Raw genomic sequence first — 121896 nt, forward strand, 5'->3', positions numbered from 1 at the left:
CTGAATACAAAACTATAGTTCAAACCAAAATTACAAATTACATTTACTTTCCAGCATCATTTACAGCTTTTTCAGCAATTGCAGACTTCAGCGTACAAACCTCTGAACTGCAACAAAAGGCAGTGTCTTAGGGTATACATTGGACGAGCTCAGCATCAGGAGAAAATCCTTGAAATTTTTGTCATCTAACAAATAGCACTGCTGGCCTGTGCCATCAGGGTTTTTTTGTTTGAACAAGTCTTTCATTTAGGCCAAGAGAAAAATGTGTGTGGGTAAATGCAGGGTCACGGAGGGCAATTCATATACCTGAAATGATTTTTCCCTATTTATTGGACATTTTTGAATGAGCTGCATTTTCTCCCTTGGTTATTTAGTTTAAGGAAACCTGGGGAGTCTTGATATTGTTAGCGCAGTATCTCCTACTCAGCCTCCTTGCTGTGGCCAAACAGTGATGTGGCCTCCACCAAATTTCACTGGAACGAGTAAAGTACAGTAACTGATATGTCACTGTATGTCATCAGAAGAGCTTCTCTGACTTTCATCAACATGCAACACTTCCCCCTTACACATTACCTCCAAATGAACTGTAGGCAATTAACTCTACACAGGACCTTAGGATTAGATCCACCTTAGTTGCCTCTTATTACAAGACAGCTTTTCTTCCTCTGCATTTTTGGTGCTCCGTGTCCCAGAAACACACTAACCACAGCACTGCAGAGCTCAGTACAACTACAGGTAAAAGTAATAGTAAGCGCCCTGCACTACTGTTGTCCGACACCTCCAGTACCTCTCCTCCAATAACTATATTCTGAGGGATAAGGTCAACATGGTTTAGGTGCCAGGCAAACACCAAGAAAACATTGATCAGAAATTGAGGCAGAAAGAGATTTAGGTGGTTTTGAACTGTAAGGAGGAGTTGAGTGCTTTGTACAAACTAAGCCATTTACGATGGGGGCTTCTGAGAATCCCTTTACAAAATCCCCATCTTCTTGCATATTGTACAGCAAGCCATGGTGTACCAGGTGGAGCAAGGGTATTCCAGCTAGGCTGGCTCTTTCACTAGATAGTAGGGAACCCTAAGATCTGGCAGGAATCACATCTCCCTGTGGATCCCAAGACGTTGAAAGTGTAATGTGATATCTATACAGGAAAAAACAGATGATAGATCTCAGCAGTCAGGCTTAATTAGCAAGTTAGCTAAGCCTGATATCAGCCAAACTGTTCATCTCATCCATAACTTTTCCTCAGAACTGGAAAAAAACCCCTAACATGTTAGACATGAGCTCCTGGAACTGGAAAAACGGGCAGGAATAAACAAAATGGTACCTAATAGACCGCAATATTCTTAACTCCCTTGTTTCAGCCATAATGCATAATATACTTAATAGCGAGTATGTCTAAGAAATAGACTGACTCTGCTGGCAAGGAGAAAGGGTGTGTATCTCCAGTCTGTGTTTAAAAGGTACACAGGGAAAAAAAAAAAAGCAGCGCATTATTCCTTGCTGTGGGTAAGTCTGCATCAATGAAAATGAACTGTAATCATGTCAAGAACATTCAGTTGTTAATTTTTCCTAAAGCAGTCTCTAGCTATGTGGGTGAATGGATTTTGGTATCAGAGCTGCAGAAAAAGTGACTTGTTTAAGATCATATCAGAAGGCTTTGAGAGAACACTGGATCTGTACGCTGTAATGAGCACACAGATACCATATATACACTGGTATATTTTTATTTACTCTTCAGAGCTTCACAGTGCAGATGCTGTTTTCTAGCCACAGCAACCATTTAAAAACTAGAAGTCAACTTCTCCCAGAAAAAAAACTGGGATTATATCAAAGCAGTTCAGTTCCTCACAACAAAACTCTGCACCTGGTTTCCAATACCAAAATTGTAACATCACAACTTTTTCATAAGAATTAAATGGAAACAGAAATAAAGGGGGAAGAAAAAGCTTTTAGAGTGTTAACTCTCCACGGCAGGAGGAAGCCAGCATGGGCATTGAGCTCGGCACACTCATCCCCTTCTCCCTGCTGAAAGGGACACAAAAAGAACTCTGGCTAAGCATTTATTTTTCTGCTAATGTGAAAGTTTTCTTTTAAAGAGGAAGCAGATTGAACAGAGCACGAGAAAAGAATTTGACTCTGGCTTATTTCCAAAGGGGGTTTTTTTTTCCTGATGATTCACTGTTATCACTTGTATTCACATTACAACCAGACTCAAAAAGAAATGCCCAAAACCGAAACCACCACCCCCCTACACCCAACAACAAAAAAACCATAGCACAAAAGCACTAAGAAATAGGATCTTTCCTACTGCTAAATTCTGCTAATAAGCTATACAAGAACAGAATCACGTAAGATAAGAGTGCCTATGTTCATTCACATTTGAGTAATAATATAGGATAAGCCTCTAGATCTGGAACTTTATAGCACATCTAAAGATGGTGAATCTCCAAGGTATTAAACAAAATGGTTGGCACTGATTGAACTTCTTTACTTCAGCTATATAATAAAATAGAAAACATCCAAGTATCTCTGAAGTCTTAAAATGTTTACATTTTACATTTTCAGTATAGTCTTTCCAGTAGCTTTATTTTCAAACAGGAGTTTGTTTGGATATTCAGGGAGGAGATGCATCTGCTAATTTTCTGAAAACACGAACACCACAAATTTTTGTATTTGTGGGAGCCCTCTCACCCTCAGCCCTGGTGGCAGTCTTGTGAACACCCAGTTTATGTAGTGACTTACAAAGATACCACTTTTACACGGACATTCAAATTAAAAGGAGGTAAAGCAAGGCCAGAAGTAGTGCTGGTAGGATTGCTTCGTTGCTGTGTACATGATTAAAAGAAAATCAGGATGCTTGCCATAGGCTTCTGCTACTTATACCTCTTGACACAACGTAGCACACAGTTTCATTCTGCCTGCCTGCGATGACACTAACAGACAGGAAGGATGTTGTTTCAATTCTCAGGAGTAGCAGGCAGTTCTACCTGCAGACATACTCCAGGGGAAAGATTGTAAGAATAGGGCTCAACGCAGCAGGATCTACAACTCATTGTTCTTCTAGTTCAAGTGATCAGCATATATACTACTAAAACAGTACTAATAAAAGAGACAGATCCAATGCCTTCTTACCCCATCCTGACCACACCATGACTTTTGGTTTATTTTTTTCATTTAACAGAACCGTCTTCCATCCCTGCAACCTGAGCTTGACCAGTTCTAGCTGGAAGAGAGCCCATACCAAATAGCAGCAAGCAGATCTTGTTTAACATGACTGTAGCTCTATGCTCTAGACATGTTTTCATACAAATTCATTATCCACAACTTCTTCTAAGTATCAGTCACCACAGGAATCCCAATTCCTCCCTCACCTCCCAGTTTCAGACTACCACCACTTGCACCGATCATTGTATTTTTGGGTTCAAACATACAATTCCCCTCCTGTTTGCCACCCCAACCTCAAAAGGGTTTGTAGGTTTTTTGACACCCACCTAGGAGCCCCAGGATGATTATTTGGAAGAAGGGTGAGACCTGTGAAAACGTGATTCTGTCCTCTCAACATTTGGAGCCCATACACTCATTATCCCATCTACCACACAGCTCGGCATTACCTGGGTGCTGGTGTTCAGGACCCCATAGGCTGGCCAGCCTATACTCGGCAAAGCAAGCTGTATCTTTTACTCACTTGTTTTTGTTGCGAGGCCAAGAACATGAAAGAACAGCAGGCAGTGTTTCCAAAATCTCCACACTAGCTTACGCCATTAGCCATACCAGAGCTGCACTAACAAAAAGCTGTAAGAGAACAAACTGGTTTATGCCAGCAGAGGTCAGTGGGTGACTCTGTTGCCAAATGCTTCAGACCTACATTGTGTGTTACAGATAAGGTTTCAAAGTCAGCTGTGTTCCCTCACCCTGGAACACTGAAAGCTGTTCTCTGACTAGACTTTTGCCTTTTGATCCCATTAGCCTGCCCAAGCAAATGATGATGATGCTTTGTTGTTACCATCTCCTTGCTGTTCTCTCTAAAATATGTTTTTAGGTTTCTGGCAGACAAAATAAAGGTATATTAGCCCATGAGGCTAGGAAGGGATGGGAGGCACTTTCCAAAACTAACACCTAGTTTACAAGTTTCCATTGCAGCCCAGCATGTTGCTCTGGAATGTACAGCGTATGCTACTTATCAGCCTGTGAAGCAACACTTCAATGCTGTTTTTGTAACTAACTTGTAAAGAAAAAAACCCTGCTTAATAGCTAAAGACAACAAAAATCCTTCTCTCAAGATCTAAAGAGACCTAATGCTTCAGCATGTGGCTAAATGAGACAAGGAAGAAGCAAATAATATATCTATTAACATGTACCAGTCTAAGAGAATCTTCTGATAGTAAGGTGGGTTAGGCCAATTCCATCAGTGGACACTATCACCAATGATAAGTTTACTCATAAGCAAGCTTGGGGGTTTATTTACATATTTAATTTATTTTAAAAAAGCAGTTATCACTCACCTTTCTGGCATAGTCACTTCTCTCAGACTACTACATAGCCACAAAGGCCATTCCCATCCACCTTCCCACCAGAAGGAACAAAGGTCTAAGGAACTGGAATGTGATTTGCCTATTAGTCTTTCCAGTATTCTATTTCTAGCAGTTATAAAGAATTATAGCAGGTTAAAAAAAAATTAGCAGCTGTGTCAGACCTAGGCGCAACGTCACCTGGCCCTAGAGCTGAGAGTAGTGAGAGAATAAAGTCATACAGCCAATAACCAAGTCATTCTACCTCACACATGAGATTCATTCTTCTGTTCTTACTTTAATGGTGATACTCTATTTCCATGCAAATTTTTTTTTTTTTTGGAAAGCTGACAAGAGTTAGGATCTTTTCCACATGAAATTTCTTAAATTGCTGCCCATTTGCTGCAGATATAATCCATAAGCTCTTTAACTTTTTGTCGAGTTAGTATCAACAGTACTTAAAAGTAGCCGTGGTATAGAGGCCTGGGGAAAAAGGTGTATTGAGACACACCTCAAAATCATCACATAAACCATAAGCTAACATACTACACCAGCAGCACGATGAAGGGTGATGCATTTACACAAAACTTTTAGGCTAGAGTCAACATGAGGGTTTTACCAGTACAGAGTATCTTGGGACAGCTCAGTCACCCTGCTTGATCACTTCTTTCCTGCTCCTCTTCAACTACAGGTCGGCTTTGCATAATCTTCTGCCAGAGTCACACTTAACTCCTCTCTCTAGACTCAGCTACACCGACGCAAAAGCAAGCAGCACAATTATCAAACACAGTTTCAGCACTGTCAGCCTGCAATCAGGCCCTCCCAAGTAATTCTCTGCTCCAGCACAGAGCTCCCAAGAGAAGTTACTTCAGAGTTTGGTTGGCGGGGGTGGGGGGCGGAATTTAAAATATATATATAGCAGCAGGCACCTGACTTTTTACTTGTGTCCAGAATGATGATATCCTCCTCCTCACCCTTCTCAGCTCAGGACATAGGCAACTAGTTTAAAGAAAAAAAAAAAAAAAAAAAAAAAAAAGAGCAGAAGGGTAAGCACATAGCACACGTGCTTGAAGTCTATATCTGGCCTGGACTCAGCACATATGTATTTCTATCACAAATTAGTCATCAGGTACCAAACAATACAATCCAAGCAGCATGAATATCAATGCAAGCCTGGTTCAGGGACACGGGGCTGGGAAGAGGAAGATGTCCTAGTCCAACTGCTCCCCCAGGTATAACAACGGAAATAACTGACTCCTTTAGTTTGCAACTAAAGTTTACCTGAAAGGTAGTAAAATTTAAGTACAGCTCTAGTGGGCTTTTTAAAAACAGTTAACAGGCAAAAATTCTAATCCAGAAAGTTTTGATTTTCAAAATAAAATCTTTGTACCAAACACTGTAGATCTGAGTAAACCCAAATACAGCAGTCTCTGTGGTATGATGCAAGGTTTGCTTTTAGCTCGGTTCTTTAACACTGTAGCAATCAGAAGGCAAGGCCAGCAATTAGAAAGAAAAAAAAAATTAAAAATGGCTCTGATCTCTCAGAACATGTATTTCTAGAGTTCCTTCTTCACAAAATGTACCTAGAGAGTAAAGCACTCTCCAACTCAGATTGCACAGCTCTTCACACTATAAAAAAAGAGAGGATAGGAGATTTTCAATAGGACAGATGATTTATGAAACAGAACTGCAAGTCTGAGACATAAATAGCTTTTCTTTCTAAATTCCTCTCCCCTCCCCCACATACTGATGTAATCTCCAGTAAGGTATAAACTGTGGATCATTATGTATACACACAGCACAAATACTGTACAAGCAGGTAAGTCTAAGTCTAAACCCATGCCTTGTTCTATTGCTCAATAAAAGCAAGTTGATTCTTCTACTGTTTGACTGTACATTTATTAACATTACATTCTAAACCTTATACAAAGCTTATACAGTAGTTTCCATAACCAAACTAAGCGCTTTTATACACTTTGTGGTCCTCCAGATGCAGTTTTCATGGCATCTTCTTTTCTACAGCACTGAGTACACAAGACCCCATCCACACACACAGCACATTAAAACTCTTCAACTCCGTTTTTGCTGTACTCATGGTTCATTAACATCATGCAGAATAGCCTTCTACAATAATGCAGACTCAGACACAGAAATATGGCTGGACTGTTAAGGAGCAGACCACAGCACTAACCACATCTCTAAGTGCTCACAAACTGTATGCAACCCACCACATCTCCCTTTTTATTTATTTTAATTTAAAAGTCTTTTTGATGAGGCAATTGTTCTCATCCATTACTATAACGAGGGTGTCCCTTGAGAACATTGTCTATTTATGTTTATGCCACTATGCAACTGGAAGAGTAACTCACTTTAAGCTGGACTGTAGTTTAGAAAGTCTTTGATTTTTAGAGGTGAAAAAATTCAGGCTTCTAATTCCAGCCATTGCTTGTCATTGCCCCCTTTCCTAATAACCAAACTCAACAGGTTACCATCTTTCATCCACTTGTAGTTGGCCAACAGCCACATGCCAAGCCCTGCCTGGAAGCATTCCTCTTCCCCAGGACCAGTGCCGATTCTGCAAAGCAGCAGTTCTGCAGTTGCAAAAAGAGCAGGGAGAAGAGAACCCACAAACACAGTAATTTAACAAAGGGTACAGATTGTTTTTAGACAGAGTAGTCAGTCCACAACACATACCAGTACATTCATGTCACTGTCATGACTATGCAGCAGTGGTAGTGCTGGTGCTGTGGAAGCTTGCACCAGCAGCCTCCTCCCAGCTGAACAAAAATACAAAGTGCCACCTTGGACTGTCCCTGCTGCATTTTCAGTCACTCTGCGAATCTCTCTTAAAATGGTCAACATGCTCTTTGAGTATAAATATTGGTGCTTGGAGACTGCTCAGCCACAACTTTTAGGGCTTCCCTTTTGACCTTAAGAAGGCATTGTTGTTTTACAGAATTTTAGCTTCTGTTGAATCATTTATGTTCAGTAAGAGTCTGTACTGCAGAAGAAGTTGGCCTGAAGTGCTTGGTTCAGTGGGGAACAGTGCCCTGAATTTTCAGAACATCTGTATATTTTTGTCATCAACTACAAAGCATGAATACACCTGCAGCACAGATCACTGATGAATAAGACCCTATCTCCTTTTGGGGGTGGGGGCAGGCAGGGTTATTGGCATGAAAGCAAGGACTGATGCTATCTGATTTGCAAAGCTGCTTAAAAAGCAAACAATGGCCTGTGGGCAAAGACCTTCATTAAACAGTTTTCCCAAGGATTATTTGCACTGAGACAAGTTTAAGTTCTTTATCCTTTTTTACCCAGAAGAGAAGAGAAAGGCAGCACTGGCTTTGTAGTCTCATTTGATTAAACAATTCACTGTAGGCAATAATATGACATTGGTGAAAGAGTATGCAATTTAAAGACAGTCACGGCTTCAATCTTCCATTCCAAGTTCTTGTTTCAGACTGAAAGACAAGTAGAAACATGAGTTAGCTTGTGGCAAAATACTATTTGGAAACTGACAAATTAGTGGAAGCCCTGACAATGAACACAACTGAAGTTGAGAGCCAAAAGACCGAGTGGATATACCGCTCGTGCTGATTAAGAACCAAGATGTCAGAAAAATCATATGGCGAAGTCTCAGATTATTCTAAAGGCAATATGGACTGATCTTGAGATTTACCTGACAAACTGGGATGTGGAGAGCTCTCCTCTCCCTGTTTTGAGCTGCTTATCCCACTTGGTGGCCTGACTCTGCTCTGACATGATGGCATACTTACCTTTTCAAGTAGGCATGGACATTGTCATAGCCATGGTACTTGGCCAGATAGACCAGGACACCCGTAGCACATCGGCCATCTCGCTGTCTGCAGAAGCTACAGTTGCAGATTCCACGACACGGTGGGCACCTCCAGGTCTAAATGGAAGACAGAACAAGCCTTTTTAACCGAACTGGAATATACATAGTTCACATCCACAACTTCAAAAAGGCCCTGCTCCACACAGAGTTCTGCTGTGAACATCAGTGCTGCAAAAGTTGTCTAAACCGACGCAAGAGCAGATTCTTCAGTTGTAAGGCATTAAACTCTCCTTTGCCTGCCTTGCACATAACCACAGGAAGCATGCCACCCTGCTCAACTCCTGCACCACTTTCACAGCCCACAACAACAGTACTTTGTCCACAAGACGGTTTCTTTCCGTAGGGCATTAAGCACTAACACAAGGCAAAAGAGAACATTATTCTGATACTCAAATACGGAAATGTTGGAGCTCTGTTCTCATAGTTAACTCCTGCAAATAAAGCTACAGAAGCATTAACTACAAGGACTTCTACACAACACAAGCTACTGTGAGTCAGTCTGAATCAAACTAGGACTGCATTATGTACTACAGTACTGTAAGCAGTTCCCCTGCTAAAACTCTTAAGCTACGAGTAACTTGAGCAGAGAGATGCATTGGTTAAGCACAATAAAGCCAATATTAAAAGTATCTTACTGGATCCAGCAACGCTGTTCTGACGTCTTCTCCATACCTATTGCGGAGGCATGGCCCACAGAACTGGCCCCGCACTCCTACGCAATCAGGGTTACGACAATTTGTCTTGGTGTCTATGGTTTTTTGGCGACACTGATGACAGGTGGATCCCTAGAACACAGGAACAGTTCAGGAAACAAGACATTAAAGATGGCTCTTGAGTTAGGGGAATAGAGCATTTAACAAGCAATCTCTTGGGCAGCTAGCAGTGCCTATCCTGAAACAGAAAGCCACCCTGCAAGTCTGAACCAAGACTGTTGTAACACTGCACCTTCAGTATCTGTTACTCACTTTCCTTGGCTGGTATCACTTAGGTACTACAGTTGTTCCAGGCTGAAAGCAAGCTAATTGGCTTGGTAAAGACCATTCTATAAATTCAGGGAAAGACAACAGATGACACCTCAAGATCTTAGGCATACTTCTCCCAGAAATCACACACATTCTTCCCCTCAGTGGGAGAGAGTCCGCTCTATTTTGATACTAAACCACAAGCAGGAAATCACTTCAAAAAGTATGCATTTCACAAAGCTGGAATATACTTACCATGGTCCTGTTATATACTTTATCTCTTGCAGATCCACAAATATTATCCAGTTCTTCTTCTGTTATCTCCTCAACTGGACGCACAACGTGTGGAAAAGCCATGGCACCACGACAACCCCTCCTGGAAGTTCGGGCTTCATGCTGAATAGTGAAGACAACACTTTTGTATTAGCTTCAGCAAAACCTCTACAAAAACAATGTGAGGATCTTCAGAGAAATGCCAAAGTCTCAAGCACCTATCATATTTAAATAAGAGGTAACAGATCTTTACAAAGACGTAAGATATGGATGCAGCTTTAGCACCTTTCCTAGGGTCTGTCACCTTCAGGGTGCCTAATTCCTGCTGGAGTGCAAGAGGAAGTGATTTTTCAAAGATAAGGCAAGGGAAAACAGAGAACACATACAACATGCTATTTTCTGTATTTCTTCCCAGGCAACGGCATACTCATAATCTTTATCAGTTATGTATGAATTGCTATTTCCTTGATACAAAACCACCTTCATGATCAACCTGCAAACGGAGAGCTAGAACCTCAACTTACCTCCAGGTATTCATCAGACATCTTTCTTCTTCTCACTAAAATGTACCGGTCATCATCTTCCTCTTCCGGTAAAAGAGGAGGACCTTCTATAAGGGACCTGGATCTTGTGTGAGGCCGAGAACTTCGGTCTGGGTTCCTCCTCAAAGCACTTCTGGGCAATGAACGCCTTGAAATTTGCTTTGGCCCCTGGCAAAGTTTAAGAGCCCTTAATTAAACAGGCTAAAACCCAGACAGCTCTTGTTCCTGCTATGAATTCCTCCCCTGAAAGACACCTCTTCCTTCTGTCTTTCCCACAAGCAAGTCTCCCCCGTCCCAAATCAGAAAACACAAGATAAAAACATCCTAGGCAAACTCATCTTGGGCATTCTGCAAGCTGCAGAGAAATAATCAAAAGCAATTTTGCATCTGTGGAGGTGTAAGATACAGTAATTCCCCCATGCAGCAGAAGAACCCATATCTATGAGGAGTTGTGACTTGTATTGTTGTTCCCATCTTCACAGAGCTTACAGGTAAATTAACAGTGAAATTCATTACACTGCCAATTCACAACCCAACCTTCTTTAAGGAGTTTGTTAAGCCAGACATCAGGGTTTTTTTCAAGGTTCCAAACTCGCAGAATATTCAGGCTTGAGCTTCAAAGTCTGAGCTGCCTCCCTTACCTCCAACCTTCGTATAAATACATATTTACACACACCTTGTTTAGTTTTATTGGCCTGTGAAGATGCCTAACCTTTATGAATTAATCTGTTTCGCTTTATACGGTGGCAAATCAAAAGAGAATCGCACAATGAGGGTGCCTGTTTTAGGAAGCAATAAAATTCTGAACTGGACTTTGATTTACATGGTTTATTAGAGCCTTGTTTCATAACATCAGAATTTGACCATCAGAAATCTGAAAGCAAACATAATAAGTTTATACTTACATGACTGACAGTTGGCAATGACTTTCTCCCAGCAAAGATACCAGAAACATTTTGCAACTCGGCCATTAGTTTTGCAAGCTAACAAGGGAAAGAAAAGGAAGCAGAGCCTTAAAAGGGTGTTTATGTGCCATTACAGACTATTAGATTAGGGCAATTGGCTAGAAGTACAATTACTTAGCGGAAAACAGTCACTCTTCAACTTTTTACTTTTATGTCTTATTTATGTTCTAGTGACTGCAAGTAATTTGAAAATGCTCAAGCTTATTATGCTGAAGCCCTGTTCTTTAGGCTTGCAGCCTATGGATTTTTACTAAAGTACTTAGCCTCCGCATTTTCACATGCCAGTGGGCATAAAGTATCAGATTTAAGTATCAGGAATGTAAATTCCTCTTAATGCATTCACACAATTCCCATTAGAGTTACTCTGGACAACCAAAGAGGTCCCCTAAGAGTCAAGGGGCGGGGGTGGGGGAGGGAAAGTAAAGAGACCCCCAAGGGGAACATTGAGTACTTGCCATTGCTTTGTTTTCCTTGATGTTTAAAGCTCTCTTTTCTAAAAACATGGCACCCTTTTCTTCAGAGTCAGAGTCTGGATCTGAATCTGGAGCAGGCACCAGCTCTTCAGGAAAAGGTTCCATTTCACCCTTCCTCCTCTCTGATCTTCGAGGTGGAAACTTCATGGCTACTTTTAGAGGAATTGGGCATTTCTGCCTTTTCTGAGCTAACTTACTTTCAGTACTTGCGTTATTCTCCTCTGAATCAGATTCCAGTTTCTGTGAACAAACCAGAATGGAAACACATAAATACAAGTGATTTGATCTTCAACAATATTTTGTTTGGGGGTTGTTAAAAACGCTACCTGGCTAAAATCTATTGACACTTAGGTCACCAGTCCTAGTGCTCAAGTAACTTGGGGGTGTGTGTGGTGGGGTGTATAAGGGGGCAAGGGGAGAACAGGGCATGAAGATAAAAAAACTCACAGCGTGCCACACTGTAATGCTGCAACACATCAGAAAAGGACCTTGACTTCAGTTGCAGCAGTCTTAGCTGTCTAAGCAAAGACAGTCTGTAGGCGAGTGTGAGAAAGTATTGCCTTTAAAGGGCTCCATATAGCAACATATTGTAATTGGCTGTAAAAAACCTACAGTTTTCAAAGGGTCAAACCCAAGTTTGTAAGCTATCAAGAATAATCCTCTCTCAGTATCAACGTCAAGTGAAAACTTCCTTCTACAGCCAATGAAATACTTATGAATAAAATCCCAGTATTTTCATATCTTTGAATTCTGATGCCTCGCTTACAACTTTCTCAAGAGCCAAGGGTTCAGCAAGGTCAGAAATTAAATTCTTTAGTTAAAAAGTCCATTTTACAATAGGCTTTGACTCTAAGACTGTCTTATTTTGTTCATAAGTTAACAACAGGCTTCCTGCTTCATTTGCATAGACTGTCAGTCTCAAATAGCAATCTTATTTGCACAGGATCTTATTAAACCAGGTATGTGGCTCTGGTTGCCCATTGTCTGTAGTTATTGATTCCTTTGTCTCCTACTTTTTCTCTTTACTGTTGTGTATTATTTAACTCAGACTCGTCCTCTTCCAATCAGACGTTATTCTTTTCTAGCCATTCCTCAGCATGTTTCTGAAGTTACAACGAACCTATTTTACATCAAACATGATACCACTTCTGCTTTCTCTACTAAATACCAACTACTGGTCTTTTTAAGCAATAAAACTGCTCTTGGACTGCTGTCCAGGAAAAGCAGGAAGGTGGATTTCACCTCCTACCACTTTTTTTCTACTACTAAAAAAGTACAGCATTTCCTGTTACATTGCCAAGAGTGCAGGTCTGACTGTATGTCAATAGGCATAGGACTTTTCCTCAGGTTTGCTGGAGTCCATGGGCTAGCATAACATTTCCCATTGAGGAAAACTGGAATATTGAGTCTAACAGAGTAACATCCAGCAAGGGCAGTTTTAAGAGGTTTTCCATTTCAAAATCCGTATGGCAGATTGTATTCTGAACTTGTAAAGCACAGGATCTTGTGGGCTTTTTACAGAAGCAAAAAGGAAATGAATGGCTACTTAGACTGTACATTAAATAGAACAATGCTTCTTTATTTGACTTTCAAGCCGAAGCTGCCATTATTTTTAATTAATAACATGTCAGAATTTAAGTTTAAAATTGCAAACTAAACCAGTCTGTCTTACCAACGCATCTTGAATCTCATTTTCTGAAAAGCCACAGAAGGACTCATCATCAGAGGCCTCATGAAAAATTTTTGCCAGTTCTTCTCCAATATCCGACCTAAACTTGCGTTTCTATGAAGAATAAAATAGCCTTTAACCGAAGTTGTACAGAAAAGGATTCACATTTACAAGTGCAATATAAGCAAATAGCTTTTTTAATAAAGAAAAAATAGTTAAGGCATTTAACAAGGGGTTTCAGAACCACAGCTGGAAATTATAAGGCATGTTAGGTTAGGTGATATTTCAAAGGCTAGAATAACTAACTAATCCATTTCCAACTACCTAGAAGCATAGCTGAAGAGCAAAATGAAATTACAGCATATAGCACAGATTTATAACTACTATACAAAAACATAAGCAGAGGAAGCAGTTTTAATCATGCACATTTACTAACTTTACCTGCTTCACATTTTTGCAAGCTTTACTAGCAGTGCACATTCTGTTTTACTTGTTCTTGTACTGTACTTACAGCATTTGCAAAATTATCAGAACCAAAACTATCACAACTGTCATCAGAGGATGAGGATGTTTCCATGGGAATCAGTTTTGTATTTCGGAACGCTGTATTTCGGAATGCTGTGAAGTTTTTCCTTCCTGAACGACCTTGGCGCTGCAAAAGGGCAACAGCAACAGCATTAGTAAGAGAGAACTACTGTAGCATACTAGCTTTTAAGAATAACCTTACATTGAAGTTTAAGAGGTTTGAACATTTTAGGATGTTTAACAGGATGTTTAGGATGTGAACAAAGGTCAGCAGAATTATCACAGGTTTGAAGTAATTCCCAAAGTTAGAAATGGGAATAGTTTCTGCTCTATTTCTTATCGTTGTTACAAATGCATGTTGTTCAGTATTTAGAAATACTTCTTTTATAAAACAGCCAAGTAGAAATATACACAAAAATCATATCCTTCATAAGCACTCCACCACAAGCAATGCTGGAAGGCAAAGTACAACTACACAAATAGTACCTGGAAATCTGCTTTGATTTAATTACTTTTTATGCGAGGCAAATACTAAACACTCCGCAGTTGTTAAGGAAGGAGCCAAGGACCATATTCACAAAATAGAGGAGCTCTGAAACAACCGTTCTAGGCACAACAGCTTGCTCTCTTGCTGATTTTATTACTAGGTTGAAAAGGCTTCAGGTTTTTACTTCCCTGCGAACGTTCCCACCGGCAGCGCCCCATTTTACCGGCCGAGGGTGGCAGTGGCCCGAAGGCCGAGCGCGTCGCTCCCGCGCTGGTGGCTGCCCAAGGCTCACCGTTACCGGCCCGCTGGGACCGCCCGCCCCACCGCCCCTCCACGAACAGGGTTTGACGAGCGGCCAGCCAGGGCCAGAGAGGCCTCGCCTCCCCTCCCCTCCCCCCTCCCCGGCTCCCTTCAGGTCGCTGCTTCTCCCGGCGCGGACCGCAGCCGCCCCGAGGCTCGCCCCCGCCTCACGGCCCTGCTGGTGCTGACGGGGAACCCGGCCGGGCTCCGGGCACAACAGCGGCGGTTTCTGGCGTCGCCTGCCGCGGCTGAGGGAGCGCCGGGCCGGAGGGGCCCCCGCGGCAGGCCGGGAAGCACCGGCGGGCCGCCAGCACGGCGAAGCTCGGGCCGGGAGCCTCGGCAGTCGCCACCGGCCCAAAAACGCGCCTTCCCGCCCGGGGCGCGGCCGGCGGCCCCCGCCTCCCGCTAGGCTGGGGCCGCCCACCGCGGGGCCGCCCGCCCCATAGCGACACCCTCCGCCCCGCTCCCCCGAGCCCGGGGGCTCCACGCCCGCACGGCGGGGCCGCCTCCCCCCTCCCGTGAGGTACCCCCACCCACCCGCTAGCAGCCCACTCCCCGCGCCACCGCCCTCCCGCCCCCGGTCGTAGCGGCGGCCGGGGCAGCTGCGAGGCGAGGGGCAGAAGACGGGGGCGCCGGGCCGCCTACTCCACGGCCAGAGCGGCTCCAAAGCCGAGCCCTCTACCCCAGTCATGCGGGCGAGGGCACCGCCGTGCACGGGAAGCCCCAGGGCCGCGGCGGGGCAGCAAGCCCGGGGCTGCCGCTCTGCGTAGCGGGGCTGCCCCCGGGGCGCCCGGCGAGCCCCAGCCCAAAGGCTCGCCTCGCTTCACCCCGCCCCGCCCGAGCCCAGCACCCTCCCCACAGCCCGGCGTGAGACCCCGCAGGGCCGCGGGAGAGCGCGGCACCAAGGCCGCCGCCAGCAGCGGCGACCCCGCAGCCGTCCCGGGAACCCAGCGGGCAGCCCCCCGCCGCGGGCAGCGCTCACCTGCGGGCGCGGCGGAGCCATGCTGGCGGCGGGGCGAGCAGCGGGGAACTGAAGGTTCGCGCCAAAGCGGCTGGGAGCGCGGGGGGGGCGGGGCCCGACGGCGCTTTCCCCGCGTTAGCGCCCGCGTCCTGGCAGATGCAGCGCGCACCCCGTCGGGATCGGGCACCCGGCGTGCCCGCCCCAAGGACGCCCGTTCATCCCTGCTACGAACACCTTAGCTCTCTCGGGGTGCCCCGGAGCGTCTAGTGCGGGGGTTCCCGTTGTTTTGTTTTTTTTTTTATTCGCGGTACGGGGTTTGTGTAGCTGCCAGGGCCTGGTCCTATGGCGCGAAAACCTCCCGGGCGGAACGCGGCGGTACTCGCGCGCCAGAGGGGAGGGGCGCGCGCGCGGGGCGGGGTGAGGGGCCGGGGGGGCCCGCTTAGCCTCGGACTCTGCGTTTGAGTGTTTTTAATTTCACGTGCCAAAGCGGGGTCTCTTGCCACCGCTCTGCATCAACCCCCCAGCCCTGCCCGTCAGCCGGGGCGGGGGGGGGTCGCCACGAAGGGGGGCGGTGGTCCGCGCCCTGGCCGCCCCCCGGGCACGCTGCGCCCCGAGGCCCCGCGAGCTGCCGGGCGCCCCAGCCCGCGAGGCCGGGCGGTCACTGCGCCTGCTGGGGACATGGGGACAACCTGCTCAGCAGCAGCCGCCAGCAACGGGGCGCGCCGGCGCGGGTCGGCCTGGCCATGACAGGGCGGTGACACCCGCGGCCTCTGCTCCCTGGAGAGTCCAGCGGTGCCAACAGGATGTCACAAAGAGCTTGGTTGCCTTGTGCTTTGCAAACAAGACACTACTTGAGAGCAGGCCGGAAGAAAATAGATCGTCAGTTGTTGCAAACCATTTTATGTGATGTTTGTAAATCTCGTTAAATCAAATGCAGCTGTTAAACACGTTATTTTGGCAGCAACGGTAATGGGAAAGTAGCCGCATGGGATTTGTGGCCCCGGTGTTTGCTATAATCCTCCGTTTATCCGGCGGTTTGCGCAGGGCTCAATGCAGCCGCTCAGGTTATGCAGGTGCCTTCCCGGCGGCGGGCGAGGGAGGGAGGCCCCGTGCGCGTGCAGCCCACGCGCAGCCTGGGCCTGTGTAAAGCAAACCGCGAATTGTCTCCAAGCCAAAGCCTGTAAATAGGCTATGGCACAATAGGGTACAAGGGCCCTCGTGGAGGTTTTGTTGTCTGTGGGCGTTACTCTTCCTGTGCCTGCTGCAGTCCGTGGTGTACAAGTATGTCCATTTGAAAGAAGCCTGTAATTACATACTTACCTGCACTGCTGGCTTCTCACTTCTCAGTGCATGCACAAAAGCAGATGAACTAAACCTGCTTCTCGGGCAACCAGACCGCACTCGATTCCTCTAAATCCCCGTTAGTGGAGGATTGCTACCCAGATGGTTTCCAAACAAGACAGCTCAGCTGGGAAGCTGGCAGGGGTGGGGGTGGTGTTTCCTGAAGTTTTATGTACTTTTACTTCTTTCAGAAAAAAACCCCGCCCTACAAATACTACTTTACTTGCATAGGCAAAGAGATCCAGCTTCTGAGCAGTAACAGCCCGTAACATCTTGAACCATGATTATCAGGATTTTACTAGAAAAGTAGCCAACCTTCACAGCTTCTAAGAGCACCACATGAAATGTTACGGAGTACTGATGGAGCTAGCTGAATCCGTACTTCCAACTGCGGTCAATTTTCCATTTAAGGCTTAATGGAAACGGCATTCTTCAAACAACACATAGTCAAATGGGTTTCAAATTAATAGGCCAGAGCAGGGAGTTTGTGGGGAAAACGGACAGGGCATTTTGTAGACCGTATTTTCAGATCTTTTTTAAAAAATATGTGAAAAAGAATTAGTTTATTGAAAACTGTGTGTCAGCTCACATATTTTACAGAGGACTGGGGAGAAGGGGGCAGGAAAGGGAGAAGAGAAATGGGAAGTATGTGAAGAGCAGCGGCTTCCCTTCTTATAGTACGAGGCACGTATGCTCAGTGGATGGGCAGAACAAACCTACCAACTGGCTTTACTGTGACGGAAAAGGTTTCATAATGTTTGTTGAGATGCTGGCAGCACCACTGTCCTTTTTACAACGGCTGAGGACATGCAAAGCTAAACCCAGATGAGCATTGCATTTTCAGCCACATTTAACTCAAGTTAGGCTAATATGAGCGGAAGAAAACATCCCTGCCTGTTCCATCCGCCTGTCCGGGTCCTGCATGGCCTGTCCAGTACTACCAGCCTCTGTCTTCCCTGCTGCCCAGCTACAGGGCAAGCTCACTCCTCGGGGTGTCAGCAAGATTATCTGGAGTATTTTACCAGGTGTTTCCAAGAAAATAGTCCTTCAAATGAGTTGTCAGTATACGGTAGCAGCCCTTTGAAGATCTAAGGGAATCGGCTGAAATTACAGAGGGACGTGCAGTAGATTGAGCGTGCAACGTCTTTCTGCATCTGTCTGGGGGAATCAAAGTTGTTTACATATTGGGAGCCTCAAGCAGTAGCAAGAATACAGACCTCCAACAACAATAGCTCCATTGTCAGAAACAGTAAATGTGACCTTTGGTCCACCGGCGCGAAGGACAAGTGATGTCCTCCATGTCACCCCGCAGATTTCGGCTGTCAGCATCGCAACACAGCTTTTCTCTCTGGAGGCATAACTCCTGCTGCCCTATCCCTGGCGCTCCGACACACTTCCTATCTTGACTATGGACAACACACTTTATGCTCTATTTCCCCCCTTTTTTTCCCTTTAAATTGGGGTGATAAATTTCTACCTGCCTAAAATAGCATGTGGATACATTTATTAATGTTTGTGTGATGCTAGTAATTATCGTGATGGCACTTGCAGAGTGACACAGATTTACAGATGCAAGTATTCCAGTGGAAAGGGAGAATTTGAATTCTCACGACTGCAGAGTAAGTACCTGTAGCACAATGGAATAACACATATCTTAGCTCCATAGAAAAGAATAAGATTGTAGCCACTAATGACAGTAATTAAAAATTTCTGTAAGAGCTGTCCAATCACCTCTTCATCTGAGCAAATTATAGTGTGTTATTGAAACTGTTAGTGCAAAAAAATTAAGCTAAAAACATTTTGCATTAAAATAATCAGACATTGATTTATGATGTAAATTGTAAATCGGTAACCTATAACACACACTAATTGTTTTTCTCTCTCTTGAAAGGTGTGTTTCTGTAAAAGATCCAATCACACATATGTATTTGTTCACATGTCACCCTCCAGTGGCTAACGCTACTATACAAAGACAATAAGGTGTATAATCAGGTAACCTGCTATTGATTGCAACCCAGGAAGGACACTTGTTCTTCTACAGAAGCAGGAGGATATCCAGTTTTGGAGATTTAATTATAGTTAGACCTATACACGTTTGCTGGACATAATTTTTTATAAAGTACTTTTTTACTGTAAATACGTCGACATTGTGCTCTGATAAGTAGAACCAGAATTTTTTAAATAAATGTAAATTAAAATATTTAGCACATATAATCAGTTTATAGCCAAGACCAGCTGTACCAGCTCCACAAAATACCTCCACAATGCAATTAGTATATTTTTCCATTTTTCTCTTTCCAAGGAAAAATAGATTTTCTCTTTCCAATTTAACAGGTTTGTATCTCCTTGTTCTTTGCTGTATGTTCCTTATTAGTAAAGCCTGGCTGCAAATGCATCCTGCATGTTGAATTGAAGGTGGTCATGTCTGATCCTATTCGATACCATGTTTCTTTGATGCAAACTGGCAACACCATAAAAATGGAAACAATAAGAGATGGAAAACCAAAGGAATAAATACAGTCCAGGGAGAGAAAAGGTGCAGTCGATAAACACTTCTAGGAACCTATATCCATCAGCACACTAAGAGAACGGCTGAAATGTGGTCAGTTTTGATAGAAATCTTAATGGTTACTCCAAGCATACATCGTAGCAGATCATTCGGAGCCTAGAGCATTGTGATGCACATTATGGGAATGTAATTATAATGCTCATTTGAGTATTCTGTAGCCATTCCACAAAATGCAGAGCAAAAAATGTTGATCAAAAAGTAGCTATTGTTGAAATGCAGCAGCCACTTTTAAAAGGTCAAGATCTCAGCCTTTCACTCTTGGGCTTTGATTTGTATTTCCCTTTGAAAACACAAAATAGATTAAGTCACATCATAAAGAAATTGCTTACAAAATGTTCTGCAAATGCATAGCTGTGGGAAACAGGAGGCTATCAGAAAATAATAAAAAATACTTACTGCAGTCTGGTTTTTTGCCCCTTTATATAAGCTTTGCCACTGCCTCTTAGCGAATGTTGATTTGCATTGCCTTCACCAGCCTTCAGCGAGATGTGGTTGCTGGGAGAGGATGGGAGTGTGGAGACAGGCGGTGGCTTAACCTTCTCCCCAGGGACCTCTCTGCTGGCAGCTCCCTCAGGAGAGAGGAAGCAGAGCTGGGGGGACAACAGGTAGAAAGACTCTTGGGGCTTGCTACTGCCTGCTGGGGGTCCCCAGGGTACACCTCAAGGTTTCAGGCCCTTCTTGTTTTTTCACAGCACGAGGGAAATGCCCTCTCTCTGCTGCAGGGAGCCCTCACCTTTCTTGCTAAGGCAGGGAAAGAAATGCGTATGTTGAGCCCCAGGTATATTAAGCTGCTTCATTCTACATGGCAAAGCATTCGTGTCTGTAGTCTGTCAGCACCTGCAAAACCACTTCATGGAGCTTCTAGGAGGAGGCACTGACCCTTGGGGCAGGCGGGCAGCTGGGGTGGGAGTGGTGGGGTGTTGCTGGGGTGGGAGCTGCAGAGAGGGGCCCCATGCTTCACCCCTGGCTCCCAGGAACCGCAGGCTGCTGCTGCCTCCCAGTGCCATTCCTCTGTCTTCTGAGATGTTAATCTCAAATGCCCTGTATTTACATGTACTCAAATGTGATCTTGGCTGACCATTATTAGTGTTATTGCGGTAATAGACTTCTCCTCCATAACCTCTAACTTTTTGCAACAAATTGGCTTGAACTGCTAAGCTTTTGCACTTCATTAGATAAGAATATTATTTAAAAACCCTTCTGTGGTGGACACATATACAGAAAATAATTGTCAGATGTAATTTTCAGAGGTAGCACAGCTACTTGGTTCCATTTTAGTGACATGGGATGTCAGGGGGGTTCTCAGTGGGGTTTTTCCATAGTTACAAAAGCAACTGCCAACTTTCCCAGCCTAAAGTAGTAATAATAATAATAATAATAATGATGATGATGATGATGATGATGTCAAAGCGCATTCTCTGGCATAATAAAAAAAGTCAAGTGCTTATCTTTGATACATGGTCCAGTATTCTTGGCAGCAAGTTTACAGAAAGTCTTAAAATACTTGGGGCTTGATCCTCAGCAGCACTGGCTGAGCTGGTGAGGACAGTGGTAAGGGGTGCCCTGGCCAAAGGCTCTTGCTCTGAGTAGGAGGGAGGGGGGACACAGAGGGTTTGGGCAACTTCTGCTCCTTAAATCAGCTCAGCAACTCGCCAGGTTGTGGTCAGCATATGGGGTTTTGGTGTGTGCCCAGGGAGGGTGGCGTTGCTGTCAGACATGGCCAACTGCTAGAAAATAATCAGTGGGAAAAGATTACAAAGAGCAAAATTGCAGCAGCAAATATTTTCTTTCAAAAGTAAGCATTGCTCAAAAATACCCATCTCTGTTTCACACCAATGCCAGTGAGAAAGCAGGTTCTCACATGGCATTAGCTCAGCCATGGCAGTGGCTGGGAGAGGTACAAATGGGCTCTCTCCTCTCTCAGCTGAACAGGAACTGGGTTTGCTTTCTCTAGCATTTCACGGAAATAATTGACCAGCAGCAACAACACCAATGAACACCAGCTCTGAAAGCCACCGTTCCTGGGAGCATGGCAGTGTTTTGCCCACTGGCATGGCATCACGGAGATCTGGCTGTAGATGAGGAGACAGAGGGGTCACTGGCATCCCCCCTGCTGCAGGCAGGTCTCAGCAGCTGGTCATCCCATCCCACCCAGTCAGTATGACCACATGCCCCCCAGCACAGAGGTACAGCACACTGTGGCAGCAGTTGGGCAGGCTGGAACCCTGGCAGCCGCGTCTCCCAGCAAAAAGGAGTTGACGGCCACCCCATCTTCCCTCTCTGACCATTACTTTTGCTTATCTTCCTGATGCCTGCAGCATAGGCATAATGTTTCGGTACATCTTTTGAAATCAACGAGGCCAAAGCAACAACTAGAAATGTTGCGAGAGAGAAAGATTACAGCCTGCCCAAATCAAACACTGAGCTGGGTGGAATTTCTGCCCAGGCCACAAAAAGCAGCCCCTGCAGCTCCACTGCCCCAGGACAGACAGACAGTCTACTCATGTCACAAAGGGTTAGGGTGAGGAACAGCCCGGGGTTGTTTATGATTTTGGGGCCCCTTGGACTGTTCAGTGGGCTGTCACCTCTGCAACAATCATCCTTCTGTGAATTTGCAAAGGCTTTGTGGGACAAGGAAAGGCTTGTGTGAGAGGCTGAGCTGGGAGACGGGTTACTTTGCTGCTTCATCCTCTTCCCACCCAGGCAGATGAGCAGCTACAAAAGCCCTCTGAGCCGCTCTGTGCCTTTCAGAAATGCCTTCGGCTCTGTCAAGCAAGCTGCACATGGGCAGGCCCCTCGAGCCCTGGCTGCATGTGAACAAAAGCAGTCTGTGTTTGCAGGACTGGGCAATGTTTTTGCTCCAGGGAGTCTCACATTCACATGCTGCCCACTGTGCTTTGGAGCAGAGTTTCACAGGTGCTGGAACCGCCAGGTGGTTTGCAGCACAGCAGCAGACATGCCACTGACCTGCAGGACACAGGGAACATGCCCCCCCAGATCGCAGTCTCTAGGCCTCTTCCCCATGCAGCACCATGTCAGACTGCTGGGCTGGCTGTCAGTCCCTCTGTGGAGCAGGTGCCTGCAACACTTGCCTCTTACGACCAGTCCCTCTGACAGTAGAGCAGGTACCACAGCACTGCTGGGGAAATTTGTGTACTTAGGAAGCCCCAGTATCCACCAGGGTCAGACCCAGCTCTGGGACACCTTGCAGAGCTAAAGAAGGATTGTTAACCTCAGTGTTAAGTGCCTACTCTCCATCCTCCTGTTTTCCTTTTCTCATTTTTTTGAAGACATTACTAGGTATATGGGAAAGTAAAAAAAAAAAAGCGTAAAAAATTGAATCACACATTTTTTGGCAGAAAAAGAAAGAAGTCTCAGCATCATTTTTGATCATGCCATGAGGACGTCAGCTGCAGCGGGGAAAGTCTGTAAGGTTTCAGAAAACCAAGGACCATAATGCTGAGGTTAACCAGCTCTTCCTGTCTGAGCTGAGCACCGCTTCCTCCCTCCTATCGCACTGGCAGAGTTAAGAACTAGCAGCTGGAGAGAGACGCTGCTGTTCACCCTGAAACCTTTCTGCAGATGTCTGGCATCCAGGGGGAGGTGGGCAACTCTTGTGATTCCCACAAGATCCGGAGTAAAATGTTGCTGGACGAACAAACAGATTCTGTGTAAGCTCTGACAGTCAGTCTCACACTTTCATTGGGGAAAAAAAAAAAAAAAAAAAAAGAAAATCTGTATCTGATTCTGTAAACGTTCTCCCCATTGGACGCAAATACTCACTTACTTTGGACGTCCAGTTCTCAATTTGCCTTTATGAGTTCTCCGCTATTTTTCATCATCCATTCCAGCAGCCATCCCAGAGCTAACTTCTTACCATCCAGAGCATTTTAAACTGTGGAAAAGGAAAATGCAGGTACCTTTTGGGGATTAAGAAAATGGCAACATCAGTGCTTGGAGATATGAAGATCAAGAGAAAGGAGAGCCAGGGAAACAAGGGGTGGCTTTACAGCAGTGGTACTTGTGCCACTTGCAGAATCAGCCACGGAGTGAAGGTGTGTAGCACTGCCGAGGACATGTATATGGATGGGATGGCAGTGTGTCCAGCTCCTAGTGTGCATATCTAGACATACTGGTACTTAAATATTATTGGCTTTAACAGACTTGTAAGATAAAAAAAACCAGCATGGCTCCTTTCCAAAGAGCAGACATTTGCTGAAGTGTAGTCGCCCAAGACAGTCCGACTTTCTACATTGCTGTGCACAGCTGCATGCTGGTAAAACATGGAAATAAATTGCTTAAAAAAGTACTTTGGAAAAAAGTACTGGGGGGTGAAAATGTAAGCTTAATTTGACTTATAATGAATTATTACCAAGATAAGGAGTAAGGAGTAGCCACATTAAGAGTGATAAAAATGAGATAGAAAACTAGATCTTGCTGAGACTTTTTTTTTCAACAAGTTCACTCGTTGCTGCTTTAACTAGCAATGCTGATGCAAGAGGATTTCTAATCAGTTACTATTGCTTGATTATTTAATTTTAATAAGTGTGATCAATACCATCCGCTCCTCCTTTAGATGTTAATGAACGCTTTAATATGACAGATGTGGACAGACGGTACACTGCAGATTAAAATCAGGCACAGCATTGAATTGCTTACAAACAGCAGAAGGATCCTCCTGGACATCTTGACAATCAGCCATAGGCAGCTGATAAATCTTGAGTTGCCACCACCAGCCCACAGCGTCTGCTCGGTAGGGCCTTGTTTTCAGGCCTGTACAACTACAGCACCATCCTCATCACCTTGGGAAAGAAACGTGCCCTTCCAAACCCCTGCAATTTCTTTCTAGGATTTGTGGAGGTCCAACCATGAAACTTGATCTTACGTCCCAAGATGCATATCCAAATTTTAGTAACACAAGCTCATTTCTAGCAAGTGCTCTCAGTGGCAGTTACTATCAGCTGGTACCCTCCGGCCCATTTTGGTCATGGCAAAAGATGTTAGGGAAGGATTCCCCAACCTAGAAAAATCCCGGTCTCCTGCTAAGTTGTGTCAGAGAAACACCCAATGGTGGATTGTCTATGTCCCCCAAACTAGTTGTCAGGTTCAATAAACCAGGGCCAGAAGCTGGGTTACTAACCAGCTTTCAACCACTCTGAAGCCACAGGCAAGCTGCAAGCTTTGTTATCACAGAGCTTCACATGCAGTCCCATTCACTTCCAGGTAAAGCTTCCTAGTATTTTTTCTGCTCCTAACTGTTGTTAGAGGAAAAGCTGCTTAAAGGACAGATTCAATTCCTGACACTTGTTATCAGTTGTGTCCTGCTCCATTGGTTTTGGTGGACCCTGTCCTGATCTCATGAAATGTCCCAGTTCACTCAAGTAGGTGTTGAGAAACCCACCACGGGACTCGGCCCTCATTGGGGCTGGTGGGAATCAGAGGGAGGAGAGCTGCACATACCCCCAGGAGTGGCCTTTGTGTGGAGCAGGGAATTTACATTTCCTTTTGAACATTCAGTGATGGGGCTATGGTGATAGGGGTTATCGAGGGGGTGATGTGCCGGCAGCTCCTCCAGCATTGCTCACAACTGCATGCCAGCAAGCACTGGTTGGCATGAATTGTATGTAGCACCTTGTTCAAAGGTATCTCTAATGTACAGTTTCTTGGCTTTCAGAGGGTACCATGTGTTCTTTGGGTTCAGCTTCCTTTATCTGTGTCTTCCTTTTTTTTTCACCTTCTTGCATCTTGGGAAACCCTAACTTTTTTTTTTTTTCCTTTTTAATTGTGTGAAATCAACTTGGAGTGAAAAGGCCATGAAGAAACCTTCTGATGTCAAGTGAGTGTACAGCTGTGTCTTTGTTCTCAGTGGAGCTAAAGACCACATTAATCAGAAACTTTGCTGACCTTGCCTTTACTACCTAAAGACTGAAAGACAAAAGCGACACAGTCTGGCCACATTTAAAAATTCAATTAAAAATTCCTGCTGCCCTGGAATAAATGCTATCATAGACCTCAGTGGGGACAGATGTAACTGTGATAAAGTAACTGTGTAACGGTGATAACCTTTTTCTCCCTCTATTTTAATTTTTCCCCTCAAAAGAATAAAGCCTAGGTTTTGTTTCTCCTTCTGATTACAGCTGTGTACACGATGGAGCGTGCTCAGTGGTATCGGGGCTTTTAGTAAAGAGCAAGGTGAGAAATTCCTGAGAGGGGATGGCGAGCTGAAGTGGAGAAGTAAAGCTACTGGAGTGGACCTGCAGGAAAATCTCCCTGTGTTCCTGTTTTTCAGACTATGTTCATCTGATAAAAATACGACCTCTTCCTATAGCCCTGACAGATGCAGATGGAACAAGGGGTGGGGAGACCCTGCTCAGAGCTGGACTCGGCATCTGGAGATGTAAGCAAGGCAAGGGGAGACGTAGCAGCACAACTCCTTCTTTAAGGATGAAATGGAGAGCCTTCTGTTGTGGCACCTGGCTATGCCTTACTGATTTTATTGTTGAAATATTAAGCAAATCAGTGGATATCCAGTCAGCTAAGAACAGGAGCAGCCAAACAGTGGGGAGAAAATCAGATTAAATCCCTCGGCACCAAGCGTGACAGGAGAGGTGGGCAGCCGTCCCCTTCCACCGGCAGGCCCCAGGCCGCACCGGCCAGCGAGGATGCGAAGTCTGGCTTCCATGTGGCGAATTGAGTAGGAGCACGCACATCTTCTCTAGGCTGAACGTTCAGTTAAATTAAGGGGCAACCACCGTCCTCAGAACGTCCTCCGGCCCCGCCAGCTCCCCCTGGGCCTCTCCCTCCCCGCCTTGCCGGCCACCTGCCTGTGTGGCTTCTTTGCGTGCTGCACCCTTATCCACCCGCCCTCGCCGACCCTGCTCTCCCCTTCGCCCCTCCTGGGCTCGCTCTCGCCCTGCGGGGGCATGCCCGGGATGGCGTTGGGCTGGGGGGGGGCACGGGGGTACCTGCGGTGCTGGTATGCCGGGGGGGCTGCTGGCAAGGAAGTCCTGCCAGCTCTTCCCGAGTGCCGGGGGGGCACTGGGGAGCTGGTCCCGCTGTGCCGCCCGTCCGAGGAGCTGCAGGAGTTACCGCTGTGCGAGGTGTTCCGGCCTTTGCCGGCAGACCTGTCCCTCTCCGAAGGGGTGTCAGAGGCTGTGCTGGAGGTGCTGCTGCCTTTCGAGTTCAGCTGCAGATTCGAGAGGTTTCTCATCAAACCGTGCGAGAGGGGAGAGGAGTTTCTGGAGTGGCTGATGGATGTGAACTGGTAACTGACGGGGCCACGTGTCCTCCTCACGGCAGCAGCGTAGGAGTCCTGGCTGTGAAGGTAGGGCAGGTAGTGGGTGACGGTGGTTGGGCTGTGCGGGTGGCCGTGCTGGAGAGAAATGGCTTTCGCTATTTGGTGCATCCGCAGTGTCTGCATCCACTGGCTGTCCACACCTGGCAGGGAAACAGAAATGGAGTCAGCTTTCTGTGAACTGATGGAAAACTGCTCCCTGGTTTACCAAAGGTGTGAGGTTAGGTACCAGGGTTTCTCTTGAAAGAACCTCAACACAACTTAAAGCACCCCTTCCCTCCCAGCTTTGCAGCAAATTGTCCTAGTTTTGAATATGTTCAATATTATTGTTGAACACAATGTTGGACTTTTAAAATAGCAAGTGATGCAAATATCTATGATGCCAGTGCTGATTATGGAGCTTAGACTAGAAGACGCTTGCTGAACCATCCATTTGGCTGCTCAGGTGGGTTCCCACTCCCAAGTCCCTCCCAGTGTTTTTAACCCAACCTGATTTTAAACATTTCTTGTGATGCTCCTGGCAGCCTCGGCAGATTTCTCCACAGCTTTCATTGCAAAAGAGCCTGGAGACCTCCAGTGCAGGCATGGAGTGGGCACTCCAAGGTGTTGGCACCACTGCATTGCTCTCCACCTGCGTCTCTCCCAGCCAGCACAGTCACACCGCTCACAGCTGAGCGCAGACGGAGGCAGTGCAGACCCCAGCGCAAACCCCTGCTGCAGCAGCCACACTCCCTCCTCTCACTCCATTTCCTCTTCAAAGGGCTACACACCACAACAACCAGAGCCACTTCAGCTGTTGTTGTTACTACAAATTCAGAAGTCAATCTACTTTGCATGCTCCAGATACTGAGTCTAAGCCCCAGCTTAGGAAAATCAGTGAGGCAGCTGGCTTCAGGCAGGATAGCTCAGGCAGTGCTTAACTGTCAGCAACTTGGGCTATTACAGTTCCCTCACACCTCCTGTCACAGCTCTGGGGTTGTAACAGAAGTTGTAGCTCCCAGAGATCAGACTGAAGTGCTTTTGAAACTCAGTCCTGTGGTTTGCATGAAAGCCTACAGCAGATACAACAGTTGTACATTTTCCATTTGAACTTCGAGGACTGCCTAGTTTGCTACTTTATGGGTAGAGCAGAGACCAGGAATTCCTCTTATCCAAGGCCACAGCTCTGGCCAAAAACCCATAGGCAGCAGCTTGAATTATTTTGGCCTAGAGAGATTTGTCCCTAAAGATTGCTAATCATTCCAACAGGAAAGGATAACCCTGCCAGCTTGAAGCAGCATAAACATGACTGAAATGTTATTGTCTTCAACAGAAGACTCCAGCTCTAATCTCGCCTTTTGCTGGTTTTCCAGGGAAAAACTCGCATGCTGTGAGCCCTCTGCCTCTCGCTGCAATGCTGCAATTGGCTGCGGGGAGTTCTGTGGGAGCTGGTTAGCGGCTTTGTCCTCCTTAGGATTGTTCCTGTTAAGATGTAATGGATGGTCTCTTCCATTCCTCCTTTCCCCAGACTTTGTTTGAATCCTAAGAGAATTAAATCACTTCAACTTAATGTCAAATACATCAAAAGGAAACTGTGTTTCCTGTCAAGGTGCGAGCGTGACACCACCACAGCAGATAGCTCTAGCTGCACTGAGAGAGGAACCTCCTTTCATGGAAAGACAGATGGGAATTGCCTTCTCTGCTTCTTAACCTCCTTGAAAGTCATGGTTTCAAAAGAAACGTGCATGCTGAAATGTACTCACTAGACACCATCTCCTCTGCCGTTCCCACGTGCCCTCCTACCCAGGTTGTGGACGTAAAACACAGGACTCATAAACCTGCAGGCAGCAGGCTCAGGACTTGAGTTTGGGTCTTCACATGTTATCAGCTTTCAGGTGGCCACGACATGCCCTGTAGGACCAGTGCCGATGCTGTCCTGAACGCGGAGCTCCCTCCAGTGTCTTCAGGCTGTTCAGTCCCTGCTCCTTGTGGCCAGCTGCAGTCGCCAGCCAAGGGACCAGTTGCCCATCAGGGAACCTCCCTGACTGCCCTGTGGGCTGCCTCGCACCTCCTGTGGGCTGGGGGCTTCTCCCTCATGTGGCCTCTGAGCCACCAACTCTGTATGATGAGTTAAATGCTCTGTGTGGCAGCCCACAGAGGTAGTACCTTCACTACTGGTTATTTTAGCCTCTCAGACAGGTATCCTTATCATTGTGCTTGGATTTGGTGGCGGTTTAAATCTGAGGTGGGTGGTCTGGTAAAGAAGACAGGCCAGAAGGCTTGGTAGAGCTGAGGCACAGCTTTCACGCTGCCTGGTAACCCACCTCCTCTGAACCATGCCTATCCACTTGGGTGCCGACAATATATTAGTGCCTTCTTGTAACTCCTCCATGTGCCAAAAGGACAGGCAGACAAAGCCCTCCCACTGCTTGCTGCAAAAAAATGAAAGCAGCCCAGCTTACTGTGGCAGAGCCAACTACCACACTTTGGTATGGCTGTACGGCTCATCACCCTGAAACTAGGGTAATCTCCATCAGCAGAGCTAATCCACAGTGAAAATGTATCTTTTAGGACATGCTTTAGGTCCCATCTGCATTACCGAACACACTTGTGTTGCTAAAGGATCACAATGGCTTAGGAATAAGACCATCCATTTTAGATGTGTTAGTAGTCAAAACCCAGCACCTCTCAATTCTCAAGACCATTCTACATTTGGCAGTAGTGTAAAATCAGAGAAATTCACCCTCCGCTGACGGGTATTTTGTTCCAGCTCCTGTGCTGCCCCTCAGCTGTCCCAACCCAAACATTTCTGTGAACTCAATCAGAAACACAGCTTTGGTTAACAAACACCTTTACAAAAAGAACAGCAGATCTTAAAGGAAGAACTGTGCTAGAGTCAACTGAGTTGAGTTTGACTATGTGAGTAGCATACTTTAGTTAGGAAATGAAGACTGCAGCATAAAGCCCACTGTATTATTAAATGTATCTCACTGAACAAGTCAAGCCCCAGAAGCCATAACCAAACACTATTCCAGAGTCAGATAATGATGAACCAGGGCTGGTTCAAACGGGCAGGCTGAGCTGTGGAAGAAGACTTCACTCCTCCTCGCAGACAGCAGGACATCAGGAGCACTATGGGGTCTGCCAGGCTGGCAGCATGTACCTGTCAGAACAGCGTATCACCCACAGCGGACTTTTTGCCAACCCATGTGCAGTTTCTGAGGCTACAGCCTTGGTATGTGTGTCCCCCTCTGCAAGAGCACTGGCCAGACCAAGAGCAATCTGCACCCAAACATCTCTTCCAGGAAGGGCTCTGTATCCAAGCACAACATCTGTGCATAGCTCCCTGTGTGCTGGGTGGCCAAGAGCAGGAGGAAGGAGCTGGCCAAAGCACTCCTGCTGAATTTGCATTGCAGGGAAAGGAAGCCAGGATAAAAGCTGCTGAAAGCACTGGCTCCCCAAATCCTCAAAACAGCCAGTGGGAAGCAGTTGTATTGTGCATCACTTGTTTTCTTTCTCCCTTCCCTTTGGATTCCATTCCTCTCCCCTTCTCCCTCCTTTTCATGATAACTGTTATTATTATAATTATTATTGGTTTTGTTTTATTTTATTTCAATTATTAAATTGTACTTATACCAACACTTGAGTTTTACATTCCTTTCCGACTCTCCTCCCCATCCCTCCAGGTGGCTGCATGGTACTTAGTTACTGGCTGGGGTTAAACCACGACATGACATCAGCAATGAAGTTTGCATGTATTGTCTTACTTGAGTTGGATCTGCTCCGTGAATTCCCCTCCGAGTTGGGGAGCGAGGTTTGGATCATGAGCTGCACTGTCTCAACCTCGTCCTGCGCTTTCACCTTGCTCCAGCAGATAGCTTGGACGTGCCTGGTGGTTTTGGGAGCTCTAACATCACTCTGCTCAGGAAGGACACAACAAGCATGAGGACATAATAACACACAACCCACTAAGCTCTCCTAAGAGGGAACTTCCACTAGTGCCCGAGCAGCAGCAGCATTTTCAATATAGAGTCTGTTTTGCAAAACCACTCAGCCAGTCCTCAAGTATTTTTAGACTAGATAATTTTGGCTGGTATTTTGTGATTATGCTAAAAATGTGGTAGTGAATAACTGTTTCAATTCATGTACCATGTGGAGGAAAGATCTGAAGGCCTTCCTCTACAAACACAAAAAGATATTTTACTAGTTATATTAATGTGAGCATCAAACAGGCAGTGCTTTCTGCTAAAAGAGGTAGGACTAAGCAGGTATCTTTGTGGGGGGACCCTCCACAAAACTTTCCTGGAGTATCAAGCTCTTCAATTTGCTGTCAAGAACCTATGACTCTTGCAAGAAACTTCAGGCTGAAAGAAAACTACTGTTCTCCACTTCTGAGACAGACAAGTGAGGTCCCGGATTTCTCTGTCTCTCCATCACTTCTTGAATCCCTGCTCAGGACAGAGCTGGAATCCCAGTGATTAGCCTCCTTGTGACAAACACCATTGGTCTCTATAGAAGCACATTTGTAATTAACCGCAAACTCCTTTTACAAAGACTAACTTCTATCACTTTAAATTCTATTCCTGGTTTCATTTTATCTTATTTTACTTTTGACTTTTCACTTTCTTTCTTATCCTGTTGCTTCTCTGCTCTCCTAATTAGCACTTCACTGAAAAGGTAAAAAACCAGTCTCTTCAAGTAATGCAAACAACACTGCCATTACCCTTCAAGCAAAAGGAGTTTTCGTCCTTGAGAAAAAGAGCCGTCCCAGGCAGCAGGCTGAGGATGTTGTCTCTGTAAACCTTATTCAGCTTTTGCTCTGAACTTTAGATTTTACAATTAATTACAGGCTGCTGAGACTTGATTATAGGATATAACAAAGCCAAAGGATGCTATTTCCACACCTCCCATGTAGGTTTTATCTTGGATAAACACTTCTTTAATTTGTTTCTTAGAGCTTACCTCATATGTAACAACACATTCAACAGACTGGTGTTCTTCTATCCCCACAATCCATTTCTCCATCACAAACGGTGGCTGAAAAAAACATGTTAGGAGTTTTATAAGGTGCTCTTCATCTCCTGACTTGTTTCTGAAATACCCTAAAGATATTTTTAACATCTGCTTTTTTCATCCGTTTCTGTATTGTTAACAGCACTACTTTTCTTTAAATCTTATGAGACAAAGCAATACATTTAGGAATTATTTACTTCCTTGTTTACCAAAGGAAACTGAGAAGAGATTTCTATAAATAACAGACAGGAGGTAAGACAATGTGTAATGTTTTCATGGGGGCATAAACCTTTTTCATTATTGTGCATGTACAGTTCTTTTCTGCTAGACTTACAGAGGCCAGCAAGAACAAAATCTAGAGAGTCTCAGAGGTGTTCACTGACAGATATAAAAACATTGAAGTATGTGAAAAATTAATGTTATTGTATCTAGCTATTAGTTTATATAACTGTAAGCCTTTTTTTAAAGGAAAAAATTAAAATGTCTAAGTTGAAAATTAAAGAGAAAAGTATTTTGCAAAATAATAATAATAATAATAATAACAACAACAACAACAATAGTAGTAGTTTAAAAAATCACAGGTGTTGTTCCAGAAATCACTAACTATAAACATAGTACTAGTGTGAATTAAATATTAGAATACTTCTTGGCAAGTACTCATCTCTTACATTTTCCTTAAAGTTCTGACTGTTGAGAATCTGATTTTCAGTTTTTCCTTTAGAAAAAATAACCAAGGTTCCACCAAAATTTTGCCAAAAAAAATCACAGATAAAAGCATTCAGGAGTTTGAGGGTTTTTATCAGTGCACAGTGGAGCAGCATTCTAATTAGTAATCAAACTGTATACTTTTTCATTTAGAAATTTATTTTGTTAGCTGTTATGAAGTGGAGCACATTAACAAAACCAAACAATTAAAATATCAGCAAACAGAATACCCTCTGCATTTACAAAGCCTCTGTTGCTTACGGTAAAAGCAGTCTAAATGCTGGCTGGTAAATATTTGCAGGCAGGTTCTGAAATAAGGTAAAATGCCCAGTGACACTGAATTGCAGATGTTCAGTGCTGTACTGTCTGTTGATGGGTTTCAGTCTTTGCAACCCATTGTTGCATGAAAGAGGGAGTTTTAGAACCACGTAAAAGTTCTGAAACCATGTCAAAAAAAGATAAAGAGAGGAAAAAAACCCCAACCCAGACAAATCACATCAAGTTTCAAACTGGAACATTTAAATCAGCTTTTTTCTCTTGAAAAGGAAAGTAATTTTTTGAACATTCTTTTCTTTAAAAGTGGTAATAAATTCAGAGGATATAACATGGAATTAAAACAAGAAAATATAAATTAGTTCCTTCTCTTATTTTTCTATTGTTAACATTATTGTCAGCTTAAAAGAGAACCAAAATACCTAACTCCTATTATGATACAAATCTGTTTAAAATGTGCATTTTATTTAAAAGCTGTCAAGAGATTGAGCTTCCGAAAGCACAAAAGTCGACTGCTGTGGTATTTTAATGTCTTTGTTTGAGATCTGTGAATTCGTGAAAGCTTTAAGGCTGTAAATACCTTTGTCATCTTTAAAATCTCTACATCAGGTAGGTTAGTGTTGAATGTCACATCTTTTATGTAGGTTATTGCAATTTCATCCCCGTCCATCTCCATGTACATTTTCCATTTACAATCCTATGAATAATAAAAAAAGAATGCTGGATTGTTAGAATACAAATTAAAAAAAAAACCCAACAACAACAACAACAACAAAATGAAACAAAACCAAAAGCCAAAACAACCCAAAACCTAATCCTCAATATATGGAGGCAAAAAATAACCCAAGGAGAAAGATAAGGAACTTATACATATTTTAGGACATGCATGTTTTCCAGTAAAAGTGTTGATACCGGAAAACCCTCAGGTTCTCTTGTTTGCTTTCCTCCTAGCTCAGCCCGAGAGACAGTCGCTACGTGGACAGGTCTGGATGTCTTCAGAGGTGTGGATCTCCTGAAGGGAGCCACCAGGAGGACGGTGGCTTCACCCACCTGGCCAGACAGCCCATTCACGTGAGCGGCGTGGGAGCTCTGCCCACCCGCGTGGCGGTGGAGGCACAGGGCAGCGGTGGGAGCCGTCACGTGGGGTCACAGCCAGTGCTGGCAGCCAGCCCCAGGGACACCTTCCTGGTGAACCCAGGAACGAATGACCAGAGGGTCTGTGAAACACCGTTAAGACAGTTGCTCAGATAATGGACAGGAGGGTGAGCTGGTTATCACAGCTCAGTTACTTCAGATACCGAGTGCCCAGCAAAGCACTAGGCAGCAACTTCTGCTCACCTCAACTGCACTATTAATTATAAGCAAGCTCAGCTTAGAAAATAACCATAGTGAATCTAATAAACCAAAGCAATGAAAGGTATCCTTAAATAATCCTATGAGCTGAATGTGGGGCCAACATCCAACACTTTGCATGGGTGTGAGCCTACAGAAGCTGACAGCTCTGGCAGCATCCTGCAGGACATCCCATGCAGGCTAGGTGCTGGGACCAAGGTTTGTGCCTGTGCCCAGGGAGGCTCCCACTGGGGACTGGCAACTGCCTGTCCGTGGTGCAAACCAGCCGACATCCGCTGGTGTGCCTGGCAGGTGCTTTGGGGGTTAGATACGGTCCGGTGCACTGAGCTCCTCCAAAAATCGGTCCCCTGAGGGACAACAGAGGCTGCAGTGAAGCAGAGTGTCTCCACCTCCATGCAGACAGGAGGGATCTGCCCCTCAGACAAGGAGCTCCTCCAGACACGCCAGGGGTTCAGGAGGCTCTGTCCCCGCCGCGTGCCACCAGCCAGGCAGGTGCGGTCTCAGCATTTGTGGGAGGCAGTCTTCTCCTCAATTCCGCACAGAAAATGCAAAAAACTTTCAATGGGGACACAGATGGCCGCTTAGGGTCAAAGGCTTGCGTAAGCAGTTATTTGCACACACAAATGTACAGCAGCCTAAAAAGTATCCGTTCGCACATGCGATTATCTGCTAGTGTTTGCACGTGCATCTCTCATAAATGTAACGTAGGAGCTCAGCCCTCAGAAGTCTCAAAGCTTTCAATCAGGCATTGAATTGGCAATTCCAAGATGAAAGAAAACTGGAGTATAATCATTTCCGAACCGCAACAACAAATTATGCTTATGAAAGCATTTGGCCCTGTGTGTCCATCTGTCCCCATTGAAAGCTTCCACATTTTATGAGCAGAGTGGACGTGTGAATTGGTTTTTGCATCACCCCGGTGCACGTTTGAGTGATGGGAACTGTGGTCCAGTGGTCAGGGTATCAGACCGAGACTCGGAGGCACCAAGTTCAGTTTCCAGTTCTACCATCAGCTTCCTGCACAATCTGACAAGGTGCCGAAGTTGCCTTGTGCCCCCGTTTCCTAATCATGGACTGTATCTCTTTGCATGTCCCTTTTCTCCCCTGCTTTTTTGGGTATGAGCTAACCTAGGGTTAAGCCTGTCTCTTCCCAGGTAGGAAGAGCATGACACACTGGCCCTGATGCTGGCTGAGGACCACAGGCGCTATGTAACTGGACAGCAACAGCAAGGCGAGTTGTCTTTGGCTCCTCCTCGCCTCTCAGATTGTGCTCCTCAACCTGCACCACCGTCTTTGTTGCCAGACGTTTTTGCAGGACTTCCTAAATTCATGCTACCTGGATTTCCTATTGCAGATCAAACCTGAGATTAGAGACAAGGCACTTGGTGACATTTCTAAGTTTTACAAAAACACCTGAGCCAAGGAAAGAACAAAACATTGACATAAAATACTACCCTCCAGTTAATTCAGCGCATCTCCTGCTGTGAAACCAGTGCCAAGCACCCGAGAGCCAGAGCTACGCTTTGTGCCAGGGCTCCTGTGCCCTCACAACTCAGGATTTTGTGCTGTTCACTCACATCTCTCTACAGACCCTTCCTATAGATCTGACAAACGTGAGCTCATTTTAATAAACAACATAAATCACACGACCACCTCTAAAGAAAAGGCTGACAAGCTGTGTAAATCCAGGGTCTGGCAGGCTGCGGGCCCCTGCCCGTGCCCGGCCCTCACCGGCTCCGCCACACACGCAGGAGCCCGCTCCGTGCAGTAACGAATCAGGCTGCCCCACGCAGCTGTGGATGCTCGAGCCCTGCACAAACACCGCCTTCCCCAGTGCCCAACTGCAGCTTCAGAGAAAGGAATACACTCTCCTGTCCTTCAGATCCAGCCCCCAAACCTTCGGTCCTCCTTGGAGTCCTCTCCAGCCACACCGCACAGATACCAAAAAGGCAAATTACCACACTAAGCACACCTTCTCTGGTCGCTCAAGAATACGTGTCTTGTTTTATTTAGAAAGATGTTCATATTGTGTTGCTGTGAAATCATCAGAGGAAAGGAGAGAGAAAACGACAGAATGGCAGGCAGGGAAATAAAGAGGGGAGAGAAAGGGAAGGGGAGGCTGGGAGAAAAAGAGAAAAGATAGAAAAGACAGAAAGAAAGAAGGAAGGAAGGAAGGAGAAAAGACACCAGCTAGGTGACTTTCAATCAAGGCACTTGGGAAATATCTGAGATAGGTAGGTGGCTACTTGTCTTACAAACTTGGTAATAATTTTGTTCAACCACACAGTTACTAATGTGAGATTTGTGTGCGGCAGAAAGGGATATATTTCCCTGGTTTCCGATCGAGTTTTAGGTTCTTATTTAGCAACAAATAGGAAAGAGACACTTAGCTACTTAAGCAAAAAAATTGGCTAGAATAATCAAGTATACGTCTTTCAATTCTTTGAATTGAAGTCGTAAGATTTCTTGGATCGAGACTCTATTTAGTACCAGATGTATGTGGGAAAATAATTTGGAAATGGCTTGTTCAAAAGGTCTGGTTGATAAATGTACTTATACAAGTCCTTCAAAGAGATTTCCCTAGACATCTTGTAATTCAAGCATTAAAATCCCTCCCAATATGTACCTGCTCCATTTTGATTGAAATAAAGAATTTCAGCTTTTTGTTTAAAAAAACACACCCCAGTTTAAGAACGGAGAGACACAACCAGCAAAACTTTGAGTGAAAAACATTTCCAAATAACACTTTGACAAAGCAAATAAATCAGCAGCCTCTGCAAATGATTGTAGAAAAGCAAATCATACATGTATTTTGAGCCACCTCTCCCCAGCTTCAAAACAGAAAAACATGAACTCTTTAAAAATTAAGTCTCCAGCTCACCGTGGTGACAATACTTTAACCCCATATGTGCTAGCGCCTGCAACAAAAATGGAAAGGGAAACGAAAATCAGGCACAGGCTTTAAACAACAAACATGTCTCCTGCAACAACAGCTTAAAAACTCTGGCTGGGGAGACACCCCGTTTTTCAAGGAGGCCCAAATCCAGGATTATTTTAAAATCAGTGGTTGCAATAAACCTTTTTTTTTTCTTCTTCTTTTTTTTTTTTTTAAGATTGAAGAAAAAATGGAAATGGCATCGTAGCAGGCAACTGAATATTAGAAGAAAAGTAAGATGTAACGCAAGATGAAACAAATACGAAAAAAATGTTGGTCATGCTGGTACTAAAAGTAGTAGCATGTTGATGATTTAGGTCCCCAGAAGCTCCTTTACATTCTTAGCTATTATCTATCTCAGCTGCTGAAACCTGCTGTTTTAAAGGCATTAGAGTTGAACATCCAGTGACAGCACTTGGGTTATTTATCATTATGTATCACCCTGCTACACTATATTTTATTATTCTGGATTTAAAGGAAGATAACACAATTACGGTTAATTTGCTTCTCTTCTTTATATATATAGTGTCATGACCCACCATGGCTTTGTCCCATGAGATATTTTTAACCAAAAAGAAATCCACAAGAAACTCTCCCTAAAAATTCCATTAATAACCTCTTGTAGCGTGTATAGGTTGCAGGGTCTGGAACTAAGAATGTTTTAATCTCTTCAGCAAAACAATGTCTCATAATGATGTACAGGACTATTGCTGCACTGATGAAGAATCATACATAATTCAGCACCTTTCACTTGGCACCACTGTGATATCCTCATTAGCAGTGGCTCACAGTGGCTGTCAGATGGTGTCCATGCGAATGCAGGCATTATATTGTCTTTGAGATGTGCAGCTGCTTCCATGACACTGCCAGTATATAAAAACATGACGCCAGTTTGTTTTATTTAGTGCTAAACCTTCCAGTTTGTAAAAACAAGGCTGACACAGAGCCTGACATGAGGCAGTGAAAATAATTAGCTCTCATTTTCTCAGCCTCCTATTTCCTTCTCCCCGCTGTGTTCTCTTTCCACTAAACCACCACATGTCAGTCGAAATGGGAGGCAATTAGTGGGCTCATTTCAGTCCCCACAACTGTGCTGAAAAGAAAGTATTTATGATGGCACAATGAACAGCTGAAAGATTAAATAACATTTGCCTTTTGAAAAGAAAATGACTTCTAGCTAAATGGGCAATTTTTGATTATTCTCAAACAAGCTTAGAGTAGTTGGTTTTTAAAATACAAGAAAGGAAAATGAGTCATTTTTAGGTGAAAGAATCAAATAAAACTTGACACAGTAATGCAAATAACTGATGTTTTATTGCAAAATATGTAAATGTGTTATACCCTTAACAATGGCTGGTGTCTCAGGTCAGGGCAGGCTGCTGCCAGCCGGGCTCCTGCAAGAGAAGGTGGCTCCACCGCCGGTTTTGTTTCAGCTGTGCAGGCAGAAAAAAACAGGGGCGGAGGGGAGGCCTTCCGAGAGAGATGGTCTTAAAACATACAGAAACAAAGCAAGCGCAAGATATATTTATGTTATCAGTTGCCCGGGTGCCTTCTCCGAAAGCCAGAGCCCTTACTCCTCCACAAGGCAACAGGCGCCGCTGGCAGAGGCTTTGCCAGGAGAAGCACGAGGCCTTTCCAACACCCACGCAGGCCGCCTGGAACCAGCACACCCGTCCTGACAGCACCTTCCTCTGACATCCAGCGCTGCGCGGCGATGTGCCGTGCCGTGCCGCATGGGGGGAGCGCAACGGTAAACACTGGGACCCACTGCGTGCTGGGCGCTGGCACCCAAGGGAAGTGGGCTGTAGCAGCCCAGACGGAGAGCTCTGCGATGATGGCGGTCCCGCAGAAGAGGACTGCCACGGCCACAGGCATCACCATCCACATGAGCCGCCTGTGTGCAACAGCGGGATTGGAAAGGTGGAAGCATGGAAGACACAAGTCCCTTCCCTGGGTGCTGCGCAGGTGCCCTCCTGTGCCGTCTGAGCCAGCCCCATCCTCTGCTGGCGTTCCCTGGGGACTGCTCGTGGGAGCAGCGCGATGGAGCTGTGCTGGCACCATGGCCCCGCTGACAGGGGGGGCCCGCCGAGGCGGCAGCTCACACACGGTGGTTTGCAGCCCCACAGGACGGGATGTCAGCTGCGGGGACAAGGGTGTGCAGGAGCTCAGGAAAGGCATGGCAGGGCCGCTGGGCACTTCCCACACGTGTGACTCCTCTTCCAGGCTTCTGGCTGGAGGGGGCATTCCAAGCGTCCAGACCACTGCGACCTGCCCGTGCTTCCACAGATATACCAGTGACTGAGGCTGTACACGTGAGGGGCCGTGTGTGAAAGGCAGCAAGCTAATTCAGAGTGGCCAAGGTATGAAAATAAAGCTTGAGATTAAAAAGTCTAGAAATTCAGCTGAGCAAATTACCTAGCTGAAAAGTCTATACACCTCTGCAGGATTATGGAATCATTTCTGATGGGAATCCCTGGCTCAGCGCCGCCTACACAATGATTTTAAAAGGTGTTGGCTTGACTTTCACCTCAGTTACACATGGATGCTACAGCTGGAGCAATCCAAGTGGAGGCGATGGAGTTATACCAGCTCCACCTTGTGTAAAAACAATACATGGTCCCGAAAAGTCTCTTGAAAAAAAATAATACAAGGAATTCAGACCACCTGCACTAAACTTCTAACACCCTACCACTGATCCACCTCCTTGGTGGACTACATTAACCAATTCTTAATGGTGCTGCTTATATTTAAACATGGCTGTGATTTTATTTTACAGCTTAGCTATTACTTTTTCTTCACAAAGTATTTACCCCTTTACTGACTGCTTACTGGAATAGGAGCAAATCTGTGAAAGTGACAAACACAGCTACTCTGATTCTTGCATCAACTGTTAGGCTTTAGTAGCTTTGAGCTTTGTGCTTTCAGATGTAATTAAAGAGAGAGGCTTTAGAAGAGGTTTTGAGGTAAGGCTAAACAACTCCATGTTAGGAAGTCAAGGTACTTGCAAATATTTTGCAAAGGAAGGGTCAGATAAAACCAGTTCCTCTGCCAGCTTTACTTACTGAAGTGGGTTAATATACCTATAGAGCATGGGGAATATATACGAGTGAAAAACTACAAAACTGGAATTTTAAATTTTAGACCTTGGCCCTTGCTTTATTTTTTGCAAGGTGAGGAGTAATTTTTCCTCTGTAAGGGGCAAATTAAACTGGTGATGTTATATCTCATCTGTCTGAAGTAGGAATTATTTTTAAGAAAGTAAAGAAAGGTTTCGTGCCTGTTGATGTAGTGGGAGGGTGAAGAGGCAGAAGCAGCAGAAATGCTCTTGAACACTTGTGAAACTGCATTCCAGTTACCATTTTGTCTGGTACTGCCTGCATTTTGCCAGCCCAGGGTTGTCCACATGAGGAGCTGGTCACAACGTCTCTCTAAATTAGCCTTAATATTACATTCACTTTTGAACATTTAAATAATAGCATTAAAATATATCCCAGTTTGGATATTCAAGGCTAGAAAATAGTTCACACAGTTAGCAGATGGTTTTGAAGAGCCTTTGCTCCTCAGCTTGTCAAATGGAGGGAGAGGAAACTGGGGAAAAATAAGGCAAAATGGTGAGCCCACTGCAAGGCTTTGTGTTTGGATATAGGTCACATTGTGCCACACTCGGTAAAAAATGAAAACATTCAAAGGCATGGTGAAATCTGCCCTTTTGAGGACCAAAACTAAAGAACGCATCAACAGGAGACAAAAAGACTGTGAACCATCCATCTTAAGGGGTTGGGTGATTCATCAGTGTGGAGCTGACACAGCTCAGACACCTTTCCCTGATTGGGAAATTTTAATGAGCCACCCAGGATGAGAAAGCCATTGAAAATTCCCTCTGCAGTTCTGCAAATCAGCTCAAGCCACAATTGCCAGGGTTTGTTTTTTTACCCTCTTTGGTATCTTGGAGTTAATTGGTGTGTGTCCCCCCCTTTTTTTTTTTAATTTGTGGGAAAAAAATCATATAAAATGTCTAAAACTATCATCTTTCAGCTCAGTGGGAATTGTGTACAGAAAGGTCATTAAAAGGAAGTGAATGGAAATAACCACATAACTCAAACTACAAGAGTTGGAAAAGAAACCTCTAAAAACCAGGTTAGCTTTGCAGCACTCACTCCTGATGCATTCGGAGAGCACAAAGGTCAACTGAGCTTTCATCACCTCCAAAGATGCAGCTAAAAAGGAAAGGAAACTGTAATGAAATGACTGCATCTGTCAGTTGGTGGAAACCAACACAATCCCACTAGAAGATGCAGTTTAAATTAGATAACAAATCTGAGGCTGGTAAAGTTGCGTACTGGGAAGTCAACATTGCATTCAGCGTACAGACAAGGCTGAACATGCAAATGCCATCCTGAGGTACATTCATCAGGATCCCTGCTAAAAGGCACTGCCGTTCCTACAGCCCTCAAGTTTGTGCCTGCTTACGCAGCAGGTGCGCTGGCTGTGCTACCAGGGCTCGCTGCAGCACCAGGAGCAGCCACCTGTGCCCCACGGAACCACCTTCACACCCGAGATGGGGCTGTGCTATGACCAGCCAACGCATCTGAATTAAACCTGCGCCCACCAAACGGTTTCTGGGTCCTGGACCAGCTCAGCCAGCACTTTAACGCCCCGTGGCCTCGCAGTACATCGTGCTGCACACCAAGGCTGCGCTCACGCCAGAGCTTTAGCTTGGATCAGGAGCGTGCGCTTGTCCCAGGTGTCCATCCTGTCCCACACTTTGGCAGAGCCCCTTCCGAGCGTGTGGACGGGCTGGCTTCCAGGTGCCACTACACCAGGAGATGCACTACAATCACTGAGGGGAACTCAGTCCAGGAGAGCAGTGCAGCGCCAGCCTGGGGTAACACCTCCCGGTGTGACCTGTCCCCCTGTGCGCAGCCCTTCCTGCTGTGCTGCACCAGCGCCCAGCCGAGCCCAATAACCTCCCCTGACGCACGCAGGTCCAGCAGCCTGTGCATCACCCAGGGAACACATGTTCTCAACTTGTAACCCAGATTTGAGCTTATAGCCTCTCTTTTCTCATGGCTAAAACAGGAGAAAGGCTTCTTAGCTAGGCAGCTGGTTACAGGGACTGATTAGGGTAAAGTTCCTTTGAGAAATTTATTTTTAAACTGATGTAGGCCAGCTTTTTAGCTATAAAGATGATGGAAGGTACAATCCCAAGTGCTTCTGCTGACCTAGTTTTACAGGAACAGGCACCACTCTTTTACAAAAACAGAACAGTAAAAGAAGTTTAAACCCTTCGATCCTGGTTTACCCAGTATCTCCAAATCATTTTAGAACAAATCTGGATGGCAGCAGTAGCTGGCTTAAAGCAGCCTCTAGGGGAGCTAGAAGATTGTATCCAGGGATTTTCAAAGCAGCAAACTAGCCAAATTTTCTGTATTGTAGTATCACACCAGTCTTCGTTAGTGTTATGTTTAATGCAAATGATCCTGCTCATGTTGGCCCTAGCATCTTGCCCAAAAGCTCAGTTGATCTACTGCTTCCAGTCCACGTTTTAAAACTGGCTTAGCTGCAACATCTTTAAAGGCAGGTATGCATTAATAAGCAGATATAGGACAGAAGTTTCCAGCCCAGATAAACTCAACTTGCACATTCCCTGGAACAGCATCAGGGACACGGGTGCTGTGCAGGGCAGATGCCAGGGAAGGCATGCCTGGCGCACCACCGCTTCGGAGGGAATGGCTTCCTTAGGAAGGGGCCTGAGAGCACACAGAGCAGAGGACCAATTAGGAGGTCATGGGGAAGGCAGGACAAAAAAAAAAGAAGCGTTCTCAGTTGGCATGTCAGACACCTGCAAAGCTATGTTGGCACTGTGCCGGGCCACCGAGCTAGCCCTGTTCTCCCGTAGCAGTTCAGTTTCTGTCCTGCAGACTCTGGCACACTGTCATATTTGCCAATTTTGCCATCATGGCTAAAATATATACTTGTCATCAAACTTAGCTGGCTTTAGTGCAACCTTAATTCCTCTCCAACACTCAGAGGTCTGTTCACTCCTCTTGCTCTTTCCTGGGGAGAGCTGTCCACCTCCCTGCACTACGGCACACAATCCATACTGGAAATGGAAGGGAGATACAAGCTATTTATGGACTTTTAAGTTCCTTGAAGAGTTGCACATTGGAGAGAAAGATGCACATTTACAAAAAAGCAGCTGTACAGCATCACAAGCTACATGCATTCAAGAACAGTGAGACAGTCTAAGTAATTCACATAGTGATAGAGAAGATTTTCATAGAAAAAAAAGTGCTTAGGATAAAAGAAACAAACAAAAAAAGGAAATCTCCAGACAAAAAGCAAAAGGCTTTTTCAAATTGATGAAATGATTTCAGTACGAGTCCAAGTTCCTACTAAGTACAAACCTAAATGCTTTCTCTGCAAGCACCACCAAGTACAGAAATCAAGAGACTTCTGCAAACAATATGCCCTGAAAGCAAAGCAGCCAGATAACACAAGATGAAAGTCAGCCACCCACAAGTTTAGGGTGGACACACAATGCAGATTTGTCAAATACAAAAAGGAAACAAATCCTGCTGTCACAACCCCTGACTCTAACTCAGAAATGCTTTGCACATCATTTCCACATAGATGATTAATTCTAAAACCCTTGAACTCAGAGTCCGTGGCAGGCTGGATAAAGAAAACAAAAAGCATGGGACAAACCTCGCTCTCGAGAAAAGACAATGCAGTGGAAATGCTTTGCTGGAACATCTGGAGTCGTCAACACTCCTGTTACACAGAGCGCAACCAGCACAGATCCTTGAACCAGCTCGGCTTGGAGCTGAGGTTTGATTAGGGTGTGCCATGCTGGTAATTGCCTTTTACCAGATGCTGCACAGTAGTTTTGCCACCTGCAATGTGCTGCCCTTACCCTTCCCTCCCCCAGCACCATGAGTGAACACAGTCACTGCCAGGACCAGTCCTGTCCTCCCCAGCCAGCAGCCACACACACCATGTATTTTCCAACCCCCTCTTGGTTGCACAAAAAGACACCATCTTTCCGCCGACACTGAAGTAATAGTCTGTCCACTAACATCAGGCGCACAGCACTGCCCAACTGTGAATGGCGGTTTTTTTGCATAAATGGGTTGTTATTTCACACCCATCGGGATAAAGGAACAAAGTGAAAGCCTGAATTACAAAAATTACGATTAAAAAAATGCTTCACGGAGAAACAAAAGCTTTCAGTCAAGGCTTTCTGTGCCACTCTTTCTTCCTCGCCTGCTCTGGGGAGCAGGCTCCCCACCACCAATGCAGCCCTGCTGGCCAGCCAGGAAGGTTCTTGCCGCAAATTATCATTCTGTGTCCAGAAGATACTGGACCCTCTGGGCAGTGACTGTTAACCAACCAAACCAAGGTAGCGCTCCCGGCTTACCTTTGGACCACTTCCTGGCTTCAAGTGGTAACCAAAAACGAGTTCAAGATTCACTACTTTCTCTACGTTTTCTTCGGCTCCACCTGCAGAATCCTGCCAAAAAAAGGCACTGTGAGACTCCACACCTACAGCAACCCGCTGGGAGACAGAGGCAAGGCCTTCACTGGCAGAAAGGTTTTGCCTTTTGGGCGCTGCCAGTCTGGCAGGCAGCAGAAAGGGGGCCATCCCTCTGCCCCGACCGCGCTGCTCCGAGGGGGGCCAGGGCTTCTGCATGGGTTCATGGCACGCAGTGGGGAGATGCTGCGTGATGCCTGCTCCTGGGCGAGCCGCACCGGCACGGCACAGTACTGCTGTGAGCATCGTGGCAGCCACTGCCATTGGAATTGCAGCTGGCACGGCGGTGAAGCCCTAACTTTCATTTTCCCCTTCAGGGAACAGTGTTTCGCTGTATGTAAATTCACTTTAAGTGGATTTCCCTCTATAGCTGCGCAATAAATTATGACTAAAACAGCTACTTCAGGCTTTGGGGTCTAGAACTGCTTGATTAGCTCATGAGATTAAATCAGGCAATATCCGCTCTGCCAACCACAAGGTTCCCAGACACTCTCTCCCTTTTGCAAGGCTATTGCTACTGATACCAGAAAGCCAACAGGTTAACACAAGGGTGACCAGACATCTTAAATCATTCTTCTCTCCTGTAACATTAACTACCTAAGGAATGATGGGCTCGCTCTAAGCCAGGGGCCTGCTGCTCTTCAGTGGTGAGCAGCTGGTGGCACCAGTTTGGAGGAAGGGCTCTTAAGAGTAATTTCTGATCAATGACAGCACAGGAATCTCAACCAGTAGTCTTTCAATTTAATACTACTGGTTCCATGATAAAATCTTACAGCCTCCTTGAAAAACTATTATTCTATTACTTGTTGTGATGTGACCCATTGCTGCTGTTGACCCTCCACATCTGTCACAACCCTCTGCAGGATCACACCCCCACAAATGGCAGGAATGGTGAGACGTGAGAACAGTAAAGTATTCATACCAACACGAGAAGCACTTCTTATGTAGATAACAAGACTTGCCTTAATTAATGGTGGAAAATGAAACAGATTTAGGTAGTCATGGGTTAACTTCTCAATAGCAGTCTAGAAAAAAAAACAAACACCCAACAAAATCAGATGAGGGTTATTCAGTATCTCATACTGCAAATACCAGCATGAAAACCAGTGCAACTCTGTGTGCACTGTTTTCCGTTGTGGATACATTAGGGTATGTGAGAGGAGTTTAAAATACAGCCCTGTTCTGGAAACCGCCACGGTAGATCGGCCCCATTTCGCATTCAGAATCAGATCTGCTTAATCAGAGAAAGAGATGTTTGGGGGGTTGTTTTGGTTGTTTTTATTTATGCTCAATCAACCCAGGAAGCTGAAATATTTCATTTTGGGCATTATTGACTTTATTAAGTTTCAATACTTTTCCCTGTAGGAAATGTAAATTAAATATATCAGTAACGGTGTGTGGCATGGAAAAAATGGCTGATGAGCAGAAGGGGAATAAAGCTGTGTGACTTATGAAGCTAAATTTGCAGGACTAGCAATTAGGATACAAGTATCTCTTTACTAGTAAATTGTGGTATAAAATCATTGAGACCCAACAGAATTATAGATGCTGCTTCTAGAGAAATCCTTTTCCAAAGCTGACTGCCAGGAAACTGAACTCTCTCCTGTGGCTACAGTATTAATACTATTACTGCTGCCGTGATCATATTTTCCAGGCCACGATGTTTTCTTAACTCATTACAAACATTAGATATTTAAACCACCATGAAACAAAGCTTTTAAAACAAAGCAACCTGGCCATCAACCAGCTTTCAAGTTGTTTAATGGGGTTTTGTTAAAGTATGTTTTAAGATATAGATGAGATGTGAAAGTTAAGAACTCCAGAGATTTCAGTTCAAATAACTGTTTTCGTATCTGTTCTCCCTCAGCTGAATAGAAATCTTTGGGCAGAACTCTCTCTGAAGATTTCCAAAGCTTTCTGACAGGAGAATGGCTGTCCTAGGCAAATCTGCAGCAGTACTGACAGTCCAGCCCACAGGAAAACCAAGAACTGCAGAGGAGTATCAAGACCACAGCACAGTTCCATACCTCATACAATGCTCAGGTTGCTTTTGGTTCTAGATCCATACAAACCAGTAACTCGGGACAGGGTAGCGGTGGTGGTGGGGGGTGGTTTATACCAAATATGTTCTCTATTCAACTTCGTAACTTTTTTTGCTTATTAATACTACTGAAAACTCATAGACTCCTTCTTGATATTCACACTATGACCTATTGCAACATTAAACACATGCTGGTAAATACCTTCAAATGGATGATGTGTCCTCTGGCAACAATTCCCATGTCTTTTAAATCCTCTTCTTCCAGAAGAAGCAATCGTTTCCCAGTGATATGATGTTCCTTAAACAAGCTAGCATACACACTCATTTCACCAGAGGCATCGCCTTAAGATAAGAGAGGTTACTTAGAAATCCATAGGGTGCTTTACTGAAGGGAGAAAGATGAGCAAATGTATGTATATTCATAAATGTGAATTATGAAGGTACTTATGAACAGCTTTTACCTTTTCTAGTAAGTTGTTGCATCCAGAAAAACTGCAAAAAAGAGGAATCAGTCTTGAAGTTCACGCTATCAAAATCTGTATTTCAGTTATTTGGAGTTCACAAGTAATCATTTTTTTAAAAACAAAACTTAAAAATATTTCTCACTTTGGGTTAAAGGACTCAAGATTCACCAAAGAAGGTGATTACTTTTACCCAGCTTTTTAAAACTGCCTCCTATTTTACAGCCACCTTCCTCAGTTTACCGTTATGAAGAACACCAGAAACGACCAGAGCAGAAGCTCAGCCATCTGTCACACGCTGAAAGGGCTGAAGTTAAGGAGCCAGGGCTGTTCTGACTTTTGCACTGGCTTTCCAGACAGTCCTTCAGCAAACGTTAGCCAAACAACCCCATGACACACGACACAAGGAGGGTGCTAGGTGGGACATTAAAACCACTATGACACATGACTCTGCTAGAGATAAATCGCTGATGTTTCTTGTTTAGCCTTTTAACTGAATAAAAAGGTAAAAAAGACTCAATGCCATTATTTTATATGAAAGGGATTTTCCACACCCCTTAAAAAACCCTTAGTTTTCTTTCAGAGTTTGTTGCCATTCTGGTGGCACACAGTGGGACAAAACCTTTGAACCCATTTTGTCCTGTCCAGGACAGGTCTTGCTTAGAGAGGTGTCAGCTCCCAGCTCCCGCTGTTTTCTGGACATTGGAGAATGTGGTGGTTTTATGAAGATCATTTGAGTCCTTAATTTACTCCTGGTCACTTAAAAACCTTTTTTGGTACACGTTTCACCAAACAAACAGCAGTAAAATCTCACCCAGATGTTCTGATGCAGCTTTCCCTCCCTCCAAACCCACCGTGACTTGCTGGAGCTCCAGCAGTGCAGCGCTGGCCGCACGAACACAAAGTACTCACCACATCATCTTCGGTCCATGCACAAATATCAAAGGAGGGCAGCAACTGTGTGAGAGATATGAATTGAAAAGAAAACCGTCTGACCATTTTTCTCCCCCCCTCCACCCAAATTTTACTCTGGTGGCTGGTTTTATTTGGTTCCTTTTCCCCAGCAAAGGGCAAGGTTTTAGGCTGCGACTCTCACCCTGACATACTAAACCCTTGGACTCGCACTGACTATGGGCTGGCTCCAACAGCACGGTGCTAAATCGATCCCATCACTTTACGTAGGCAAAATTATCAGCAGATCTCCAATAGAAACAATTTAGGAAGAAAAAGTCAACCATCCCACGGAGCGGGATGCTTTAGCTGCCTCTCCTCTTAGCTCTGACACTATGCAAAGGCTTTTGCTTTTGCAACAGCTTTGGTACCACCTGATTTCTGCAATAAAAATAACGCTGTCATTATGACTCTCTCCCGAATGATGGGTATTTTCTGCAGAAGGAAGGAAAACCATCACGAGATGGCAGGGCAAGCAGATTTTGGATTTGGGCCACTGTGGCTAGTCTTCCTGTACAGACAAGGCTCTTTTGGTTTCTGTCAATGCTTCGTAACCGCTCCCGTGAGGCTGCAGGAGTGCAGCGCTTCCCAGCCCCCTCCCGTGCTGCAGCCCCTGCCGGGCACACTTTGTGGTACTCCAGCTTGAAGCACAAGGAAACCACAGTGGATGGACAGGAGAACGGCTGCGTTAGGTGAAATTCTGGGATGATTTGAAAACTGACATAGGAGAAGATGTCACTATAATACCGATTGCCATTTCACTCATTCAAGCACGTGGTATCCCAAGCTTCACCTTCTTGGCAGTTTTATCCGGCTAGAGGGGTAACATGAATTGGTAGGTATGTACTCGAACCACCAGCATCTCCCAAAGGCTCAATACCATGACACAGTTGCAAACTTATTCCATGTACACCACATTGACTGATGAGACACTCAGCTCGGTTACCCACCAGCCTCCAAGGCTTTGTTACCTCGTCCGGAGAGCCCTGCCACCTATGACCCCTCCAGCCCCCACCCACAGGCCAAGCGTACCCCCCCGGCAGGCACTCCCCCCACCTGCCTCCAGCTCTCCAGCCAGGAGACCAGGGTCCAGCATAACCTGCCCACAACTTTCAGCCACCGCTGTGAAGCACCCTGTGCAGCATCCACGTGAAACTCCCACCGAAGGACTTGTGACTGCCCAACACCCCTTGACTTCTGCCTCCGTATCTATGACCTTTTGCTGCCCACCCCACTTTGCGGACTCTTCAGATCCTCTTCCTCCTCCCCCATCCATGTCTTAGCCAAACCTTGCTGGGCACAAACTGTCCATGAGATCAGCTGAACCCACCTCTGTGAGGAGGACCTAGCAGACCCTCAAACCCATCCTTTTGCCCACTGCATCCCTGAAGGGGACAGGGCCAGAGGCATCGGGGTGAAGCGGCAGAAGGGAAGATGCATCTGCCAGAGAAAAGGAGACCTCCCTGACTCTTTCTCTCTACTGTACCATACTACCTGCTCTTAGTCCGGCATTCCCTATGGTAACAGCTACCCGCAGCCTGGGCAGGACACTGTGGGGCAAAAGTAGTGCTGGGGGCAACACCTGAACGTGAGGGAGGGCAAGCGGCAATCGTAAACATCCTTCGGAAGGTGGTGGGCCGTACCTTTTGTACGTACCAGCTGGTGCTGCGGGAGGAGCCTGGTACAATAATTTGTACAACTGAATCATTTACTGCAGAAGTGCAATACTGTGTTTTTAGTTGCACAATGGATTTTTTCCAGCTTTTCCCATGTTTAAATATAACTAGTGGCAGAATACATTCTGAATTTTTCAATTTAAAAAAAAAAGATGGGAGAATAAAGGAGAAATGTCACACAGTGAATAATGCAAAAGTGACTTAAACCAGCAGACAATAAGGAACCTCTTGAAACACCAGCATTTTACACAGGGACACAGATGCATAAAATTTACTGTCAAAATGTTTATTGCAAAATAGAAGTTTGGAACAAAGAGAAGCAAAGGAAAAAGTTCACATCAAAAGGAAGTTTATGACACCAATTGAGGAAATTGAATACATTGCATGGTTTCTTTTTGTTTGTTTGCTTTGGTTTTACACTGGAAAAATCAAATCCACAGCGTGATCAAAACAAGACATCATATGTCAAGTGCAATAAAGAGAGTAACTGACGCTGCAAGGTTTTACCACACAGAAGTGTAACATTGCATGTTCCACACAAATGATAACTTCAGTTTACAGCACAAGAGTTTTGGCACAGGCGTTGCACTCAACTTTGTTTTTTCAGAAGGGAAAATGAAGTTTTCTAACACCATGAAAGTATTTTCTATTCAAATTTTATCAGTTCACACTTGAAGTGTAAGTAGCATTGACTCCTAGTATTCCGTACAAAACCTCTTGAGTAGTGCAAAAGCAAGAAATGCAGTGGACTATATCTGACTTTAAAAGGCATATGAATATTTAGCACACAATATAAAATGTTTAAAGAAGGTTGTTGGTTCTATAGTTTTAAAATTAAATCTTCACACATCAGAAATCTCTGTGTAGATTTTACAGTGTACACAAAGTCGAAGTCTGGGGGGAAAGGGAAATGTCTCTCCTCCAGATTCCTACCAGTGCATTTTAAGGGCTGTGAAAATTACTAAATGAACTCAGTTTTCTACCTGATCGTTCTACCTAGGACTGTAGTTAAAACCTCTGTCAAGTTAGAGGTCTTATTAAAAACCTGTAAAAGCTGCCTGATTACAGAAAAAGGAACTACAGTACTAAAGACACAGTAACGCTGCTGAATACTTAACAGCTATATGCACACTACAGATTTACTGTTACTGCTGATAGCAATATAAATCATCATTGCATCAAGTAGTTAACTCAGAATAACCACTTTAAAACCCAGAAGAAAAGGGAATCAACATCTAACAAAACCTTTGGAAGGATAAACAAATGACCAGTCCTGAACAGGTCTGCGTGCCAAGGAGCTGTGCCAGACCTCACCTCCTGGAAGCCCTTCCCACCTAGAGGGGACAAGCACCACATCAGGCAGCACACAGCCAGCTGGGAGCACAGCACACCTACACACCATGCCTTAGCACACTTGCTACTCAAAGGAATTAGGGGTGCGATCGCCACAAAAACGACTAGATCAAAAGTTTTCCTCCATTAATTCCCTCTTACATTTTTTCCCCACTGCTGAAGGAAAAGAAAGGGAATCGGGAGTTGGACATCCTGCCTTGGTCCCAGTCACCCTGTATCTTTGAACAAGGCAAAAGCCAGTCCTCACCATTCCTCTCTCAGGCCATGCACCCATCTAAGACAACACTGGCAATACAACAGCCCGGTAAAAACACAAAGTTCAGGCCTGGCTCTCCCCCTCCCCCTCTGGCAAATACAGCAATATTATTTTACTGTAGATACCTCCAGGGCTTTATGGAAGGTCCCAAAAAGCCTCGTGGGGACTAGTGAGCCGAGAGGTGTATGAGGCACAGGAAGGCTTTTGGTGGCTTTGCTCACAGCCCAGAGCAGCCAGAGAAACACCTTTTGCATTTGGTTAATGCTTTCATAAGCTGATGGACTATGTGGCTATGGACTGTTGTGGAGACCTATATACCCTGGTGCTGATACAGGTACAAGACAGACTGGGTTGCACTGCTGAGGGAAATCAGGCGTGGAAGATGAAATACTCTGACCTCCTCCAACCAACATACCTGCCTGCCAGAGCCACTTTCAAAACCTTTATCTAGTGAGAAGCATATCAGAGGCAGAAGCAACACTACTTGGTTCTCACATATGATTTTTGGCATCTAGTATAAAAGGCATCACAGGAAAGTAAAAATGCAATCAATATTTTTAGCAAGCATAGCCAATATCCTAAATACAAGACTATCTCAAGGGAACTGCATCAGAAGAGTTTGCCATATGTCATCACCTCTACGATTCAGGGACCACCTTTGCTACTTTGAACAGACAGGTAAGTTTTACAAAAGTTTAAATTTTCCCTTAATATAGCTTAATTTGCTTTGACAAATATAATGTATGGGGATAGAAAGGGGAAGAGGGAAAAAAAATCCAGCTTTGATTTATCAACAAGTACTAGAACTAAGGAGATAGAGGAAATTCCTATGAGCATGCTACCAAATACTGATGGTATTTTGCTGAAATAAGTTACATGTCTGAGTAAACACAAAACCTTTTCGACAGACTTAAATCTTGTGATCTTTCAACTATGAAACCCTGTGTCATATTACTTAAGGACTATTTTTACTTCTGTAAAGATTAAGGAGAGGATTTATAAATTCAGTTAAAACCTATGCAAATATAAACGTCCATAAAGTGCTCTGAGATTGCCAGATGCTAAAAAAGTGCAAAACGTCAGTGCTAGGGACAGATTTTTGGGGTTTTTTTGACTACTTAATGTAATGAACCAAATTTCATTTTCAGTTAAAGCTGTACAACCCTACACTGCTCATGTGGTACAGTAATTTATGCACAATGACACACATCTTAAGATCTAAAGTGCACATATTAGATTACACAAATCCATCAATTTTTCCTGGGTGCAGTTACAAAAATAGCATCATTGCTGTGGGTGTTAGCAGAAGTAGACTTACAAAAATAGTACAAATCTGCACTGGAAGCAGCCTATTTGCTCTTACTTCCATTTAATTATTTGCCCTTCAATGTCCCTTTTTCTCCCTAAGATCAGGTTGCTTTGGTGGACCTAAGAAGCAATCCCTACCTGTGTGGAAGGAGCAAGTTCCTCCTTGGGATACTCTGTAAATTTACTGTATCATTTAAATTACAATTCCGGCATGAGAAAAGCTTCCTGATACAAAAGGGTTACCTTCAAGCCAATGGATTTGCAACTGTTAGTAAGAAGGTGGAATGTGGAATGACATCCTACAGAAATTAAGCATCTTGGAGGGTCTAATCCTGTGCAAACTGAGTGGAGTAGGCTAGCTTGAAGAACAGCGCTTGCTGCCTTGCAGGTTACCAGACCAGTGCTGATGCTCAAGGATAAACCAATTCTCTCTCACAACTCGAAGAGGTGCCCATCCACACTCTAAAAAAGCTCCTTCAAAGAACTTTCTCTTTTGTTGCTTGAACATGTAACGATTTCAGGCCTGCTGTTATCTAATGTATCTATTTCTCTCCAAGCTATCTACAAAAGCACTCACCATAATATGTAGGTTAGAGCTGTGTAACAGGCAAGCCTATAATTAAAGAAGCCACTCAAAAACAGAAGTTTTCATAAAAGAAACCCCTCTAGTAATTGAGAATGGAATTTTGATAGCTTATTCCCACTACAGCTCAACTAGACAGTAACATTTTTCTTTTGAAAAGCTGCCCTTCCTCCTTGGGCAAATATTTTACAGAATCTTCCCTTCTAACCTGCATTTGTGTTTGCACTGGTTTCCCTCCCTCCTTCTGCATCACCACTAAAGGGGTCATCAGGAGAAACATACTCACTGCTCTCAACCTAAGTGCCTGGCAGGCAATTATCGCAGCAGATTGTTACACACTGAGTTTTATGGTAAGTCATAATAGCAGTGGCAATACTTTTAAAGTGTGATTTAGCTGCAAAAAAACAAGTACGCAAAGACTCGTAAATATTCCTCACGTTACCATCATCATGGAAAATTTCACATAAGCCCCAGTAGTGGGGTCCAAGCTGAAATGTCACAGTGGCTTCTCTTTGTCCTTTCATAAGGGCAGCACCCACGGCTTAGCAATCTTGCAGAATCAACGTTTACTAACACCGATTTTTAATCTCAGGTACAAGAATAAGTCGATCAAAGTTAGTGAGGCTTCCTGGATTTACATCAGCATAACTGAAAATTAGCTTCTAGATCACAATATCTGGTAATAGATGCAGAGGTCCGATTGCAGTTCACTTTGCTAGAGGGAATTATATATGCATGCACACACATGAGAGGAAAAAAAGATCAGTTTTACAAATAATCTACTAATAGGGATTATCTGAATTCTGCTGCTATTCAGTTTTAAAACTGTGTATTTAACTAACCCCTCCCTTCCCCTCAACCAAGCTTCTCTCTTCCTAGAAACGCATTTGTGACTTCCCGCAATGCTGCCTTGAAAAAGGCTTTAAACTAGAAACACAGCAAACCCCTCCACTGCATCAGTAAGAAAGAATGGATTGTAGAGAACAGCAAATCTGGAAGTACAAGTATATTCACGATTGACAATGAAAGGGGTAAGGGAAATGACAACACAAAAGAAAAATCTGAAGTACATTAATGGCATTAATGGCATTGAAGTTTCCCCCAATGTTTCCAGATCTTAAGTTTATCTGGCCATACTTTCTATAATCAGGCATCAAGAATTAAAGATATAATCACGGTTCTTAAAAGAATATCTCACTTAGTTCGGAAAGTTTAGTTCAAATTTAATCAACGCAGAAATAAGTCAGCACAATCTAAACAAAAACAACATGTCTTTCTACACACAAACATACTCAGTCTGGGAAACTTCTCACTTTTTTTTTTTTTTTTTTTTTCTTTTACAGGATTTAAACAGACCAAACTGACAGGATTCTTGTTCTAAAACTTTATTGTTTTGCTTTGCTAAAATCAATTTCAGGGTTAATTCTATAACTGATTTCATTCGCTGCTATCATCTGTGTCATCAAAATCATCATCATCATCGTCATCTGACCAGTTGAATTCACTGAAACCCAAAGCCATGTTGATTTTCTTCCCTTTTCTCATAGAGGTGGTTTTAGAAGAATTCTTTTTGGCTTGCATGTTTATCTGCATTCCAGAATGCAGGACAGATCCTGCTTGGTTCAGAGAGAAGATATCCCCAAAGCCCGTCATCATCAAGGCCTTCAGACTTTGGTTCATGCCAGCTACCTCCCCGTTACTTGTTGCTGTGATCTGACATGACATCTCTGCACTGTTTGACTCCTCTGTTTTAGATTCAAAGTAAGACTCCTCAGACATTCTTGCAGCAAGAGGTAAGAGAAACTATTTAAAGGAGGAAAGGACAGAGCAAAAGTGAAAGTTAGAACCAATTTAAAAATCAAGGAAAAAGACACCACCAGATTAGTTGGCAATCAACAGAAAGCACGACGATTAGTGAATCTAAACACGGAGATCAAGTAAGAATTCATTAAACCAGACAGCTTCATTCTGGGGTCATTGTTCTTAAACGGAAGTGCAAAATCACTGAGTTGCATGGCAAGACATGGTAGCAGAGCTTTCATGACAAAAGAAGGTTCAAACTCTTCAATCCTTCTATTTTGTATAACGTAAAACAGAATGTGACATTTCCCAGCCAGGCGGACTGGCTCCCAAGGCAATGTGGTACAACAGAAGTCTGAGTGAGTTGCTTAATTGAACCTTTCAGGATTGAAGAATAAATTGCGTTAAGATCAGAGAACCCAAACAAGCTCCCAAGGTTTGGTGCAGAAGTAGCAGCCCTCTAAACATCAGAAATAACAGCAGCAGTATTACTTGTGCAAAGACTGGTTTTGAGTGTATGCTCAAAAGGAGAGGAAGGGGTCACCCTGTGATGGCCACAATCAGAAACCAGCCTCTCGCCAACGCAAAGGACACGGGGACCGGCCTCCAGCTTGCACCAGCACCTTGCTTCTGGAAGATGTCCCAGGGAGGAGCAGGCAGGGGAAGAGGGGCTGTTTGGTTGGCTGGTCAGCTGCTTCAGCTTGGTTGCTTTTTCTTTTTTTTCTTTTTACTTTTTTTTTTAAGTGATATCAATAGATACCTGCTATTTGGTTGTACATCATATTAAATCCCTACTGATTTAATCTTTACCTACAGATAATGGTATTTTCCTGAGCCAGTCGATTTGTAATAACAAATGAAGCGTGCCTTTCCAGATAAATAATGACTAACGCCTCTTCAGAGTGGCCGGGCTAGTAACCTCTGTGACACACTTGCCTGTTCTCCACAGGGAGTAAAAACTCAGGAGTTTCATCCTAAATTAAGCTACCTACTAAAGCAACAGCAAAGGAGCTGTGTGTGAACACCTCAACTGGCCTTTCTTTCCACTTTGCAGCTGTCTGCAAAACTACCTGTCCCAAATTCATGATTTTCCACATCTTTTTTAACCTAATCAGAAACCTAACTGAAGAATCAATGGCACTAGGTCACACAGAGTTACAAGGGTCATTGTGGTGATGCCCTGGTCTGTAACACAGGAGGCTCCATAGCCAGGCTGCCCACAGAGTGACCATTTCTCAGCAAAACCAGTGATACTGACAAATTGTCTATCATTAAAAAGGACAGTATCTATATTTTGTCACTCTTGAGTTTTCCCTGCTTACACTGGCTTCCTCTTCGTGTTGTGGTTAACAGAAGTTAGTGAGCATGGCTTAAGAAACAAAAAATTAAGAAGCTGGAGAGATGGGGTGCCATACTTTTCATGCGTCCTATGGCTAAGTGATGAAAGAACCTGCAGCTAAGCTTCTGTACACCTGGCTTTATAGGAAAAAACAATTACACCATCACCAGAGCGCTACTCAGATCAAGGACACCAAAAGCTCCTACGGATGAAGAGATCTAGCCACAGAAACAAGATGCTCAGCACACATGACTCACTTCCAAGGTAGTTCTTCTGTCAGCTACTGGAGTTTTAGTCACTTTAGATCATGGAAAAGCATCCCCTGACATATGGGAAGAATTCCCTACAAGAATCAAAGCAGCTGCAAAACAGCTTTCCACTAAAATACATTGCTGGGTGTTTGTCCAATGCCTGGCAGCGGGTTAGCTGCGAACGGGCTGTAACTGTGGCTCATTTAATGAGTTATAATCACCTTACTTTGTACTTTGCCATCTTGTTATCTGGAGAACTTAGGAACTCTTTGCAAAAAGGTGTCACGCTGCATATGATAACTATCATGAAAAGATCCTTATAGATGGCTGGGATCCCCAGTCTCTGTGCAAGCCACTGTTCTTAAATGACCACCTGCAGGTGCATGGCACCAGAGGTGAGTGTCTGGATTTTATGTCTTGCTCACTGTCTTCCTCTAAATATGAGCTTCAGCTTAGCTACATACACTCCCTTCTTAAAGTCAGGTCTTTCAAAAGAAGTCTCCCATTTCACTGCAGCTGTGGATAAATTTTACTCCTCCAAAAGGCTCCTGATTCCCTTGTGCAAGAGGCTCTTGGAGATCTGCACAAAGGGAATTTGCAGAGATCAGACTCAACGGTGTCTGTTGTGTAAGACACAGCAGAAATGGGGTCAAAACAAGAGCAGGGAGAAAACTACTTTCACAGAAGTGTTTCTAAAGATTGGCCTCATCCTTCTCTCATGCTGATGTATGTAAAGCTATACCTTATTCTTTGGAGTAGGAACAGCCTGCCACTAATAGCTACCTACTGTGCAGGATGGCAGGACGAAGCTTCTACCAACCCTGAAACACTGGAGAATCAAGTGGAAGAGACAGCTTCCCTGTTCTCCTTTCACTTGGTTGGAGTTTCTCCTCCTGCACACCGCTTTAGCAGTATCTGCTGGCCTCTGGTCTTCACTGCAGAGCAAAACTAAGTGACCACAGAGAGCAGAGCGGGGATGACAGTACCAGCTAAGGCACAACAAGGCCTAGTGTTGGTTAAGAACGAGATATAAGCCTAGTGGGCACCCTAAGCTGTGTTATTAGCTCTGGTTGCAATATCTTTACTACTGCTTTTACAGCCAAGATAGCTTAAAAATCGAGCAGTGCACCTCCCTGTTGCAATCCTCCAGTTTGATACTGCTGAAGACATACCCTGAACCGAGGGAGGTAGGGAGGTAGAAACTTGATTCCAAGGATTACAGCCTGCAAACAGAATACCCAGGGATATTTTGCAAATGATTTACAACCAATCCTGCTTGAATGAGCCAAATTTTGCTAGTATTTCAAATTTTTTTTCCAACAGAAGGGCTTTTTTTTTTAAAGTTGTTCCATGTAACAGTTCACTAAAGATCTATGGAAAAAAAACAAATCTATATTTCTCTATTAGAAGAAATTGCATTTAAATGCAATAGGAGAGTTGGGTTAATGTTACGCAGAAAGATAGTTCATGCTCAGCACAATAGGCCTCAGCACAATGCTTTACTCTTTCAGCAATACCAGCTCTAAGTGAAAAGTATAAGTCATAAGCAAGTACAGCATAAAAACCCCTAGGGCCTTCCTCGTGAAAAGATTTGCTCATTAAGGCTGTGCCTCATGCTGTGCTCAGGATAGATGATGACCCACAGCTCAGTTACTGGAAGTTTGCAAGCGTTAAAGCAGGCATATAGATATCTACTGAGAACATACAATATCTGCACATAGGAAAACATTCATTCTTCATGATTTCATTACTGCATGTTCACAGCTGGAACATGAATGCAACTTCATTCAAACACCAGCAATAATCTCTGCCTTAAAAACAAGTTTTATGTAAATGGGTCTGGTTGGAATCAAGGTTACAAGTAGGATAAAATTGTGCGTGAGAATACTGCATAATATAGCAATATATGCTACTGCAACCTTAATTTGGTATTTGTTTTGGTGAGTGCTTCAAAACCAAGTAGGTAATGCAGTATTTTTCTTAAAAACAATTCTGTTGTAGTATGTCTAGCCATGCATTAACCCTGTGGTCCTCCCTCTGCCAATCAGTAGTCAAGAACATCACAATTTCATTAAGAAATTCAAGGTAATCCAACAAAGGGGTTTTGTTCAATTTATTAATAGAAATGTGGCAATCCTAACAGCTGGTAACTGGCCAGTACAAGTATGTTAACTAAAATTATGAACAAAGCCCTAAATTAATACTTCAGATTTTGACCCCCTTTTCCACAGAATAGAAATTTGCTTCTTCTCAAAGAGAAAGAACAGAACAATAAAAAAAACCTCAAATTACATAGGTTTCCCAAGCCACCTTCTGCAAGAAACAAACGATTCTTACATTTAAGACTGAATCCTACATCCATTCAAGTCAACAGCTTTCTAGTTGAAAAATGAATTTATTTAATGCAATAAACTTTTAAAGCTGAGAACTGCAAATAAATCAATGGGAAACTGTTTAAGCGCCCATGGCACAATACGAACTGTCAGCAGTATATGATATCTAATGTATTATGATGAAACTTTAAAAAATAGTATAGTTATTTGCAGTGATGTAATAAAACAGACTTTAATTGGGCCAAAGGAACAACTACAAAAAAACAGGGGCACTATTTCCTTTGGTGTGTCTTTAGATTTACATAGACAAAGCTCCAAATACTTTCTGAAATAAGATGATAGGTTGAATTATTGTCTACTTACGGGAGTATTGGATTGTTCAGTCAACTTCTGCTCCCACATCCTCAAACGTCGCTCCCGTTCCTTTAGCTCCTGCTCTTTGAAGCTCAGATCGCGCTCCAGTTTCTTTAGTCTCTCTAAGGTTGCCTCAATTTCACATCTGCATGGAGACAATTTGTTATGTCTTGTCTTTTCCTGACACATATAAATTGTTCATAATTCCCACTTCAATGTTCATTAAATGTGAAAGGCTGAGAAGTGCAACACCAACTCAAGCAGTTCATTTAATTACCAAATGCAAAGCCTTTCAGAGCTTTAAGAAAAACTGGCAATGTTTATACTTGAGAATAACTGTAATACCTTCAGTTGAAGAAGAATAACATTTAAAACAGTAAAATGCCATACAACATTTTATATAACAACAGTTTAAAAACTAAAATGTCGTCTTTTCCCTCAACATCATGAAACATAATCTTAACCATAAAGAAACTGCATTAAGAACTGGTAATGGGACTATTATTAGCAACACAATATGGGCAGTCTAAGAAGCCCATTTGCCTGGGTTTATAACTTTGCTATAAATATTACTTGGACTTAAGATACACAGAAGCAGCACTGGGGTGTTTTTCCCACTTACTTCCTGTTTCTCTGGGTGAAAATATAAGAGAAAGAACATAAACCATGATATGACCCAGCCCTGAAAATGGTTAAAAATACAAGCTTTTCAAGTTAGGAACAAAAGGCTTTGGTTTACCTTCTGCCTCTCACCATACCTGCAAAGGTGTGAAAAATGAGAAAGGCAGAAGTGAAGGCAGTACTCTAAGAAGCTTTGGACACTGTCTTTGTTGGGTTGCACTGCATGTACCTCATCCCTTCACAAAGTGCTCTGACATGCTTTCTGATGGACAGCATCTTTCAAACACATGAACTGAACTGCTCTTGCAAAAGAGTTTAATCAGTTTTGCACTACAAATGCAGGGCATATATTAGAAGGCACAGAAAAATAATTCTGTCACTAAATTCAGCCATGTTTTTCTGCTTGTAAGATCACCAAAGAAAAACCTCCAATTTGTATCAGAGGTTGTATTTCCATTTAACAGACCATTTCTGTGACTGACTGGGAGACTGTGCACTGCCTGGCACCTGTGTTTTGACTATTACTTCAACTGTTTCCTGTTCACACTGTGGGAGTCACAGCATTTCTTTTTCCTCCTAGAGAGAGCGAGCTCCTAAGGAGCCCGAGATCCTAAAGAGAGCTCTGAAGACAGCTACTGGGACTCTGCAATGCCAAATCTGCTCAGACTTTCACATTTTCCCTTTGTAAACACACTGCAAACAAAATCTGCTTTTTAATGTGGGGTTTTTTTTTTAAATAATTAAAAGGACTAACAAAGTTAGTTGTCATTTCTATTGGGGGGGGAAGGAGGAGAGAAAAAGAGAAGAAAATTGTGTCTCCCTGTAAATTTCTCATAGCATGGAATGATTAAGTTCTTCTCCAGTATCAAGCTAAAGGAGTTCAGGCTCTCAGTGTGGGAAAACGCATACCCAAATAGCCTATTTAAGTAAATATTTCAAGTGTGTCAAATCTTACAGATTTCATACTTTAACAAGGCATCCCTGTCAGAGCGCAACGCTTACCAAGTACAGTGAAAGGATTCAGAGCTGGAATAACTAGCAAACTCTACCACCACACTTAATTCTGCTGCAAAAATCAGCCACCTGGGGCAAGGGCACTTATCACACTTAAATCCTGCTGAGTGAGCTGTTCAATGTGGTGGTCAGAACAAATGCCCCTCACAATTATTATGCTTCAGATTTGAAGCAAAATTCTCTCTCTTATTTAGGCATGCAAAGGTGAAGGGTGAAATCTGTGCTGGGTAGAAAGTGGTCACACATCCTAAAGAGATAATAAAGGATCAACACTAAAAACCACTGGACAGAAGGGCAGAAAGTGACTCCTCTCCAAACACTCATTTCTCTACCGTAAACCCCTTCTGTTGGGTGCAACATATGCTATGCAATCTACAGTGGGAACTACAGAGCAATTTGAGCATAGTTGCAAGCGCTGCTTTTCTTAGTTTGTCTCTCAACATCACTGCTGCTTGTATGCAACTCCATAATTTTTAAAATATGTAAATTAAGTTATCTTTTAAATAACATTCTGCACTGGGAACATTCTGGTAACGATAGCTTTCTGTATATCAAAAGTCTATTTTGTGCTGTAATTACCTCTCTTCATCAGATAGAAACTTCTCTTATAATAAAAGGTCAGTCTGTGAAAACGGTTGCATTCTGAAAAATAATTCCACTGTATAATAAAACAGTGTAATTAAAGAGAAAGCTAACGTACATTGCCCAGTTAATGAGTCTTACTTCATAAATGAAGCAGCTTGAAACATTATACGTGGTAGGGCATGTGGATTTGTTTGCTTCTGTTCTGCAATCTGAGCTTACTGGCTTTTCTAGAATAATCTCATTCTGTGACAGTGAGGAATGTTTACTGTATTATTAGAAACCATAAACAGTTACAGATTAAAAACAATGACTGGCATTTGTTTATATGACTTGAATTGCTACAGATACACTAATGTAAGTATCACTAATAGACTATTTTAATCATTAGAATAGGCATTCGTGGGGAGAGGATGGAAGAAGGAATGCAGTTAGTACATCTGACTAAATGCAGACAAATGTGATCTCTCACTGAATTGGAACATCATTACTTCAACAGTAATTTTTTCCTACTGTAATAAAAAAGACCTGAGAAAAAACTCCAAAAAGATCACAGAACATGAACTTAAACATAAGGCAGACCTGTGCAACTTCATCATTAAGATAGTGGCCCTCTTGGATTAAATAAGAAAAACGTGAAGGGTAGAACAGTTAGGAAATAAGATACTGAATTATTTTAATGAAATGATAGAACAGGCAGATTAAAATTATTATTAATATAAACACCAAGACCAGTAAACATTGCAAATGCAACCACATTACAGATAGGTCAAAGTGTCCTTTATCTTATCACCTCTGTCGGTCACGTATAGACTTGGCCCACTCTCACTTTTCACGCCAGCCAGCCAGTGACATTGAAGACTCTGGTTACTTGCCATTACAGATACATTTTTTGCATGTGTCTATACAAAAAGAACCTCACCTTGCCTTTTTTAATAGCGGGAAAAAATGTAATCCAGCTTGTCTGAGCTTTGATTTGCTTTGGTAAGTGCAGTATCCCTGTGAAAGTGCAGTATCCCTGTGAAAGTGCAGTATCTGGATCACTAATTTGGAGGTCCCTCAAAGGAACAAGCATAACCTTCGCTTTTCCCAAGCCCACTCTTCTCCGGGGCTCTGACAGCCGGGCTTCATTAAAATTCCCTATTTCTCGGTAACGCATCTCATTCTTTCCCTATTCCTGGTTCAACAATCTCTTTGCAAATCACTATGAGCTCAAAAATATTAAAAAAACAAAGCAATGAGTAAAAGCAAAGATTTTTCAATGCAGAAGTTAGCACACACTAAACTTCTGTGCAACTGTACTAGAAATGGTTTTAGCCTGTTTTAGCTTATCCCTTCGGATCACTTCATGCATACAAGTCTCTAATCCACTTTAACCTGCACATTTTGTGCATACTTTCTGTTCATTGCATTAACCATGAGTGTCTCCATGCCGGTATTGCTTTTGCATCAGGGAAGGCTGCCGTTACCAGAACCAGGTAAGAGGAGAGTGCCGCCCTTCCCCTGCGCTCCAGCAAGACCCCACACAGCTCTGGGTCTTTCTGCGCTTGCGTGTTCACTTTCACTTAATTCAGAAATCATCTTTGCTTTTGGGCAAATCACGTCCTCTCATGCATTTTATTTTCTCTCTTACATTTCCTTGTTTCCAAGCCATTTATTCTTAAAAAAAAAAAAAAAAAAAAAAAAAAAAAGAAAAGCAGCAGCCAAATTTACTTTTAACACAAGTTTCCATGGTAAGAAGTTCTTCTGTGCCTTGGTAGTGCCAAAACCCTTTTTCTTTCTACTTGGCTTTCTACTGGCACCTTGTTAGCCATTCCTCATCTGAGCAATTTCAGTGCATCAAAATAAAATCTGCAGGAAACACTTGGCCTACCCGCGTCATGTTCCAAGAAATTAATCCATGCAGTGAAAGACAGAAGTTGAACATTACCAAACGTTAACTAGCACGGCTTTTGTTCTGCTATATTGGCAAGATTTAAGTAGTTATTTGTTTTTCCTGAAGGAATTTAAGTTTTTACAAGTATTTTTACTATATAGGGGTGTATCAGAAATACCTCACTGGGGGATATTTTTCTTCTAGCCCTCCTTGTACTCTGCCTGCTGCCAAAACCACAATACGACGTGCAGAGTCTGCACAGCTAACGGCGGCCAAGAGATGCGGTTTTACACTTTAAATATCTGTCACCTGTCCAAAGCCTGAGCACACTGATTTGGGTGGCAAGCGGGCACACTGCCAGCACCACAAAAGCAACACCACGGATAACATCCTCGCGATGCGACTGAGAGCTGGGCATGGGCAAGGGGGTGCTCGCGGGGAGCCGTGCAGCGCTGCCCGTGGGGAGTGTGTCCCGGCCCGGCCTGGCCCCGGCAGGTGCAGGTGCAGGCAGGCACAGGTGTAGGCAGGCGCGGGCGGGCAGGCAGGGGCAGGCGGGCTGGGGCAGGCAGGCACAGGCACAGGCATGGGCAGGCACGGGCACAGGCAGGCACTGGTGGACACGGGCACAGGTGGGCACAGGTGGGCACAGGCACGGGCATGCACAGGCGCAGGCAGGCACAGGCGGGCACAGGCGGGCACGGGCGGGCACGGGCAGGCACAGGCAGAGGCGGGCACAGGCAGGCGCAGGCACAAGGCGGGCACAGGCAGAGGCGGGCACAGGCGCGGGCAGGCGCAGGCGGGCGCTGCCGCCAGGAGGTGGCGCGCTGCCGCCGCCGGTGCCGGTGCCCGAGGCCGCGGGGGCTGCCGCCGGCGCTGCTGAGTCAGGGCAGGAGCCCCGGCCCCCCCCGGCCCCCCCCCCGCTATTTATACTCCCGCCACGTGACCGGGGGCGTCCCGCCGCCAGCTCACTTTTTCCAGGCGCCCGGTTAGCGCAGCACGCCTCGCTCTCCCGTGGGAGCCTGCGGAGGATGCGTGGGACGCTGGATCTGAAACCTGCCCCGTTTCCCCGCGCTCTTCCCCATCCGCCAGCCGCCCCTGCTCCAGGTTTCTTCGATCCCTGCGCTGCCTGCAGGCAGGGAATCTTCCCGTTATTTCTGCTCCCAGCTCACCTGGAGCTGCGCCAACGCTTCTTAATATAGACTGAGGCACGACCGTCTGGTAAAGATCTTCTGCCTCTGCAGATCTGTTTTCAGTTTTCTTTTGCAAACAGAAAGATGTGCTGCGAGGCTGCAAGCTTTCCAATCAGGAACAGGGTTTTGAAGTTTTGGCACATACAGAAAAAAGGCCAAAACTTTTCATGTGAAACTGCATTATGCAATCAAATTGTCTCAAATCTCATCTCCGTTTATAATCACTTATGAATAAAAATTACACTCAGCAATCGGTGAAATCATCCACTCAATTGATGCGGGTGCGCTGTGCAAAAACAGGGCTGGCCTGGGTGTGTGTGTGAGCTGAATGCATGGACACAAAGCCAATGCAAAGGCGGGTATGCACAAAAAATGGCAGAATGCATACAAGCAAAGACAAATGGAGGCTTGATTTGGGAAAAAAAAATACCATTCCTTTTAATTTCTTTTTAAATATAAACATATGCCTATAAACTTTCTATGAAAACTGCATCAAACATACATATACCTGAGTTGTTTTGACCCCACACGACTGACTGAAAACACGTAATCGGTTTTAAGATGCGAGTCATAAAACCATAAATATCATGACACCTAAACCAGTGGAATAATAAGTATAGGGTACAGCTAAGTGCATTGGCTCCTAATGCAAGTTTCACAACATTCTGGGCATTCCTGAAAAACAACAAGGTAAGCTGCATTCTAAAAATACCTCAAGCGCAGATATTTTCTACCAACACATCATCAGTCTGATGTCCTTCTGAAAAGAATATGGACTCACACCATTTCAAAGGAAAACCACATCATTTCATCTTGGGAGGACGGAAACTTACCTCCACTCCGCCTTGTTATGCAGGAATGAGTTACACTGGTCTGGAAGGCTGCTGTCATTTGACATAGATTCCAGGATTGAAATGATTTGCTTGAAAGACGGCCTTTTCTGAAGACAAAATGACAACAACAAACAAACAAAAACAAAACACAGCATTTGCATTCACATACAACTACTACTGCGTAAAATTATTTGCAGGATTTTTTCAATAGAAAGACTGCAAGCAACAGAAATTGGGATGCTGTTTTCTGAACACAGCATCCTACAAGACAACTAAATTTGTAAATGGGGTTTTTTTTTGTTCTTCCCACTGAAGAAGAGGTCAGTGTGGGAAGAGTCACATAAGCTAGTAGGGCTCAAGCCTTAGCTCCGTCTCCTCCCATACTCCTCTTCCGGTAAAACCTTTTGGTACTCAATAAGAGCATTATACAACATTAGTAGAATCAATAACCATCAAGATTCTTAATTCTGAACAATAAAGTTTTCCTCAAGCTAAGAAGGAAAATCTTGCCAGAAGGAGAAGGCTGGACTCATTAGCAATGGGTAATTAGACAGATGCCCTTTTACAGGCAGTAACCCAAACTCTTTAATGTGTGAATATGTTACTTAGCTGCCCAACAAAAATGGGTTTCTGTCTGCGGTTCCCCCCTTGCAGAAGACAGACTTTCCAGATAAACCTCTCACTTTGCCACCTCAGCAGCAGCTGGGGAAGGAGGGAAGACTGAGGCTAGAGCCGGGTGTCTCGACTGGCAGCCAAGCTCATGCCAGTGTTCTCTTCTGTCCTGGGCTCATTTACTGAACTTTTGGTTCCAGTGCTCTCCATCCAGCACCCACTGTGCTCACTAGTCACGGAAAGCAGTTAAAACTTTTCTGTATTTTCTACTTTCCCCTTAGTCCCAAAAGGAAGCTATGAAGTAGGATAATAACTGAAAAAGCCACAGTTAGATGTTTCTTGAAAGAGCACTGACTCTGTTAGTCTGTTTGACAGACCCCAGACAAGGTTGAGACAAAAGGTTGAAACAAAACGTAGATACATAATAAGGGGATGATGCACATTCTCTCTCTATCGTGCCTGTAATTATACCATTTCTGCTAAAATTACAGATGCTGCAATTAAAACGTGCATTTTAATTCGGGAGCACAAAAACAATTAGGAACAATGCTAAGGTGTCTCTCCCAGGAAGATCCAAGTGATTTCCACATTATAAAAGAACGACAATTTCTTTCTTTTAAATGTCAAACAGCATGAAAAAGTGTCAAATGCATAACAAAAAAAGAGACAAGCTCTCTTATACTGTAATGCTGCACTATCTGGCTGTAACTGGAGGCTTTGTCTGTCACTTTTTGGTCCATCTCTGTGATTTCAGGCAACAGGCAGTTGGATGAGCTATGCAGATTTTCTTTGCAACAGTGCCTGTCGCATCCACCATGTACTTATAGTTTGGCCCCCAGCCCAGCGTCCATGGAGTGGCAACCTGGGTGCATACAAGCAGCACGGCAGCAGGTGCCTATTCAGCTGCACATGGCTTGCACTTGTTGATAAAAGTCCCAGTGTGGAAACCCAGTCAGGTCCCCCCTGCATTTACAGGGGGGCTGGAGGAGGCAGCAATCCTCCCCCTACATGCATGGTGCTGCTGGACCTGCCACAGCTGAGCAGACCCTCTGAACATGTCCTGGAAGAGCATGAACCTCCCCAGTCAGGGAGTGTGCCGTGCCAGGGGCGCAAAGCACAATATTCACCCTGACACCAACCAGGACGCACAACTCTGGTGCAGCTTTAGGGCAGGAGAACTTCTCAGCAGCCCTCGCACCCTTCTTGCTGCTACAGCTGCACCTCTTGTAACCAACCTAGCAGTGGCTGTGAAATGCTGAGGGGATTCAAGAGCCTCCCAAATGGTGAAGAAGTTGCCAGACACGATCATGGCTCCCCACCAATACACCAGGGTACTGTCTCTGCTACGTACTGTCCAACAGACTGGCAGGTGTGTAATATGCCTGTACTAAACTAATTTTGTTTTCAGGAAGAGATGAAGGGCAAACATCCCCATGTTGCATTAATTACAGTTTTTTATGGCTTATTTAGATTTCTTTTACAAAGCACTTTTGAGGAGTTTTGCTTGCTCCTTCTTTCTCGGGGGTATACTGGGAGGTATAGGGCAGGGCTGACACCACATAAGCACAGTCAACATTACTATCAGGTCTGCCTGGAGTAACTGGAGTGGAAATGGTGACAGAGAACAGGACTTTTACTAAGGGTGGGTGAAAGCACCAACTGACTGATTTGGGAGGAGCAGCACTCTTTGGGTCCTATGCTGCAGGCAAAGGAGCTGTTGAGTTGCACAACTGGAGCTGCAGCAAACGCACAGTCACACAGTGCTGACAGAGCTTGGACATCTCTGGCTGTGCGATTTCTGTGAACAGCCACGAGCTACCCTGCTACCTTTGTAGCTGCCAGATTTACAAGTACCAGTTTCCTGGGAGGCAAAGCTGACAGGAAGACACAAGTCTACACTGCCATGTGGGTTTTGTTGGTTTCTTCACCCTAGGCAAGGATGATTTCTGATTTAATAAATGCACTGTAAGTGCAGACTGATACCTTGGTTAAAACTGGCAAGAAAGGATTGATGAAATTGGGAGCCCAAGCTGAGAAGCTGAGAAGCCTTTTTTTTTTTTAAAAAAAAAAAAAAGAAAGTCTTATTTTCAGTGGATGACTGCTTAGCACTCTCTAGACAGTCAGGCATCTCAAGTCAGTCCTTGTAAGAGATTCTTAAAATACCAAGGCATGAGTCGCCTTTGAAAACTGCTTCCCTTTATATCTGTGATGTCTCTCACAAAAATCTTTAAAATATATGCCCCTCCAGCAATAATTCTGGCTGCTGTTCCATTCAATATTTCCTACTAAACAGGTCTGCATAAAAACAGGATATTTAATCCATATGGCTTTCCTTTCTTGCTGCTTCTCTGTTTCCAGGTTTCTGATTTCCATTAAAATATTCACTAATATATAAACATCTTTGATGTTAAAGTGGGGATAAACTGAAGGAACAGATGAAATGAGAAAGAACCACTCACCTGTGTTTCAAAAGCAAGTATCCCCAGTAACAAAAGGCCTCAGTGATGAGCAACCTTGTTTGTACCATTATGTAGTACCCAAGCAAAAGCAGCTTGTTTGGTAGAGATTTTAACATGTGGAAGTAATTATTTAAGATACGTAGTTAAACAGAGATTGTTCTTGAATAATTACTGACTTAAAATAATTAGTAATTAACATTTTAGTAAAATGTTTTGAACCCACTAGGGACTGTTTGTTTCAACTAGCACAGTTTAAACTGTATAAAGATTACCATTACGAATATCATGTGGAGCAATGCACTAGGGACATTTTTCTCCATATATGAAGAAATTCTTAAGAATTCAAAGCAAAGTTAGTAACTATCCATTTCCTGTGAGGAAGTTACAGTATGAGCCATGTCTGATACTCCAGCTGCTTTGCAGCAGCTCTCCAAGTGTATTCCTTATCCCCACAGTAAATGCACATTCCTATTTTCTCAGGGGTAAGCCACCCAAAGACACCTCATGCCTTCTGTGGGCTAAAAGTGTGCACCTCAGCGATTGCTTTTGAGCAGCTGGCATCCTCAAGCTCACCCCCGCTTGACCTTCAGTAACTTGTTCATGCACTGACTATCTGATTTTCTAAAGCTAATCCTTGCTAAAAGGGAACGTTACACAGAGCAGTATTTTAGAGGAGTGTGCTCCATCTTTTGGCTCATGCAGGCCACACAGCCTTTTATCAAGGCATTTTGAGAGCTTTAAGTAGTGATCCTTTCCCAACATGTGACTGAATAAGTCGGTCACATGCCCAAACTGTGACCAGAGATTACTCCATTTCAGTCATGTGAACAAAGCATTTATAATTGCTTAACAGAAGAGAAGCTGCATGAAAAAAGCAGCAAAGAGGAGACTGTCAGAAAAACCCATCTAACACAAGATTCACTCTTGCACACATCAGAGACACCCCTGGGAGCACTGCTCCCAGGAACCAGCTCGCAGCCAGGTGTATTACTCAGGCAGACAGAACTCTGCCTGACGGCTGACCATCCTTCTTTTACAACATGCAGATCCCTCCCTCTCCTTGAAAAACAGCAACAGCCTTCTGGACACTTAGATATGTAGCTAAATCAAGGCAGAGTGCAAGCTCATCTAGTATGTGCTGCAATTACAGAAAAGCAGTTCCAGTAATTCTTATTCTATGGCATTTGTTAGTGATGCTGACACTTGGGAGTAGTTATTAAAGGTATTATTTCCTTTCCTTTCCTCTATATACTATACTTCCCTCTCTCAAATACCTTCATAAGCAAAGGAACTGGATACTAATCCTTGGTAATAAAGCTAGTATGCCCACAGGCTCTTTCCAGCCAGTTTTATGTACAACAGGATGGTAGCAGAGTCCATTTAAAGAATGTTAACTCCCATAATATACAAAAACTTTTACCAACTAAATACTCTCTTTAATTTCTCTTATAGTTTATTCTTGTAGGGGCAGATTAATACTGACAATAGTTTGGCTCTTTAACTTGTATGTCTACTCTGTTTTCATGGTTAAAGAGTATATTACAGTACTTCTCTTATTACAACAGAATTGTTATAAAGCTCATCATTCAAAGTCCTAAGGGAAAAGATCAGGAAAGGTTTAATGTTAATTTAGAATGCATTGCTGCCGTTTCTACCCGCATTTTACAGACTTTTTGACTATTGGAAGAAAATAGAAAAGAACAATTTTTCTCTTGCTCCAAAATGACTACACTGTTGCCATCTCACATTGTTTATGGCCATTGTCTTTAGTAGCCAGGTAAGTTAGTAGCACTCTTGATTACAAGGGAAAGAGAGACATTTAGGTATATATATGTAAACCCATTAAAAAGACAGCCCCACCTACCTTTGTGAAGAAATGTGTCTGTCAGCATGCATCGATACTGTTAGCTGAGACTTGTCCTCCAAAGAAATGCTAACACACTTGGCAAAACAAGGCAGGAGGTGGTGGTATAGAAATCAAACACCCATTAAATTACCTTTGAATCGGCATCCCAGCATTGATGCATCAGTTCTGCAAAACTCTGGGGACAACTGCTTGGAATGGTTAATCTCTAATGGAGAGAGAAAGTACCAGTTATTGGAAGCATTTCCCTTTAAGCCGCTACTAACAGATTTCCTATAAGAACAATGCAATCAAAAGTAGTAAAACACACTCTTCTTTCTTCTGAACACAATACAAAAACTTATTATTAAAGAAAAATCATAATTACTAACACTAGTGAGATGTACAATTAATTAATAGACCTGTAAGGAAGGAATGGAACTAATGCACAAATGGAGCTCCTTAAGAAAGCTCAGAGACAAGGAAGTAAAAATGAGACAAACAGCTTTTAATACTAAAACACAGCAGTTTGTGGAGGTTACTGCATGGTATTCTAAGATGCTTATCAAGGCAGGTATAACATACAGCCTGCCTTAATTCCTTTGTCCCACACAGATGATCCAGCTGTACAATACTATAATCACTTTTGATACAACAAATGGCTGAAATATGGATCACATTAACTCAGTGAAAAAGAGTTAAGTGAAGCTCTACATGACACAAGAGACGTTTCATGAGCCTGTGGTCAGAAGGATTAATGAGGACATGCAGATCTCAGAAAGCACTCAGAGAGCACCGTGAACTCATATAAATATTTCCTGATGACTGAAGACAGGGAGTTGTTGGTTACAGCCAGGACCACTGACTACAGAGAGTCAGTTTGAAGCTTGTCTGGTTTCCTTTGCTGAGAGTTTTAAACCATGAAAAGATTCCCTCAGCCAGTCTTAGAAGACTTTTAGTTTAAAGACTCTGCCTCCAGACTGGAAAGCCTAAAAGCAAATCCTTTCTCATATATACACACAGAGCCACTGAAGCCTCTCTGGCTGGTTAAATGTGCATCCCAACAACATTACACATATAAGGAGATCCCTCTGCTCCAGCTAAGGCCGTTAACCAACTTCACATGTTTCATACTAAATTAAAAAAACATACATAGATAAGAAACAGTTACTCAGTGAAAGTAAGTCCAAATATAAGAGGGGTCAGACTGGAAAAAGGGTTCCCTGTCCTGTAACAGGTGAGAACCAGGTATTACAGTCCTGTTCAGATCAACCTGCCAGGAAGACCCTTTCATCAGTCCAACTATTGTCATTGCAGAAGCAAAGCAGAGCAAGTTGTCTCAAACTGTACCATTGTATTACTGCAGCGTGACCTGCAAAGCCTTACAAGCCACAGCAGCCAAAGCAAGAGTTAACAAATTCTGCTGCTCCACAAGCATTTGAACACCATGAAAACTGGAAACATGAGATACAAACCCAGGGCACTGCAGGAGTATGATCATTAAAATAATGTAATACCTTAAGGTGCAAAGCTTTCTGTGCAAGAAATACACAGAAATTTGTACAATGCATAAACAAATTGTACTGGTGCTTGATCTCTGGTTGACTCATTAGCCTAAAAATACACTGGCTAGTCTTGCTGAAGTACTTGTGTGTAACCCTCACTGTTCCAGGAGGTGGAAAATCAGTTGCAATTACCATTTATGTGTGTCTCACTTATGCAGAATGTTATCTGTCATACCATATAGAGGTAGCAGGTTCCAAAAGTGTCATATTATAATAAAGATGATTATGAGATTACACCTAGCATAAGCTGAACTCTTGTGTTTTAATATTCCGTAGGAAAAAAATATGTACTTGTATAGAAATCTACTAGAAAAAAAACCCAAAACACTGTGAAATTATGCTAAGAGTTGAAAAAGACCCATACAGAATCATTCAAATCCACTTCATCTGTTGGGCTCAGACTTTGCAAAGGGGGATTTTTCACCCTACACAATTATGTTTTAGCCTCAGCCCCACACTGATTTTAACAAGAGACTTGCAGTGCAAAAAAATGAAGGACTAGCTCAACAGTGATTCAATTCTGTTGTGAACTGGAACCATGCAACCCCGTTGATGCCAACAGATTGAACTGACAGCAGAATCTGACCCTTGCACTTGCTTTGGCACACAGAAACTATGAAGAAAAGTAGCACAAGCTGACTTTTACAAGGCTTATGCTGGGCATGCTCCCTAAATGATGGCCAGAAGAAATAAAAACTATGTGAGCAAGTGTTACTGCCCTCTAAGCTCCCTGGCACCCTTCCAAAGAAGATGGTAGCAACAGGCTAGTGGCACCTGGCAGACAAACAGCTGGCTCTGAAAATGTCACCCCTTAGGTTTCCTCAGCCATGAGTCACGTAGTCGCCATATCCACATTTTGTTTGTATTGTATTTTACAGTTACTTGCTCTGGAGAACTGTAGAAAATGTGTGTTGTACCCTCTGACATCTTTCAGCGTACGACTACACCTCTTTACAACGTTCCCAACGCCACTCTGAACCCCTTACATAAAACTGTACATGGTATGCACAGGAAACAAATGCTGTTGATGGAAGGCTTTATAGTTCGTCCTTCAAAATGCTGTATGAGGCTTTTCCTAAACTAGGAGAAGGAGCCTCTTTGTGCCTCCTGCTCTGATAAACACTGTAGAAGACCACATTCATAATCTTCACACTGTTAGTGCAGCATTTCCAACTAATTGGTATATCACAGCATCTCTCACCAGAATTAATCCAGTCCTCAAATAGAAGGGGGGGGAGAAAAAAAAAAAAAAGAGGGGATAAAAAACACCAACAAAAAAAAAAATTAAACTAAGAGGAGGAAACCTAACTCCTCTGTTTAACTCTGAAGCATTTTGAGAAACAGTTTATGTAGAATAATAGGAACCTGTATTGTACAGCCACTGCCTCGCCATTGTAATGTTTCCCAAGCTTCTGCTGTGTCTAGATAGAGGAGGTTTCATCTTTGTGGAGGATTTCCATGCTTGTCTGTGTGTGGTACAGTCACAACTTTAAATGTTTTTTAAATGTAGTTACTGTCTTTGATATCAAGGGACTATGTGTTCAGATATACGCTCACATGTCCAACTAACTGAAAGCCTCAATTTGTGTGAAGAAGAAAAGCGAGGCTGGGGACACTGTACAAACGGTGTTTACACCACTGAAGTGCTTTTGAAATGGAAAGACTCTGCATGAGGAGGCTTGCAGCTATGCCACAGCCTTGCCGATACCAGTGAGAAGCTCATCTTCAATGTAGTGTTGAACGTAGGTGGCAAAACTGTAATTTCTCTCTTTTTTTAAAACTATTTTTTCTTCTTTTATTTTTGAAATTTTCATCTAAGCGGCAGTTTCTTGTACTATAGTGACTCCTGCTGGGAGAGTTAAGTTGAAGTAGCTGAAGGTCTCTTACAGATATATCAACTCCCGGCCAGTAAAAAGATGTCCTAAACGCAGGAGATGGAGTTAAACTGTTCCCCTACCTTGGACGCAATGGCTTCTTTCATCACTAAGAACAAACCCCTAGGTTTTACAATTGAGACTGAGAAACTAGTACAGTACTTGTACAATTTTTGATCTACAGCATCACGACGTGAAGCTGCAACAATTAGATGTAAAGGGTCCATTCATGAGGAATAACATCACTTTGACCCTTTGTGTTAGCTCCTACTGCTAATCTTTCCATACGCGTGAACTTACTTTCAATTTGAAGAAGATGAAAAAGTCTTTTGCAAAACCCCAATACTGTTTTCTGATCTATGTACCTGAATGTAGAAACGTAGTCTTACCTCGTTTTTTTCCACTACAAGCCAAGCTACTTGTAATCCTTCCAAGCCTTTAAAGGGGACCTCCCTTGTTAGCATCTCCCAGAGAACCTGGAACAGAAAAAAAGAAAAGAATTTTTATTTCTGTACTTTGTATTTTAAATACATTATTAAACCTTGATATAGCACTATTCTGTATCCAATTATCAGGCAACCAGTTTCCATTTGCAGGAACTTGGACCAGTGTTTGTATGCAAGATCCTCTCACTAAATTAATTTGAATGTTTCTGCTTTTTCCTCTACAGAAAAGCAGAGATGAAAAACTGGATTGTGTGGGGTCTAATGCCTGCAATTTTGTGAGAGCCATGGAAAATGCTTTTTAGTTTCTTTGTACACTATAAAGTCCACATTTGGCAGTTGAGACTTGGGAAGACAATGAACTCCTCCTCTCCTTCTCAGTCCCAACTAGACACATCTTTGCTTTGTAGGCATTTTGCATTTAAAAATATTTCTATACGATTGCAACTATGCTTCTCAGTAGTCAGAATATGACCCAAAAGGTATTTTGCTCCTGCGATAGCCTATGAAAATACTAAACATAATTTTGCAAGTGAAACTGTAATTGTTTATCTCCAATTATGTGATTACGTTAAACTAAACATACACAGCATATAGAAAATTACTCTGTTCTCCTTGGTATCTTATAGATGCACTGTCCTTAGATATAGAAAGATCTCATAAGTTTGCATGCTTTTAGCCTTCTAATAACACAGTACCCGAGAATCTAAGCTGTTCAGTAGAAAAGAGTTTGGCATCACCAAAAAAGCTTCAAGCCAATGAATCCAACTAGTTTTTCTACCATAGGGGCTACATATTGGAACCAAATTAAGAGGCCCTTTGTACCTTCACTTGTGTATATGTTTTATTTTTCCTTGTCTTTTTTTTTTTTTTTTAATCAGAACCTTCATATACATAGCTTGTTACAATTATCTACATACAAACTTTTTCTTCTGCTCATATACCACGTGTAACAACAACAAAGACATCGTTTACGTAGGATCTGACCAAATGCATTAAGATCTTTACGCAAGTCTCTGTATTCAAGTATCTACATCCTCACTATTTGGGTTAGTTCCCAGGCTTATTCCAGCTACATCATTTTGAACGTATTCTGGCCAACTATGAAGTTAATTAGAAAGAAAATGTAAGAATATCAGCAGATGCAGCTCAAGCAGAAACAATGCATGGAAGCAGAGTTGGGCATTTAATCAAGTGAACAGGGTAGTCCATCAATAGACCTATTTGAATGGTTCTGCTAGAGTCAGAACACTGATTAGTAAAGGTAAGGGTATCTTGGAAAAATAAGTAAAAAGAGAGTTTTCATGGGAATAAGTAATATTTGGGAAAAGCTATCACAGAGGTATTCAAAGGCACCTCAATTTGTAATTCCAATTATCACCGCTGTACTGGTAGAGAAGGAAACTTAATGGCAAGAGAAGGAAATAACTTAGCAGTCCCATATACTTCAGACAAAAAATGCAGCATACAAAACAGCCAGTTTAAAACAAAAGCCCCTGGGCCAAATCCAACATGAAGTTGAGCAGCCTTGCAGAGCCACCTCATCGGTACAGCTGTACCATGAAGCCACAGAGAAAAAATTCAAGTTTGCCCATCAGATGGAAGATGTATTTAGATACTGCTCTAAGTAAAGAACATAATGAAATACATGTTAAATGTCTCCAAGAGCCCTGAGCTGGAAAACTCTGCTACCTTTCTTTCAGAAGACTGTAAATTTTAAGGGTTGTCTCGTTTCACTCATGCATGTACATTTGTGCAGAACATTTTGCACTGGATTCCTTTATCATGACACCTTTAGTGTTTATTTCCACTGCTGGTACGGATCACTGCCTTCCTAAACTAGCAGTGCTATCATAAAACACTTCAAGACATAAAACAGAGTTCAAGAGAAAAACAACAATCTGACACAATACACCTTATTTTTACTAATAGTAGAAGAAAGTAAAAGATAGAAAAGTGGGATGTCAGAAATCCTTGTATTTATTTACACAGGTTTAGAAAATGATCTAAACCAATGCACATTCAGGCCAATGGTATACATAAAGCCTTTCCTTCCAAAGGGGACAAGTCTCTATCTTCAGTTTTATAGGACTTTCAACCCCATCTCATGGATTAGCTACCCTGAGTCATCAGCTAAGGACTGATAACTGCATTATCAGTCTTTTAAAAAGCAGCAAATGGGTTATCTTCTGCATTCCCATTTGTCTCTTCCCATCCCCAGAGTCATTCAGCAGCAGAAAGAAAGAAGCCTGACTTACCCTGGCCTCTTTATTGTGAGATACATTCTCTTCATTTTCAGAACTGCCTCCCCAGCTCACCTCATATGGAAATCAATCTATCTTCCATTTCTGGTGTAATTTAATTGAGACTGACACGGTTCACTTCCCCTCCCATCTCTGATGGTGAGCATCACCTGCTTTCCTGATCACATCACTTCTCTGTGATGACAGACAGCAGGTGCTCACAGAGAAACAGCCAAGCTAGATATAATGATGGAAAACAAAGCAAGATCATTTAATATAGTGGTTTGTAACCTGTAGCCTCTGAAGATGTTGGGCTCTTCTCTGCATACAGAGAAACAGAAAAAGGAGAGACAAATGTATGAATGCTCATCCTATACATGAAGCTTAGAATAAGAACTATATGGTCTTCAGAAAAAGCTCACACACTTATTTCTGTAAGCTCAGCTGCGCATTTCAGTTCATATCTTCTCAACTATGTGACAACAACCAAAAGGAAAAAACCCAAAACAACAAAACGCCTACATCCCCAACCCAGTGCAAAGCTGAAGATTCAAAGTGCCATATAGGATAAGGAACATCCAAATGAGTAATTTGAGAAAAAGCAAACAGTCTGAACTTCTTCACTGAAAAAACCCAAATGTTTTCTCTTGGTAGGGAAGTGTTCACAGATGAGGGTCAGGAGCCACAATTAAGAGAAGTACAGCATGAGCAGAAAGTGTTGTACTCTTACAGGTACTGCCCTTAGGCATGAAAATTAGGTCAGTCCTCTCTGCATTGATCCAAGTGGAAGTTAAAGATCTCATAATTCTTTTCAAAAAGAGCAAGGGATAACCCCTGGAGCTGGCCAACATTCCCTCTATAAATAACATATGTCCTCATAGTTAGAGCAATGTATGAACTATTGCTAGGAGCATAACAGCTGCTACATTTAACGGCAGTCTCTATGCTACCAACAGACAATTAATGGCTTTACTTTTTTATTCTTTTAAGTGTTAAAATAATTCAGCTACATCACATAAGCTTTCTACGATTAAACACACTTATACTGATACACAAATACGCACTGCAAAAATTTTTGCCAGGGTAACACATTCTAAGCATATATCTTCATGATTTCAAAACAGCTTTTAGAGTGAACATTGTCATCCCACATACACTTTCATGTCTGGAAGAGATGCGAGGAATCATTTTTGAGCAACACAGAGCAACATATAAGTCAATTTCTGGGTTGATGACTTGCAACACTTGATATCTTGTTTAGAGTATAGGCTTGAAAATGGATAAAAATCACAGCATGGCTGAAGGGAAGTGCAAGATCTCCTGGAACATTTAACTTCAGCATTTCATGGCAGTATTATAAATTGTTTACTATATATCTCAGAGAGAATATATGGACCTCTTTAACCACCTATGAAAAGCAGGACAAGCTAATCTGAACATTAGCCTTAAACAGGGATGCAACTGTTCACAAAGAGGAAAACTCTTTACAGCGGAGGAGCAACTCTGACCGATAAGGCTGCAGAAAGCCTTTGACACTTCATGGAAAAAAGCTCTCGCACACCTTAAGCAGAATATTTAAAATCACAGAGTGGTTTGTGGAAAGAAAAGCCAGTCAGGGAAAAAAAAAAAAAAACCAACAGCAGAAAAGAAATTAAAGAAAACCATGGGGAAGGCAACAAATATTGCAAACAGAGTATCTATTCCTAGCATCTTACTAGTTTACATTTGAAAGGATTCTGTTCTTTGTTAACAAGACTTTAACTGAAGAAAAGCAGATTTGTCTCTCTAGCACAAAAGCTGCTGGCAAGTGTTACACTTTGAAAAGGGATTTTTAAATTCTGTTTTTATAGATGATAATGATTTGAAAAGACAAAAACACCCTTTCTAAGATTTTTTGTTTTCAGTCTCCTAGCTAATTCTCTGACAGTCTTACACTTATTACTGGGAGACTCCATCTTTCAATGTTATATTCGGACAATTTCTTGCTGGAATAACCCCATTATGTCAGTAATTTCATCAACAGAGAACTTGGGCCAATGCCATTCTTCATTTCTATGCCTGTAACTCCACTCTGAAAACAATGGTGTTCCAAGACTGGAGTTATAAAAAGAAATTCATTCCTAAGTGCTTATGAATTCATAAGCTTCCACCCACAGTAGAGCACATTAGCTCAAAAACAATATATTAAAAAATGAGGGTCATGTATTATTAGGCATACTAAAGTAGCAATATACACCCGTAACCACATTAAAATATTCTGGTAACACCGAACAGTTTTCATATGGAGGGTAGCTGAGTAGTTGAGTTTTACCTCCAAGCACAGAACAGTCAAAGGACCTTTACTTTTTGGACGAGGAAAAATAAGACTGTGTGACATACTGTTCCCAAGGCTCTGGTAATACTTGACATGATAAGATACTAAACAATTTCTTACCTTCTCCCACTTCTACAATGTTCCTTAAAGTCAATTCACACCAAGATGACTACGGAAGCGGTTTGAGCTCTAAGACCATGTCTGGAATTTCTTCTCTAACCTTTCTGCTCTGTTTTGAAACGGGAATGTCTCCCTTCAGTGGATAATATGTAATTGCTTCCAGTAACACTTTACTGTAACATTTACATTTGTTAGCTTATGTTCCGTTACTGTTTTGTGACCTAGTTCAGTTAAAGCAAGCAAGGATTTTGGATCTGCCAATATAGGCTTTTTCTTCCTCCTTGCAAATCTTCAGCCTTTCATTTGTCAGCGATGCCACATCATCTCTCATCTATTTTTTCACTATGAACAACTGACTGGAAAAAGGTTAAGTCATCTTCCATTAGGACATCAGCTTAACTACGTATAGCCGTAGGTGCTAGCTTAAAACCATAGTGCCTCCCTCACATCCGTCTCCTCTCACCACTCAAAGAAAAAGAGGCAATACTTGACAGGTACTGAAAGAATTCCTCATTCTGCCACCAACCCTTGTATCCACAACCAAAAACGGTCAATACACGGCTATGCATGGAAACTACAAACCCACTTCCTTTCCCCCCCAAAGTATTCATTCCTGTTCTCTGCCAGAGAAAGGCTATGGCACTAGGCACACAACTGGTCTGACCAGTGCGGCTATTTCTAGCCTATTTTGTATTACACAGCAAAACACAGCAAAACCAAATTAGAGTTTAACTGTGGACAGAGTGAAATAATTCACATTACTGTACCTGCAAACCTGAGATTCTGATGAACTTTGATTGTTCCCCCTTCAGAAAAATGGCAAAGCAATGCTGGCCTTTTCTGTATTTTCAGATGGGACCTGTACCTCCACAAAAGGCACAGTCTCTATTCTCACAGCTAATGATAGCAGGGTCTTTTAAACGATTAAGCATGGAGAAGTGGCTAACTTTTTAATATAAAATAAGCAATGCTCCCATTTTACAGAAAGTGGAACCCTAATCATTTCATCCTGTTTACACCTATTGCAAAACAGGCTTCTCCTCTGTTCCACCAAAAAACAAAAGCAGAGGTTCATGATGCAGATAGTTCAGTGGCTCCTCCAACCCTTCAGGCATAAGCTGAATACTTTTGGAAAAGCATGCACTTCCCACACTGGCATGCTGCTAATCTAATCAGATAAGGATCTTGCTAAACATGCAAGACATTGTTCTTCCTATAATTTTCAAACATATAATTATAAATTATGGGTCAATGTTGAAAGCAAGCATGGTATTTTTTGTCATCCTTATGTAGAATTGCTCTTGCATCTCTCTAATTCCATCACACCAGAGAACTGCTACTACACATAGGGAAATGAGAGGTACTCACTACTCCATATGAATATGTGTCGCATGTTTCAGACACTGGGAGACTTTGGATAACTTCTGGGGCCATCCATGGAAAAGTACCCACTAATGACATGTGTGTTGTATGTGAGTGGAACCTTGAGGCACCAAAGTCACAGATCTGGCAAAAATAAATAAAAAAATAAACAGATATTAGAGTATCAACCTCATTCATTAGGCATCAAAACAAGTAGCAGCATGTCTCTACAAATAAAGTGTTCATACCTTTAACACGCCATCAGCAGCTATAACAACTGAAAATGAAAAAACAATAGGTTACAAGAATGCTATTAAAAATAAACACAACACACTTTTACAGCAAAAGACTGCTTTTTGTCAAGAAAATGATCTCATGGTGAGCCAGCACCTGAACATGCACACATGCACAATTGCCCTGGTTTCCTTGAGAAGCTTTAGAGAAGATCTGCTGACCTGCAAGCCTCTGAACAAACGCAAAACCTTTCAGGCCTTACTGAGTTCAAAGGCAGCAACACAGCTATAGATAAAACACAGATAAACTCCATTCTCCCCAATCTAGTTAGGCTTAACAAGAAGCTCTCTGAAAGTTTCATTAATAAAAAATCTTTCAAGTGAGGTGAGATCTAGACTCTTCTTAACTTATCTCCCTGTGTGCATTATTAAAATCCGTGTCCCTCCTACCCCACTACTATTACTAGTGAAAATTTCAGTTAAAAGGCAATGTTCAGCAAATTTCAGAAATGGTTGTCAACTGCCAAGTACAGACTAACCAGTGCAGCTCCACACTGAGTGCATATTACTCAACAGCATGAGTATCTATGTGTCAAACGTCAAAACAGGCCCCAGTAAAGGTAAGATTTTCAGATAAGAAATAACAGACCTTATCCAGTCTATTGTGTCTGGTGTCTGCCAGCCTTTTCTGGTACTCAACCTTTCCAAATAGAAAAAGGAAGTGAGGAGTGTCCAGGCAATGTCTGACAGCTGCTAAGCTGGGTACAATCATGGTCAGCAAGACACAACTTGAAAGAGCCCTCCACAGCGCTCTAACTGTAATGAAGCGTAGAGAGGCTCAGGATGGGGAGGAGGGAACAGGCTCTTCTGTGCCTCAACATATGTAGCTTGATGAGAGCCAAGGTGTGTGTTAGTACTGCTTGTTCACAAAGCTGAGGTATAGATTTAAAGGCTACGTTAACAGGTAACAGCAAATGCAAAGCGTTTCAGTGTTTTGCTACTTTACCATTCCTGGACTTCAGATCTCTGTGGATTACTTTGACTGGAGCTTCCATGTGTAAATAGTGCATTCCTACACAAAACAAGGGAGCAATCTAGTTAGGCAGGCTGAGTGTGGCCATCACGTATCAGCAGTCATGTGTTCTGGTTGCCATTAACTGTACTCCCTACAAGCTGGCATACCTGTATGCCATATTGATATACTGCAGGAGAAGCAAAGTTTCCCATAATCTGAGTAAAAAACACTAAGCAAAGCTCATATATCTCTCAGAGCATGTATATGGGTATTTTAATGGCTTTTAATGTCATACTTGGTTATTTTTTCTAAGGTGGTGTCCACACAGGGAAGCCAAGATACGAGTTTACTCTTTGTTCATTAGTTTACACTAATTCTTGTGCGGTCACAGAGAACACAAAAGATGAAACAGTTTGTTCTGCATTACTATATGAGGAATTTCAGTATGTCTGCTGAGAGTAAGTCCTTAGCTTTCTTAAACGTCCCAATTCCAAACAAATGTAAGGATAATTATGCACTTTACCTCATAATTACTCTATATCAGCAGAATTATCCTCTTGGGACTCAGGGGCAAACCAGAAGTAAAATTGGCTCATAGAAGCCATGTTCACTCCAGAAATTGGCTTCCTAATAACCCAGGAACGTATTAAAAAGCACAGTGAATAGGGTTTGCTTTTTTTATGTACATTTGGTTAGTTTGGGTTTTTTTTCTTGATTTGAATAAGAAAGTATATGAAGTCAGAAAAGCCTTCCTAAGGAAAGCATCTCCAGCTGTACACTTTGCTGCCTGTGTAGGACAGTAATGCACCGCTTCTCTTGCTTACCTTTAGCTATGTCAGTTGCCCAGGTCATGATATGATCCATATCCATCTCTTCACTTTTGTTACTATTAATGTAATCAAACAGTGAGCCAGCAGAAGCATACTCTGTTAAAAAACAACAACAAACTCACTCACATGACATTTTAAAACACTGCATCTAAACTGAAAGATCCAAGGGAAACTCTGCCAGTTCAGAAAGCAGTCAGCCTCTGGCTTAATGACAAAGAATTTGGGTTCAGCAGTTAATATTATTATTACAGTAGTAGAAGAGTCATAGTCTGTTCTGATTATCCCAACACAGATATAATCTACTGCTACGGGTAAACAAACAAACAAAAAAGGTACAATTATGTATAACAATAGGCATTAAAATGAAAAGGCATTAGAAAGGTTGGGTGTCTAGAAAGCTCAGGCAAAGCAATTCAAATTCCAGAGCAAAAAGTTCTGGATGCTCCTTGTTCAGGATCAACAGACCTTTTTCTTAACTTCTCTCAAGTACACCTACAGAAACCCACAGCAGGACTACATGGATATAAACAAGGGATTTTTTGGCCTGTTGGTGTTTGCAAGTGTGGCAGATGGAATCCAGCCCAACTGTCAGAGCTGAGAGCTGGAATAACAAGCTAGTTACACCTACATGCATTTGGGTGTGAAACTGGAGACAACTAAAACCTCCATAACACCACTTTCATATAAACTGAACTTCTGGCATATCTAAACTTGCTGCTCCTGATCAGAAGAACAGTTAATGGATGAGAATTTTGTGGTATCAAAACCTGTTTCCAAAGACAAGAGGATACGCCCCACTGGTGAGCAGTACTGCATATAAATCATGCCCCATAACAAAGGATGATTTATTTTTTTTTTTTTTTTTTAAACTAGGTGTTACATATGTAATATTCTGTTAGGAAGAAAGGGTTTGCAAGCAGAAAGGGAAATTAAAATTTTATTTTCCTATTTCCATGGAGGAAGAGAGTAGCAGATCAAATCATTTGTTATGAAAAACATGGAATGATGAAACTAGAGATCTGACCCTGAGGTAAGCAGGCCAGATTTCCATGTGCTGCAGGTCACGTTCAGCAATCTAAAGGCTGTAGCTCCTCTGCTTAGTATTTATTAAATAAGCTTTATGCTTGTTTAGTATTCATTCATGTTTCACCGAAAAAACAAGAGAAGGTTGGTCAGTTGAAGCAGCTGACATGTTTTCTTCTATCTGGTGGCCAAGACAGAGTGGGCACATGCCACCCAGTATAGCCCATATAGCACAAAGACCAGGGGGATGCAAGAAGCAACTTTAAGTTTTCATCAGTCTCTCCCAAGGGTATTCGGCATGCTTCTCAGGCAGAATTTAACACCTATTTGCGAGACTCCCAAAATCTTCATACCTAAGGTGGCAAAGCAGCTGGCATTTGAAATGCTCAATTTCAGCTATTTCAAAGCAGCCACAAAATCATTCCCTCTAAGAGTACATCAAATATATCCAAATTGTGGTTAATAATATTAATGAATGATACGTGACAGACTAAATGCATAAAAAATAAACATTGGTCCTTATCAAGGAAATCAAAACCATTGGGAGATTGCTGCGTGGGGAAGGAAGCTCTGGGACAAAACTGCTCTGCAGCCTAGAACATGGTAGGTCATATGAGAAGATTCTGGCGCTAAATGGAAGGAAAGAGGGAGAAAATTGGAACTCCCTTGAAAGTAAACACTCAAGTGGCAAGTTAGGTTCAGGACCTGCTGCTGAAAGGAGCCACTGCAGGAGACAGAAATGTTGCTTCTGATGTCACCAAAAGAGGAGTAAGCTGCTGACCTGCACATTTCCTCAATTAAAACATGAGCTTTTTTTACCCATGATGTCATCATCTGTCTTATAAATGGATTCTTCAGGAATAGGTTGGCTGCACGCTTTGCATGCCTTTACAATGCATAACTTGAGCTACCAGGGTCAGGGACAACGCAGCTCCCCGAGCCCTTTGCCACTCTGTGTGAACAGAGGCAAGCAAGTGTCAATCAACAAAGCTCAATCCTTTAGTATTTCTTCCATGTATTTATTGTGCCACAGGTTTTTACTAGGAGCCTACAGATTTGGAAATCATATCACGACAATAATTTTCTGTCAATAACGGAAAAGAGGTATTTGCTTTAGAAAGAAATGCTCTGAATGCCTGACTGGACCCACCCTGCGATGGGCTGTGCGATGCACCACACGCTTCTGTGCAGACAGGGGTCACAGGCTCTGAAAACCTTTTGGGAGGTGGCAGCTGCGGTCAAAAACCAGATCTGAAAGCTAGACATCAAGACCGCTGTTGACAGAGACAGCCAGTCACACCTAGAATGATGTGATCCACGTTAGCAGCTCACCAGGCAGGATGATCAGTTAGAACACTGACATACATCCCAGCAGGGAAACGTGTTTTGACTGCAGATGCAGCCTTTCGCAGAGAACTCTCTGACAGTCCCACGCAAGCTGTTATGGGCAGTGAACGCTTGGTACATGCCAATGCTTGGCTGAATGCCCTCTCATCTCCATCACTCTGAAGAAATATTAGTTCCTCGGGATTTCTTCTTGTTTGGGATTTTCCCTTGTAAGAAATGGATCTCTGACTAAACATGGGATTAAGTCTGCAACACTGAAGGCCATCCAGAAGATCATGGAGTGAAAAACTTTCTAAAAGGTCTTTCAAGTGCAATTAACATTTCTTCTCTCAGTAGCCATTCTCTCATTTGAAAATAGTGTGGGAAAACAGACCCTTGCTTCCCTTCCAACCCACGGGACTGCAGTCTCCTTGGAAGCTGCAGGGAGAACCAATGCAGTTTGTTAAAGCTTTTTTCTTTAGCCAGGGTGGAATCAGAGCTCCCCAAGTAACAAAGTGGTTGGACTACACAGCATAGTCTTTTTCTCACAGATGGTTAGAGTCCCCATTCCCAATGACATAATGAACTACTTCAGCGGCTTTCTGTCCTGTGACTGGCAAGCAGGTCAAATGTCTTTTGAACGTTAACCTTCTGTGAGACCAAACTGAGGCCTTTCTGACACAGACATCACCCTGCGTTGTTGATTACATATCTCCTTTGTTACTCTGCTTGCTGGTCGACACTTATTACTCTTATGTTATAAATTATAGTAAAATTACATTACTTGATTTACTAGCTTTATAAAATTTTTAGTGCTTTGAGAAGGTATTCAAGTTCCTGCCTATATGCTGTCACTAGTGCATCCTCTGAGTGGCATAGACTGTGGTCACCTATGCCCCTCTGGAGTACTGGTTGCAACACCGTGACCTCCAGTAGGCCGATGCTCCGTAAGTAAAGCTCCCCATGATCTGAACAGCGCAGTATTGCAGATGTGCTCCCACCGGATTACACTGCCATCTACTGTGATAATTGGATGTCTAAGAGACAGGTAGAAATAACTGAATTTTCACAGATTCTCTCCATCCGAGAACCAGTAAAAACCTGAATGGCAGTGTTTCAAACTGGTATTACACTGTGCCACGTGCAAAGACTACTCTTCACATAACACTCTTTGAAGTGTTACAGACATGCCAAAACATGTCTCCTAATCCACGCTTTCATGGTTTTTACCTCTCCAAACATGTGTTTCAGCAGAGGGTAGATTTCTTTGCTTAGGGTTTATTTTCTACTGCTATCTTACCTAGTTTCTCCCATACAGGAAAGGGACTAATTACATTATCTGTTATGTAATTTTGTATCTGGACCAACTCCCAAGGGAGCTTAAAACGGTGATAGAAGAAAATACACCAAACCCACTCAAACTCCAAAGATCCCAAAACCCAACAAAACCACAAAAGCCAACCTCTGCATAATTCCGAGAACATGAGAACGAATGAAGCCTAGTTTCCAGTTGAATAAATGGAGTTGTCTTATGGTGTCTAATAAACCACTATTTCAAGCTCTTCCCACAGCTGGGAAGTTCCCAGTGCAGATTCTCCTATTTTCAATACAGGCAGAACTCACTGTGCACCTTTGCTCTAAGCAGACTCTCAAGCCTTTCCTTTTTACAAAACATGCCAGAACTTTGTATCATGAGAACCTCTACTTCTGTCACACGTCAGTTAAAATGGAAAATCAATTTACAGAACAGGGTAAGAGAACATAGTAAAAGCTTCTATTTGAAGGAGTGCTGAGTTTGTGTATGAAGACAACCCCAGGCTCCAACTGTCTCTGTGCTGCTACCAGCCACACTCCCAGCCTGGTTCCCACCTCCAGCACTCCAACTTACATTGAGGCAGGTGGTGCTGAGCACTCTAACGTCCAAAGAAGGACAGAGCAATTAGCAAAACACTGAAATTGGGTAAAGCCAATACCTTCTAACACTGGAGTTCTACAAAATTGAAACAAAGGTCAGACAAAAATCCTTACCTGTAACTATGCCATAATTTGGAGGTTCAATGACAGCTCCATAGAACTGAATGATGTTTTTGTGACTGAGGACACTGAGTATTTCTGCCTGTTGAAAACAAACGAACAAGTTAGACAATTAAGAATGGGACATTTACTACAATAGTTGATTTTATACCCAAGCAGGTATACACACACACACACACATATATAAAACATACATATAAACACACACATGTATCTAGGAAAAATTGTTCACAAATGCTTGGCATTTGAAAACATCCCGAGAGAGTTTGGCAAAAAAAAATAAAAAAAAACCCAACTATTCTTTTATGGCCAAGGCACAGATGTAGAAGCTAAGTCTTTGGAAAAACTGAAGGCCTTGGAAAACTTTGTTCAAAAGAAGGATCTGCAATTTTTGGCAGAGTTGCAGCAGCCCTATCCAGAATTTGTGTTTATGCACAAAGTACTACGGGTTCAGCAAGTCCAGCACTTCAGGCTGTGAGAGCATACCATGCACACGCAGTTCCATCCAATATTTACTGGAAACGTGGAGTTTCCAGGCATGCGCTGTAGGGTTTGATGGAATACACACAGCAAGCAAGCTTGAGAGTGCCAAATAGCCAGCAGTGCAGTTGACACTGCTCCTCAGAGAAGACTGCAGATGTTTGGAAATTCTGGATAAATATACAAAACCTTCAAATTCCACTTGAACAATGCTTCTAGGTTTGAGGATGAGACTGGAAGACAATGAGAATGTATCCACAGAAATAGAAACCTTGCAGTTTTTGAGAAAACAGGTCAGGTATCTCCTTCAGGGTCTCTCAATAGTTTTGCTTCTATAGTATATTAAAATAAATACTCAAGATACTTTAGACAGATGTTTTTACCCAAATATACTTACCATGCAAATACAGATACATACTGTTATATATTTTTGTTTACAGCAACGCATTACTTTAAGACTTTGAGATTATGTTAACTCTATACCAGCCAAGATCATCTAACAAGAACAAAATCACAACTAATTTCTCTGAACTTATCAAAAATATCTGATCTGACATATCCCTTCTCAGATCCCTTGACTGGCTGTAGGAGTTTACTGTTTACCTCTAGACAAGTCCTCCCACATTTGCTTAGATAGCTGCCAATTAAATTATTTTGTGGCCTTGTAGATTCACTGGAAACACTATAGCAGCTTTGATGCAGAAGACCATGGTACATCAGCTAGTGCTCCTGTAATAAATGTAAAGCCATAGCAAAGCAGTATTTTTTTGACCTGTGTTTTATAGCTGGTACCATGATACATGTGCATAACTGCATGATTACAGATAAAGGCATCATATGGCTCAATTTTTTGCTGTTGTTGCTTAAAGCCTTTTTTGAGTAACTTCCACACAGTTATGAATTAAGACCTTTATCTTTAGCTAATGCACTGACATATATACATACTTAATTAAATCTTTAACTATAGCTTTGAACTTAACTTGGGTCACAGTATTCTTTATGCTGCTTAGCCTGCTCAGCAAGGGAAACAGTGTTACTATGAAGTGAGTAATCTTTTTTCACAATACCAGTAATTTGTAAAATATACACTGTTTTCAGCAAATCATACTGCAGACTGAGTCGCCGACAAGTCCACAAAATAACTTAATCGGTAGCTAGCTAAGCAAATGTGGGAAGACTCATGTGCAGGGAAATTGCAAGGCTCCTACAGCCAGTCAAGGGATCCGAGAAGGGATCTGTCAGATCTCTGCTCTCCAGCCGCAGCCCCACCAGCCTCCGAAGGCAAGGGACTCCGGCACCAGCACTGCCTGCTTCATGAGCTGCACCTCCAACCTTCTGTAGTAGGCTGGAACATGCAGATTACAGCCTAGTTAGTCATTCAAAATGCCATCTCCAAGGGCTAGCAAACCCAAGATCCCTATACTTCAAAAACGTTTGTATCATGGTTTTATCTTCTTTAGGAAGTACCAAACTGGGGAATGTCCTCCAGTTCCTACCCCATAAACAGGACCCCTCATACTCCTTGACTGCCTATCTGAATACTGTTTGAAATGAGACAGGAATAGCAGGCCACAAAGAACATTAGACAAATTATCTAGACCATCTTTTCTTGAACACCTTGGTCAAGATGAGTGGAATAGAAATATCTTCTTGTACAGTATTTAAAAATCTGTGTCTTCAAAGCACTGTGCACACCACCTGCTGGCGTTTACAATAGATGTACCTCAACAGCTCATCAGAATTAAACTGACTGGTCTCACATTCAATGTTCCCATGGCATAATATATTTAGGTCCTGGCTACTACATAAGTAGTCCTACATGAATCTTCCATAGAGAACGATTAAAAATGCCACATGATGAACACACCCAAGTGCCATAGCTCCCTATTCCACTGCAGCAATGTGCAGAACCCAGTGACCATCTGCTGTCTCACACAACATGTGGCTCGATCCAGCAGAAGCCCACCAGGCTCACTGGACAACAAGAGGGGCTGCACTGCAGCCATCACCCAGTGCTACCCTGGAATGGGTAACCACCACGAGCAGCACCGGGCCAAGAGGATGAGTTCTTTGCTGCCACAGGCATACTGACACAGTGCTTTGTTATTTGGAGAGTCAAAAATAATTAATTTCTAAGATAATCTTACTTACAGCGTATTACAGACTGAGATCACATTCCAGGAGTAAGAAGAAATGCTGTGTCGACCATGGCTAATAATATCATCTTCACATTCATGTTCATACTCTAACCCGGGCTTTAACAGACACCAAAGGAAGCTTCCATCTAAGATTAAGGAAAGGCACCCACTAATTGCCCACAGATATTCCAAATTAAGAACTGGGGGGAGAAAGACGCCAACTCTTTCTAAGGACCACTACTTCTGAAAGAAATCCTTTCTAAACACTTTTAATCACTTTGCTGTTGTTAGCACTAGCGATTCTGGACTATTCCTTTCATGTTTTGCTCTTTTCAGTTGTCGTAGATCAGCTGTGAACTCTTATTAGCCAATTTAAAGACACTTATTCCTTACAGCGAGAACAAATCAATCCACATCTTTGAAGCTTTTGTACTTTTTTTGACAAGGAGGTGCAATATTTCAATGAAAGACTGACTTTCAGATAGCAAATTACAAAGTGGTGGTTAAAGACCATTTTTTTCAAAGGTCTCTTAGGCACTTACAAGAATATTTAGAATCACCTTTAAGCATCAAACTCATACTTAAATCCAAAATGCCTAAATGCTTGGAAGAAAATCCTGCCATGCATCTGTCTGCCTAAAGGCCTCTGAAGCAGCCAGCCCTCACTGGCTTGGGCAAGACACACTTCCCTCCATAAAGCTGCTATCCATCTCACACAACTTAAATGAACATTAATTTCCTTCCTAAAGCCATGGTGACTACAAGTAACAAGTCTTCAATTACTTCCTTAAATTACTTTTTTGTGTGAAAGACAAATTTATTTTTTTTATGTTGGATTGAAGCAGAACTAGAGGAAGCTCAGCTGAAGGAAAGACACAACCCAAACACATAAATACAAACTCCTTGGACGTAACAGAGAGACACATTCAGACACAGAAGGTGACTGCAACAGAGCTGAGCGTTATGCTTAATCCTGTGATAAACTTAGTCACAGCCTGGTACTGATCATCAAACCACACTACAACCATTCACAATGTACTTACACCACAGGTATGGGTGAAATTATGTCCCTTTCAAGTCCCACTGAAGGGAATTATAGACTAGATGCTATTTCTCAAAGGCAAAGGGATTCAGAAATCTATACAAACTAATCCACTGTTTACGTAATTTAATCACTATCACAAAATCCAAGGTCAGATCAAATTACACTGGAAAATTTTAATTTAATTCTCACTCACCGACTCCTGTAGCCTTACTGTAAATCAAGCCCAGTTCATAAGAAAACTACAGTATAAGACTTAGGAACTCAGGTAATCCCTCAGTGTACAAACTAATTGTGTCCTATGAACCATGGTATGGATCATAGTGCTTAACTGGCAATTTCTTTTATGCCTGTTTAATCTCTGCTTATTGACATATGTGAAAATGTCAATTACATCATCTATGGCTGACATCACCCTACAGATGCTTCTAGACCCGCTAGTACTGCTCTTAAACCTTCTAGTACAAACAACTATGCATGAATAATCGTATCTGAAGTATTTTCAGGAGGTAAAAAAGAGGGGTCTTCCTGGAAGCCTTGTCTGCGTTCAGCAGTTTCTGGACAGAAACCACCAACACAGATTTGGAGCATAGCCAGCAGCAGATAATGGGACAAAACAACCTACCTGGAGAGTCTTAGTGGTGTCGTTAGGCTCAGCACACGCCTCAGCCCCCTGGCATGACACAACTCCTAGCTTGCTTTTGCTCTATCCAGTGCCGGTGCAGCAGGAGCAGCAGACGCATCCCAGCTCTGACAAGACCTTCAAGGTCAGCACTGACTGCAGATGTAGGCAACAGCCACCGATGCTGAGCCAGCATTACTCAGGAACACGGACAAGGCCGTATCGTCAGATCTTTAATTGCAGCCACAAAGGCAGTAAGGATGTGGATGGAGGCACTTTGCATACAGCTGTGTTGTTGCCTGCCAGCTACTCATACCAGCCACAGCTGCTCGTTAGAGCTCCCTATCCCAAGGCAGCTAAAGTTAGCAAAGACCACACAACTCAGCATATTTTAGTTACTCTGGTCTTCCTTGGAAATACGTTAGAAAGTTGTTATATTCACACACATAGTCAAGAGAAGTGATCAAGGGTTTCGGCTGTCAGGCTCTTCCAGAAGTACAGCTGGGTCTGCAAAAGAACATCTGTCTGCAGATTATCAAAAGTCTTCTCAGTATCAAAAGACTTTTTTGCTTGGGTCTGGGCAAACTGGGCCCACAGCAACTTAACCACCATTTCTTCCAGGTGCCTTTGGAGCAGCTGGCTGGAAAAGGCAAACTCCTGTCACCCTTCCACGCTGGCCCGAGCACGCTGGTTTAGGATTAACCCAGGAAACAGCTGTAGCCCCTCAGGAGAACATTGGGTCAACCAGCAGCCTAAAAACTCTCCTGCTAATAAATCAGTTAACTGCAGAGCAAGAGGCACCTTTGCTCTGTGCAGAATTACAGGGTTAGACATGGCTAGCTACTTAAGGAGTCCAATTAACACAACTTCTTTAACTGCCTTATAATATTTATTATTACATTGTGCAATAGTTTGATTATTTACTTTTCCAAATAAACATTTGCCATGTTTATTAAGTAGGTATTTAGGCACACTTAAGACAGCTCAGAAAATGTATTTTTTTCTAAGTCTTGTACCATTTTAAAGTCTTTGACCTTTGTCATGTTCTTGGGAGTGTTGTAGCTTAGTTGCTCTTGAGGTGGTTTACACTCTAATAAAAAGGGCAGCTGGATGAGACCAGTTGATGTTTTATTAAAATCATTCTATCACTGAAACCACATACAAAAAAAGACACAGAATGCTAACACAAATCAATCTCAAACCTTTATTTCCGTATTCATGCTCAGAAATACATTCAGTCTGTGTCCATTTCCAGTGCCTCAGGAATGCTCTCCTATGAATTCACTGATGTCTAATAATGGATGATGTTTCTTACAATACACTCATTTCTCTATGTAAACAAGCCCAAAACACCATTTCACAGACACAATACTAAGACAATCAGCATCTAAAGCTACAGTTCAGCTAGAAAACACTAGTAAAATATGCATCTTAGAATCCTACAGGATTATGATTTTTTTAAAATGTAATGCTGACAAGTCATTAAGCCAAAACAGAAAATTTCACACTTTTTTTACAAGGTACTTATGGTTTATATGCTTTAATATACATATTATACAGCTATACGATGATTCTTTTCAAATCCCATTAAGGTTTTGATAGAAGACAAAAATTACCTGCAGCAGATAATTTTCACTACTTTATTGTTTCTAACCTTTTCAAAGTTAAACCGAATACAATTCTTAATTAGCAGGATATAGAAAGTTTATGTAATTTAACTCTTTCTATTCTCATGCCATAGCCTTAGACAACTACCATTCTATCATTGCTAGCAAATTATCCTCTCAATATGCAATAAATAAAGGGATACTTAAATAATTTTAGAAATATAAAACTACTAGTAAGAATTATACAGTAGGGATGTTAAGCAATTATTACAGTTTTGAACATTAAAAAGAAAATCAAGCAGAAAATAACAATCTAGGACTTTGCCTACTGCTTTGTCTGTTCTTATAAAGTTTTGTAAGGAAAAAGAAAAACAAAAACAAAACACAAAGGTTTTGTGCTTTGGGGTCCCCAAGAAGAAAGCTAACTAGAAGCAAAGCACACTGATTATCCAGTTCAGAGAGTGTTTGTTAAACCTATTAAACTGTCTTTGTTATTAACAATGCAAGAGGAAAACCACAGGAACATGGCAAAGCCAAAAAATCCTCAGAGAGATCTTAAAACTGCAAAGAAGAGTTATCACGTGCTTTGATAAGTGCTGTGGGCACGCTCCCAGCACAAGTATGTTACCACCCATTTCAAAAGGCCATCATAGTTCTTAAAACTATGGTTGCATATTACTTGAAGCTGTGTGAGCTTGGCGTTCTTTTCAGTATTCATTTAGAGGATAACTTATCCCAAATATTTTCTACAGCCCATTAACAAGTTAAAACTCTTGTCAGCATTTGTTATGTCTTTGAAGACAGCCATATATATTCAGTGTTATTGGGATACAGTTTCATAAACCACACAGAAGAGTTAAATTACATTCTCATATTGATGCCACCAGCACTTCTCTAAATAACAGAATGTAAATACATCTACAATAATGTACAAAATGTACTTAAAAAGCATTTTGAGTGAGCAAATGTTTCAAAGCATCAAATCTGCATCAAAAATTATGTCCTACACTGTTACAAGTCCCAGAGAGTAAAAAGTGGAAATATAAAGGAAACTACTAAATTATCATTGCTAAATAATCATCTTATTATTTTAAATCCACTGTTTCATATCACCACACAATTCTCATTTTTGGAAATACTGTGGTAGAAACACACACTTTACCTTGTATTGACTTTTAGGTTGCAGTCTTGAAGGGGGAAAAAAAACATTACCAAGATACCTCAGTTCTGTTGAACTGTCACAATGTACCATATTGAAGGAAAACAGACATAAATTTATTATGTGCTGTAACATCTTATCTAATTTACTTTAAAATATTTCATTTGCATCATGCAGTAGCAAATGTGTATGAGCATATTAGGAAGTAAGGAACGCCGTAGGACATGTTACTAGTAAAATGTACTGGATATTGACCATTTGAAAGGAAAACTGAATTTTACACTCCACCACAACTTTTTATGGCAACCTTTGCACATAGCTTGGCAGTTTTAAAGATAATGTGAAGGCTATGGAATTAGAAGTACTGTCTAGTGAATTCAGAACATGCCCATCAAATCACTGCAAAGGCCTGCTCAGCTCACGGAAAGCAGGCTGGTCCCTCCAAAAATCACACAAGGAGATTTGTTCCAGTGATGTGGCAGTGGACCCTCTGCCTTACGCAGAAAGAGGGAGCTAGATCAAGTTAACTGGCTTGATCCTGCCACTGACGTACATCAGCCCAGTACAAGCACCACGTGGAACCCACCCAGCGTTACCCAAGCAATTGCAGGTTTATGGTGTTTGTCTTCCTCATGATGGGGGTTAAAAACTTGCTATCAGTGAGAGATGAGGCTGTTTCCAGAAGCTGCAGCATTTATGATAAAACTAAGCAAGGGCATTTTCTGCAGGAAATCCTTACAGTAAGGTTAAGATGACTGAAAACAGCTTTTAAAGTAAAGTTACAACTACATGGCCATTTACCACAAAAAAAACAACCAAAAACCACGAAACAAAAAAACAAACAAACAAAAAAAAGGAAAACGCACAAAGATTATGGAAAAATAACTCATTTTCATACCAGTTTCAGCTAGAAATCCACAACATCCAAACATATCCCACAGGAGCATTACATTTTGCAGCATACAGCCTGAGATTGTATCAGCATTTAATATTAAAGTACCTGATACAGGGAGATCTGCCAAGAACAAGAGGAATAGCATGGATTTCATTAGTGTTATTCACAGTTAGTAAAACCCTTCAAAACACACATAAACTATGTATTTGTAATGGCGTAAGAGTTTAGAAATGAACAATGTCCTGCAATATTATAAATATTTCATTCAGCCAGACTTAGAGTAAGAAGCTGCCTCCAGCTGCAAAGCAATACCAGCAATTGAATAGAAACAATGGATGAGTGGACTAAAGAGCAGGCTTGAAATACCTGAGCTCCCATAGAGCAGTTTATTTTCAGCAATCATCACTTCTCTTCTCGATGTTAGGAAATTTTCCCATTTACTCACAATCATTATGAACACAAGCCTGCTTTAACTGTACAGTATAGCAACAAAACCCACGACATCTCTAAAATGCTAGGGAGTAACAAAACATGAAACTGACTCCCTGCTCACTCCACAGGTAAGCAGGTATCATGGCTAATACGCAATACCCGCATCTTTCCAGAACCAACAATGGAAAAATATCCAAGGAAATTATTTCTGAGATCAAAGCCACTTCAGTCTCATCAGCACCTTGTTGAAAAGACATTCTGGTACAACAGTGACGGGCAAACCCAATCCCCTCAAGAAGTCTCTTGCAGTGCTTAGGAGCAACGGAAGAGGAAACGTCAAATAAACGCTGCCTGCAGGAAGGCTTGCTCCATGCGTATCCAGCCAGAGCAGTGATTCTTCTGAGGCCTGCAGAGTACTAGTAAGGAATCTGGATAAGACAACTCAGAAGAACAAGTCTCATCTCATTATACAGTGGCTTCTGCTGAACAATTAGTACAGACTGCACCAGAGACAGCAGCAGCTGTACTCACGAATCCTGATCCACTCCTCTAAAGCAGCTATGATCTTCCTACTGAAGTATTTTCTCCAACTTCATCATGAAAACTGTAATTTAACCAAGAAAAAGTGTCATCACGCTCTTGATGCGCACTCACTTCAGACCCATCTTAAGAGCAGATAAACCCAACCTACTGTACCTAATGACAGGGACAGAATTTGGTGGGGATCTCTCTTACTGGAATCCCAGTGATTGTTACAATTCCAGAAAAAGTTCTTCAACCAGGCAGCTGAGCCTGCTCATGAAACAACACAGCACAAGATGTCTTACCTCTCTCACATATTAACACCAGCTGCTGGGGAACCATGTGGGATTTTGCTTTTCACATGGGCTATGAGAGCTCTGTAGGAAGGTTCTCCCCAGTTATCACTCAAAAATTACCTGCCCCTGCAGAAAAGCAAAGAATCACCCCTATGCAGAGACCACCTACTTTAAAAAAAGACATAAAACTTTCAGCACAGAAATTCTAGCTGTGACCAGCTGGCATAAAAGAAAGGAGAGAAAGTAGCTGCCAGCTACAGATGTTCTCCCGCTGAAGCGTCTGAGAGTCCTCCATGGACAACAAGCATTTTTCCTGGCACATTTACCTATGCCATAAGCACAAGCTCACAAAAACTGGGGTTTTCAAGAAAATGAGTTGTCACCATAATCTGAATCTCTGACTGCTGTACACTATCTGAATGCATTATCTGCATGATGCACGTCATGGTTTTATGTGCAACTGTCAAAACAGTCCACCATGAATCACGGTGGTTCATCACGAACCCGCTTCCAGTTTTGGTTTTACTATGCATTAGTGACAGATCACCTTCCTTCCTGAATCCCGAGCAGCAAGCTTTCCCCTGTGACTTAGCAAGTCTTCTTTCTCTTTACCATGACTTAAGCAGTAAGCACCCTTCCTCAGGTTACAGCGAGATCTCCCTTTCACCTTGCCGGGATTGGCAAGAACAGCCTCTGGAAACACAGGACTTCCAACTCCACCAAAATCTGATTTGCACCTTCTCCAATTGCATGTCACTGCCCTTTAACCAGAACCATGCCATCATGCCATAGCCAGAACAACAAACTCCATAGCAGCTCTCTGGCTACGTCCACACTACCACCTAGACCACTAGGGAACAGAGTCTCCATTCCCAACAAAACTAAAGTTTCAGGACATAAATTCCCTATCTGCTTTTCAGAAAAGTCAGTCTTCTTTGTCTAAGATTGAAAATTGTATTTGACTTAGAAACTTGGCTCAAATGCTACCCCTACTGGGTAGTGATGGTCAAAAAATTAAAACTAAACAAAACCTGAAACTTCAAGCTTTTACCTTTATAGGAAAATAGATCAACTGTTTATTTTTTTCTTGGGATTCTTCTGCCTACCTTCACGGTAGCTCAAGCTCTTTCTACTAAGACAAAATAATTTCATTTCTAATCCTTGTTATTAAGAAATCGCTTTCAGAAAGAAAACTTAAAAAAAAAAAATTATGTTGACATATTATCTATACAAGAATAGAAGTGGTCAGCCTCAAAATACATCATCTAAAAAGGCAGTAACTTGAATACCAGTATCAGTGTATCAGTATCAGTATCCACTTTGTATAAAAGTGGAAATCTAGATAGAACCTATCTAGAAGAGTAAGAGAGACTAGTTACAGTAACCTGGTATCCCTCGAAGGCAGAGGCAGTAAGTTTTGTGAGCTGCAGACTTGAAAGGAGCAGAGAACTCGCAGTTTTTGTACCACCACAGGACACCAAATTAAGCCAAAAGTCTGACCTTCTCATTGCCCTTCTCCAACCACAGAGCAGTATCCCAAGCCAGTTCCTTCCCCAAAGTTACAACAGAACGACCAGAGGTACTATAACCTCCATCCATGTCTGTGCTACAACCTTGGCTCTGTGGTTCAAACCCACCAGAAAGAGCTAAACTGAATAATGAGCCAAACTGAGAACGCAAAGCCTGAGACCTGCTCCAGCTTTGTGATGGTTTGGTCGAAGGGAGCACATGCAAGCCGGAAGCATTTCCTCTAAGGAGAGCTGGAAATGTGGAAAAATCACAGCATCACACATACCATTAATTCTCATCCTCTAACATGTACAAAGTGTTTCTGAGAATTGTTCTAACTCACACACACAAACAGATGAAAATTTCTAGAAGATGACAGATGTAGGAAAAGTGGTAAACGGAATACAGTTGAATGCAAAAATAACAGTACTGCAATAAAGTTCCACAGTGTAACCACAGTGTATTTTAGGGTAAACATCTAAAGGCAAAGAACATCTTGCAACCACACTCAGCTCTAGCGTTTCTCCATTTTCAAGTTTCTACTTCCACACCAGTAATGTGCACCTTCACACTTAATTTGAATTTTTCTTCCACCACTTTGTTAGAAAAATTCCAGACACATCAGAAATAAATATGAGAGAAGCATCACACACATACCCAAGGGGGAATTAAGAACATTTAAAGGGCCGGTTAATAAATTGGGGATCATCTATTTTGTGATTACAAAACAGCTGACTTGCACTACTTCCTCCATCACCCTGCACTGTGCTTCCTGAGGACCTACAATACATGAAACAGCGAAGAGGAAGTGGGAATGTATTACATGAGCCCACAGCAAATTCAGGACCAGGGTCACACCATTAATGAAACCTCTCTCCCATGGGCTGTACCTGAAAAGCCAAAGAGGAGGCATCAGGCTGCAGCTAATGACAATCCCAGTCTGAACCTGAGTGCAGCATAAAGAATTTGCATCTCTTCCTATTCTAGCAATACCTGTAGTCCTTGCACAATTACTGTTTGATTTATGCTCTGAGTATGACAAGGATTAGATTGGCAAGGTTCACTGCAATGAACAGAGCGCACACATGAGCTGGATCCAGGGCCCAGGAGCTCCGTGCTGTTTTGGTGGCACAGAGCACATTCAAACTTGCAACATCTCCTTTGGTGTGGAAGAATAACAGCATCCCATATACCACAGCCTCCCATTTTCCAAGACCAAAGGTATGCAAAACTTGTCTGAGGACCATTCTAATTTACATTCAGGGAGAAATCAGCTCCCACTGAGGATCAGACACAAGCAGATATAATTTTCCATGCCGCCTTCAGCTCAAGCAAGGGTGGCACGACTTTAAGCATTCTCTTTCATCCAAGCAAAATCATCCTCTAGCAATAGCGATCACAAAGCTTCGCTGCCTGAGACACGTCTCTCTAGTGGGCACAGCCAGAACTCTTTTTCCACCCTGTCAGAGTGCTATAATGCTACATGACATCTCCCCTCCCCTTCCACATATGCGGCTGCTGTGCTGTGCACTTTACTTGCAAAACCACTGTCCTGCTGAGGGTGTTCACTTACAGGGGGCAATTCCCTGATCCCAGGGAAAGTCCTTTCTGCCTGGAAAAAAAAAAAAAAAAAAAGAGAAGAAAAAAAAAAACCCACCGTGGAGGTTAGGAAGGCTAACTTTCTTACAAGAAAGATGCAGTATTGGCAGGGAAAAGGTACCCAGAGAAACATTTCTTCTTCAGGTGGAATTAGTGGCATCTTGTTATTAGTATACAGTGTTACTATAAAGAGCTTTCAGCTGATCCTGTATCTCCACAAGGCAGTCACTGCCTGCCTGCCTTCCTGAGTTTGAACTGCTGCAGTTCGGAGGGCTTAGAGATTTCTCTTCAAGGCCCATTTCATCAATTATCTCTATCTTTATCAAATCTGGATATAATTACCATAGTTGGCTCTGAGTGGAGAATATAAACCCATTTGGTGATCACTGTTGTGCAGAGCAAGTGTGATGGTCTCACATATAACTGCAAACCTTGCAAGTATTATTTATTAATAATTCAACCATGAATTATTCCATATTGTATCCACAGGGACAGTACTACATTGTTAGTTTCAGAGATGGTTTGGAAAGGAAGAATCGTTTTTAGTTTTAGCTGGGTAAAGATTAGAAACCTGTCTTTAGCACTTTCAGGACAGATAATTTTGTGATGAATGCTCATAAATTGCTAAAAACCTAACTACATTTTTAGCTAATAAACTGTTTGAGAAATAAAAACACCTCCTACAGAGCAAAAAAAAAATTATACCCTACTCTGCCAAAATTTGGCAAAAACTGAGCATTTCAGTTAGGCCAATGATGCACCTAACTTCAGGTGCCTACATTCGAAAATTATCTTGATACTGCTTCAAGCTCTCCATTGCTTGCTCCCACTACTCCCAAACCAGCAAAAAAGCAAACCTCTTTTTTTGAAAAGGAAATTGTTAGGAACAGAGCTTTTAAGCCTTTAGAAGTGTCCTGCATCTTTTCATAATGTCCTCACTTTTTAGTTTAGACTAACATACCTTTATATGCACAAAAAGAAACACAAGGTGTAATAACCTTCTGAAAATACTGGGGTTTTGTTCAAAGTCTCTAGTGAATTCAGAATTCTGATGGGTTGAAGTAAATGGTGGTGCTAGAATAACATTGAAGTCGTAGAATTCAGATCCCAGTTCTTCCAAATATATATTTTAAGATACACAGCTTCTTTAAAATGAAAGGAATTAAAATTCCTCATTCTTTTAAACGCTGTGTACAGGGATGGATTTTCACAACCATGAACAGCCTAAGAAGAATCCTCAACAGAAAGCTCACAAAGGGACCCCTCTATCCCTTCTCCATTTTTTCATTTCTACTTTTCTCTTGAAAGGGGTGTCTCACCAGAGAACCTGAAGAGTGAAAGATTTTAAAGTACAAGACTGAAATCCATCAAACCCTGGACGGTGGTCCAAACCCAACCAGCTGTCAAACCCAGAGATAGGAATGTATGCTCACTTCTGCCTAATAAAATTTGAATCAAACACTTTGCATCTGATTCTCCATGTGAGCTTTTATGCAAACTTCTAAAGTGCAAGGAATCCTGGGGTGGAAGAGCTATTCTGAGAGCTTTCACATAGTTCATGTAATTAGGGAAACCACTTCCTTTGATTGTAAGTGTTCAAAACAGCTGAATTTCTTCTTTCAAAGGAACTCTGTGATTTGGGTCATCTCTTTAACTTGCTCTTTCATGTTTCTCAAGATGAGAGGTGAGACTGTAGAGCACATTATTTAGAAAAAAAAAAGATTCCACTTTTTGTTTTAGGGATTGAACTTGGACTATTCAAAAGGTTGTCATTTGGAAATCTTTCTTTCCCTCCCTCTGTTTCCTTCCTTTTCTGATAAGCTCTTCAGTGGCTCCAGTGAACACAGTCCAAAATGCCAATTTAAACCTAAGGCAAAACTGAAACACGGTATATAAAGGAAAAGGGACTCTCATTTTCCTTTGTACAGTTGTGGCTGAATATGTAATTATAAAGGAGCTCTAGCTGCAGGATCTCAGTCCCCATGTCACGTTTACATTTTAATGGTTCTAAACACTGACCAAGCAAAAAGGCAGAGATACAGATTTTAAAAGACAAACAAAGCAGCTGCCCTGGTCTTTGAAATGGGTCTGCGGGTTTTTTTCTTTCCCAGAAAGGGAACTCAGGTCACAGTTTCAAGGCAACGACCATGTCACTTGAGCTAACAGCCGATGCCAGTGTTGTTACAGAATCAAGTGTCACTCACCCTGAATTTCTTGAGCCAGGCACCCTATTAGTGCTGTTACTCCACATTCGTCTCTGTAACAGCCGTAATGGGCAGGGAATCTCTCCCTTCTCACAGGACAGCACAGAAACAAGAGTAATGAAAAGGCAAGAGGTTTCATCATTCGGATTTCAGATTTATTAAGTAACAATATGCTTGTTTACCCTGGGAGAACAGAGCTTTATTCCTAGTCCATGACAAATCGCAGGACTCTGTCCAGAACCGTAGCACCAACAGGGAAGCTGTTTGCAATGGGAACAGAGTAAACCACTTGGGGGACGGTGCCAGAAACCACACCACTGCCAACTTCTGCTCAGGACAGATGGGTCACTGGCAGGGAGAGAAGACTTTACAATAACAAAGACTTTGGTATAAATACATAAATGACCAAAAAAGCAAAAGTTAAGAGCAGACCTCCGAAATGTGTGGCCCCAGTAAGTGGGGTTCTGGATCTCATACATGCCTTTAGGGCCCTTGCAAACTCTTACAGGGGGTACTAGCAAGGCAACATCCAAAAGGAAGAGCAATTCAACAGCTCCAAATGTTAGCCATCTGTTGCTACGTACTTGCATCACATGTAGCAGCCCAGCACACACAGACACACTGCATAGAAGTCAAAAGTAAAAAAGCTTTTCCCATGGTTTAGGAGATTAAAAGTACACAGTTCACTGAAAAGGAAACCCACCAATCACTACTTATAAGCCATCATCTTTGATACGACTGCCGCAAATTCATCTGACATTACTAAAATTAAGGTTATTATACAATTAGACACAGAATGAATGATTTCTGTGCTTTCCCCCCCTCTAACTGCACAGTTACATTTTCTCTGCTCTGTGATTCTTCCAAGGAAAAGGAAAAGATATCCTCTCAGAAAATGTTGCTCACTCACCCGAGGGTGCAGCAACTAGATTATTCTAACAAGTTTCCAGAACAACCACCTACTCACCTCTCCTACTCTGCCTGTGCCAGATAAAAACTTGCAGAGAGCTTCAGCTTCCATCGAAAGGCTGACACCCACCCAGCCTGCATGCCTGCCTTTTGGTTTTTCTACCTTCCGAAAGATGAACTCTGTACAAAGCAACTACACGTTGCCTTCCTGCGCCTACTAACAGCTTCCTCGCTTCTCCTACAGCAGCTCAAGGGCTTTTACAAACCATGCTTATTTTCAATCTGGCTGCTGTAAACTGAAGTGCCTGATACACACCTGCGGGTTTTGCGTATCACGACACTTTTTTTTTTCTCTCCCCTACTTACAACATTTATCCATAAGAAACTTCAATTTTCAGAGGTTATGGAGTAAAATAAATGAGCAACTAGAGTCAGAAGAAGCGAAGCAGAAGATGTGTGGCAACTGTCCCCTTCCAGTGACATCCAGGGTCCAGGCACTATGTTGCCAAGGAGCTGCAGCCATAGGGGGTCCCTCCTGTGTGCCATGGGCTGCCCCGCTCACCAGGCACCATAGCTGCAGGGGACACAGAGGAGGCACAGGAACCATCACCGTTACTCGAGTCCCCCAGTTTCCCAGTGGAGCCAGCTTTCTTGAATAGAAATTACGCAGAATGGAGGTTCACTAAACATTAATCTAATAAATGAACATGTATTTGCAAACTGGATCCCTCCCCAGTAGCTGAGCACTAACAGATGAAACACATTTTAGGAGACAAACAGGGCAGCTTGGAGGCAGTTGGGTCAGACAGCAGCTCTGTATTGCCCTTACTGGCCCCATCTCCCCAGTGTGTAAGTGCAATTAATTGAGTACGAGAGAAAGAGTTAAGGCTGAAGCTGTTCCCTGGGCTCCTCTGCAGCTTCCAGCTAACATAAACAGGTCCGAATGCTTCTTTGTGACTGTTTATACTGCCCACTTAAAAAGGAAAACTTTTTCTATCAGCACCTTAACAAGTGACAGTAGGTAAATGTGAAGTAACTTTTACAGTCCTAGTTGCATCATTACAATTAAAAAGATTTATTTTTATGCTTCCCTTAAAGTTAGGATATATATTTTTATATATTCTTCTTCAACGTTTTCAAGTAATCTTGTGCCCCAGACCCTTATGCAACTCATGCAAAGCCAGTCAAAAATTAAGGGCGGGGAAGGCAAGTAAAGGAGGACATACCTAGTCCTATTCAGTGTTTTACTGCCCTCTTAAGAGGGCAAAACATGTTGTTCAAAATTCCATTGCTGCCATGTGCATGGCAGGTACTTTGGGGTCCCCAACCAAAGACTGTGGCCTCAGTGCTCGGTTTCGGATACCTCTGTGAAAAACAGCCTCCACAAGACTGATGACCCCAGACACAGATCACATCAACTCCAGCACAGATCCCTAACTTAATTTGTACCATCACACAGGCGTTCAACAAGCCAGAAACTGTGTTAGACTCAAACAATACTTCCACACACCTCAAAAGCAACTTTGGTAGTATCAGAAACAATAATTCCATATGCTGCAGTTGAGTGAAAATTATTTAATTAGTGTCCACAGGGACTGCAACACCAAGAGACTTCAATGCATGTCACAGACAGATTGTCAGCTGTCCCTCAAAGCACCCAAGACTCAAACACACACTTACCATACTCTAAAGCTACCACTAGATCTCACCTGCCACGCAATTTTGTACTGTAACCTTGTTTTAAGAAAACTATGTAGTCAGACAAATGAAGAGATAAGACTAACTTGAACCAACCCTCGATTACTTGAGCCTGCAACAGCCTAAAACACCACCTTGACAGAAAAGCTTCTCTTCCATATCCATGAGAGTTCTACAGCAAAGCTTCAGGACAGCTTATACATCCAAAAATACCATTTTGCAGTTGATCACTTTAACAGAAGCTCGAGGTCAGAGAATGTCGTGGGAGGGGAAACAGAAGAGCTGCCGTTTGATGTCAAGGGTTGCTGGCAGAGAGATAAGCAACAGAACCTCTCCTCCAAATTATAAATAATAACTGAGCCCATGCAAAAAGAAAACAGAAAAGGGAGAAACATATCTAGAGCAAAATAAAGAACTAGGAAAAATCCCCTTTAATTGTGGTTAGGTATCTACTGGCAACTTGAGCAACCCACTGTCAAACAAAAACTTGCAGCAGATTGACACAATAATTAAGACAAGACACAATGGCATTTAATTATGAAACTAAATAATATTTAATAATACCCTAACAGGCTGCATACTGTGGATAGCAAAAAGGATAAGAAAGAGTGCTTTCTAAATAATCAGAGACAGTTTTTTTCTCCTATTCTAAACAACATTTATCCATAATTTGTAGAATGCTGGCATAAAAACTTGTTGCACCTTCTGTAAAAACAAAATTAAAGATAATTGAGGTAAGAGGCCCCAGACCTCACAGAGATATTCCTAACCCAGGGATCAGGCACACAGTACGTTCCTGTGCCTCAACCAAGCTATGGCAACTTGACCAGCAGCACATGCAAGGTAATTTTGCTTCACCTGGACAAAGTTTAGGGCAACTGAAGAGTCAAGTGATAGGGAACAACAGATATATCTGGTGCATCTTAGCTTATTAATTTACCTGTTTATCAAGTTTTTTTTATGTAGTCACTGTTCTGCACACCAGTCAACAGAAGGATGTGTGCTTAATTATTTACAATTTCAGTACAAAATATGGTGGTTTAGCTGATAAAAAAAAAGGATAAGGTAACTTCTAAAATATGACTACAGCCAGCTTCCCAGCACTTGCAAAATTGCTTCTCATTTATTGCAAGCTAAGATGACAATGCTGACAGTCACTATGTCTCAACTGACTCAAAATAACTTTTGAAGCCACAGACTGCCAGCCTGCGCCCTGACATGCCAGTTTCATTGAAGATGATGTCTAAATCAAATTAAGCCAAAACTGGCTTGATTTAAAAGAACGAGTATACACAAGCCTTTGTAAGTAAGAATCTCAAATGAAGCTGGTCAAAAAACCTCAGTAAGCCACACAACTTGTGCTACAAATACTCATTATTTACATGAAGCAACTGTGAAAAACGTTAACTCATCTAATGAAAAGTGTGGTATAAAAATGTTTTACACAAGTAAAAAAATCTGCTACAATAAAATGTAGCAAAATATAGACAAAGCATGTTTCTGTGCCTGGATTGTTAAATTTTTAAGATCTTTTTGGGGGAGCAGAGACAGAGTGGAATTAAGTTTCTTCTTGAAGCAGAGAAAACGGAACTGAAGCCTGTTCTTCAGCAATATTACATTGTCTTACATTATACTGGTATCTCCCAAATACCAATGGAGTTTTGGTATCATTTTGCTTGCAACACATAGACCCCTCAACACTTACTATACAGTCTTATGCAAAGCACCCACTAAGAAAATCTAATGCAGTGACTTTCTTGACATCTGAAAACATGACATTCATTTACAAAATCAAGGCCTCCAGAAAATCCCCCTTGAATGAAAGCCGAGAGTAGGGCAAACTCAAAAGCAGAGATTTACTGCAGAAGTCTGCCCTATCCAAAACGATTTATTCTGCAAGATACATATTATGCAACAGCTGGAGCATCTGAACCCATTCTGACAACTTCCACAGTCTACAAAGGGTACCGAGTGTCCTCTTGATACTGTTCGGGAATATGCCAGTCAGCACCAGGAGGAGTGCTCTATGCCATTTCCTTTACCAAAATATAACCTGCAAAATAATGACTCCGTAAAAAAGAAACAAAGACATCTTCAGACACCCCTCTGGTATAATAAATGCAGTTTTATTTCCTTTCAGCTGTTAACATGATATAGCAGTATTTCTTTAAATGAATATGGAGCTGGAAGGGTTCCCATAAGATCACTTACTCTGGGGATGTACAACCTTTCATTTTTTCATGAAGTCTGTAATTTTCCAATATAGGCACAGATACGTCTGGAAAGTTCATATATTTGACTCCTGCACCTTATGGACCCTTATACCGCACGCACTCTAAGCCCTCTCTCACTGTTCATTAGCAATAGCACCTGCACGAAAGGACCACAGGTGGGAAACACAGGGTTTGCCATCCCCCTGCTCCGAGCTGGAACCAGGTAAATCCAGACATTTCCTGGCAGATATTACCTTGAACCACTCTCAATACTCACCAAGTCAGACATGAGGGGGGTAAAGGAGTAGGAGCTCCTAGAAAGAGCTAATAAAATAGTTAAAAAGCATCAAAATTGTCCTTCGCTACAGCCAAGGCTGGCACCCAAGCACCAATACCAGATACAAATTGTGAGCAAAAAGAACATCTACTATTTTTAGTCCTGTCAGGGCTAAGTATCAGTTTCAGTTTGGTTTGTTTTGCCCTATTTTACTCTCTTGTTTTTCTTATTACTCTTGAAAGTCATTCCCAGTCCTTACTCTTATGACCCACATTAAAATTACCACATGCTCTGTTTTAGGACTACAGACATGAGTGAGGTAAGTCCAATGGCATGCACGTGGTTATACTTAACTCATCCCCTTTGGAAGGTACGGGCACAATCCATGTGTTCTGGACAGTCCCTTCCAGAAGTGGATCATAAAATTGAAAAAGTGAACAAGCTGCATTATACCCCCCTGCATTATATATATGTACAAAAAATTTTATGAAGCATTAAAAGATCCCCTAAAGCTTATTGCATACATACTACATACAAGAAAACCTAAAAATATAAAATTTATTTCTATGGTAGTCAAGACTTCCAGCAATATAGCATCAGAACTAGTAAAAACATGTTTTTATTTTTGAGTCTCATAAAACTCAAATGCATCGCACAGACATGACTGAACAAAAAGCATGAGTAGCTAATCCTATTCAATCTAACATCTTTCATGCAGAAGTCAGTTCTGTCAGTTGACCAGAAGTATTTCCTAACTAGATTACAGTTACATTTTACTGTTTTTTTTTTCCACCACCTTCCTGCAGTTTGCACAGACCACCAACCAGCATTTTGAAGGAATCCAGGAACAGCTGTACTGCATGAAACCAAACAAACTCCTACCGAAGTACCACGGTTGTAACAGCTGAAGCAAGCAAATCAGGTGCAATACTGCTGTTCATCCATAGCACAGAGACAGTTCATGGATCAGGGAGTACTTCCACAGAGCAGTGACATTAAAATTAAATCCAAGTTTCAGGTAAAATTGCAGCAGTAATAAGTCTCCTGGTGAAGAACTACAGCCTAGATCAGATGCCAGCTGCCAAAAACCAGCCACCGAAAGCACAGCCTTCAAAAGCAGTGAGAAGCAAGAGGTGAGCTTCAGAGAGGTACAATCAAAAGAGGTGAGTGCTACTCAGTGAAAAGCTAACATGGCCAGGCATAAAGCAACATCCGTAACATTTCACTCCTCCAGTTATCTGCTCAAGATAATGAAGTCAAAAGAGCTGCCAGCAATTTGCACAGTAAGGCCTTTGGGCCCAATCGTTCCCATCCATTCCGGTGGGTGCCAAATTACAGGCTTATCCAGTAATTCATATAAATCATTCACAAAAATACCAAGTAACTTCCCGAGTAGTAGGTGTGCGATTTTCTTCAGTGAGTACACATAATTATCACTTAGGGCAAAAGGAGCAAGCACGCATTGTACTACAGGAGGCATTTCTACTCCTGCCACATGCATCATAAACATCATGCCGATGGTCTGATTTTCCATAAAACAATTCACATGGAATTCCTGTTCCTTGCTTAAAACCTAAAACTGTTAAAGTGCTTGGACTGGATAGTAAAATAGCAATTTAATTTTGGTTTTGCTGTTATTTAATCACTCCAGACACACTCCTATGGTTTACTTAACCAGCAGAAGTCTTGTCCAGAGTTTTCAAATCTGATACTCTAATCAAGGCCTTGCAGCACATTTATTTTTGTCAGCAGACCTATTTAGCTGTACCTTATTCACATAAACATGCACCTCTTCCCATACAGTCACATTTTAATGCCTGTCTGTAAAAAGTTAATGCCTTGCAGATGTCTTCCCATTTCTGAGACTGTAAAGTTTTGAAGAAATCTGTCTGAGCAACACCCTTCCAAGTATTTGTAAGTTTTCCCGAGCCTACATTTTAGTTCGATATGCTGCTATATACTGAAACAAAAATTGCTTTGTTTCACATGTTAGAACTTGTTAGCCACTTGGCTAATACGAAGTCTTCAGGATCTCTGCTGGTTTCGATTGGCTTGTTTAATAAAATGAAACACAGATACAACATATTTGCAGAATGATACCACAGCTCTATTGACTTGGCTTGTGCCCTTGGACGAGGCTAGCAAGAAATTCCTCTGAGCAAGCTTTTCCCAACTGTCCTGTTTTCCCTTTAATCAGTTGTTATGGATTATTGGCAGCAGTTAACAGAAACACAAGACAATCAGTCACAGAGTTACAAGGATACTTCCTTTCAAACAAACCAGGAAGAGTAATAATTAATTTTCTGGACTAAATGGAAACCATCCAAATATCTACTAAACAGATACATACAGTTATGGCAAGTTATTTTTCTATTGTTATCAGAAAAGCCATTGACTCACTGTGACTTTCAGGACAGTTCAGTCACAGACATTCATTACTGTCAACACTACAGACAAACATACTACATGTGTAAACAACTCGACAGCCGTGAGGGTTAGAACAGACCTTCAGGCCACAGAGGCTGGCCTCTAGTACATCATGGGCCACTACACTTCAGCAAGCTGCTCTTGTGTTGAGCTCAACAACTTGACAAAAACCACTGTCCAAAAAGACATCTCAACGTGAAGACATGAAGAGACGGAAAGGATTCTCCACCTTTGCTCTTTCAGTCTGTAGTCTGCTTCAAGCGTTAGTCATCCTCACTCCTTGTAATTTGTGCTTTATTTCCCATTCTAATTTGTCTGGCTTCAGATCCCAACCATTTGTTCATGCAGTAACTTTTTGCACTAGATTAAATGAGTCCAGCATTTTCTTCATATGAAAATGTACTTTTTTTAAACAAGCTTTTACTTTTTAATTCCTAAGGTTTTTGACAGACAAGTTCTGGCAAAACTAGCCAGACTTACTTAAGGCATCACTACTTGCCTATCTGCTGTCTCCCCAGAAAACTTTCGAGAGAAGGTGCCCACAACAAACTGTTCCAACTATAACCTGTCTTGTTGAGTTTAAGCTGCAAGTGATGATCAGTCTGAAGGAAAATAAACAATTTTGTGCTGGAAGGCACTTGCTCCCCTTCTGTCAAGTCATCCTGTTGAATGATGTGCATCACACCCTTCCGACACGCACCCATCCACAGCCCCCCTGCCTTCCACTCCTTGTGTTTTGCAGTCCACCTTGGGCTGCCCCTCCAGTTGGTTGACATTCTTTTAAACACAGCAGAACCAGGACTGCACCTACTGCCTAACGCCCATTTCCCCAGCGCCACATAACCAAGATAAGACACCTGGTTCTTACAAATGACTTGATCCTCACTTGGATATGCAAAGACATTAACCTAACTTACTTAACAGCACCATGATAGGAGCTCTTCATGAGCTGCAAGTCTTACGAATTACTAAATAAACCCTTACATTGTACCAAATTCTTTCCAGCAGTTTCCTTTTCCTAGCATGCAACCTGTATGCCTCATTACTACAAGCTAAACATTGTATTTGGCCGTTTATATCTTTCTTGAACGCCCCAACTGTGTCAAGCAAAACATATGACGGTCCTACTTTCTCTATCATTTCCCATTCCACTAAGGTTTATGCCATCACAAGATGCAGTAATACTGTTTTTAAGTTTTCTTTCAAAATGCCTGAAGTATCTAGCAACTGGTTTAGCAGACTCCTGCAAAATCCCACCACAAACACACCTATTCAATAAAGATACTTCACTGACCAGTACCAAGATCTGCCAGCCAGTTGATTTTTAAGGAGCACATTACAATACCGCATAGCACCAATTTTACTTGTCTTTGTATATCTTTTGGTATTAACAAATAGTAGAATCAAAGAGAATGGTACAAATGAATATTGGACTGAAGGTGTACATCTCCAACCATCCTGGAAAAATCATAAGCCACATTATTTTAGACAGCAACTTGCTCAATCACAATCAAACATGCCTATCCCACCTCAAAGCATGATGTAATCATGCTAACTCAGCTGCAGCAGCAGTGGATGGATGAACTTCGGTGTCTGATTATTTACCAAGCATGTTATGCCTAGCACTGCCCTGCCGTCCTCAAGCTTATAACTATCTTCTTCAAACACTTCGAGAATATTGTATACAAGTTGGATATAAACGTGCTGGAACATCTGTCCAGTAACTGTGCAGCCCATCACTACACTGGTGTGTTCTCGCTGCTGCATCAGCAGTGGTGAGCAGCAGGCACGCTGGAGCGCCGTGAGGACCACACACAGTGTGTCTCTGCTAGGACTGTACAAAGCTGAGGATCAGGAGGTATTTTTAGGTAAACCTAAAAGTCTTCTTAAAAAAAAAAAAAAAAAAAAAAAAGAAAACCCCCACAAACTCAAACAACCTTAGTTGGTAAATGTGCAGTAAGTTAATTCTGCCTTTTCCCACAGGACTGCCAAGGACCTGTCTGCCTTTTCAGGTGCACAGGATGCCGTGTGGGAAGGTGACTGGTAGAACAGTCAGGCTTAAACTTCACTGCAAGGTGAGACCAAGCTGAAGCACGGCTATGATTATCTCAGAGCTAGTGGAGCTCCAGATCACAACCTGCAGCAGCCAGGGAAGAGACAACTCCAAGCAACACACATGAACGTACAGATACAAACCACAGAGCTTAGAAGACCAGATGTAAACGGGAGAAAATGGAAGCAGGCAAAGACAGTGAACGCTACCTCTTCCTATCTAGCAACATGCCCAGCAGTATTAAAGAGAAATTACTAGCTCCACAGGTGCAGCTAGCTCTCCTCCTTAGGACCACAGCAGAGAGGAGCTACTAAACAAGAAAAGTGGGAGAGGGCAATAAACAGTATAATAATGCTTTAAATCAGCGGCATCCTCAGCTGAGGCTCCCTCAGTGTGTCTTTACTGTAACATCATCCAGTTATGGGGTTTTTGTAATTAAACAAACAAACAGCCCAAGGTAGTTTGCCTCCATTAGCTAGAGGACAGGAGACACCAGAAAATAATTTCTGTCCTTGTTTCCACAGCAAAGTGAATGAAAAGTACACTCTTACCTCTTTTTCTATTTTGAGCAGCTTCTTTACAGCCACCTCCTTGTCCTGAGAAATCCATCGGGCTCGGTAGACGCTCCCGAAACTCCCTCCACCGCAGTTCTCAAAAAACTGCAAGTCATCAAATCTAATTTGCACAAATGAAGCACTTGTAGACGACATCTCATAATGACAAAATATACCACAGCAAAACCTGTGAAGAGAAAAGCTTTCATTAATGCATATGCTCTGAGGACTTATGGACTTTCTCACTCATGCTCAAACACCCCAAAACCAGAACCTGTCACCACAAACACGCTATAGTATAATCCGTGGGGAACAGTAGGGAAAAGAGCCTGGGAACTCACACTCCAACAGGCTGCGCAAATGTTTGCATAATTTGCACAAGCTATTAGGAGCAGCTGGGAGACAGAAATGACTAAAAATACTCTTCAGGGCGATACTGACGTTTTCCGAACACCTTGGAAGCGGCTCTGTGAAAGGCAGGCGTGTCGCTGCCTTCCCCGACGCGAGCGAAGCGCACCGACGGCCGGGAAGCGTGCCCTCTGCTCCGAGCTTGCCTAGGAGCGCAGGCACGCCCTGGCATGCCAGCTCTCCTGCTGCGATGGCCACGCACACAGCGCGCGATGCCGGCCGGGCCGGCAGCCTTCCTGCAGGCGGGCAGCGGCAACCTGGCACGCACCACGCGTGCTGCCGGCGCTTGCGGCAAGGTAGGACTGCTCCGCGCGAGGATGTGGAAAAACCTGGCCATGGTAAATGTCTCTTCCCGAGTGACTCAGTTCTGTTCGCATGTTGTAACAAAGCACAAGTACACGGTAATTTATCTAGGTTACAGTATGTGAAATTCTGCAGCCTATGCCAAGACCGGTGTCAGCAGTTTCAAGAGATGATCCCATGTCTGCTGCCAGGGGAACAGAACGTCCTTCTTGGAGATTTCACAGCGATAAAAGCTTATGCCCATAGCGAATTCCAAGAAACGCTATCATCTAAATGCATGAATAATCACTAATTTTAGGCATCTTTTTTTAATGGTGTAAGATCAGGAAGCCTCAGGTCCTTAGTAGGACTGCAGGACACAGTATCCTCCAGAACCATCTGCATGCCTGCACCAGCTTAGACAAAGTAGTTTTCGTTACCAGCAAAAGTTACTATACTTGCTATTAACAAAAGCAAACTTACCAGCATAAAATGAAAGAGACAGGTTTGAATAAAACAAGCCCCGCCTCAAAAAAAAAAAAAAAAAAAAAAAGAGAGAGAGATAAGAGATTTTTGGGTTACTGGTGAAAATTACACCTCCAAAATTACACTCTAACAACAGTACCAGAACATACGGTGTCCTCTGGGAGCCTCCAGCCCTTAGGGCTTTTTGAGATGGAGCCCGCACATTACATGTCCAGGGCTGGGAAATGCACCTGTAATACACCGAGCACTGACAACTGCCAAAACACCTTTATCCCAGTCCCTTCTGTAACAAACACAAAGACACAATTTCGCCCCGAGCTCTCCTGACTGTGCAGCTAATCTGATTAACATTTTGAGATATCATTTGACCAGAAATGTCTGGCACTGTTTGGTTGCAGCTATTCTCCAAATGAGAGATGAAGACACCAACATTTTTCTACATATTGCATAAGGGATATTGCACAGAGCCTTTGCTGAAACTGCCTGCTTCGTTTTACATCTCCTCACCACCCGTAACTGCAAACGCAAGCACTGACAAGACCATGACAACCTATGTTTACAGAAGGCATTGCGTTTAGGAGGGGGCAGGCTTCAAGCACACCTTTCAGCAACAGCCAGCCTACAAAGCTCTCTGTGAGTGAACAAGAACGCTCTTTCTCCAGCTCCGTGAGTCACGAGCAGGGGTTACCCATGGGACACGAAATAAAGTCCATCCTTCCAGTGGCCTGCCAGTTCCTTCCCTGATACAAGTGCCTGAATTCTTCTGCTGACCTTTTGCTCTTGTTTCAACCTTGTCACTGTTGTGTGATTTCCTGCCATCCCAGAGACATCTTTTGCACCCTCTTGCACACATTTTATTTAGAGAAAGCTCAAGGGAAAGGAAATCAGTCACTCCTGCAAATCAGGAGGGTGGCAAAGCTAGTTCTAACGTTTTGCTCTTTGCCAGGTCTGCTTCAGAAACAAAAGCTCATTTGCTGCCTCTGCTCCGGCAGCTGCTCCAAATTAATGCTGTGTACACAGTGTCTCAAGCATAGGTGACACTTTATAGACAAATAAAACAGGTCAGCTTCCCAGCCCAGAGACCTCACAATTTAAGGCCACAGCCCTGCACATGTTTACGCATATGGGTAATTATGCTTCAGTGCAGTCTCCTTACTGACAACAGAATTATTCAGAAAAGTAATGCTACTCACAGGCAAAAGCGTATGCACTGACGGGACCATAAATTTGACAGGAAAGTGTGAACAGCTGATAGCAGATGGCTGTGTTTGGGATGGCAGAAGGAACATAAAACTAAAGAAAAACAGGTCACAGGAAACAAACATTTCTAGCCTTCCTATCTAAATTCAACATTCTGAAGAACTGTCAAATTATTTGAAATTATTGCTCATCCAGAAGAACCAAATAATCTGTATAAACAAGTAAATTATTTGACTTCTGAAAGTTACGCTAAGATAGAACATGTTATTCCAAGGTTTCACAGAAAACAGACCTCAAGATGGTATAACATGCACACCAGACACTTGATAAATACCAGTGAGTACTTTTCTGATGGGTACGCCTTGCTGCTTAAAACTTTACCTAAACATTTATGCAACCGCAACACAGTGCCCAGCACACAAGCATTTGCAGAAGCTACTGCTCTTTCCTTCAACACCTTCCCCAATTTCAAATTTATCTACAGCAGTCAATCAGCTGCAGATGCTACGGGCACCAGCATACAATAAAGCAATATAATTTCAAGAATGATTCATTCATTTGTATCAGATTCTTCCAGATGCTTTTTTTCCAGAGAAGGTAGATTTGCATGGGACACTACTTAGAGACCTGGAATTAATGACAGCCTAAGTCAGGTATACAGTTTTCTCCTTCTAGATGAAGGCACAGACCTGTTTAAATATCACTCCACGTTTGCAGATGCAAGGTAGTTAATCCTCAATTAGACAGATCAATCTCATTGTTATGTTTGAGAAAACAACTGTTTAGAGTCACAACTGCATGCAACAAATCCACACACAGTTATTAACTTGTCATCCTCTTTTAAAAGATACTTAACAATCTGAGTTTATACCATTGGTTGAGAAAAAACCAAACAAATCAGGTATTTCATTGAACTCCAGAGTCTTACACTTGCATCCAAAACAAGCACATCATTCCAACAGTGCAAGGCACCTCTTCATTCCTTACGCTTCTGCAGCCAGGAGAGCAGTCCTCTGCATCACGGTCTCCAGGCTGGGGCCAGGAGCATTACGACAATTCCCCCGCACGCAGGCAGACAGCACAACCAAGGTTTGGCATCAGCACCATCCTTCCCCACTAACACAGTTTCGAGTGTTTAACTGCTGTCATCATGTAGCAGCAGCGAACACCATGTCAACCGCAACTGACTTTGTCGCTTGTTGTCGATGAAATGAAACTGTCAGTTCAGAAACAGTGAATGACAGGTACTTCAAGAAATAACTCAATTGTTGGTTATTTCAATTATTCCTATGGGATCTTTTTTTTTTTTATTATTTGGTGACGACAACAACAACTTGCTCCTTTTTCTGTTTTATTTCTACTCATCAACATGAGCTTGTAATCTTGCAACAACATCCCCACCTTCTCCTGTGTCATTTTTTTCCTCATAGTAACTTACTTGAGCATGCTGTTAGAAGCTGTTGGTTTCACACTAAAAAGAAACAGATCTGAGCCACATTTGGCGGCATTTAATAGGCTTTGCATTATTAAGCATTAGTATTTAACATGTCAGGACTCTATTACGCAGAGTCACTTTGCAGAAAGCTATTGAGCTACAATAAGCTCAGTTCAGTACAGCAGTAAGCGCTTGGTGTAGGAAACAATCTGCCATCACTGGCTTGTTGCGATTAGAGCACTTTGTGGGTGTAACTTGCATGGGGGTCCCTTCCCAAGACCCTGCTGAGGTCCCACACCTCCTGTTCCCCCCTGATTCCCCCCTCCCAGGGTAAGAGAACCCCCAAGAACCCAAGCGGATGGCTTGCAAACCAACCCAGCAGCAGGCTGCCCCAACCTGCATCCTAGCACAGTAACACTGGAAGATCCAGACACATGCACTCGTACCTCCCAGCTTCCCACAAACCAGCCTGAACTGCAGGGGAAGTGCTGCCATGCCCAGCTCTCTGCTCTATTCCACGTACAAGCCAGAAGACCCCACTATCTGTCATTCAGCTACTGCTCCCGGAGCATAGAGAGCTTCCACTAAAGGGCTTACAAGTTAGAGACAGGAGGCTGGAAAGAATTCAGCACAAATTGCACAGTAACTACAACTCTTATTTTGCTCAGTGTATGGCTGCTGAACTGAAAATTGCATCCCTCATCTTACACGTGCACCTGATGCTCCTTAAATATTTGATTACTTCAGGAAAACCCTTTGTGATTTACTAAAGGAAACAACCACACAACTCACTGCCCTCACTTCACTGTCTGGTTCCACGAAGCAGGATTCAGCGCTTCTTTCCGGAAGGCATGCTGCCAACATATTGCCAATAAAGTAGTAGCACACTACACTTGTGCTATCTTAAAATACACAGCAGAATGTGCCAAGTTTCCTTATTTGGGAAAACAGCCCATTTGCTTTCAGGATCTTTGACCATCCATTTTTAGACCCAAATCATCCTTTCTATCCAACCAATGGCCTACAGTCCTTGAGCATATCAACCTGGATTTCTGCAGCAGCGTATTTATTTAGCCCTTTTTTTCAAAGCAGGAAAAAAAAAGCCACCCCCTTCCCCAAAAGCCCCAACCCCCCCCGTCAAATGCCAAAACATGGCCAACCACTGCCTTGTCTAAACAGAAAACAGAAAAGGAGTTACAGCGATAGTGAGCCACCAGGGACACTGCAGAAGGAAGTATTTATAAATAAAAGACCCTTTTATCATATCATGAACTGCTGACGGATAAGAAGCAAACAAACCCCAAGCACAACTCCAAATTAAATATATCTTAATCTTCTGATCTCTCTGTAAGTTAAAACAAAGTCAACAACCCCTACAATTCCTAAACTTTCTTAATCAGACCAAGCAGCAGCCCTGCAGACAGTGAGACTGGACGCATGGCTCTGCCTACCTTAGTTACAGGAGCAACAACATTTGAGCCTGTCCTTTGTCAGAACCTAAGAATTCAGCATAACTTCCATTAATAACATTTCTAATTTTATTTGAATTTATATAACCATCAGTGCTACAGAAAGAGAGTTCAACTCAGCCTAAACAGTTTGAGTGCTTCAGGAAAAGAACTATTTTCGACCCGAGCTATGTCAATAGCACAGACTGAAGGGTTTAATGGCTTCACTTTAAATAGAAAACATTTTATCTCGGAGAAACTTTAAACTGCTCACTTAGCTGACATTAAAGCTTGTCAGCGATGCCTGCCAGGAGCATGCACGCAACAACGCACCTGAAGGACAAGGCACCCGAACGTGCACCCCAGCCCACTGGGTCGCAGGGTCCTTGCATGGGCGCGACTGCTGGGTCCCGGTCCTTGGTTTGGTGGCCCTTCTGTGCCGGGCCATGATTCACACAACGCCACCGGTACGCAAAGCACAGTGTGGGCAGATAGGACAAGAAGGCTCGTGAGAACTTACAATTTCAGGGCAAAGTCCTGAAAACATCTAACCGCATGCCTCCTGCGGAAAGCTATGATGTTTTCAGGCAGCGACCCAGTTAATCCAGTGCTTTCAAATTATTTCTGCTTCTGGAATTTCGAAAAAGTAATGATCCATGGCTTTCGCGATGGCTCTGTCTAAGCCTCACAGCAAAGCATGCCGGTTAGAGGGGGAACGGATGGCTCGCACCACACACGTGCTAAAAAAAAAAAAAAAAAAGGCAAAAAAAAGGCATACTGGTGGGAAAGGGGCGAACTCCGGGGGCGGGGGGAAGGCGGGGGAGGGGGGAAGGAAAAAACGGAAGGGAAGGGCAGTGGCACCTCACAGCCTGACCCGCGGGATTTAACGCCCGGATCACCAGAAGGCAGCAGGTGCCGGTGAAGTGACCGTGTGCCGAGCCCCGTCTGCGGGCGGGGGGAGTCCAGCGGCCCCGCGCCCGTGTCCCGCCGCCAGCCCCGTCCCGGCGGGCGGCCCCGCGCAGCCGCCGCTCCCCGCGCTCCCCACGGCGGGCACCGGCACCACCGCGCCCGGCCCTGCCCGGCCCCCGGCGGCGCCCGGGACCCCCGCCCCGCCGCACGGCCACGCGTGGGCGCCGCTGCCTGCCGGCGGGGGACGGCGCTGGCGGCTGCGCCCCGGGGCGACGCAAGGTCAGGCGGGGCTCGGGCCGGCCGGGTGCCCCCCCGCCAGGGCTCTGCCAAGTTGCTTCGGCGGGTGGAAACGTCGAGCCCGGCGGGGACACCCACGGCCCGGCCCAGTCCGACCCCGCGGCCCGGCCGACCCCCCCGCCCAGCGCAGCGCGCACCCACCGCGCAGCCGCTGCCCCCCTCCCGGGCGCGCCGGGGGGGCGCCTCACCCACCTCACCTTCCCCGAGGGACTCCGGGCTGGCGGGACCCGAGCGGCGCCGATCCCGGGGCCGCCGAAGGAGGCTGGAACCGGCGCGACCGCGTCTCCCGCTCCGTCCCCCGCGCTTCCGGTTGGTGCCGGGGTGCCGCCGCCGCCCCCGCGCCGCCTCGCAGCGGCGCCACCCCGCGCTCTGCGCCGAGCCCCGCGGGGGAGGCGAGGCCGCGCCTGGGGGTGCCGCCCCGCCTGTAGGGGGCGAGGCGCGGGGGCGGCGTGCGGGGCGGCGTGCGGGGCGGCGTGCGGGGCGGCGTGCGGGGCGGCGTGCGGGGCGGCGTGCGGGGCGGCGTGCGGGGCGGCGTGCGGGGCGGCGTGCGGGGCGGCGAGGCTGGGGCGGCCCCGGGCAGCGCCTCCGGCCGCGGAGGGCGGCGTGCCCACCCCTCGGCCCCGCCGCACTGGCGAGCGGGGAGCGCCTGGCCCCGCACGGCCCGGGCCCCGGCCGCAGCGGCAGCCGCCGTGAGGCGAGCGGGCTGGAGCGCGGGCTGCAAGGGCGGCCTGGGTTGCCCGGGGCGGGCCGGGGTGCCTGCGCCGTGGCTGCCCGCGCCGAGGTCAGGGAGAGCCGCCTGGGCCCAGCCGGGCCCGCCCGCTCGATGCTTTCCCCTCACAACGCCGTGGCCGCGGCCCTGGAGGCGCGGGTGCCGTCCTTCCAGGGGTGCTGCCCCAGTGACAGGCAGCTTAGCAAAATGTAGCTGAAAGTATTACCAAGGTGACCAGATGATGGTGATTTCAAAATCTGCTGCTTTACCTTTGTGCCCCCAGAGCCGGGATGGTGTTCCCCCATCAGCAGCAGCATCTTCTCCGTGCTGGGGGTAGCCTGGGGCCGACGGGCTGCTGTGGGCGCAGGTCAGGGGCTCTGGAGGTCCCCGGGAGTGGGGAGGGAGCAGGTCCCGCTGCCGGAGCCAGGCCTCCGGCCTGCCCTTCTCCATCCGCTGGGTCATGGCGCTCATGAGGCCCCCGTGCCCTCGGGATGGTCGCCACAGGTCAGGAAGGAAACACAGTCAGCCCACCTCCACGCAGGGAAGCCACACGGAGCCTTCCTTACCCAAACGTTTTAATGCCATGGAGGTGCCCTGCTGTTGCGAAAAACATTCTGCAAATTGAAGATAAGCTGTCACGCTTGAGGAAAGTGGCTCAAAAGACTTGGGGGGGCAAACAATTTTTCTGCTGAGGCAAATGCATCACAGGGCTGTGACAGTACACTTTTTGTATCAGCGTCATGCGAGTCAGCAGCGCCCATTGCCACTTCGCACCACACTCGCCAGCTGACGTAGTGTCCGCACTCGCCAGCTGACGTAGTGTCCGTATACTGCAGGTTTACCTGCACCGGAGGATCGCAGCCCCTCATGATCTCTCATACTTGACTGTTGTTACACGTATGTGTAGATCTGCCATATAAAAATCAGCTGTGTAGCACAATGAATCACAAAAAGGAGTGCAGCATCGCAATGAATCATATACGTTAATTGTACATCACAAAGATGTAGTACGGTATCGAGGTGAATCATGGAAGAACACTTTACCGATGAATCAAATACAATAATTTCATGAACATCAGAGGCTCTTCCCCAAGGTGTGTTATTTTGGCATGAGGGAACATAAAAAAACAGTTGGATTAAACCAGTGGAGCACAAGTATACATTTATAGGCATAAAGTGAGATATATTATTTCACTGAGCCATAATAACTAACCTGAATAAAGTTCAGCGAGATCTTAGGCACTCAGAGTAATAAGTACATGAAGATGCTAAGTCAAAAAGCAGGTGCTGGTGGCTCCTTTTCACCCACGGGACAGGCTCAGCATTGCCAGGATAAGCAGTGAAGGAGGCCGGCATGCTCTGGCTTCCCCTTCATAGGGCACTTTCAGGCACGTTCTGTGTGATCTGAAAGCGCTCGTGCTTTATTGTGAACAGATCTTCTGGTGAACCTGGAGAAGTCTCCACACAAGGTCAATCAAAGGTGCCACATTTTAGAGGAAATAACAAATATCAAATGCAAATCACATGAAACTCATGCTCTGGAGGGGGAGAGGTACCACATACTTAGTCTCTTAAATGCTGTAACTTGTTTATCCTTCCTGTCTGAGGCAATTGCCAGTTGGTCAAATTATTTTAAAATCTATTTACATGTTAAATCTCTTGATTCATAGGCATTTTCAGAGAGCAGAACACTTGCGTTCTGAGGTCTCTTGCCTAGGGGACTTTGTGCAGGCATTTTGTCTATGGCTGTGTATCTGCAGAGCTGGGATTTATCATGTCTGACTTTAGGCCCTGGTTGCAGAAAGAAAGAAACTATTCCAGTAGTGCATGAGAAATGAGGGGGTGGTTAATATTTCCTACTCCAAGACTAGGAGTGCCGAGTCTGCATCAGACACTGTGTTAACATGCTGCTGTTTAAAACGTGTAACTTCATTTATTGTATTAGAGGACAAGAGAGCAAAAGCAGCCTGCTCAAGGACCATCCAAACCCAGTGGTACACTATCCTGAAGCTGGAATTACTACAAGGTTTTAAGTGTGAATTCTGGGGCTTGTATTCTTTCTGCCCTCTGGCTAGTGAGTCTTTAGATCCTTTCAAGATTTTTTCCATTATGAAAACTAAAAAATTAGCTAGAAAACGTCAGAAATCAGAGTAATGGCAGTTTCTTGCTTGGCCATAATACCATATAAACCCATGAGCCAACACATGGCAGTATGGTTTGCCCCTGTTTTTGAGGCAGCAGATTCAAACTGGGAAACTTGTAAATTAGCTCTGGAGAACTCAATCCTAATCTCAGGTTTCTTCAATTTATATGGAACAGGCAGAAAAAGAAAATATTTAAAAGCTAACAAAAGTTATTGTAAAGCCGCAGCCACTGGCAAAAGATAAAGGCAGCTCTAGTAACTTTTAACTCAGTTTTAGAGTTGAGAGGATTCATATGAATTGTCTCTACATCTTAATGCCACACTGGGTGTGCAGTGGTGTCTTACCACCTTTCAGCATGGAAAATATAGTTTCATGCATACATCCAGGTCGTTTAAATCATCCTGCCTGCCGAAAGCAGCCGTCACACCCCTCCCCTGCCTGGCAGGCCCTGTTCTTGCTGCTGCGCTGCCCACCTTGCCTTCTGCCAGCACAGCTTTTGCACGGCTGTGCAGTGAACTGGGCTGCGGAGGCGAAGCTACTGCAGGGAAAAGCAATCAGTTTTCACCCAGATCTGAATTCAGGTCATCGGGTGATTGCACAAAGACTCGTGCCGGCACAAAGGCAGGAGAGGCGCAGGGGCTGATATGAGCAGCTGAGAGGGGACAGAGCCTGGAAGTGCTTTTTTAGCAGTAGCGATGGTTTATGCCAGCTTAAACTATGTGAAACTCTAGACACAGATAATTTGAAGGTGGACACCTGCTCCGTATTTTTCAGTTCTCCTTCAAGACTGGCTCAGAGTTCAGCTCAGGCTTAGTACTGAGGTTCTTTGAAGCAGTTCTGCTTCTCTGGCTGCTGTGGCTTGCCTCCCTTTTTAGCTTAAAAAAATTGGCCAGAAAACATGGTGGCGGTCATGCCTGGGATGTACTAGGAACACACATTGCTATAGAAGCTGTAGCACTAGCATATGCACTAGTGTTTAGCTAGTCTGAGCAATACTAGGAGTGACAATATGGTAGCATTAATTTTATGCCATTTATACCATCAGGTTTGTGACCTGGAAGAGGTGGATGAGTGGCTCGCCTGAAAACCCTCTCTGCATCATTATTTTTGCTTGCACTGTCCAGACTGAAATTTGTGCAGGTATGTCCAGATATGCTGCCATCACAGACCTCTGCAGTTACACCCCAAAAGATAAAGAGCAGGGTTGGTTTCATGACTAAAAGAGAACTTGCATAGCACTGCTAGCCAAAATAAGCAGCATTTCATCTTTCTGAGAGATGACAAGTGGAAAATCTAAGGAAT

At 43.3% G+C, this 121896-nt stretch overlaps 2 protein-coding genes across 6 annotated transcripts; both read right to left on the reverse strand.

The window, feature by feature from the left end:
* Positions 1-7745: 7745 nt before the first annotated feature.
* CDCA7 (cell division cycle associated 7) lies at positions 7746-15662 on the reverse strand. The gene is made up of 10 exons (XM_055812813.1): positions 15548-15662; positions 13765-13905; positions 13257-13367; positions 11567-11824; positions 11052-11129; positions 10129-10314; positions 9587-9727; positions 9005-9154; positions 8290-8426; positions 7746-7974 (listed from the first exon to the last, which is right to left on the reverse strand). The coding sequence occupies exons 1-10, from the start codon at positions 15566-15568 to the stop codon at positions 7944-7946; spliced, it is 1254 nt and encodes a 417-aa protein (XP_055668788.1). The 5' UTR covers positions 15569-15662; the 3' UTR covers positions 7746-7943.
* Positions 15663-25516: 9854 nt separating this feature from the next.
* Positions 25517-118167, reverse strand: MAP3K20 (mitogen-activated protein kinase kinase kinase 20). Of its 5 annotated transcripts, XM_055811599.1 has the most exons (21): positions 117939-118078; positions 117056-117275; positions 111274-111463; positions 86635-86722; positions 82252-82353; positions 81419-81484; positions 80428-80456; positions 80186-80323; positions 74087-74173; positions 70413-70487; positions 65345-65451; positions 59238-59373; positions 47937-47981; positions 47025-47055; positions 46766-46905; positions 45485-45547; positions 44409-44501; positions 33281-33397; positions 31672-31746; positions 30477-30627; positions 25517-26873 (listed from the first exon to the last, which is right to left on the reverse strand). In XM_055811599.1, the coding sequence occupies exons 3-21, from the start codon at positions 111430-111432 to the stop codon at positions 26194-26196; spliced, it is 2382 nt and encodes a 793-aa protein (XP_055667574.1). In that variant the 5' UTR covers positions 111433-111463; positions 117056-117275; positions 117939-118078; the 3' UTR covers positions 25517-26193. The 5 variants fall into 5 exon arrangements, with proteins under 5 accessions (XP_055667574.1, XP_055667575.1, XP_055667576.1 ...); XM_055811600.1 differs by lacking the exon at positions 117056-117275 and having other exon boundaries at positions 117934-118167; XM_055811601.1 differs by lacking the exon at positions 117056-117275 and having other exon boundaries at positions 25518-26873; positions 117939-118166.
* Positions 118168-121896: the final 3729 nt, after the last annotated feature.

The sequence above is a fragment of the Falco peregrinus genome, chromosome 8 (genome assembly GCF_023634155.1).
Source record: "Falco peregrinus isolate bFalPer1 chromosome 8, bFalPer1.pri, whole genome shotgun sequence".
NCBI classification, from domain to species: Eukaryota; Metazoa; Chordata; class Aves; order Falconiformes; family Falconidae; genus Falco; species Falco peregrinus.

What these genes read in the sequence shown, in the direction of transcription:
- CDCA7 (XM_055812813.1), bottom strand. Translation starts at nt 15,568, where the DNA reads ATGGCTCCGCCGCGCCCGCAG. An exon ending in ATGAGATTCAAGATGCGTTG is followed by an intron (nt 11,825 to 13,256) that starts GTAAGACAGACT and finishes GTTTGTTCACAG; the next exon opens with AAACTGGAATCTGATTCAGA. An exon ending in CATTGCCAACTGTCAGTCAT is followed by an intron (nt 10,315 to 11,051) that starts GTAAGTATAAAC and finishes AAACTTTGCCAG; the next exon opens with GGGCCAAAGCAAATTTCAAG.
- MAP3K20 (XM_055811600.1), bottom strand. Translation starts at nt 111,432, where the DNA reads ATGTCGTCTACAAGTGCTTCATTTGTGCAAATTAGATTTGATGACTTG. An exon ending in AGATCTGAAGTCCAGGAATG is followed by an intron (nt 80,457 to 81,418) that starts GTAAAGTAGCAA and finishes TTTCATTTTCAG; the next exon opens with TTGTTATAGCTGCTGATGGC. An exon ending in CATAACAAGGCGGAGTGGAG is followed by an intron (nt 59,374 to 65,344) that starts GTAAGTTTCCGT and finishes GTCTCCATGCAG; the next exon opens with ATGTGAAATTGAGGCAACCT.